The sequence below is a fragment of the Nerophis lumbriciformis genome, linkage group LG08 (genome assembly GCF_033978685.3).
Source record: "Nerophis lumbriciformis linkage group LG08, RoL_Nlum_v2.1, whole genome shotgun sequence".
Lineage (NCBI taxonomy): Eukaryota > Metazoa > Chordata > Actinopteri > Syngnathiformes > Syngnathidae > Nerophis > Nerophis lumbriciformis.
The window spans coordinates 22,551,503-22,692,500 of record NC_084555.2 but is presented as its reverse complement, the minus strand read 5'-3'; the positions used below and the strand labels follow the sequence as shown (position 1 = coordinate 22,692,500).

The following is a 140,998-nucleotide window of genomic DNA, read 5'->3' as shown; positions in this document are numbered from 1 at the left end:
TCCTCTTTGGTCCGGAGGACACGACGTCCACAGTTTCCAAAAACAATTTGAAATGTGGACTCGTCAGACCACAGAACACTTTTCCACTTTGTATCAGTCCATCTTAGATGAGCTCAGGCCCAGAGAAGCCGACGGCGTTTCTGGGTGTTGTTGATAAATGGTTTTTGCCTTGCATAGGAGAGTTTTAACTTGCACTTACAGATGTAGCGACCAACTGTAGTTACTGACAGTAGGTTTCTGAAGTGTTCCTGAGCCCATGTGGTGATATCCTTTACACACTGATGTCACTTGTTGATGCAGTACAGCCTGAGGGATCGAAGGTCACGGGCTTAGCTGCTTACGTGCAGTGATTTCTCCAGATTCTCTGAACCTTTTGATGATATTACGGACCGCAGATGGTAAAATCCCTAAATTCCTTGCAATAGCTGGTTGACAAAGTTTTTTCTTAAACTGTTCAACAATTTGCTCACGCATTTGTGGACAAAGTGGTGACCCTCGCCCCATCCTTGTTTGTGAATGACTGAGCATTTCATACCCAATCCTGGCACCCACCTGTTCCCAATTAGCCTGCACACCTGTGGGATGTTCCAAATAAGTGTTTTATGAGCATTCCTCAACTTTATCAGTATTTATTGCCACTTTTCCCAACTTCTTTGTCATGTGTTGCTGGCATCAAAGTTAATGATTATTTGCAAAAAAAAAAAAAAATGTTTATCAGTTTGAACATTAAATATGTTGTCTTTGTAGCATATTCAACTGAATATGGGTTGAAAACGTGTTACATCAACGTGGCTTCATAGTAAAAGAGTGCGGGTACTAGACTGGCCTGCCTGTAGTCCAGACCTGTCTCCCATTGAAAATGTGTGGCGCATTATGAAGCCTAAAATACCACAACGGAGACCCCCGGACTGTTGAACAACTTAAGCTGTACATCAAGCAAGAATGGGAAAGAATTCCACCTGAGAAACTTAAAAAATGTATCTCCTCAGTTCCCAAACATTTACTGAGTATTGTTAAAAGGAAAGGCCATGTAACACAGTGGTGAACATGCCCTTTCCCAACTACTTTGGCACGTGTTGCAGCCATGAAATTCTAAGTTAATTATTATTTGCAAAAAAAAAAATTAAGTTTATGAGTTTGAACATCAAATATCTTGTCTTTGTAGTCCATTCAATTGAATATGGGTTGAAAAGGATTTGCAAATCATTGTATTCCGTTTATATTTACATCTAACACAATTTCCCAACTCATGGAAACAGGGTTTGTACATTTGCATTTCTCATGACACACCATCTGTATGTAATATTGGCTGCATTTCTGATAGTTGTGTGCCATAGACCACAGCAAAGTTACCCAGCTTGCAAAGATTGTAATAAATCCATTAGAAGAAGACAGCCTGCCATTTCCTTTAACTTGGACACACACATCTATCTATACCTTTGGTCATTCTAAGCCAATAACTTTCAGGGGTTATTTCACCCTCTGAGAAGCCTCCGTTTTACTAATGGTTTCCAATTTTGTAAAAATGTGTATAGTAAATATTACATTTCAACATTTGTGTCACCGAAGATTAGCGTCAGCCTGCGACACAGTCATTTTGATAGTAGGCTTATGTAGCTAATATAGACACTTACTTAGACATAGACAAACTTAGACAAACTTTATTGATCCACAAGGGAAATTGTTCAATACAACATGTGTTGCCTTCATTATAACACTTATGTAAGGATTTTATTTTTTTGCGGCTCCAGACAGATTTGTTTTGGATTTTTGGTCCAATATGGCTCTTTCAACATTTTGGGTTGCCGACACCAGGACTAGGGCCTGATCTACTAAAGGTTTGCGTGTCCTAACACTTGATAGTACAAGGTGATTGTGTTTCTTAAATGAACGAAATAGACAGCACAATCGTTTTAGTGTGTCTGTCTTCTTCATGTATCTGCAAAATATATGCTGATTATTACGACGTCCACAATACAGGGAGGAGGCAATGCAAATATAATCATTTAGCAAATTATCTTTATAAAGACTGAAACTGTTCTGCGGCCATTGTTTAGTGTCTATAATTAGTACATTTGAAATGTGCATGCAAACTAGCACAAATGGCTGAGAGAAAGGAGGCAATTGTGCCGCCAAGACAGACGATGGACAAGAAAGCCTCTGTCCTACGTGTGTGTGTGTCAACGTATTTGGACTGTCAGAAAAAAATAAATAAAAATAGACATATCAACTATTCAGCAATAATGTTTTATCGGCTGGATAAAAAAATACCGATAGCAGTATCATTAGTCCAGAAGTTTCACGGTCCGCTTTTACTGACCTAATTAGGAACTGGTACCTAAAAATAGCGGTACATCCCTACTCATGAATGGAGAGGGAAATGAGTTTCTCGGTGGTGACAGCCAGTATAGTACATTAAAAATCCTCATTTCAATAAGGCTGTCTGCACCACTTTTGTATTTGTTATCAATTGTACAGTCTTAGTAGAACACCTGTAACACGCCCACTAATAGTACACACAATTTTATAGTTTGCACCCAATATTTAGTACTTGTTATTTGGATCTTATTAGACCAGGCCCTTTGTGAATTTATTCATGCTTGAGTAATTTACAAGCTTCCAGCAAGGTGGCAGCAGTGCTCAAACAAATCAAACACCTGTTAAAGTCGGCGATAAAGTTTAAGAAGAGCATCAGATTCTGCGTGCTTCTGTCGGGACGCTACATTACTTAAAAGATGTTACTTGCGCAATATCGTCGCCAATAAGCAATTGTAGCAGGCGGCTGAGTTTGCATTTGTTTAACTTATTTTTTCTGTCTGGTTACTATTGTATATGTTGGCATCGGTGCCATTATGGAATCGGGTTTCAGTGCTCATCCCTATTGAGGACAACCCTCTGATTGCATTAAATTCCATTCAAAAGCTATACAATAATCCCCAGCAAGATGTCTTGTGTCTACTCCAACTTCCAGTGAAATGCATATCAAATTATGCATTTTTTCTTCTTCCATCCATCTATCCATTTTCAACCACTTGTCCCTTTCGGGGTCGTGGTGGGTGCTGGAGCCTATCCCAGCTGCACTCGCGCGGGAGGCATGGTACACCCTGGACAAGTCGCCACCTCATCACAGGGCCAACACAGACAGACAGACAACATTCACACTCACATTCACACAGTAGGGCCAATTTAGTGTTGCCAATCAACCTATCCCCAGGTGCATGTCTTTGGAGGTGGGAGGAAGCCGGAGTACCCGGAGGCAACTCACGCAGTCACAGGGAGAACATGTAAACTCCACACAGAAAGACCCCAAGCCTGGGGATGGAACCCAGGACCTTCTTTTGATTGATTAAACTTAACCTCTCAAGGCCCAAGCTGTTTGTTTACATGCTTTTTTATTTATCTTTGCTATTTGGGCTTATTGGACCCTAATTAGAATAAAAACTAAGAATCATCATTTGATATGATGTACTTAGTCCATAAGTACACAAACCTGTACGTCATGTTTAGTGACATGCTAATTCTTATTTGTACACTTTTTTATCCAAATTCCATTGTATGTTATATTCTTCTGACACCACCAGATGGCAGTATAAGTGTCCACATAAGCGGCCATAAGACCCCAATTCGGTAGTGTACACAATTTTGGAAATAAGAGCTAAAAGGTGCTGTCCACGCATGTGGCCACTAAGCCTTTAGTTAAGGAAGGGTTGTAGTTTTAGTAACGTTAGAAACATAAGACAAACATCCCCAGAGCATACGATCTAGAACAGAGGTCTTTAACAGGGGGTCGGCAGAGGTATACTGCAGGAGTGCCGTGAAATTTTTGGTTGATTTAAAAAATATATAATTTCTTTATATTTCTCTCTGCAGTTTTTTCACAAATGTAAATGTCTTCAAATACACACGAACATTGAGCCAACACAATGTTATGTAACTGCATGTGAATAAATAACATATAACATGAATATATAATTATATTTTTATATTTATGTTAGCATCTAAGGTAGCTAACAATTAGCAATCTAGTTGTCAGCTATCGATTAGTGCTCTAGTTACCAGCTAGCGATTAGCGCGTTTGTTGTCATCTAGCTATTAGTCCTCTAGTTACCAGCTAAGATTAACGTTCTAGTTGTTAGCTAGCAATTAACGCCCTTGTTGTCAGCTGGCGATTGGAGCGTTAGTTGTCAGCTAGAGATTAGCGCGTTAGTTGTCAGCCAGCGATTAGCGCTCTAATTGCCATCTAGTGATTAGCAGGTTAGTTTCAGCGAGTCATTAGCACACTGGTTGCCAGCTGGCAATTAGAGCTTTAGTTGCCAGCAGCATAATTCGGTTATTATTTGAATACCATTGGTATTGCCCTATAACAAGGTACCTTTAGGACCAGTTTTATGCAAAATACAATCATATTTTCATGCAAGTTATATAAGTTGGAGGTCTTTGGCCTGGAAAATGTTGAAGACCCTTGTTCTAGAGTAGCCAAAGGATCTTGTATTATTATTTTTTGTTACTCAATTGAAAGTCTTACTGAACAACAACAGTCCTTACAGAGAGTGAGAGCCTAGAATAATTTACTGTAGCGTTGTGGTTTGTTGGTACAAGGAGATTATTTTCAGTGGGAGCATTTCAAATATCCTTCATGCATTCATTCATTTGGGTAAACCTCCTCATGTCAACATTTGATAGATATTCTTTAGGCCAGAGGGTCTCAAACTTTTTTCACTTGGATCTCCAAGTAGGCCTACCACCATAATGACCAATATTAAAGTACAGTAGCGTAGTAGGCCTAAATATTAATTAAAAAAACAAGGGATACGTTTTTATTTAACAAGTGGCGTGGCGAAGTTAGTAGAGTGGCCGTGCCAGCAATCAGAGGCTTGCTGGTTACTGGGGTTCAATCCCCACCTTCTACCATCCAAGTCACGTCCGTTGTGTCCTTGGGCAAGACACTTCACCCCTTGCTCCTGATGGCTGCTGGTTAGCGCCTTGCATGGCAGCTCCCGCCATCAGTGTGTGAATGTGTGTGTGAATGGGTGAATGTGGAGATACTGTCAAAGCGCTTTGAGTACCTTGAAGGTAGAAAAGCGCTATACAAGTATAACCCATTTATCATTTATTTATATTTTTGGCCACTCCGTTTGAACAGTAACACTGTGTTTTAATATTTAATTAACTGATTCTTGAGCATATCACTAGATGGAGCCCACGTACTACGTACCACAGTTTAAGAATCACTGCTTTAAGCCATCTTTTGATTGGGTATATGCTACTGGAGGCAGAATTTAGGAATAAAACGCGTATTGTGTAAGTCAGCTAGTGCTTTGTATCGCTCCTTCAATCAGTGAACAGAAAATAGAAGCCTGCAAGACTAAAAGTAGCCTCTCCACCACAGATGGCCCCCACACTTTCCGCCAGTGGGTCAGTGGGTGAGGGAAGAGTGGAGGGGAGTGGAGGCAAGAGGAGAAGCGCCGCCATACAGGGGAGAGTGTGGGCGTCCGACACGGGCACTGAGCTTCCAAGGCCAAGTGGGCCGAGGCTTGCAGTATACATCGCTAAAAATGGACATAATGACGCTCAATAGTTCGTCATCTGTTAGACAACAGATGAGGAAAACTGTTGACATCATCAGCTCGTGTCAGTTTCCCCCACATTCTTTCTGATTGCGCAATCACCTGGGTGGAATCAAACATGGTTTCCTGTGTAAAGATGGTCCATATTTGGTAACAGTACTGACTGGACTCACTAAATCAATTCTAGGTCAGAGTCCTTTTTTATTTTTTCACAAAATCTCAAATTGTGTGCTATAACTGTAACATGTTTTTCATTTGTGTTTCAGAATGTATTATATTGGGTTTTGGGGTAGATTTCATTTTCATTGTTACTTTTAACTACAGATACACTTCCTAACTGTGTAGAGACAGCTCAACATTGATGACATAACGGAGGAAATTACCAATGCAATAGATCATAAACAGTGTACAGCTGCAGTGTTTATGCATCTAACAACAGCTTTTGACACAATTCATCATAATATTTTAGCTAAAAAATGTGAACGGCATAGCATCAGAGAGTTGTTCCTGAACTGGGTAGAAAGCTATTTAACCGACAGGAAACATACGTAAAGCTCGGTGAACACACTTCTACAGCGCTAAATATATCTTGTGGCGTACCCCAGATATCAATACCGAGACCAAAATTGCTCAATCTCAACATAAACAACATTTGTAAAGTTACAAAAGACTGCAAGTTATTATTTGCAGATTGACAACATGTCTTTCTTTCTTTTTCACTGACGGAATCCTGATAAAGGTCAAACGTTGCTTCTCTTTTGTCTTTTCCTGTCCAAGGACCTAATTAATTGCTGCCATCATGGAATTTTTTAAACAAAATGATGCAATTTTGAATGAGGATGGGTGAGTCATTTTTACTTTTAAAGGGTTAAAGAAACCCAGAAAACAGCATGTTTTTTTCAATAGAAGAAGCGTTTTTATTTTAACTTCATGCAACAATGAACAAACACTTCTCACTTCCCAATTATCTACCGCAAACAAAAACATGTACACCGTACCCTGACCGCACCCGTGAACTTTCACATTTTGACCGTGAAATCACATATTTGTTCTGTTTTGTAACGTGATTCAATCAAACATACATACTAGGGGTGTCTTGATACAACGTTTTCACTTCCAATATGATACCAATTCAGTGACGTGCAGTCACTAGAGGGCCTCACCTGCCATCATGGAAAGAAAAAAAATGTAAAAAAGAAAAAAAATGTATTAAATTGTTATATGTATCCAGTGATTATACTATAAAGTTATTTTCCATTTAACTTCACCAGTTTTAGATAATTTTTTATTTAAAATCGCTGAATTTTCACATTTGCCGTTCAAATACTGAGAAGAGATGGTGCGGTGAACAGCAGCCAGTTGAGGCACGTCACTGCGTTGTGCCTCAACATGGATTGTGGACTCGGCTAACTGCTGGCCTGCTGTGCAGTGAGACCGTATTGCTATATGAACTATATTATACATTTCCATAGTTTAGTTAGCTGAGGTATATAATGTACAGTGTATTTTGTCAACAACTGTATGTGTGTAACGTATTTCTTGTGCTGAGCAATCATAAAACGGCTGCAAAAGACGCACTGGCTGCGGCTCGCAGTAATCCCGCCTCCTGCACCTCCGCCGTAGAATGCACCCCCTGACGGGAGTGTTATATCAACTAAAGCCCACACTTAAACTTTCCACGTGCAAGATTGAATCTATTTAAAAAAGTTAATTCATAAGAAGCCAAAAAGTGTAAAAACAATAATGTTTGTGTTGGAGGAGTTGTGAATGACTGCAGGGCCACAACATTAGGTACACCTGCAGACTGCAGGTGTACCTAATTCACAACTCCTCCAACACGAACATTATTGTTTTTGCACTTTTTGGCTTCTTATTAAATAACTTTTGTAACCTATTTTTATGGGCTTTCCTCTTTGTGATGTTAAGTTCCTGTTATGCGCTGTTATACAGTATATGCCTTGAGCTCTTATTTTGAAGGCGCTAAGAGCGGAAGTGATGACACGTTGGAGTGGAGCGGAGGTTTTTGAAAGAAGGTAAATAAAGTCGTCCTCGTGTGTAAATAAAGTGGACCTCGTGTAAACTGGAGCCTCCGTGTTTGTTATTTTGTAGTTTCATACAGTATAGGCGACATTTATAAACCCTCGGTTACACTTTTTTAAATAGATTCAATCTTGCACGTGGAAAGTTTAAGTGAGGGCTTTAGTTGATATAACACTCCCGTCAGGGGGTGCATTAATCCAGCACAACAGCGGCGCATGGACTTCATTTATAAGTAAAGGTAAGACCATAATAACGTTTTTTTTATTAAATGTGCTTTTTTGTGTGCTACAGTTTGTATGTGTAAAGTTAAAGTTAAGTTAAAGTACCAATGATTGTCACACACACACTAGGTGTAATGAAATTTGTCCTCTGCATTTGACCCATCCCCTTGATCACCCCCTGGGAGGTGAGGGGAGCAGTGGGCAGCAGCGGCGACGCGCCCGGGAATAATTTTTGGTGATTTAACCCCCAATTCCAACCCTTGATGCTGAGTGCCAAGCAGGGAAGAATGCTGGTATGAGCTTTTAAACAGAACCCGTTAACTGCTGCCAATCAAATGGTGAATAAGATACTCTTTAGGGTTCATATGTTTGTAAATCTGACTGTGATGAAGTCAGTGCCTCACCAGCCATCAACCTTACCGCACGTCACTGTACCAATTTTGGTCAATACCGATACTAATCCAATACGATATCAACACGAATCATACATTTTTTTTATTATAAGTGTTGAATGTTGGAAAAGGCTTGATCGAGTGAAATTACTCAAACAGAGAACAATGGTATGCATGGAAAACACCAACCTATTTATTATTAACCTTCTGTAATTGACTTATGCTGTCTAAGTTGAAGAGGAGTGGTCTTTTTTCTGGTAACACCTAGTGGCCAAAATAATTAATTACGTTAAGTTCAAGGTGCAGTAAGTTAAATGATGCAGATGTTTCCTATTGGTTTTTACTACTCCTAATGTTGTCGATGTTTGTTACTGGATATTTTCTATACACTTTTGCTTTGGTGACTTTGTAATAAGTAATATGCAACTATGATTATTTGATACTTGTTTGTATTGACAAATGTCGGGTTTTAGAACGCAATTTTGTTTAATTAAGGACACAAAAAAAGACCGATCTCGTGTGCTCATTGGAGGACATTTAGATGATAATCAACTGTCAAGCTTTGCTCAAGTAAACGTGCTGCAGAACTTCTTGTATCGCACTGATTACAGATATCAATATCTGATTGGGACACCCATACTAAACAACTTTTAAAGTGGATGGGTCATTTAGTGGGTGATGACAATGGGGTATAGGGTACAAATCCCAGTCGGAGTGGCTGGTTTATACATACAAACACCATTTCCATATGAGTTGGGAAATTGTGTTAGATGTAAATATAAACGGAATACTATGATTTGCAAATCCTTTTCAACCCATATTCAATTGAATGCACTACAAAGACAAGATATTTGATGTTCAAACTCATAAACTTTTTTTTTTTTTTTTGCAAATAATAATTAACTTAGAATTTCATGACTGCAACACGTGCCAAAGTAGTTGGGAAAGGGCATGTTCACCACTGTGTTACATGGCCTTTCCTTTTAACAACACTCAATCACTGATATATATATTGTTATTATTATTATTATTTGTTAACAATACGTATCCTAACATGTCTGATATGTATATATATATTAGAGATGCACGGTTTGCGGGCACAACCGCGGAGTCCGCGGATTATCCGCGGATCGGGCGGATGAAATTTAAAAAAATTAGATTTTATCCGCGGGTCGGGTCGGGTCGGGTCGGGTCGGGTCGGGCGGTTGAAAAAAAAAAAAAAAAGATTTTAAATAGATTCAGGCGGGTGGCAGTTAAACCAATTCGGAAATATATATACATAGTTAAATGTTGTTACCCACATATGAAAAACGAGCAGGCACCTGCTGCATATGCCACAACAGAAGAAAAAAAAAAAAAAAAGATGGACACTTTTACGGAGCGGAGAAGGCCCCCGACGCCTCGCCGGGGTCCGGGACCGAGGCCCCTTCCCCCGAGAGGGCCCCACCGGGAGCCGTAGCTGAGGCGATCCGCGAGAAGGGCCCGACGCACGTCCAGGGTCACCACCGCGCCCACCGCACCGACACCCCGCCTCGTCCGCCTTCGCCGCGGCCGGCGTCACGCGCAGCAGGTAAGCAGCTTACCTGCCCGCCACCCCCGTGGCCGGGGGCTCGTAACAGGGGTAACTACGCGCGCTCCGCCCGCGCAGCTTACCTGCCCGCCACCCCTGTTGCCGGGGGCGCGTAACAGGGGTCACTCCGCGCGCAGTGCGCTCACGAAAGGGGTGGGGCTCACCCTGGTTGATATAGACAGCAGGACGGTGGCCATGGACGTCGGAACCCGCTAAGGAGTGTGTAACAACCCACCTGCCGAATCAACTAGCCCTGAAAATGGATGGCGCTGGAGCATTGGGCCCATACCCGGCCGTCGCCGGCAGCGAGACGCGCTTGGAGGTGCGCTCAGCGCGGCTCCCATATGATTGCGCACTGGTGTGCGTCTGGGTCGTGACAGCGTTGCACGCGAATGTCTGTCCTGCATTGGATCAGTCTCCTTTCTTTAACAGGCAAAAGCTTTATAACCTCACTAATGCCTTGCATCGTCTATATTAGATATATAACAACGGGCGGGTGCGGGCGGATGGCGGGCGGGTGCGGTTCTGATCAAATGTTACATCGGGTGGATGGCGGATGGTTGACGACTTTCTGATGCGGTTGCGGATGAAATAATTGCCTATCCGCGCATCTCTAATATATATATATATATATATATATATATATATATATATATATATACACTTTTGTATAAATATTGTTATCATTATTATTTGTTAACAATACATATCCACACATGTCTGCCGAGAGAAATTCTGGCACTTGGACGAATGTGATTGAAGATCCTTACTGTATAATGTTGCAATGTTGACAGCATTAGTTAGCAGACCATTTTTCTGCTCTTTTATTTCCACATATTTGGACACAAACGCCACAAGATTTCTGCAATGTTAACAAGCTGCCAGTAGAGGACAGACAAGACTACTTACTAGTCATTGGGTGTGGGCGAACAACATCAATAAAATGATTCCTCATCTAAATTTCATAATTGTCCATACTACATATGTTGTCATTTTAATGCATGCAGTGGAGGAGACAAAAACTGAGCAAAAAAGTAAACAAATATATTTTGAATTATAAAATTACATTTTGTCCATTGCTTGTTTTTTAGTCACAGGCAATTTTATGATACCTGTTGGTGCTTTTAGATGGTGGTTGGTGTGGCACACCATCACCTGCTGATCGTTAAGAAGAACCATACATGCTTTCATGTTCGTCTCCAAAAGTGTTGAGTAGGACCAAACAAGTCACTAGATTTGTCTAGATCTGTCGCTAAGTTGGCAACGCCTTTCCCACCTACTATGTCTTCTTGTTCTCTGGCACACCAAATCCGTATGAGGTGTGTTAATAAGCAGAGTTACAAAGCCATCTATTGTACAGAGTTGCAATGACAAACTCTATTTACGTTATCATGTGTGTATTTATTAGTTTAAAATGTTTTTAATTGTATTTTATCCTTTTTAAAAGGTCTCCATTTACTTTTTTTATGCATTTATTTAAATTCATAATGTGTTTGCCACAAATATGAATGTATAATAATATTAATGACTAAACTTATTTGATCATGTACAGTGAAATTTATTGAATGCATCCTCTTGAGAAGCAGTGTGGGAAACACTAAACTGGTCTTGCTGTATGCTGGTATGAGGTATCAAACGAATACTGATACAACTCTTGGTGTTGATACTACAGATGTTAAGATCAATCTGCCAACTCCAGTGTTTCCCACACATTCATTTATTTGTGGCGGCCCGCCACGAAAGAATTACATCCGCCACAAATGGATTTTTCGGCTTTTGACTCGCTCGACCGCTCATAAAAGCAATGGGACTGTCTGTGAATGTTGCTTGTAGTTACACCTCCGGTGCAGTAGGTGGCGGTAGCCTACTATGCATTGTAACTCCGCCAATAGCACTTAATTCACCTGGTGGGCCAGAAGAAGAAGAAGAAGAAGAAGAAGAGGGACGGATGGACGGACGGGATCAAAATACTCGCCGGCTACTTTTCATAATGATGGCGCTTCCTACGTTTCTACCTCAAACGTCCAAATGCTGCTGAAAGCCTTGATCCAGGATGCCATGGGGAATAAAACTTAAATGGTGCGTTTTGGCGATAGTTAGCAGCTTGGTGGCTCATAGCCGGCTAGCTAACGCTTGCTAGCGTGGTAGCATTGCTTCATTTTTACAGGTGTTATAGGTAGATAGGTTATAGCTGCATCGCTCGGGGCTCGTCATATATTTAACGTTAATCCGCGATTTCACCGAGCGTTTCACCGACGAGCTAACGTGTCCAGGTTATAGCCCTGTTGTCAATAAACACACATGGACTGAAGCTAAATTGTCCACTGTCCACTGCAGCATGTGAATGCAATGAAAATAATAAAATCTGAGCCAACCAGCTGTTAAAATGTTGTCCAGGTTAATGTTTTGGCCATTAAAGGCCCTTCATTTCAAGATTTCAACTGTGATCGGGCTTTAAACAGGTGGCTGACCAGTGTTGGGTTAGTTACTGAAAAGCAGTAACTAGTTACAGTTACTAGTTACTTCATTTCCAAAGTAACTCAGTTACTAACTCAGTTACTTACACCAAAAAGTAATGCGTTACTGTGAAAAGTAACTATTTAGTTACTTCTTTTTGTCTTTTTTTAGAGCTCCCATTAATGCCCTTTTAGCCTTCATTTCAGTACTGTTATTGCACTGGAGAATAATACAATGTGTTGATCAACTTGACATGCATTTGCATCACTGAACTCTGCTAAGCAATGTGGTCTACATACAACACACAAAGACAAAGATATGTTACAAAGACCAATTTGTTTCTGGCCAGAACAAATTGACAAAACTATTTTAAATAGCTGCAACATAACGTACATAAGTAACAAACAGCATAATAACAGCATAGATGTAAACCAAGAAAGGCACACACTACATACACAAAGCCTAACCAGGCATTTTCTTCCTCAAGTAATTCTGATACAAAATCATGTCTGAAGCCCAGAAGACTCTCCACATTTCCCCAGTTTTAGTTTAGAGATAAGGAAAAATTGGCCTGGCCCACTAGGATCCCTCTTTATGTTTGTGAACTTTATAGTCTATACATTTAGAGTGATGTGATAATCAAACACTCTAGAAGTCTAGAATGAAAGAGTATATAAGAGAATTGACAGCAAAGTTCCCTCTCAGGAGCACGCCTGTGCAATTGTGCACTGCTCAAGCGTCCTCTGCGCACGGCAAATCTATGCCACGCACAAAATCAAATAAAAAAATAAGCGCATAACAATTTTCGACACGACACGGACACGACAGAGAAAACCGTTTTCGTCATCATTGTTCAAATATTGTAACGTCTGTCGAGACGCTTTGAGGACATGAATTCCATCCATCACTTTACTGAGCAAAACTCTTTATTGTCGGCCATAAACACATCATCAAAACATTAGTAAAAAAAAAGATATCTAGCAAAAGTGGTCATTTTCTGCAGTACAAACCAGACCAAAAGTAACTTTGTTTTATCAACAGCTGCCGCTCGCTCTTTCTCACGTGCGCCAACACTTGCACATATGGCACTGAGCCAGTGATGCGTTTACAGCCACACAAAAAGTCGGACAACTCCAACACCACACATAAAGTGTAATTCCAGGTCGTTACACTATGATTTACCAATCAAATGTGTGCTTATTCTAGTGTCATTTATTAGGAATCTTAATTTATAAATATTAATCATTAAATGCTGTTAGTATATTAAATAAATACTAATAAAAATATATTTTTTACAAACAGGAAGTTGCAGGAATGTACACATGATCCCCTGCTTATATCTCATTGTGCAACATGTGAATGTTTTAATGGGAACTAAATGCAATGTCTGAAAGGGGTACCAATTATTTCCAAAGCAGGACCTCCACCCAGACAAACAATACAAGTACACAGTTCATGAAAAACAATATTTGTTGTTATTGTCATTGTAAGTGGGCCTAAACACTTATATTAGAAATGGAAATGACTGCTATCATTTGATTATAATAATAAGAGAATGTTGTCTGTCTATCTGTGTTGGCCCTGTGATGAGTTGGGGACTTGTCCAGGGTGTACCCTGCCTTCCGCCCGAATGCAGCTGAGATAGGCTCCAGCGACCCCGAAAGGGACAAGCGGTAGAAAATGGATGGATGGATGGAGATTGAACTTGTTATTTAGTCAGATTTGGGACAGGTGTGCTGCTGGTGTAGCCACAGTGTGCACTTCTAAAGTTGCTCACATGGACTCCACTCAATGCTCAGGGAGTTTTTGCGTTTGCTCACACACATGAACAATTAGAGGGAACATTGATTGACAGAGTGTGTGTACCTTCAGCGGTGAATGATGAGAAGAGGCAGAGTTAATCCTTAAGTGGTGGAGGTGAAGTGGCATCAGAATCTCTATCTCTCTTTACTAGCTTCGTCGAAGCATGTTGCTTATGTAGCTTGTTTCAGCAGATTTGAATTGCTGTTTTGGGCAGTAGATGGGATCTTTGATCCAAAGCACAATTTACATTTAACTAAAATGTTCTTTTCTTTGTGCTCGACAAAAAAAAAGTAGTGAAAATATCTCCATGTTAGCAAACTCGACTTCTGGCTCCGCCATGATCAGACACGCCCCCCCCCTCTCCACACTCACACGCACACACACCCACACAGAGCGCATGTCTCTCTCTCTTCTCCGGCTTGTGACACAAGAAGAATCAGAACGATGACACAGCAGCGCTCCGATAAAACACACTTTATACTACATAAAAAGTAACGTAAAATAACGCAGTAACGCATCATGTAGTAACGGTAACTGAGTTACTGAAAATAAAAAATAACGCGTTAGATTACTAGTTACCGCCGAAACTAACGGCGTTACAAAGTAACGCGTTAGTCCCAACACTGTGGCTGACCTGTTCAGATGGGTGTAACTGCTACTGGTCAAATAATGTTAAATAGCATTTAATTTTACATGTATGCAATGCCATTTAAATGTAATTATAGATAATAATAATAATAATAATAATAATAATAATTACTGTGTAGTGTTGTAAATAGTCAACGGGAAGAATTTTAGTAAGATATAAGCCATGAGCACTACACAGCCAGAAAAAACCTAGGCAGGACAAGTAAAAATATTGGGGCAAGTAGATTTGAGAAGTCAGGCAAGTAGAAAAAAACCTTAACGTTGAACCCTGCATGTGTTGAGCTGCTGCCGCTTAAGGTTAGACGGCACTGTACATAGAGCGCTTCTGCTCGTTAGTAATAAATTCTAATGTTGGATGTTCACTCCTTCACACAGATGAGTATAGAAAAATCTTTTCAACGGCCGAAAAGGGCTCGACTTGGAGAGGAGGTAGGCCTACAGTCCGGACCACAGGTGCGACCTGTTCAGCAGCAGCAGGAGGAGGAGGAGGAGGAGGTTGACTGACTGTGGCAGGACACCTCTGCCTCTGTTTCACTTCATGTTGCTGGTAAATAATATGGTTGTAGTAGTAGGTTAAAGTTATATTTTATAAGATATATTTTTTGTAAGAACCACAATTAATAAATATATTTCAGTGAATCACTAAGTGTTCAAATATGTATATAAATATGTACATAAAATGTTGTAATTATATTCCAACTCCGCGTTCTTCTTGGTCATCGGCGCTGCCGCCGCCACCCCCTGCCCCCCGACCACACCACCACAAATAGATGCTTCTCCTGTGGGAAACACTGAACTCCCTACTGTTCAAATTTATTTTGGGAGTAAAATGGAGTGACCATACAGTAAATCATATTAAAAAAGCAAAAGTATTCGAGGCAGCTCTCTTGTAAAAAGCCAAAAAGGTTAGATAACTTGTTATCCATATTTTTTTAAATATTGTTTTAAAACAAAACCTTAACGTACGGTTGACTTTAGGTCTAGAGTTTACATAAACAAAAACATCCACTACTTTACAAGTGTGTCCAAATGACCAGTGCCTAACTCTGAAATAAGCATATTTTATTTTCTGTAATCCACTCAGCCGTTGCTTCAGATGCAATACAAATGCTGCCCTCATGTGGCCAAAAATGTTAATTTCAAGACCCTGAAAATGAGCAGCCTGTCTTATTATTGACCTGCCAAGCAAATAAACTAAGAAATTCACAGTTTAGAAGTATCAGTTATTTTCGAGTGATTATGGTTCAGACAAGAAAAGGGAACATTAAGTTTTGAGGCCTTAGTCTATATTTATTGTCTACGTTCAGTAATAAATTGGATTTGCAATTATTCAAAAAGACCTTGTACTCAAATCACAGATTCCTTGGAAAGTTTACCAGGTCAGTGAATGGGAGGAATTAAGCCTTTCACTCACAAACATGTACGCCAAAAAGCATTTAAAGGTATTGCAAGCTGTTCACTTTATAGTCCAAGTAGTCTGAAGCACAGCAGCAAGAGCCGGAAAAGCAATCAAATTATCTTAAATTAAATGTAATAACTGCAAATTTGAAAGTATTATTGCAACTAAGATGAATGTGCATTTCAGTTTGAATAGACACACGTACACACTTTTTGCAGGAAATAGATGAATGTTTGATACCCATTTATCATATATGCAAACATAATTAATCCTTGGTACTTAGTCATTCTGCCATCAACACTTTTATTTGTAGAAGTGAAAAAATAACATTTTTAGTAAGATGTGAGCATGATGTACTATACATATCTATGATAAGGGGAGAAAACTAACTTGCACAAGTGTGATGTGGAAACACTAGCAATGGACTTTCAGTTTTATATATCCAGCATGGTGATTACCCCGAGTGCATAAACCATGTTTATACTATTTTTGGTCAATTAATATCAACGTGCATGACAGAATGAAAAAAGGCCACCATTCAGTTTTTTTATTGATTTTTTATATCTTTTTTTAGAAGTTTTACGGTCTAAGCCAGGGGTCTTCAACTGAAATTTGCAAAGGGTCCAAGCGACACTTTCATCAAGGAAAGGTCTGGCGAGTGGTTAGGTGTCAGGTATGGCAAACATTGTGTGAAACTGAACAATTTGACATTCAAATAGAAATTGCAAAAGTAAACATTCCCATATTTATTGTCACAATGTATGATTTTCTCTTTCAGCAAATAAAATAGTGTATATGGATGAAAAATATTAAAATATCTTTATACAAATTGTGCATCCTAAAATAAAGTGCATCTTACAATAAAGTAATCTCTACTTAAAAAACTTAAAATTAAATATTGCTGCAGCTTGAGTTTCTAGTTCTCTGCTAAATTCTGTGAGCTGATCAATTAGTACTTTAATGTCTGAGGGGGCGACTTGTCCAGGGTGTACCCCGCCTACCGCCCGAATGCAGCTGAGATAGGCTCCAGCACCCCGTAAGGGACAAGCGGTAGAAAATGGATGGATGGATGTCTATAATAGCTGTGCTAGTCAAAATAGAAGCGCCCCGTCCATACTTGCCAACCTTGAGACCTCCGATTTCGGGAGGTGGGGGGTGGGGGCGTGGTCGGGGGTGGGGAAGGGCGTGGTTAAGAGGGGAGGAGTATATTGACAGCTAGAATTCACCAAGTCAAGTATTTCATATATATATATATATATATATATATATATATATATATATATATATATATATATATATATATATATATATCTCCTGAAAATATGCAAATAAAACTGTGTTAGATCATTAATACTTCAAACTTGCATAAATAAATATTAAGGAATATAACATATATATATATATATATATATATATATATATATATATATATATATATATATATATATATATATATATATATATATATATATATATATATATATATATGTATGTATGTATGTATGGGGGAAAAAAAACCACAAGACTATTTCATCTCTACAGGCCTGTTTCATGAGGGGGTTCCCTCAATCATCAGGAGATTTTAATGGGAGCATTCACATACCATGGTTTATATAGGGCACAGAGTGGGAGGGTACAGGCTGGCGTAGGGGCGTGGTGATTGGCTCATGTGTTACCAGGTAACACATGAGCATCAGGGTATGTGAATGCTCCCATTAAAATCTCCTGATGATTGAGGGAACCCCCTCATGAAACAGGCCTGTAGAGATGAAGTAGTCTTGTGATTTTTTTTCCCACACATACATATATTGCGCTCTACTACGGTATCGAGCACTATTTTTTGGATAACCTTATTAAGACATATATATATATATATATATATATATATATATATATATATATATATATATATATATATATGTATATGGAGTACAGTAAACTGTAATGAAAACACAGTTGTTCTACTAACTGTACTGTACTTGCTGCTTACTTTAAAAAAAAATAACACTTACCTTTCACTATTTGAGTAGCTTTTGTTCTGCCATTTGAGTACTGGCATAATCCCAGGAATGTAGGCTCATACGACTTCTTTGTTTGTCTTGTCTTTATTGCACAAGATGTAATTCAATCACACAACAGCTCCAATGTGTGTCTATCCCTTTTCCCGGCAAAACTCGAACACCCACTTCCTATTAACAACGTCACTTCCCTATCTCTCCCGAAAGTCCCGCCCCCCAGCCACAGTCATTGGCTAACACCCAGTAGCCAGCCGCTACAGTATTAACGTGCCGGCAGGAATAAACATACGCTGAGGAATAGCTCCGTGCCTGCCTACTTTATGGGTTATAGATAAACCTATGGATAACGGAGACATATATAATACATACTTGCCAACCTTGAGACCTCCGATTTCGGGAGGTGGGGGGCGGGGGGCGTGGTCAAGGGTGGGCGGGGCATGGTTGGGGGCGTGGTTAAGAGGGGAGGAGTATATTGACTTCTAGAATTCACCAAGTCAAGTATTTCATACATACATACATACATATATATATATATATATATATATATATATATATATATGTCTTGATAAGGTTATCCAAAAAATAGTGCTCGATACCGTAATAGAGCGCAATATATGTATGTGTGGGAAAAAAATCACAAGACTATTTCATCTCTACAGGCCTGTTTCATGAGGGGGGGTACCCTCAATCATCAGGAGATTTTCTCCTGATGATTGATGTCTTGTGATTTTTTTTCCCACACATATATATATATATATATATATATATATATACATATATATATATATATATATATATATATATATATATATATATATATATATATATATATATATATATATATATATATATATATATATATATATATATATATCCTGAAAATATGCAAACAAAACTGTGTTTAGATAATTGATACTTCAAACTTGCATAAATAAATCTTAAGGAATATAACATAACTTGGCTTCTGAGAGCTTCAAAATGGAATGAATAAAATGCTAAAGTTGTTGATAAACAAGCAATTATTTTATTAATTAAATATGGTAATTTTAAATGAATTACGATCATTTAAAATTAATTATTTCAAATATGTTTATTTTATTGTATAATTCTATGGCTGGATGTAATAAGGAGTCAGAAAAAATACAAATAAAAATACAATTAATTTTGATGTTTTTAACAAAATATAGTAAAAATGTATTTCGTTTTTTTTTTTTTTTTAATTAATAAATATATTTATTTTTAGGTAAGATAAACATAATAATACAATTTATCTCTAGTCCGGATGATCTAGTTCTTGTCACCCTGTTGTCCTCCCGTCGTGAAAAAAGGCTGTCCTCACACAGGTCCGAATGGAGCTAGAGGGGGCGTGGCCTCCAGCTCCGGCTGAAAATCGGGAGATTTTCGGGAGAATATCTGTCCCGGGAGGTTTTCGGGAGAGGCGCTGAATTTCGGGAGTCTCCCGGAAAATTCGGGAGGGTTGGCAAGTATGATATAATAGTCTCCTTTTCAGGTGAGAGACGACGCTAAAGGCAGTGCCTTTAAGGCACGCCACCAATATAGTAAATATAGAGGGTTGGCAAGTATGATTTAATTTAGTGTGCATTAACTATCATCCTGCTAGAAAAAGGGGAAGTAAACAGACTAAATAACGTGACTTCAACTCGCCTACTCCTTGACAGTCAATGATGACGTCACACACAAGAAGAGCCAATCAGGGAGCGAGACGCTCAAGCGGGGCTGTACTCGGACAGGCTCGTGCAGCTGGTTCTCATTTGCCTGTGTGTGAGTGTGTGAGTGCGTGTGTGTGTGTGAGTGCCAACTACTTATTATTATTTACCTTTTTTTCTTCTCTCCCCAACACCAGTAAGTTGTGGAGTTTAGTCGGAGCCCCGGCGAGTAAGTCATCTCTCAGTGAGGAAAAAAAAAAAGAAAGACTCCAAAAAAACAAAGCCGACCTAAATGAACTCGAGAATAACAAGTTTGCTACGCACATCCGTTGAATAGAAGCCACGACTACGCAGTTGAACATTTTCGGCTTTTTTAATTTCCTTTTCAGTCGAGATCCTCTTGCAGCTGACGACGTTGTTTTTGTGGCTGTCATTGAAAAAAAAAAAAAAAAAAAAAGTCCCGTGTGCCTTATTGTAAGCGAGCAAAGTCGTTCATGTTAGCAAATGAAGCTGTAAACGCCACAAGAGATCCAGCAATTAAAAGGTATTTGTTAGGGGATAAGCCATAAGCTAGCCAAGTCAACATGCTAAAGACCCTGACCAAGAAGCTAAGAAGACACTCACTCAATGAGATACACCCTTTTCAACTTAAGGTAAGTTTGCACAAGGTATCATATCCAATGTGAAGTTCTGAATTTGTTGTTAATCAGTAGTCTTTGCCAGATGTTTACAAGAGCAAACTACAGGTCCACCTTGCAATACAAACAGTAAACATGCAATGTCATTGAACCATTGTTCTGCTTTGGAGAAAGTAAATTGATGCAATGGAGGTGTGGGAAAGACAGTTACTGGTCAGCTCATTTGTATACAGACGCTCTAAAATTATTTGTATCTGAGGGTTTGCAGTGCAAGTGATTGTGACTATAAATGTTTTTTTTTAAATGACGCACATTTCACTCTAACTTTATTGTTGTGAGCTATAATTGTCCTGACATCTGCAGACTTCACCCCTGCAATTTTCCGCAACACAACCCGTGGAAGTCCTCCTCGATTGTTACATGCTGCATAATGCCTCTTTTTGGTGAGTTGAAGGGTGGATTGTATCCTGCATGGGTCACTAACTTGCCCCATTCACAACACTATTGTGAGTTGACCAACTATACAGTCGCATGGCAGCCATTTTGTGCCAAAGGGCTCCTGTTCAAAGGCCTGGCCGAGGATTGAGTGCAAAGTGTGCCATCTCCATTGTTCGGTTATGTTTGTTTGTTGCGCCGCTTGGATGTAAGCATTCTTCCTGACCATTCGTGTGTCTGCACTCCCTCAACTTCTCAGCACTGGGGCAGCTTTCATAAATCCCTTCCAGAGCGATTTCATCACCATTGTGCACATAATTTGTAATAAACGACATCTATTCTGCCTAGGCCAGGGGTAGGGAACCTATGGCTCTCGAGCCAGATGTGGCTCTTTTGATGACTGCATCTGGCTCTCAGATAAATTTTAGCCGACATTGCTTAACACGATAAGTAACGAATAATTCAGCTGGTAATCACAGTGTCAAAAATAACGTTCAAAATATAAAACATTCTCATGCATTTTAATCCATCCATCCGTTTTCTAGCGCACCTGTTCAAGAAGTCGCATTAATAGTAAGAAGTATTTTATTTATTTTTGGTTAGCTTCAGAATAAAAATGTTATTGAAAAGAATAAGATACTTATTATAGTCTAAAAATGTTAGTCTTACTTTAAAAATGCACGCATTTAGTTGTATTCAGTGTTAAAAAATATTGGTAACACTTTAGTATGGGGAACATATTTTAAGTAACTTAGACTTAATTTAGAGTTATTTGGACATTAGGGGAACATATAGGTTACTAATAAGCAATAATTCTGAGGTTATTGAGGGAAAACTCTTTTCGTTAATGGCTTACTGGTTGTATAATAAGGCCATACAGAATAAGGCATTAATAAGTACTTAATAATGACTAATTAAGATACAATATGTTACTAATTTGCATGTTAATAAGCAACTAATTAATGGTGAATATGTTTCCCATACGAAGGTCCTGAGTAGTCTTGGGTTCAATCCCGGGCTCGGGATCTTTCTGTGTGGAGTTTGCATGTTCTCCCCGTGACTGCGTGGGTTCCCTCCGGGTACTCCGGCTTCCTCCCACTTCCAAAGACATGCACCTGGGGATAGGTTGATTGGCAACACTAAATTGGCCCTAGTGTGTGAATGTCAGTGTGAATGTTGTCTATCTGTGTTGGCCCTGCGATGAGGTGGCGACTTGTCCAGGGTGTACCCCGCCTTCCGCCCGATTGTAGCTAAGATAGGCTCCAGCGCCCCCCGTGACCCCAAAGGGAATAAGCGGTACAAAATTGATGGATGGATGTTTCTTTGTTACTAAAATATTATATGGCTCTCACGGAAATACATTTGACAATTTTTGGCTTTCATGGCTCTCTCAGCCAAAAAGGTTCCCGACCCCTGGCCTAGGCCATTACAAGGCTAGCTTGGGAAAAATAACCAAATAATGCAGAATGTTACTGCCTCATCACTCAAAAACCCATTTGGCTTGTAAGGGTTTGGTTATGTTAGTTGTTCATTGACATGAGCTTCAGTGTTTCTTTTCGTTCAACATTACACATTCATCGGTAATCAGTAATGCGCTGTAATTTAGGCTGAACTTACATCACTAATTAAAACAGGTATATCAATCCTGCAAGCAATGAGACGCTAGGGCAATAAGTAATCTGTAACATGACCTCTGACCATGTTCCTGATGGTTTATCCTTTTGCGCCGTGATCACTCCTCCCTCTCCAAACTTTCCTCCAAATAAATCCATGAAAGAGCGACAGGCTGCCATGGTCGCTTACTGAGTAAACGCACCGAAAACCCTGCCTCTGGTGTTTAGGTTGAGAATTGCACGCAGCATGCGCTCATCCCCAACACACAACATTAGAGAGGTTTCCGAGGAGCCGAGACAAAACCGAAGCATAAATCAAGTTTGAGTTTTGTTCCTGCAGAAAACGACACACTTATAAGGGAAATATGTTCACGTTCATTCCCATTTGTTAAAGGTTACATCAGTTTTGTCTTAGCACAAAAACGTTTTGAACTGAAAATTGATGGAACTGTCATTCGTGTACAAGACAACAGCGTTTTGGAGCCTGAAAATGTTTACATTGGAAAATAAGTGTGTGCCAATTTTAATGGCAATGCTATACTAGTGTTTGTGCTGTAATGTGACCATTTACTAGCACATATGCAACACAATGCACTTGCATGTTACAGCATTTTACTTTACCTTTTTGCTGGTGTGTTGGAGTGGGGTAACATATTGACAGCAGTTGTCGAGTGCGAGTGAAACGCAGGAAAAAACGTTCCTTTTTCTACTAGATGTTTTTCATGTAAACATACATTCTATATTTGTGAAGATGGTTCTCAGAAAGCAGTTGTTATGGTCTTTTAATTACTGGCTCCATCAAATTCATGCTGCTGTATGGCTTTTGAGTTGCTGTAGAATCATGTCACTACAGCTAAAATCCTCAATGAGAAGAGGCAGGGCGTAGCACCAAATTCTGGACCCCCATACACAAGGCTCCTGAACAGCCCCCCATTCCACCCTAAACCCAATATTGCTTCCCCATACATGCATACTTGGTATGTTTACGTGCACTAAAAACAATAATACAGCATTAGTAGTAGTAGTAGTAGTAGTAGTAGTAAATCTTCTGCAGGTTAAGTCTCGCCCTGTCTTTAAGACGTACCGGTAGTGATTCCTCTGTTTCAAACTTTCTCCTATGCAGCCACTGATAGATTTACTACAAAACCCAAAACCAGTGAAATTGGCACGTTGTGTAAATCGTAAATAAAAACAAAATACAATGATTTGCAAATCCTTTTCAACTTATATTCAATTGAATACACTGCAAAGACAAGATACTTAATGTTCGAACGGAGAAACTACTTTTTTTTTTGCAAAAAATCATTAACTTAGAATTTAATGGCAGCAACACATTGCAAAAAAGTTGGCACAGGGACATTTTTACCACTGTTACATGGCCTTTCCTTTTAACAACACTCAGTTAACGTTTGGGAACTGAGGAGACCAATTTTTGAAGCTTTTCAAGTTGAATTATTTCCCATTCTTGCTTGAGGTACAGCTTAAGTTGTTCAACAGTCCAGGATCTCCGTTGTCGTACTTTACGCTTCATAATGCGCCACACATTTTCAATGGGAGACAGGTCTGGACTACAGGCAGGCCATCTAGTACCTGCACTCTTTTATTACGAAACCACGCTAATGTAACACCTGCAGAATGTGGCTTGACATTGTCTTGCTGAAACAAAGCAGGTGCGTCCATGAAAAAGATGTTGCTTGAATGTCAACATATGTTGCTCTAAAACCTGTATGTACCATTCAGCATTAATGGTGCCTTCACAGATGTGTAAGTTACCCATGCCTTGGGCACTAATACACCCCTATACCATCACAGATGCTGGCTTTTGAACTTTACGCCTATAACAATCTGGATGGTTCTTTTTGTCTTTGGTCTGGAGGACACAACATCCACAATTTCCAAAAACAATTTGAAATGTGGACTCGTCAGACCACAGAACACTTTTACACTTTGCATCAGTCCATTTTAGATGAGCTCGGGCTTAGCAAAGTCGGCGGCGTTTCTGGGTGTTGTTGATAAATGGCTTTCGCTTTGCATGGAATCGTTTTAACTTGCACTTACAGATAAAGCGACAAACTGTAGTTACTGACAGTGGTTTTCTGAAGTGTTCCTGAGCCCATATAGTGAAATCCTTTACACACTGATGTCGATTTTTGATGCAATACCGCCTGAGGGATCGAAGGTCACGGGCATTCAATGTTACGTGCAGTGATTTCTCCAGATTCTCTGAACCTTTTGATGATATTACGGACCGTCGATGGTGAAATCCCTTAATTCTTTGCAATAGCTGGTTGAGAAATGTTGTTCTTAAACTGTTCGACAATTTGCTCACGCATTTGTTCATAAAGTGATGACCCTCGCCCCATCCTTGTTTGTGAATGACTGAGCATTTCATGGAAGCTTCTTTTATACCCAATCATGGCACACACCTGTTCCAAAATTGGCCAGTTCCCCTGTTGGATGTTCCAAATAAGTGTTTGATGAGCATTCCTCAGCTTTCTCTGTCTTTTTTGCCACTTGTGCCAGCTTTTTTGAAACATGTTGTAGGCATCAAATTCCAAATGAGCTAATATTTGCAAAAAATAACAAAGTTTACCAGTTCGACTGTTAGGTAGCTTGTCTTGGCAGTGTATTCAATTAAATATAGGTTGAAAAGGATCTGCAAATCATTGTATTCTATTTTTATTTACTATTTACACAGTGTGCCAACTTCACTGGTTTTGAGTTTTGTATACCTGAGTTCGATCCTAGGATCGGGATCTTTCTGTGTGGGGTTTGCATATTTCCCCGTGACTGCGTGGGTTCCTTCCGGGTGCTACAGCTTCTTCCCACCTCCAAAGACATGCACCTGGGGATAGGTTGATTGGCAACACTAAATTGGCCCTAGTGTGTGAATGTGAGTGTGAATGTTGTCTCTCTATCTGTGTTGGCCCTGCGATGAGGTGACGACTTGTCCAGGGTGTACACCGCCTTCCGCCCGAATGCAGCTGAGATAGGCTCCAGCACCCCCGCGACCCCGAATAGGACAAACAGTACAAAATGGATGGATATTTTTACAATTATTCTATCACTTATCCTTGTTCCAAAATGTGGGTGCTGTGTGTGAATGCTTAAGTCAGCTTGGATGACGTTATGACATCTGTGTTGAGTGAAGTGTTCGATGTTAGGTTTGCCTCTCTCCAAGTGGAATGACTCATTTTGCATTTTGGTAGGGGGTGTATGTAGTCTTAGACATTCTTAATTTGATTCACTCAACCTTATTATTTAACTTTCACAGGTATATTTATTCTGTTTTAGCATTTATGGCGTTTTAGTAACTTACATATTTAAATGACAGAAAATAAATCTACAAACTTTACACCCTGTGCTTGTGGTCTAAGTACAACATCCTCACTTACACCCCTACCCCATTTCAGCACCCTGGGAAATTACTCACTTTAGAGGAGCCATATGTAGGAATATGGCCAGAAATGGTACTGCAATCACGGTCAAAATTTAGTAGTCTCCTCCCCCTCCCCTGACTGTGGTTGCCAGATACGTAGCTGAATTCAGCTCGATCGATTGGGCTAGTCAAAGGAACTTTAAACTTCCACAGCTTCTTACTGGGGATTGAGGTGCTGGGACCATAATAGCTGAATAAACAAATGTTTTGTCAATAAGAAATCTCTAACAAACGCATTTTACACAGAATTAGGCTGTTTTCAGGAAGAAGTACGTCATGCCTGTGTACAATATAACTACAAATTGCAATCATATGGTTATTGTCAGTATTATCAGAAAACAAAGACTAAAACAAACTACAACCAACCCTACCAATGGTTATACTGGTGAAAATAAGTAGCACATGCTTAGCAGCCTAATTAATGTACGCCAAAAACTAAAGAGGAGACATTTTTCTAAGGTATGCCTATAGGCTACTCTTTCAAACGTTTCAGATTGCAGTATAACTTGGTACATGTAGTCCACAATATGCAAACACGAATGAGGAATTCTTTTTTCGTGTGATTTGGCTGTCTCCATACGTTTCACATTGCCATGACAGCCGTGCTAATGATGGAACCCATTTCCTCAGCGTATCAGCATATTGAGAAGGAAGTAGGCACTGACACTACCCATATCCACATAGGTTTTATTTGTCGAAAATATATTTTGCCCTGTCAGTTGGATTACACATCGACATACAGGCTAACGGGCATACATTTCCCCCGTTAGCCTATATATGGATGTGTCATTGACCGGGCGAGCATGCTAAGCATTTGTTGCATGAACATACTAGCTTTGTTAGACAAGATCATAAACTGTATTGAAAAATATAATTTACATACGAAATGTCGATTTCTATTTATTCCAAGTAATAAGAAAACGTAAATGCCTTAATTATCTATCAAGGAGGAAATTAGCAAATTTGGCGTACGATGAAAACATCTTCTCCACTGACAATCGTCTCCATCTTTCAAAGGCATCCCTGATACAAATCCTCCTTTTGTTCCTGGCTTTGTCATGAATAAGTTGAGAATCGTAACGAGGCCTTTTGGATTTACTAAGGTCTGACATGTTTAGTAACTTTACCTGTGGCAGTACCTAGACCAGGGGTCGGCAACCCAAAATGTTGAAAGAGCCATATTGGACCAAAAATACAAAAACAAATCTGTCTGGAGCCGCAAAAAAATTAAAAGCCATATTACATACAGATAGTGTGTCATGAGATATAAATTGAATTAAGAGGACTTAAAGGAAACTAAATGAGCTCAAATATACCTACAAACGAGGCATTATGATGCAATATGTACATATAGCTAGCCTAAATAGTATGATAGCATCGATTAGCTTGCAATCATGCAGTGACCAAATATGCCCGATTAGCACTCGCAACAAGTCAATAACATCAACAAAACTCACCTTTGTGCATTCATGCACAATGTTAAAAGTTTGGTGGACAAAATGAGACAGAAAAAGAAGTGGCATAAAACACGTCCTAGAAAGTCGGAGAAAGTTATACATGAAAACAAACTATGGTGAGTTCAAGGACCGCCAAAATTAGTAGGACAAAACAGCGCTCGCCAAATACTCGAATCAGTGAAGCATGTTTAATATAAACAGTGGGATTTATAACAATTAGGGAGGTTTGTGTCATGTTTGGCCTCCTACAGAAACCATATTAAAACAAAAAATCAATTATTTCCCCTCATCTTTTTCCATTTTTCATACATCTTTGGAAAAGCTCCAGGGAGCCACTAGGGCGCTAAAGAGCCGCATGCGGCTCTAGAGCCGCGGGTTGCCGACCCCTGACCTAGACGAAGATGACGGAGCATAATTGGCAACCTGAATGTAACACACTCACAGACTTTGTAATTGGTGAAACGGTGGAGGGCGGGGCATCGAAATGAAAACAATATCAAGATTTCGGAGCTGTAAATCTAATTTTGAAATGAGCATATAACCGGCTGCACTACTGTTATCAGTTATAGAGGTATTCGAAAAGAACATGATTTGTGATTTGTCCTGCTGGCCCCACTATGGACTGGACTCTTAATATTATGTTGGATCCACTATGGACTGGACTCTCACAATATTATGTCAGACCCACTCGACATCCATTGCTTTCGCATTGCTTTCGGTCTCCCCTAGAGGGGGGGGGTTACCCACATATGCGGTCCTCTCCAAGGTTTCTCATAGTCATTCACATCGACGTCCCACTGGGGTGAGTTTTTCCTTGCCTTTATGTGGGCTTTGTACCGAGGATGTCGTTGTGGCTTGTGCAGCCCTTTGAGACACTTGTGATTTAGGGCTACATAAATAAACATTGATTGATTGATTGATTGAATGCCTTTTGACATATCAGGGCCATTTAATGATGACTTGACATGAAATTATTACATATGGCACCTTTAATGGTACAGTATATGTACTGTAGATATGAAAGACTAATCTAGATTCTCTATAAACGAGTCGCTCTCAAACTTTTTTCACCAAGTACCACCTTTGGATATACTCTGCTCTCCAAGTACCACCATACTGACCAACATTAAAGTACAATAGATTTTTAGGCCAAAGTAGTCATTAAAACAAGGCAGATGTTTTATTTAAGTATATTTAATAATTTGGCCATTGTAACATTACACACAGTTTGAACAGTAACACTTTGTTTGAATATAGGATGGAGCTTGCGTACCACTAGTGGTACATTAAGCACAGTTTGAGAATAACTGCTTTAAACAATTCTCTAAATTAGTCAAAACATGAATTGTAGTGCCACTTATAGACTTCTAAAAGCTTTCTTATTGTAGTACATTCCCATAATCTATTCTCCCTAAATCTCATGCACAGGTCTGTTGGAAAACATTTGGAAGGATTGGGGGATTGTGCAGGACAAAAATTTAGTGCAGAGGAGGTTGACTTTTAGTCCTTACTGTGAGTCAAGCCCCGGAAATGGTGGATTACCCATGATGCAAGTAGCAGATTTTGTTCAACCCTCTTTGAAATACACAAATCTACAGTATGTGTCTCAAACATTACACCTCCAGTTCAGACCACAGGGGACTAGAGTCAATATAGTAGTAGTAAATACAGTAGTAGTATTATGTTAGTAGTCTAATTTCAAGCAGAGAAATCACTAATTTAAGAATCCACAGACACATAAAAAATATTCCAAAAACAAACATGATATATGACTGGGAATAACTCCTATGATGGGTTATTTTCAGGTTTGTGATGAAAAGGGGGAAGTTGCATTCCATATGTGTGTGGTTGGCTGCATTTGATCAATCACATCACAGCCTTGTAAATTGATTTGCAATATAACAACATGGTTTTTGTGTTGTGTACCAATTCGTATAAAGCAAATCAATTAAGGAAGAACTGTACTAGAAAATGAGATGTAAAGCAATGTGGCCTGCTTCTGTCTACTTAACACTGTTATATTGATAATTAACATTAAATCAACAGAACTCCTGGTTGAAAATGAGCAGCAACACTCTTCTTTTCACTCTACATGGACAATGGTGGTTTTGACCATTTACAAAACAGGACTCAAGGTCACGAATAGGCCGTGTCACTGTACTATTCCCAGGAGCTTACACTAATCATGACTAATTGTACTACGCTATATGGGTAAGACTCAGAATAGTATGAGGAAAAGACAATCACCCATCTCTGACTCTGTCGGTGCACTTTCATGAGAAGGGGGAATGGAGTGTGACAGTGTTCATGTCCGTGTGGCAGAGGAAAGCTGATTGTGTGTGTGTGTGCGTGCGTGCGTGCATGTTTGTGTTCGTGTGCACAGTGACATTGCCATTGATCCAGCTTAGCAAGCTGCTCAGCGATGCAGGGGACTGACAAGGATTTCATTCAACTCTTCTTGACACACAAGTCGTCTGTCGGAGCATGAATGCACAAAAGCAATTTTACGCTGTATGTATTCCGTCTTATTCGTGAGTAAAGCTCAACTCTGTAATCACTTGCCGTACGAGACCCTGAATAAAATAGACTTGAATATAAACAGAAAAAATCACATGCTTATAGTTGTATTATGCATTTAGAAATGTACAGTTATGATATTACGTTTATAAATGATTGGCGAAAGCTTTAACCACGCTCTCTCGTGTGTAATGTAGGTGTGTACGCATACACTGAAACACCTTCACATGGTGCACAGTGTTAGCTTTACAAAAAAAAAGATTTTATTTATTTAGTTTGTTTGGTTTTCATGTGGATTATGTCACTGTAACAAAATTAGTTGTCAGTGACGCGGCAAAGTCACTCAAAGTAACCATCAACATGCGAAAGAAGAAAGTGTGATGATATTTCGATATAGCGAACTATCGCAATATTAAACTTTACAGTACAAGTATCTATATGCTCTCGCCTTGTATTGTTTTCCACACCATAAACTTCTTTCAGCATAGCTTCATACTGTCTCGAGTCACCATTTTACGTTGTAATGCCCGAGTTTGTGGTCAAGTAGAGACACCGCGGCCAATGCACTTTCAAACACTTTAACACACAGTCAATCAAAAGTGTGGGCTCACTTTTATACTGTGGATGGGACAAAGCTGGATAAGGACTGTATAGTGTGTAAGTTGTTTGGTTTTGTTTCACCCTTATAAAGACATGACTATATTACTTAGGAGTGCCCAGACTTACCAGTATTTTGAGATACCACCTGTCTCTGGGCGAATTGTTATGCTTTAAGTTGCGAGCCAAATTTGAGTTAAAGGCATCCCCACCACCAGATATGGTAGCAAATGCCACAGTGAAATTCGTAAGATCCACTCAAAACATTCACTCTTACTCGCTAGCATTAGCCTATAGCTGGAGATCAACATAACTTTGTTTTCCAACCATTGGAACGGAGAAAGAGAGTGTGAAAGACAGTGCTGAGAAGAAGAAGCAGATGATATTCATTGAATTAAAGAATTTATTCATCAAAAACAAAAAATATACTGTAGTTTGTAGTACATTCTGTTGTATTGTTTTTCTAACTATTTCTTATCTAAAATTTTGTTTTTCATTTTAAAAGGCATTTGATTTATGAATGTTAAAATGTTGCTGTTTCAGGGGCGCCAAACATCGATTTAAATTGATTCCAATTCACTTCAATGAGCAACGTTGATTTGAGTGTTTTGAGTTACAAGCTTGGTCATTGAACCAATTACGGTGAGCTTGTAAGTTGAGGTACTATTGTATTATCATTACGCGTGTATAGAATCTTATATCTTGGGATACATTGATATTCCCAGCCCTACTAAAGACATTTTCCATCCATCCACCCATCTATGCATCTATCCATTTTCTACCGCTTGTCCCTTATGGGGTCGCGGGGGGTGCTGGAGCCTATCTCAGCTGCAGCTGAGACATTTTCCATTCATGATTAATTTCCTGGTCAATGTATAAGGGCTAATATAAATAACAGGAATATGAATCACAGGGTTCCTCATAATACAATACAATATGTAATATAATATGCAATACAATATGCAATATATGGCTCACGTCAACGGTAACACACTATGGCAATGTAGCGATAGGGTTGAAACAAAATGGGTGAAATTATTCTCTCTGGATGTGTGCAGGCGTATTTGACTCTCTTTAGTGTATAATTAAGACAATTTACGAAACTCCAAGAATTCATCATTAGTTCAGCTGAAATTAGCAAGCTAAGCAAGTACATCATTCATTTTAAACGCCTTAACCTATTCCGGATCACAAGTGAGCTGAATGAAGCCTATGCCAGCTTAGACATATTTAAACAATTTCTTTAATGCAAATTGAACATTATGTGCATGATGAAGTGGTTTAAATGTGATCACAGAAGGAATTATCTGCACTCATACAGTAACTTAAATGTCAGTACTGTATACATTTGTAATGTTGACTTTGTTTTAAGAATCACAATTTGGATCATGCATTTGGATGTGCTCGCATTGCAAATGTTATGAAAAGCAATGTCTGAGGGAACAATATTTTTCATTTCACAACTTGTTGAGCGGCTTGTGAAATCATACTGTAGTCTTCACATTGCATTAAGCTTAGATGACACTCCCTTTTCTCCCTCTTCCTCTTTATTAAGTGATTCGGAAAGAAAAGAGCTGTGTGTGTGTGTGTGTGTGTGTGTGTGTGTGTGTGTGTGTGTGTGTGTGTGTGTGTGTGTGTGTGTGTGTGTGTGTGTGTGTGTGTGTGTGTTTTGAGTCTAGAATGGTGCGTTGTATGCTGGTGTGCATGTATGTGTGTAAGCGTACACACACAAGCGCAGATGGCAGCTGCTAAGCGAGGCCTCAAAGTGGTAATTACTGATTGTGAGGCGCATTACTTAACTGTGAGTCTGTAGGGTATCTGCATTGTTACTAATGCTGTAGAGACATCTTTGTCTGCTGGGTTAGGCTGTAGGTAAAAGTATTTGCGTAGACTAAACTACTATTTGTTCAGATAAAAAAATACCTTGTTTGTTTCAAACCAGTCTAACTGCCACTTATTCTAAAAGATCAATAAACATTTTAGGTCATCTTTCATTAAATTCATTATTCATATATACAACGCTCCACAGTGTATACAACGCACCATACAGTACATATTTTATATGTGCAACTAATTCTGTGCATATTAATATATGTACCATTCACTATTTTTGCGATAAAGGTTGCAATACAGTAAATAGTTAATTTCCCTCCGTCTAAATATAATAGGTTAATGTGTTGCAAAATAAGTAATTAACAAATGTTAAATAAAGCAACGTTGAGAAAAACATTTTAACAACATGGCACACAAACATATTACCATTACTAAGAAAAATAGCTAAAATAGTCAGTGTATTCCATACAAATAAAAAGCAAGGAAATCAAACACAATTATGATCCAACTGTTCAAACTACAAGTGTACACAAAGTACAACGAAGAAGAATTATGATAAAGATAAAGATTGAAAAAAAAAAAGAGATAATCTCATTAATCTCCTAGATGAACCATAAATTACTTAACTATTTTTTTATGAGAATTTTAATTATTGTGTATATGTTTATATATCTAATATTTATGGATTCATTTAATATTTGTTTACGTACATATGATATTATTAACTGTATCCACTCGGCATTCATTGCACCGGTCACCCGGGGGAGGGGGGGTCCTTCCAAGGTTTTTCGTTGTTCCCATAGGGTTGAGTTTTTTGTTGCCCTAATGTGAGATCTGAGCCGAGGATGTCGTTGTGGCTGTGCAGCCTTTTAAAGTTAAAGTTAAAGTACCCATGATTGTCACACACACACTAGGTGTGGGCGAAATTGAGACATTTGTGATTTAGGAATATATAAGTAAACTATGATTTTTTAAGTATATTTATTGTTTTCACTGTTCCTTTACAGAGAACAAAGAAATGGGATAAAACTACTATGATATGAAAAGGGATAGGATTAAATAAGATCTGCTTCTTCCTACTCCTTTTCGGACGTGCTGTAATGAAACAACTGGAAATATCTGATGCATTACATTGTATTGTATGCATGTTTGAAATAAACTAACTAAAACTGATAATGGCATACAACTTTTTGATGCTCTAATTTTGGTTTCTTTTATTTTAGTGCTTCTGCATTTTTTTGCTCAAGTTTGTACATAATGTATGTAGTAAATTAATGTGTTATATGTTGATGCTTTCGATAGATGGGTGAGCTGTTAAACAGCTGGTTTGTAATAAGTAAAATACTTACAGTATAATCACTTTGTGGGGCTCAACAAAAGACAAGTCTGGTACATTCAACTTAATGACAAAGACTACTTCCTGGCTATGACAACACAGCTAGGACAAACTGAAATGAATGCATACTTGCAAATGAGACCTAGAAGTGTAAGAAAACACGCTAGCACAGTTAGCTTAGTGTTAAATGTTAATTTTGTCAGGTTCAAACACCGAACTATTTATTACACAAGACAAGAAGAAGGAGTCAGGCAGAGACAGAGTTAAATTTTGCTCATGAGGAGAAACGTTTGGGGCTGCACACTCAGTTACAGTCTCCCACCACGCTCTAAGGTATAGCCCCATGCGCTCCTCTATTTATTCAGGAGTTCCCTAGTTAACATCACTGAGGCTGCCTCTAAAGGGAGTGGTCACACATATCATGCAAAGCAGCTCCAGTACGCACAATACGTGACGAAATGTGCTGGGGGCCTTGTGATTGCCTTGTCTCTGCTTTGTCTGCGTGCTGTCGTCTTATCTTCGTTGAGGTACTTGAAGTCCTTGGCTGTTAGCGGGCTAAAACAAAGAAAACATCTACGATGAGGCCACCCCTCATATGCCGTGGAAGATAACAAGTTTTGTGCCCTTGCACGAAGCAGAAAAGAGAACAATAGATGATAACTATAGCAACGGCCTTTAAGCATAAGAGTTGTGTGATAACATATATAATTATTCTAACAAATTTAAAAATAGATTTTATTATTAAACAGTTTTAAAAGATTTACCACATGAACACACAATACTAACAATTGGTATCGTTGAGTCAATCAATTCCCAGGTACAGCAGTGTTTCCCCCAAAAAATGTGTTAGTTAAGGTGGTGTCTCTCCAGGGGGAAGGGGGCGTAACACGTCTCCACCTCATTGCTGCCACCACAGCCTGGGGGTGTGGGGGCAATAGACTACAGACTGATTACCGTATTTTTCGGAGTATAAGTCGCACCTGCTGAAAATGCATAATAAAGAAGGAAAAAAACATTTATAAGTCGCACTGGAGCCCGGCCAAACTATGAAAAAAACTGCGACTTATAGTCCGAAAAATACGGTACATTGAACGCATTGTTTGTTAAAAAATAACCAAATAACAATATCTTATAATAAATAAAAATATTTGAAAAATAAAGAAGCCTACACTTTTTGGTTGTTTTCCGCTCCATTTGCAGAATGGCGATATACAATATATATTTTGATATTTTTTCCGTAAAGTATAAACAAAACACAAAACAGTCCTAGTTACCTGAGATACTAAGTATGTCATTATTAGTAAGTCAATATTTTGACTTAGTAATTTGATGTTAGTTTGTCTAAATTGTCAGACGATTGCTTCTCTAATGTCTCCATCATGTTCAGAAGTCTCTTCTTTATCTGGACATCTTCTTCTACTGCATTCAGCAACTTTGTCTCCATTGGAAGTTTTCCTTTTAGTCTGTCATGCTTGTGGCTGTTGAGTTTTACCTAGTGAAAAAAAAAATCATTTTTATAAGGATTTTTACAAAATTAAATTCAATAATCATGAATACATTATTTGGGATATTTGAGTTATTTACAACATGTCAAATGGCCCTCAACATCGTCGGGAAACAATGTGTGTCAATAAAGCACTTCGAGGTATTTTAATTTTGACAGAAAAAAAACATTTAATGCAATTGCAGTTTTACTTAATATTATTTATTACAATGATCATATTTAAACAAATGGGCAAAATATGATTCCACATTGTTGAAAGTGGTTATCTGAGAGCATTTGTAATTGCAATGCAGGTCATATAAAAATGTTTTGATGCCCCATCTAGCTGCCTTTTAACAATATTACTTCCTAGCAATGAATTTAGCGCCCACATACCTGAAGTATCTTTCACCACAGAAGATTGTGGATTGCGCCCATTGGAATCTTGCTGCTCTTGTACATCATTCGGCATATCTTTGTCTGTGACCGGGCTGTCAAGGGTGAATGGAGAATCCCAACTCCTGTGAGAGCTTGTGTCAATATCTGATGTTTCTATTCCAAATTGAATGGATGTATTTGATGGAGAACCGCCCCAGATCTGCTGGCATAGGTGGAAGTACAGCAAAATAACTCTACCGTAACCACTTCTTCCACTTGCGTCGACTGCTTGTCTGTACTTTCCACGAATCGCTTTTAGTTTAGTGTCGATTAGTTGTTTTTGTGATGTCCACTTTCCGGTGTGGAAATTCCTCAGATGTCCCTCCAAGTTCGTACCGTTCCAAAATAGGGTAAGAATGTCACCATACTTGGACTGGCAAGTTAGTTTCCCAGTCAACACTTTGTTGAGTTTTGTTCACTTTAAACTTCAAAATGATGCTTAAAAGTAGTTCTACTTCTCGGTCAGTCCACATATATAATTCTTTCTTGCCGTGACCCGCTATTTTTGCTATATGCCGCCTTTGGAAATGACGTTTTGGATGTTTCTGATTGGCTAAAATTGTCTTAAGTCCTAGGCTACAGCACCCCTAGTATTTTGGTGTGCGTATGACACTCAGTGTATGGGTTTGCTTGGGGACAGAGATACTGTAGTTTTTTTAAATGCACACGTGTGGCTGGAGATCTTGTTAAGACCTTAGTTTAGGCGGTGGCTCTTTGTTGCTAAGGCAACAAAGCGCTGCGAGAAACCCTGTACAGGCACAGTGATTTAACAATTTTGCCGTTATTTGTTGAGGTACATACTGTAAATCTGATACTTATATTCATATTTTTGTTGCGGTCTCTGAGTCTGTATTCATATTCCATATTTCTTAACTTGTTTGTGAACAAGTATTTGAACGTCTACTGTCATTGATAAAAGTGGGCCTTATATATAGGAATCCATGATAGTAATTGTAAACATCTGGCAGGACAAAGGAATGCATTTTTGGGGAATGCCTACCATGCCAATGTAATCTTAAATTCCAGGTCTTATTGTTTTGCATATTTTCACACAGATACAAACCCTTTTCTGCCCCTAGTTTTCTTACCATGGCAGTGGTGAGGGTGGGGAGAGTGATGATTCAGAAGGAGAGAACCAGGAGCTTGCACAAATTGATAGAGGTATGCCCGCTTGGCCAACAGAATGTTTTGTTAACGTACTGTATTCTTATCAAACATGTCCTTTTTTTTTACAGAGAGAAGGAGAAATTGTGCCCTCACCCCCCTGGCTACCAGCCAGCAGCACAACCAGGGTCCCCTCTCTCCAGCTCGTTTACGACGCCTCCGCCTTCTTCTTGACGCCAATCTGGATCGACACTCGTCAGAGGAAGAACTAGAGCGAATCAGCTATGGGGACAACAGAAAGTGGATGTCTTCACTCCCTCAGCGCCATGGTGATCACCACAGCAGCACGTCCAGCGACGAGGAGGTGCGAGATCTCTGTGGTTGTGGGTCGCCCGTTGCTACTACAAAGACGCTGGTCGAGCCTGGTGCTTGTCTGGCCGCCGTCTCCAGCCCTGTGCTTTTCAGCTCTAGCCCTCCATGTAGCCTGAAGCCACCACCCATGCGCTTTCAACTCCAGGTGGTCCAGCCAGTCACTCGGCCAATCATCTTGACCCACTTTGACCAGTCAGCACCTTACAGAAAATACCGGCACAGCTATAGTGGGGAGTTGGGGAGACCAAGTCTTGATCTAGAGAAGATGCAACAGGTTTGTGGTCCATTTCATTTTCTTTGGGTGAAAACAACTGACAATTATGTCAGACTTTAGTTATTATTTTTGCGATAGTGCTGAGAGGCAAGCATTCATATGTTAGCAACTGGAGCTGTTTATTTGAACAATTGAACATTCATAGACATGTAAACTTATTAACTATTGATTTTTGAGGTTTTATTTTGGGATCCTTTGATTCCAATGGAAACAAACTGAACCTTGGTGGAATTAGCATTGGTAAGTCCATACAAGGTCTTGACTTTGATACTTTGTTACATTTTGGCTTGAGAAATATAATATCTTGCCTGTTCTGAATGAGACATACAATATACTCTTTAAATCACACTTTAAATGGATGCTTGCAATTAGAGATGTTCCGATCCGATATTTGGATCAGATCGGCCGCCGATATTTGCCAAAAAATGCGTATCGGCAAGGCATGGGAAAATGCCGATCCAGATCCAGTTTTAAAAAACAACTCCGGTCCGTGTTTTCCAACGCATCGATTTAAATAATACATTCCACTTTTCTGCTGCTCCCTAATTTCCGTTCCGCATTTTCCAGCACACCTTCAACACATCCACAGGTCTGTGGATTCTCACGCAGTTGCTTTTAGCTGCTGGCAGTACACGACAGGCTCTTCTGACTCTTTCCTGTGTCTCCTTCTCACAAACAGCAAGCGCACCTTCTTACACACATCACATACTGTCACATCATACGTCACATACGTATACATCCTCCCCGAGCAGAGAGGTAGCAGCATGGGTAACGTTAGCTGTGATGGTAGCGCAGCTGTGCGAGCAACGTTCCCTCTCAGGTGTTTGCCTGTGCAATTGCGCACTGCTCAAGCGTCCTCTGCGCACGGAAAATGTATGCCACGCACAAAATCAAATAAAAAAATAAGCACATAACAATTTTCGACACACGGACACGACAGAGAAAACCGTTTTCGTCATCATTGTTCAAATATTGTAACGTCTGTCGAGACGCTTATCTCCATTCGGTGCCACACGCCCACACCATCAAAATGCCCAGGCAAACATTTTCACATCAACAACGTATGAAAAAAATAGTGATTTTTTTTTTAGTTGTGATTTCCTTCTCTGCATGGAAGTTTAAAAGTAGCATATATTAATGCAGTATGAAGAAGAATGTTTTAATGTAGACACATAGAATCATCATACTGCTGTGATTTATATGCATCAAGTGTTCATTCAAGGCTAAGGCAAAATATCCAGATATATATCGTGTATCGCAATATGGCCTTAAAATATGGCAATATTAAAAAAAAAAAGGCCATATCGCCCAGCCCAAGTTCAATGATGCCATTTCTGTTTGTCATGTATAATTTTGTCTATTTTGTGTTTATCCTTGAATAAACAGGTCAGTTTCTTGTTACCAACCATTGTGTATTATTCAAACTCCCCTAATTCAGCTGGCTAGTTGTTATCAAGAGTACTAAAACCCTTTTCAACATGATTCTGACAACTAAGTAGGCTAAATAACTTTAAACTTTAATACATGCTCGGATAGGCCAGTATCGGTCAGTATCGGTATTGGATCGGAAGTGCAAAAACAACATCGGTATCGGATCGGAAGTGCAAAAATCTGGATCGGGACATCCCTACTTGCAATGCTATTAAGATTAAGAGTGAAATAATGACATAGCTACAATGGGGTAAATAAGTATTTGATAACCTGCTGATTTTGTTCGTTAACCCTCTCTTAAAGATATGAAACTCTACAGCAGAAAATCTAACCCAAGGTTTGGTTTGTTCTTTTGTTTTAGAAATAACAAATAAACCAATGTTCTGTCCATTTTTGGTTGTGTTTAAAGAGCACTAACTCAATACTGTTGTGTCAGTGTTTCATATAGTCACTAGATATTGTGAGGTTACAGAATGCTACTCCTCTAAGAATACAAATACTTAACACAAAGATTTCTCTCCAGTCAACCCAGCTACTCTGTGCACACACATGGCGACACAAGTGTTCACTCTCACACAAGCAAACAAAGTCTCCCCTTTCCATAGCCGGACGTCTTCCACCACGGTGGTCTGGTTGGAGAGGGATGAAGGAAAGGCAGACAGGGACGGCAGATGTCCGTCCTCGTTTCTCACAAAGGCTGGCAAGCCAGGAAAACGATGAAGGGGTGGTGGCAGAAGGATAGGATTAAATACACAACAGAAAAAACAGCATTCACAAATGAGTCATGGAGAAGCTGATTTACTAATGACAATCCAGTCAAATTTTTGGCCCAGATCATAAATGAGACGGGGTGTGTGTGTGTGTGTTTGCAAAGACAGTTTTAGGGGTCCATATGTCCATTAGGTTTTTAGAGAGAAAGAGCAGATGATAAGACAGGGTGCTGCTAGGAATGGGGCAAATAGTGGAAAAAAGGAAGTGTGTGTGTCACGCTGAGTTATGCGTCTATCATCCTGCCTGTCTCTTTTGTTTCTCCATGTGTGCATCCTCATGTCTATGAGTTTGTTGTTTGGCTGTGTGTCTGTCTGCAAGTGTGTGTGCACACTCAGTCAAGTGGAAGGGGAGGTGCTGCAGGGAGTACAATAGGGGGCCTACAGAGGTAGCTCACAGCCTTCCCCAGTCTCCCATTAACCCTTAAACTGGACAACTTCCAGCAACACTCACTATTTTCCTTCAAAATTTAAGTAATGTGAAAAGCAGCCTATTGACTATATTTAGCAGATGTTATGTGATGGTCAGAATTGGTTGTTAATTAGTGTAGTCTTCAGAGGGGTAGTGCATTTGGACTAAGAAGTTTTACCAGTGTTTTTCCTCATTGTGCCAAACGTTTTTCAAGAGATGTCGAGGGGCACATAATTGTCAGATTTGCGTAACCTATGTGACCCAATGATACATATATATATATATATATATATATATGTATGTGTGGGGAAAAAAAATCACAAGACTATTTCATCTCTACAGGCCTGTTTCATGAGGGGGGTACCCTCAATCGTCAGGAGATTTTAATGGGAGCATTCGCATACCATGGTTTATATAGGGCACAGAGTGGGTGGGTACAGGCTGGCCTAGGGGCGTGGTGATTGGTTCATGTGTTACCTAGGAGGTGTTTCCGTCTATGGCGGCATGTTGTTACAATTTCGCTGCGCTTGTTGAGGGATGACAGGTCTGGACGGTAGATAATAAACAGTTTCTCTTTCAAGCATAGGTTGCATCTTTTATTACCACTATTGTAAGGTGTGCTGGATGCAAGAATTTGCCATGTTATTGAATATTCAACATTATTGTCTTTGAGGTCCCAAATGTGTTTGCTGAGTTCTGTGGTATTTCGCAGGTTTTTGTTCCTGAAAGAAGCCTTGTGGTTGTTCCATCTGGTTTTGAATTCATCCTCGGTTAATCCTACATATGTGTCGGATGTGTTAATGTCCTTGCGTATTACCTTAGATTGGTAGACAACTGATGTTTGTAAGCATCCCCCGTTGAGGGGGCAATCAGGTTTCTTTCGACAGTTACATGCTTTGTTGGTTTTGGAGTCGTTCTGACTGGGGGTCGACGGCTCATTTGCAATTGTTTTGTTGTGGTTTGAGATGATTTGTCGTATATTGTTCATGCAGCTAGCTGCATGAACAATATACGACAAATGTCGTATATTGTATATTGTTCATGCAGCTAGCTACCTACATATGTGTCGGATGTGTTAATGTCCTTGCGTATTACCTTAGATTGGTAGACAACTGATGTTTGTAAGCATCCCCCGTTGAGGGGGCAATCAGGTTTCTTTCGACAGTTACATGCTTTGTTGGTTTTGGAGTCGTTCTGACTGGGGGTCGACGGCTCATTTGCAATTGTTTTGTTGTGGTTTGAGATGATTTGTCGTATATTGTTCATGCAGCTAGCTGCATGAACAATATACGACAAATGTCGTATATTGTATATTGTTCATGCAGCTAGCTGCATGAACAATATACGACAAATCATCTCAAACCACAACAAAACAATTGCAAATGAGCCGTCGACCCCCAGTCAGAACGACTCCAAAACCAACAAAGCATGTAACTGTCGAAAGAAACCTGATTGCCCCCTCAACGGGGGATGCTTACAAACATCAGTTGTCTACCAATCTAAGGTAATACGCAAGGACATTAACACATCCGACACATATGTAGGATTAACCGAGGGTGAATTCAAAACCAGATGGAACAACCACAAGGCTTCTTTCAGGAACAAAAACCTGCGAAATACCACAGAACTCAGCAAACACATTTGGGACCTCAAAGACAATAATGTTGAATATTCAATAACATGGCAAATTCTTGCATCCAGCACACCTTACAATAGTGGTAATAAAAGATGCAACCTATGCTTGAAAGAGAAACTGTTTATTATCTACCGTCCAGACCTGTCATCCCTCAACAAGCGCAGCGAAATTGTAACAACATGCCGCCATAGACGGAAACACCTCCTAGGTAACACATGAACCAATCACCACCCCCCTAGGCCAGCCTGTACCCACCCACTCTGTGCCCTATATAAACCATGGTATGCGAATGCTCCCATTAAAATCTCCTGACGATTGAGGGTACCCCCCTCATGAAACAGGCCTGTAGAGATGAAATAGTCTTGTGATTTTTTTTTTTCCCCACACATACATATATTGCGCTCTACTACGGTATCGAGCACTATTTTTTGGATAACCTTATTAAGACATATATATATATATATATATATATATATATATATATATACATATATATATTATTTCCCCAGTTATAAGTGTATTATGATTTACCGGGTTAAAAGGTCAACGTTTTTTTTCCCCTCTTTGAGTCTGATAATCCCTCCATGTTAATCCCTGTCCAAATGCACAAATGTGGCAGATTTTCTTGGAAGAGCAAGTGTTTGTTGCAGATTATTTGACTAGTTTTATCATCATGGATTTACAGCACTTATATTTTTAGTGTACTATCTAAAGTCATCCAATGACTTGCTTAGACATGTTTTTTTTGTCTTTGCAGAAGGTGTTATTTGAAGCAGTGCAGTTGTACACCACTACAAAATATACAGTACCAACGATAATAAACATTATATGAATATGCTTATATTGCTGCTGTGTCTGTAAACAACAATTTGTTTCAAGCAGCTTCTATGCATAAAGACAATGTTGGAAATGATAAGGTTTGTCAGTAGTTGAGCGTCCAGACAGTGCACACTCGCGCTCTCCAATATAACAGCAGGAGTCTTGTGCGTCCATTCTTTCCTGTGCCCCTTTCCCCTTAGAAGCTACCTCCTGGACTGGAGACAATTTGATAATTGTGTGGTCTCTCCTTCCCTGCTGATTTTTTGAGAATAGTGGTGTTGTGTGGATATGGAGGGGAGTGGGAGACAGGATATTGCATAAGCTTCATTGACTGACTGTTTAGTTTAGTGAGTCAGCTGGATTGGCCTCACTTCCTTGATCCTACTGCATCATTGTTAATTGACTGCCAGTGTTCATTTTTAGTCACAGTAGATGTTTCTCCTCTAATAGAAGCTTATTTATGCTTCAGTAAAGGAATTTCAAGTTCCCTGTTTAGCTACTTACTAGGGTTTGTTTTGCATCCATCTATGATATTCAACAAAATAGTTTTGGAAACCACATTTAATTAACCAGATTAAATGTTTGCTAGCGAGGTTAACATGTAAATGCAAGGATCTGATGTGTTTACAGTGGTCCAAGTTCATCTAAACAACAAGAGCACTCCTGTGTTTTTAGTAATTTGCAGCTAAAATGTTTGTCTCCCAAGTTTTGAACTGAACTTGGGGGCTGGTATGGTGTCATTCCCGGGACATCAGTTGAATACTACTGATCTCAGCTTTCACTGTGTTAAAGTTAGTTTTACATACATATAGTATGACAGGTGTACTTCATGCTGCTTTTGTATTTTTCACTTACCGGTAGCTTTTTTTTCCCTCACAGAAAATGCTGCTGAAAAAACACTGTGGAGGGAAAACACGGACCATAAAGATTCGGGTAAGTTTAACACCTAATTCTTTCATAACAATATGAGTACTAGTGGGTAAATGCAGTATTTCCAATACATTCATTCATCAAATAGATTTGGATCTACCTGTGCACCCTCGCTCTTAAATGCATAACGCACCTGGTCTACCAGGGAATAAGAAAACACAGGAGGAATTAGTGTTGCCAACTTGCCGTGTAATCAGACCCCTCTAGATACATTTTTTCAAAGTGAGATAGAGACTTTTGCAGAGACTGAAATGAGAGCACATACAGTCGTGGTCAAAAGTTGACATACATTTTTAAAGAACATAATGTCATGGCTGTCTTGAGTTTCCAATAATTTCTACAACTCTTATTTATTTGTGATAGAGTGATTGGAGCACATAAAAACACAAAAAACATTCATGAAGTTAGGTTTTTTATGAATTTATTATGGGTCTACTGAAAATGCGACCAAATCTGCTGGGTCAAAAGTATACATACAGCAATGTTAATATTTGGTTACATGTCCCTTGGCAAGTTTCACTGCAATAAGGCGCTTTTGGTGGCCATCCACAAGCTTCTGGTTGAATTTTTGACTGCTCCTCTTGACAAAATTGGTGCAGTTTGTGGCCAAACAGCTCAATTTTTGTTTCATCTGACCACAGAACTTTCCTCCAGAAGGTCTTATCTTTGTCCATGTGATGTCAGATGAAACAAAAATTGAGCTGTTTGGCCACAATACCCAGCTATATGTTTGGAGGAGAAAATGTAAGGCCTTTAATCCCAGGAACACCATTCCTCCTGTCAAGCACGGTGGTGGTAGTATTATGCTCTCGGCCTGTTTTGCTGCCAATAGAACTGGTGCTTTACAGAGAGTAAATGGGACAATGAAAAAGGAGGATTACCTCCAAATTCTTCAGGACAACCTAAAATCATCAGCCTGGAGGTTGGGTCTTGGGCGCAGTTGGGTGTTCCAACAGGACAATGACCCCAAACGCATGTCAAAAGTGGTGAAGGAATGGCTAAATCAGGCTAGGATTGAGGTTTTAGAATAGCCTTCCCAAAGTCCTGACTTATACGTGTGGACAATGCTGAAGAAACAAGTGCATGTCAGAAAACCAACAAATGTAGCTGAACTTCACCAATTTCGTCAAGAGGAGTGGTCAAAAATTCAACCAGAAGCTTGCCAGAAACTTGTGGATGGCTACCAAAAGTGCCTTATTGCAGTGAAACTTGCCAAGGGACATGTAACCAAATATTAACATTGCTGTATGTATACTTTTGACCCAGCAGATTTGGTCACATTTTCAGTAGACCCATAATAAATTCATAAAAGAACCAAATTTCATGAATGTTTTTTGTGACAAACAAGTATGTGCTCCAATCACTCGATCACAAAAAAAATAAGAGTTGTAGAAATTATTGGAAACTCAAGACAGCCATGCCTTTATCTTCCCTACAAGTGTATGTAAACTTTTGACCACGACTATATACATAGTGCCACCACTGCCACAAATCAATTGTAGTCATGTGGGAAACACTGGAATGTGATGGTAGCCATTAGGGTTAGTTTTTACGCAAGTGTTATTCATTGTAATCTACGTAGATTTTCACATAAACACATTATTTATATGCGCCACTATATGGTGCAGTCCAGATCAGGGGTGTCCATTACTACAGTGATAGGGTTGCAAGATTCCATGGCCACCATGAATAGTCCAGCCTGTCTTGTCGCCAGCACCTTGATGTTAGTCCAACTGCATACAGGGACAGCATCTGGCAGGAGTGTTTGTTCTCATGCCCTGTTAGCAGCAGCCAAATTTGCAGATTTGATAGCACTGATAGATTCCTCATGTAAACGGCACCAATCCTAACTCAATCTTGCAGTCATACATAAAAAGAAATGTGACTTTTTCCTGTTTGGTCTTGTTTGGTGCTTCAATCATACTCATACTTCTCTCAGTGTGAAATGGATTTGTGTTTACAAAGGTATTTTGTCAAAATAGTCATCTTCCAAAGAAGTATTGCTCCAAACACAACCTCTGCTATTATTCATCCACCCACTGCAGTAACAATCAATTTGGGGTTTGGTACAGTAGGTTTCAAATTTAGTGCATGGGAGAAGTTGGTCTAGTTAATACTTGGCACAGAGAGGCCCACTCCAGAAGGATGCACAGTGTGTTGAGAGGAGTGACGTCATTATCACCTTGTGTGGGATAGTGTCAATGGAACCTCATCACACACTTGTTTATGTACACACGCGCATGCACCAACTGTAACAGCATCTCTAGTCCCACATATAGAAGCGTGAAGTATGCACAATCTGGAAAAATCTGTATTAAAAAGGAGACTGGTGATGAGACATACAGCTGAAGAGGAAAAAGAAGAGGGGTTTGCAGGTCCCCTGTGGTGTATTACAAGGGATGAAGTCATATTCCATTTATAGTCTGGCAAGTGCTGTTGAAAGGTCTGTATTGCTGAGACAAATAACAAATCTTAAGGGAAAAGGGAAAGTGAGAAGCGCCACAAACATGTTGACCCACAATAGGCTCTCAATCCTTTATACTGTCGTCTCCATTAAACAATCTGATAATCACACAATGTCGCTAAAGCGGCAACGTGAAATAAGAGTTATATACAAGAGTAACCTCAAGAACCTCATCATCTAAATCACAAAGACCCAACACATTACACTAAATATGTGAAAGTTCAACATGCAGAATGTGTGATTTTAAAACAATATGGGAATGCTCCCCTCTAATCCATAATAGGAGTTGATAGACACAAAGTAGTAGGCATGTGAATCAACTCACGATTTGATTCAATTACATTTCTTGGGGTGAGTATTCGATTCAGAATCAATTCATGATTCTTGATTTAAACTGATTCTCGCAATATATTTGGTATGAAAAATTATAAAACCTTTTCATAATAGGTAACGGGTTACAAACGCTCATCTTGGCTGCTCACACAAGCACAAATATGGCCTAAAAACGTACTGAAAAAAATCATTATTTAAGATAAAAATCATTTTAAACAAATTGTTAAAATTGGTAATTGATTTAGATAAGAATAGCAATTCAGATGTGAATAGATTTTTTTGAGAAACCCTACAGAGTAGCCGGGAAAGACCTAATGATATAATCTACTCACATAAATACAATTGTACCTCAATTTAGTGCTCAATTGATTCGATGACCAAGCTATATAGTCCATGCTTGATCCCCCCAAAACCCACCATTTAAAAATGTAAGTAACATGCCTTTTAAAAAGAAAGTTTGAGATAAGAAATATTTTTTGGAAACATAATAGAATAAAATATACTACAAACAACTACAGTAGATTTATAAAATTGTGTAATAATAATGTTACTCTACTTATGTCAGGAAGTGGACTTCTGCAGGTGTCTCACCTCGGGCTGCGCTCCAGTCGTGTATCTAAAGGAATTGTTATTGTTGTTTATGTTATACACGGACATCTTTGAGGTATGGACAGGAGTTCAGACTTGACCATAATATATACCGTATTTTCCGCACTATAAGGCGCACCTAAAAACCTCCAATTTCCTCAAAAGCTGACGGTGCGCCTTATAATCCGGTGCGCCTTATATATGGACCAATATTGAGCCACAACAGGTCTCGCAACTACGGTAACTACGCCGACTTCATTTTCCCCCTTCTACGGCTGCTTACCGTAGAAGAAGAAGCGCTTCTTCTTCTACGGGGGAAAATGAAGTCGGCGGCTGCTTACCGTAGAAGAAGAACTTCTTCTTCTACGGGGGTAAATTAAGTCCCGTAGTTGCGAGACCTAAACTTTATGTAAAGACCCAAAAATGGCTCCTATTAAGAGACACGCTTACGACGCAGAGTTTAAACTCAAGGCGACCAGTCACGCAGTAGAACACGGGAATAGAGCAGCAGCGAGAGAATTTAACATTAACGAATCAATGGTGCGGAAGTGGAGGAAGCAACATGATGACCAGCGCCGAGTAAAGAAGGCTAAACAGAATTTCCGAGGGAACAAAGCGAAATGGCTACAGTTGGAGGACAAACTCGAACAGTGGGTTGTTGAACAGAGAGCAGCAAGTAGAAGTGTCAGTACAATCACTATTTGTTTTGTTGACATTCCCTTTAGCGCAGCTCCATCTAATGTTATGCATAACGTAACCCCAGCCTCTACTGTAGCATCTATTCTATGTGCCTTATAATGCGGTGCGCCTTATATATGAACAAAGTTTTAAAATAGGCCATTCATTGAAGGTGCGCCTTATAATCCGGTGCGCCTTATAGTGCGGAAAATACGGTATGTATGTCGGTGTACCAACGACACTGCTCGATCGTCCAGTTTGTAGTGTCAGGAGACAGAAGCAACATTGTATAGGAAACTTTTCCACATTTTAATTTATAAATGTTCATCGTTTACACGTTTGGTGTCATGTTTGTGTCATCTGCGCTCAGTCTGCCTTGCGGGGTCGGCTACACGGTAGGTCATGTTTTTAACGGTTTGTTTCTCTGATTCAGTGGGTGTGGTCCCCTTCTTCTTCTCGGTGCTCTCCTTCACAGTCACTTTCTCAGTTCCGATGGTTGAAAGGCAACATCTTGTATCTTAAAATACTTAAGTTGGGGTACTCGTAAGTTGAGGTACCACTGTACAATGTAACTGAATCAAATAATATTGTAGTAAATACTAGTTGTGTCCTGATACAACTTTTTCACTTCTCACAAGATACCAGTATTAGAGCCTTGAGTATTGGGTGATAGCAATATTAATTTCATACAATATCAGCATGATTCATAGTACCAATTTTTGTTTATTTTGTAGTGTGGAGTGTTGGAAAAGGCTCAAATAAGTGAAATCACTCAAATTACTCCGAGAACAAGAGTAGTTATGAAAAACACTAACCTATTTCTTATCAACCGTCTAGAATTATGCTGTCTTTAAGTTGAAGTGCAGTGGTAATGGGTTTTTTGGCAAGACCTAGTGGCCACAATAATTCATTATTTAAGATAATGATGCGAATAGATACTTTATTCATCTCCAAGAGAATTTCACATTTGTAGCAGCTTTAGAAGATTAGGCTTGCAAGGTTTTGAGAAAAAAAGGTACTAGAAATGGCAAAATAAGCTTAAAATATACCTGTGACAGCCAGGCACCGTGAAAATCAACTAAGCATCATAAGAGAAATTGAAATACAACCAAGAAAAGATAAAACACTTGCGGTATCATTGTGCAAAATAATTTAATGATGCGGACACGATTGTTACTGAATACTTTCTAAAATGCTTCTTTCTTGGAGACTGAAACTGTAAGTAATATGCAACTAAAAAAATGTGATACTTGTTCATATTGACAAATGTTGTGTTTAGACTTTCATTATAGTTCAATTAGGAACTCATATACATATGTCTAGCTTGTGTGCAATTGTGCGCTCAACTGTTGTGTTGCTACTAGCTCCACATAGCCTATAACCTACAACAGGGATCCTCAACAGGCGGACCGCGGTCCATGTCCGGACCCAGCGACGTGTCCGTCCGGACCTACCACGAATTATAGTAAAAAAAATTAAAAAAAATAAAAATAAAAAAATATATTTTTTATTTTTTTTAAATTATTATAATTATAATTATTATAAAAAAATATAATAATTGAATTCATCTTTGAGTTATCGCTAGCGCAAGTCAACGTTCTCTGTTGTTTTTAGTCAAATATCTCCACGTTTCGTTTACACTTCTCCTTGTCTCACTCACTCCGTCTCTCTCTTTCTCTCTCTCTCCCTCTCTCTCTCTCTCTCTCTCTCTCTCTCTCTCAGAGAGAGAAAGAGAGAGAGACGGAGTAAGAGCGAGAGAACGCCACTCTGATTGGCTGATTCCGGGGTATGGGTTGTCATCTCTATCACAACGACGCGCTGATAGGCTGTTACCACCTGGGTCATACACATGTGTACAGTGCATGGAACCTTTCGCTGCAGGCACACAGTTGTCTCGTATCGCTACTTCGCTAACTGTTCACTCGTCAGTCACTGAATGTGAATCAAATCACAATGGCAAGCTCCAAGTTGGCTCAGGCTGGTAAAAGAAAGGTGGACAGGGAAAACCGACGTTTCAAGGAAGAATGGACAGAGCAATATGTTTCATCCTACCTACTGCAAGTACCAGACCAATGTGTCTAATATGCAACAGTGCTGTTGCTCTGGTGAAAAGTGAAAATCTGAAACGTCACTATCTGAAAGAGCACCGCGAATTTGAAGAGACATTTCCTCATGATTCAGAGCTAAGAAAAAAAGAAATCACGAGGCTGAAAAAGTCATATGAAACATCAAGCAAGATTTTTGTTAAATCTATGACACAAAAACAAATAGCAACATGGGTTTTGGGTAAACACAAGAAGTCATTCTCTGATGCAGAAATAATTAAATAATGCTTGACTGAAGTGATGGGTGCCATGTTTGAAGGCAAAGAAAAGGAGGAAATGACAGCTAAAATAAATCAAATCCCACTCTCTGATGCCACAGCTACCAGACGTGCTGAAATACTGACTGGTGATTTGTCCAAGCAGCTTTGTGATGATAAAAAAAACGCAGAGTGCATATCCCTAGCAGTGGATGAGTCCACTGACACCACTGACAATGCTCAGTTGTTGGTGTTTGTGAGGTATTATGATGAGGAAAAGGGGGAGTTTATTGAAGATGTTTTGAGCCTGGCAAACCTCAGTGGACAAACAAGGGGAGAATACATATATAAAGCAATATCAGAAATGCTGAATGAAAAAGGCATAGATCTGAAGAAAGTTGTGTCCATTGCTACTGATGGAGCTCCAGCCATGTTGGGGAGAAAGAAGGGACTGGTTCCGCGTCTGAGAGAACACCACCCTGGCCTGATATCTTATCACTGCATAATCCACCAGTCTGTCCTTTGTGCAAGTCTTGGAGAAGTGTACTCTGAAATCATGAGTACACTTCTCATGATTTCAGAGAAGTGTACTTAATGACACTGGCCTGGATGGCAATGATCATCAAATGTTTTGTGCCAAAGTTCAAAGTCTTGGTTTCAACCCCAAGAGCCCAATTCTCCCATTGAGCAGCTGTGTTTTACACAATGGGGATGTACTGTACCATAGTTATATTTGCACATGAATGAGATCTGCTGAGATCATTTGTTTACCAGGGATAGGAGGGTTGTGTTTAAAAGTATTTATTTTTTGTTAAAACTGAAAGTTTTATTTAAGTTCTTATTTATTTTTGTTTCAAAGAAAATCTTTCATGTATTTTATTGGATATTTATTTTATTTTTGTTAATTTTAAGAAAATGTTAAACTACTACCTACCTCCTGCTACTATATAAGCTTGACCGATAATAAACGGACCCAGCCTGTTTCAAAAAAACATTTGTGGACCTTCAAGATTTGTACTTGAGGACCCCTGACCTACAATGTTTACCTTTTTGTAAATGACTCAAGTTCACGACAATAACAGAAAAGACCAACCTTGTGTACTTATTGGAGGACTTTTAGATGTTAACTGGCTGTCCAACTGTGCATATTGTATTGCAGCACTTATACAGAGATTTTAGATGCAAACTGATATATATTCCGATACTTGTTTTTTGTATCAGACCAATATCTGATATCAATACTGGATTTGGACACCTTTAAATTACATTAACCATTATAGTGCACCACATCTCAGATATTTACTGTTCTCTTTTTCACCAGTGACATCTGTGGGCACACTTTAATGAATTTTCTTCAAAGGAGAACACATAGGCCGATGAGCTATTTTGAAGCATGGGTTAACTCTTTTAACCGTTTGTACAGTTGCAGTTTGCTTCCTTTATTACTTCCCTTTTTTGGCCCTCATCCAGAAGAGACAGGGGATCAGGATGGGGCCCCTAGCTTCAAGCATGGGAGCTTTTCCGAGTATGAGGAGGTTGACCATGGGGGGCGGCATGTAACATGGAAACAGGAGGGAAACTACTGTGGCTTTTGTGTGTGCTGAGGCCGCCCTGTCCTCGTGGAGGTAAAGAGATGAAGTGATGAGAGTTTCTCAGGCTGCAGATGCCCACAGTAATAGCATGCAGTTGCATGCATGGTAGAAAAATGTTGTGTTGGTGACGTTTGATGTGAGAAATCTTGCAAGTATGAGAAAGTTGGGAGAATTTAACTGTTCTGAAGGGCTATTTCAGTGGAGTTGTTGTCATGTCAGTGGCTCGGTAAATGCTGAATACTTAAAGAGAATGTTTGAAGTCATAGCAACACTTATAGCCTCATTTGCACTGTTTAGACAAACCAAATTGAATACATAGATTTTACAGGGAGTAATACATCTGTGCTTTGATGAATGTCAGATGCTCACAAACTGTAATAGCAAACATTTAGACCAGCGGTCCTCAAACATTTAGACCAGCGGTCCTCAAACGGTCTACAGACCAAATCCAGCCTGACAAAACCTTTTATTTGACCTGTCAAACATCACCCACACAATGAAACCAGACACTTATAGTAAACACTGCTCATTACTGGGTGAAATACATTGTGAGTGGCTGGATATTTTAATACAGGGATATTCAACTAAATTGTTTAATTTCCAGGGGGGGCCGGACTTCTTCTTTCCTTTTTGTCTTTTTTTTGTATATTCCTGAGAACCAGCGTCCTCTACAGCAGACATTTGATTTTGATCTATTTATTTTGTCGAAATTACAGGAGCGCTGTGCTGTTTTTAAGGACCTACAGCAAAAAAGTTAGTCAATCATCTCTATGACAGCACTCCAGTGTTTTTAAGAAGTAGTTGCAAAACTGTGAGTCTTTCACAGGTTTGTTTAACTTACTTGCTGGCCACTGGTTGAATAGTCCAAATGATGAAAAAGAGAGGAACTAAAATAGAACCTTGAGGAACACTACAAGTATAACTAAATAAGTTGAACAAATGACTAGTGACTGCATCTGAAGTAAAAAGCTACAGCAACATCTTAGTTACAAAATCATATTACAAAAAAAAAAAAACTTCCAAAAAGGAGAGGAATTAAATGGGTGCCTTGAGTATGTAATTCACAAGTTTGGACTCAAGTGTTCTGTTTGATAGCTAGTAGGGATGTAACTAGGGATGTCCGATAATGGCTTTTTGCCGATATCCGATATTCCGATATTGTCCAACTCTTTAATTACCGATACCGATATCAACCGATATATACAGTCGTGGAATTAACACATTATTATGCCTAATTTGGACAACCAGGTATGGTGAAGATAAGGTACTTTAAAAAAAAATAAAAATAAAATAAGATAAATAAATTAAAAACATTTTCTTGAATAAAAAAGAAAGTAAAACAATATAAAAACAGTTACATAGAAGCTAGTAATTAATCAAAATGAGTAAAATTAACTGTTAAAGGTTAGTACTATTAGTGGACCAGCAGCACGCACAATCATGTGTGCTTACGGACTGTATCCCTTGCAGACTGTATTGATATATATTGAAATATAATGTAGGAACCAGAATATTAATAACAGAAATAAACAACCCTTTTGTGTGAATGCGTGTAAATGGGGGAGGGAGGTTTTTTGGGTTGGTGCACTAATTGTAAGTGTATCTTGTGTTTTTTATGTTGATTTAATAATAAAAAAAAACAAAAAAAAAACGATACCGATAATTTCCGATATTACATTTTAACGCATTTATCGGCCGATAATATCGGCAGGCCGATATTATCGGACATCTCTAGATGTAACAGTATTAAACTTTACAAATGCCATAGTGTGTAAAATGAAGTGGCAAGAATGTTTAGGATAAACATACTTATTGTAATTGAACACACACATAATGCTATAATTTTCTAATTATACTACAAACATATTTTAAGTGCAAATAGTTGTGTCCACTGTTTTAAGCAAATATATAAAAACAACTTAAAGGAGCCATATGTAGGAATCTGGCCAGAAATGGGACTGCAATCACGGTCAAAATGCTGTAGTCCCCTCCCCCTCTCCCTGACTGAGGTTGCCAGATACGCAGCCGAATCCGGCTCGATCGACTGGGCTACTCCAAGGAATTTAAAACTTTCACTGCCTCTTACTAGGGGTTCATGTGCTGGGACCATAGTAGCGAAATAGACAAGCGTTTTGTCTATAACAAATCTCTAACCAATTTTCAAGAACAAGTACGTCCTGCACAACAAATGGCAATCATATGGTTATTGTCAGTACTATCAGAAAACAAAGACTAAAACAAACTACAACCAAGGCTAGCAATGGTTATACTGGTGAAAATAAGTATAGCATGCTTAGCAGCCTAATGTACGCCCAAAACTAAGGAGATATTTTACCAAGGTATACCTATAGGCTACTGTTTCAGATTGCCATATAACTTGGTACATATAGTCCACAATACGCAAACACGATTTATTTTATCATGTGGTTTGGCTGTCTCAGTACGTTTTACATTGCCATGATAACAGCCGAGCTAATGTTGGAACTAGGGCTGGGCGATGTATCGAATATACTCGATATATCGCGGATTTGTCTCTGTGGGATGTAGAAAATTACTATTTCGTGAGTATTCGCTCTCACGCAGTTGCTTTTAGCTGCGGGCATTACACGACAGGCTTTTCTCACTCTTTCTTGTCTCTCCTTCGCACAGAGAGATAAAACAAGCGCACCTTCTTACATACGTCACATACTTTCGCACGTCATATGCCCTCGCCGAGCAGAGAGGTAGCGGCGTGGGTAACGTTAACTGTGGCAGGTGGTGCAAGCGGAGCGGTACGAGAGAGAGAAGGTGCGAATCTGGTAACAAATGGAGGGAGAATAATTAATTTCCAAGAAAAACAGCACAGGGTCTATTGTCTGGCGGTGGTTTGGCTTCAAGCGGAAGATGTTGAACAGACAACCGTAATATGTCAAGTATGCGGCTTAAGGGGTGGTGATGTTTGATCTGGACAAGCGTACCAAGCTTCAAATCCCTGTCAGGGTGAATGTTAACATGTATCGTTATTGTTTTAATTAAAAATATCATTCATATTTAAATTATGTTATTAGTTGTATTTGTATAGTACTTTTAACAATACTGGCCCTTGCTGTGTCTGCTGAGCAATATTCTGGCCCTTGGGGGGGAAAGAAGTAATTGAGGGCTCCTGAGTGAGTCTATCTTATGGAAAATGTTTCGGAAACACACTTGAGGTCCCAGTCCGCCTCACGCAATCGACCCCTCTGCCGGCTCTGGAGAAAGTCCTGCCAAATTCAACAAAGTCATTTCCTGTCGGTAGGAAAATGACCAGGGCTAATTTTAGAGCAGGGTTGACAGAGCCACAAAGAGCATTTCCTGCTATCAGTCATTTATCGCACTGAACCTGCAGTGTCAATGAAAAATAATCATAGTGAAACATCTCTTTGGAATGGATACTTGTTAACTCTGCCTATGTTTTCAATTGTCTGTGACACTTTTTCCACTGCACAACACAGCTCTGTGTTTTTAAAGTAATAACGTCACTGCGATCATATAGTTCTTCCATAGGTTGGACATTGAAGAATAACTTAATATGCGGGACAAACGGTAGAAAATATACGGATGGATGGATATGACTAATATTGTTTTATAATGAAACTTTTTTTTATCAAAGCCTGATTTTAGTTGTAGAGTATTCATGCAAACCTCATCTTGAAGTGTCACACTTATTTTTATTTAGGGCCACAATAATGGCTACCCTCAGAGGGCCGCCTATAACAGTGAAGTGAATATATATATACCGTATTTTTCGGACTATAAGTCGCAGTTTTTTTCATAGTTTGGCCGGGCTCCAGTGCGACTTATGTTTTTTTCCTTCTTTATTATGCATTTTCGGCGGGTGCGACTTATACTCTGGTGCGACTTATACTCCGAAAAATACGGTACACTGTATAAACCAGGGGTAGGGAACCTATGGCTCTAGAGCCAGATGTGGCTCTTTTGATGACTGCATCTGGTTCTCAGATATATCTTACCTGACATTGCTTAACACGATAAGTAATGAATAATTCCGCTGATAATCACAGTGTTAAAAATAACCACATATCAACCAGACTCCAAAGCCATCAGCAAAACCATGCAGTACCAGTAGTCGCATTAATGGTAAGAAGTATTTTATTTATTATTGGTTAGCTTCAGAATAACACTGTTATTAAAAATAATAAGAAACCTATTATACTCTAAAAATATTGGTCTAACTTAAAAATGCACGCATTTAGTTGTATTCAGTATTAACATTTTTTATATGGCTTTTGCGGAAGTAAATTTTAAAATATTTGACTTTCATGGCTCTCTCAGCCAAAAAAGTTCCCGACCCCTGGTATAAACCCATAATAACCTCATTACATAATTGCCTATTCATTTGATTGTAACAGATTGATGGATAACTTGCCTTGAAATTAAAAGTGACAAGGAGTTAAGTTACCACCCAAAAACTGCTTTGAATATGTTGTCGCATGATCAAATAATGTTTTGAGAATATGCAATTGTATACAGTATATTTTTTCTGTCAAATTTGAAACAACAAATACATTTAGCCAGAAAAAGTGCTTTATTGATTATTATTTAAGTTAAGTTAAAGTTAAAGTACCAATGATTGTCACACACACACTAGGTGTGGTGAAATTTGTCCTCTGCATTTGACCCATCCCCTTGTTCACCCCCTGGGAGGTGAGGGGAGCAGTGAGCAGCAGCGGTGCCGTGCCCGGGAATAATTGTTGGTGATTCAACCCCCAATTCCAACCCTTGATGCTGAGTGCCAAGCAGGGAGGTAACGGGTCCCATTTTTATAGTCTTTGGTATGACTCAGCCGGGGTTTGAACTCACAACTAGAGATGTTCGATAATATGGGCCTGCCGATATTATCGGCCGATAAATGCCTTAAAATGTAATATCGTAAATTATCGGTATCGTTTTTTTTATTTTATTTTTTTTATTAAATCAACCTAAAAAACACAAGATACACTTACAATTAGTGCACCAACCCAAACCCCCCCCCCCCCCCCCCCCCCCCCCCCCCCCCATTCACACTCATTCACAAAAGGGTTGTTTCTTTCTGTTATTAATATTCTGGTTCCTACATTATATATCAATAAATATCAATACAGTCTGCAAGGGATACAGTCCGTAAGCACACATGATTGTGCGTGCTGCTGGTCCACTAATAGTACTAACCTTTAAAAGTTAATTTTGCTCATTTTCATTAATTACTAGTTTCTATGTAACTGTTTTTATATTGTTTTACTTTCTTTTTTATTCAAGAAAATGTTTTTAATTTATTTATCTTATTTTTTTTATTTTCTTAAAAAGTACCTTATCTTCACCATACCTGGTTGTCCAAATTAGGCATGATAATGTGTTAATTCCACGACTGCATATATCGGTTGATATCAGTATCGGTTGATATCGGTATTGGTAATTAAAGAGTTGGACAATATCGGAATATCGGATATCGGCAAAAAGCCATTATTGGACATCCCTTCTCACAACCTACCGATCTCAGGGCAGACACTCTAACCACTAGGCCACTGAGTTGGTATTTCCAGGCTTCCATGAGCGACATCTGACCCACATACCTTAAGTGTTACATCTGTGGTTTAAACTAATAGTTCTTGTTTGAAGTGAATATATATGTGTTACTTTTTTCTTAAAATATATCTTTTTTTTAAATTTAGTGCACATTAACAGCACAACTTGCATACATTGTGAGTGGATTTTGCTGAAATTTGATGTGTAGCGTTGGCATGATAGATACTTGATGACTGGTGGACCACGGACATTACATAACAAATAAAAATTTTAAAAAGCTAATTAAGAATTGATAAACTTTTGGTCATGGTCTGGATTACATTTTGAACTTGGACTTGCCTCGAGATGAATATCAAATTGGGTACCAAATTCCGTCGGTTGTACCAGGTATCGATTCATGTAAAATCAAACAGTGTCATATTTTGATACCTTTTGTTGGTGGTGACGTACCTTCCATTTGCAGACTAAACACTTGGCAAGGGAACAATCATTTAAGCAGCACTCAAAAAGGACCCAGCCAATAATGCTCGGTAGTAGGTTAGGTAAAGTAATAATGTTACATTTTCAATGCCTGATAGAAAATGTTCAAACATAAAGTAAGGCTACACTTTTCCAGAATGCACTAGCTTGATGCTAATTTACATTGGATTTGCCATATACAGGCTACTGATTAGCATAAGCGATTTTACAACTTTTGTAATGAAACTACAACTAAGATGCACATTACAATCAAACAGGAAATGATGCAGGAGCCAAAGGTAGTAGTAGCCAAATGAGGAGCCTTTTATACATATTATTAATCATTAAATATAATACACTTACAATATTAAATACTAGTATACTATATATAAATCAACAATGTACAATATAATAATTAAAGATGCATAAATTACAGTGACGTGCGGTGAGGTTTATGACTGGTGAGGCACTGACTTCATTACAGTCAGATTTACAAACATATGAACCCTAAAGAGTATCTTATTCACCATTTGATTGGCAGCAGTTAATGGGTTATGTTTAAAAGCTCATACCAGTATTCTTCCCTGCTTGGCACTCAGCATCAAGGGTTGGAATTGGGGGTTAAATCACCACAATTGTTCCCGGGCGCGGCGCAGCTGCTGCCCACTGCTCCCCTCACATCCCAGGGGGTGAGCAAGAGGATGGGTCAAATGCAGAGGACAAATTTCACCACACCTAGTGTGTGTGTGACAATCATTGGTACTTTAACTTAACTTTAACTTTACACATACAAACTGTAGCACACAAAAAAGCACATTTAATAAAAAAAACTTTATTATGGTCTTACCTTTACTTATAAGTGCGGGAACAGTGGTGTTCGTGTTGGAGGAATTGTGAATGAATGAAATATGAAATCCGTGCTGCAGTCTGCAGGTGTACCTAATGTTGTGTCCCTGCAGTCGTTCACGGCTCCTCCGGCCCGAGCAATGTTGTTTTTGCACTTTTTGGCTTCTTGTTAAGTGACTTTTTTTTGGGTGGATTCGGTCTTGCACGTGGAGGGTTTGGGTGTGGGTTGTGGTTGGTGTGGCGCTCCCGTCGGGGGGGTGCAGTCTGCGGCGGAGGTGCCTTAACCGGCACCAGGAGGCGGGATTACGCGAGCCTCAGCAGTGCGTCTTCGCAGCAGTTTTATGATCGCTCAGCACAAGAAATACGTTACTCACAACCTACATTATATACCTCAGCTAACTAAACTATGGAAATGTATAATATAATTCATATAGCAATACGGTCTCACTGCACAGCAGGCCAGCAGTTAGCCGAGTCCGCAATCCATGGTGAGGCACTGAGTGACGTGCCTCAACTGGCTGCTGATCACTGCACCGTCTCTTCTCAGTATTTGAACGGTAAATGTGAAAATTCAGCGATTTTGAATAAAAATAATCTAAAACTGGTGAAGTTAAATGGAAAATAACTTTATAGTATAATCACTGGATACATATAACAATTTAATTAATTTTTTTTCTTTTTACATTTTTTTTCTTTCCATGATGGCCGGTGAGGCCCCGCCTCACCTGCCTCTAGTGACCACACGTCACTGATAAATAATATGTTTATAATTGAATCGTAGTCTCTGAGTCGTAATTGAATCGTGAGGTGCCTAAAGATTTCCACCTCTGTTTTAAACACTTTTTAGGGCTCAGCAATATACTAGATGCAACTAAATTGCTAAGACTACTTCCTAGCATGGCAACACATGCGAGAAAGATTGTCTATATACACTACTGCTCTTTAATGTGTCTGAATTGCAACTGTATGCAAGCTTGAAACTGAGAAAGGTAATACGAAAACAGATATGACAACTGGACAGCACAGTTATGATAACCAGTTATTTAGATTGTATTTAATAATTATCATTAATAATACACACAAAAGTACCGACAATTGGTACCGTCAACAACAGGTATTCGATTCCCAGGTACCAGGAATTGGTACCGTATTGGTTCGAATGTGAATGGTAGCCATGTCTAGGCTTGACACTTAAAATCTGTAGAGACAGGAACTTCAAAATTTGTCTACATGAAATGTGAAAAAAAAAATATTTTCACAACTCTCGCATGTGAACACTTCTCATCTCTCCGTCCTCAGACTCTGACTGGCAGTCGCGCTCCACCCAGGTACACTTACGACCCCTCCATCTTCGCCTTCCGGTCTTTGAGCACAGTGCCCCTGTCTGAGGATCCTCCCTGCTGATGAAGAAACTGCTCGTTGAAAATGTCCCTCCTCTCCAAAAGAAAGACTGTTCTAAAACAGACCGATCCAACTATTGCACACTCAGGTATTCCCACCCTGTATCGATGTCACTTTGATGATTACTCTTGGGGGAATAATATGGCCTAACATTTCTAAAGGATATTTCAGGTTTGTATACATATAGCTGTACCTGACTAAATCCTGGTATTGGTAAAGAAAGGCACATGGCTTATGTCGCACAACAAATCACATTCATTTAGCTTTGGATGGGCTCAAGGGGAACGCTGCATGGACGACAATCAAATGGTTTCCAAAGTAATGTACAAACATGGTCACCCAATATCTTAATCATGTTTTGATGATAACGTCATATTTGCCTGCCTGGAAAACAACGTGTTATTCTTTGAATATGCAGGTGACGGTGAACTATACCAACACATATGACTAGTTATACCTAGTTGACCATTGATGTGTTTCTCAGCAAATATGTCACTAGTGTTAGTCCCCGTCAAGTATTTGTAGCCTCTTCCCTGCATGAACTCCACTGTGTTGCAGAAAGAGCCGGAAAGAGCGAGAAGGAATGAGTACAATAGTTTGCTGCACATTTGGCAAGTGTAACGGGTGTGCTGAGTTATGCATAGCCTACTTGTAGTGTGCCATTTTTATTTTTTCAATATTGTACCTCATCACTTTTTAGGTAGAAGAGGACCATTGGTAAGACGTAAAAATAGCCCAGTGTTTTCTAGACATGCTTTTCAATAGCATTCCTGTTGTGTCGTATGGAATCGGAGAGTTGCCAGCTGACCGTTGGATCGGACATGCAATGTCGCCATCATAACGACCATTTTCGCCGAAGTGAATGTAACATTGTGACAAGTTTCCGTTCCTTGTTACACTAAATGGATCAATAAATGCCCTGTGGCCTCTTGTTCAAGAGTGATTCTTATTTGGAGCAACATTTAGTTGAGTGCAGGGGTGCCCAATCTCGCCCCGCCGAGTCGTTTCATTAAAAGTTCAAGAGTTCAAACCCCGGCCGAGTCATACCAAAGAATATAAAAATGGGACCCATTACCTCCCTGCTTGGCACTCAGCATCAAGGGTTGGAATTGGGGGTTCAATCACCAAAATGATTCCCGAACACGGCCACCGCTGCTGCTCATTGCTACCCTCACCTCCCAGGGGGTGGAACAAGGGGATGGGTCAAATGCAGAGGGTAATTTCACCACACCTAGTGTGTGTGTGACTATCAGTGGTACTTTAACTCTAAAGTGGCTTCCCAAATGTAATACATTTTCATTAGAGCTGGAACTCTTTGGGCACCTCTTGATTCAATTCCAGGGTGACTATTCAATTCAGAATTGATTCTCGATTCAACATGTTTCTCATTCTACAGTGCATGTGGAAAGTATTCACAGCACTTTTTCCACATTTTGTTATGTTACAGCCTTATTCCAAAATGGAATTCATCCATTTTTGTCCTCAAAAATCTACAAATATGCCACAACGACAATGTGAAAATGTTGTTTTTTTATTTATTTGCAAAGTTATTGAAAAATTAAAAAAATATCACATGTACATAAGTATTCACAGCCTTTGCTTAATACTTTGTTGATGCACCTTTGGCAGCAAAAACAGCCTCAAGTCTTTTTGAATACGATGCCACAAGCTTGACACACCTAACTTTGGGCAGTTTTGCCCATTCCTCTCTGCAGAACCTCTCAAGCTCCACCAGGTTGGATGGGAAGGGTTGGTTTTCATCCAGGATGTCTCTGTACATTTGCTGCATTCATCTTAGTCTAGTCAGGGAGGTGACGAAGAACCTGATGGTCACTGTCAGAGCTACATCATTCCTCTGTGGAGAGAAGAGAACCTTCCAGGAGGACAACCATCTCTGCAGCAATCCACCTATCAGGCCTGTATGGTATAGTGACCAAACGGAAGCCATTTTTGCCAAAATGCACCTGAAAGACTCTCAGATCATGAGAAGCAAAATTCTCTGGTTTGATGAGACAAAGATTGGACAATTTTGCGTGAATGCCAAGCGTCATGTTTGGAGGAAACCAGGCACCGCTCATCACCAGGCTATTACCATCCCTACAGTGAAGCATGGTGGTGGCAGCATCATGCTGTGGGGATGGTTTTCAGTGTCAAGAACAGGGAGACTAGTCATGATAAAGGGAAATATGAATGCAACAATGTACAGAGACATCCTGGATGAAAACCAACACTTCCCATCCAACCTGGTGGAGCTTGAGAGGTGCTGCAAAGAGGAATGGGCGAAACTGCCCAAAGATAGGTGTGCCAATTAGCATGTGGCATCGTATTCAAAAAGGCTTGAGGCTGTAATTGCCGCCAAAGGTGCATCAACAAAGTATTAAGCAAAGGGTCTGAATACTTATGTACATGTGATTTTTTTATTTTATTTTTAGTACATTTCAGAAATAAAAATAAAAAACTTTTCGCATTGTCATACGGGGGTTTGTCTGTAGAATTGTGAGGACACAAAATAATTTATTCCATTTTGGAATAAGGCTGCCACATAAAAAAGATGTGGAAAAAGTAAAGCGGTGTGAATACTTTCCGGATGCACTGTATATTGTTTGGTAAATAAATTATAACAAAACCTTTTCAAAACAGGTTACAAAATCTCCTCTTCACTGCTGACCTATGACTTTTACGCACAGAACTGGCCTAAACATTTTTTTTTAAATGTATTATCTTATTTACAAAAAACACATGAATGTTTATCAATCTAATACAAGAAAATAGAACAACAATAATTAAGATATAAGTGTACAGAGCAATTGAGAAGATATACAAATACGTGTTTGAGAACAGACATTTTATTTATTTCATAACATCTTTTTAAATAAGTTTTGAAATCTATGAAGTGTTAGGTTATATCTATTGGTTTGGATCCTGTGGACACCTTTTGAAAGCATATTAGTACATATTTTATACACCATACATCAGTTTTGTAGTCTGCAAGATCATTTCATTTATTTCTGGGAAAATGTGACCAAAACACAGGGATAGTGTGACAGTGTGAAGGACTTGCATGTTTTATTGTCATTTTGAGGTTTTGGACATCTATCCATCCATTATCTACCGCTTGACCCTTTCGGGGGTCACGGGGTGGGGGTGCTGGAGCCTATCCCAGCTGCATTCAGGCTGGACAAATCGCCACCTCATCACAGGGTAAACATAGACAGACAACCTTCACACATTAGGACCAATTTAGTGTTGCCAATCAACCTCTCCCCAGGTGCATGTCTTTGGAGGTGGGAGGAAGCCGGAGAACTCGGAGGGAACCCACGCAGTCACGGGGAGAACATGCAAACTCCACACAGAAAGACCCCAAGCCCACGGAGCGAACCCAGGACCTTCTTATTGTGAGGCACAATGCCTGGTTTTGGACATGCTCCCATAAATTCATTAAAAACCTCATTTTGGTCTGTAAATATGAGTAGTTACAGTGGAAAAATGCACTTCCTGTTTACAGATACCGAGGAAGGATAACATCACTTATTAGTAAAGGTGTCCTGATTCGACCTTGATATTAGATATTGGTCCGATATCAACAAAAAAAAACAAGTATCGAATTATATCAGCTGGTACAATACTGGTACGCGTGACAGATTTTTGGTTATGCTGATTGTTTACTTTTGTTTCCCTGATTTTCTGTTTGGTTTCTATGGTATACAGCCCCTTTTACTTTCTGTTCCTTGCCCTGCCAACACACCTGTTCTTTGTTGTTAATTCGTTTTATATAGTTCCACCTTGTTTCCTCCTTCACTTGCTAGCTCATTGTCTATTGTGGCTTCATGCTGTGTGCACTAGCTATTTTTTTGCAAAACAATCCTGCACCGTCCTTCATTTGAAATAACTTGTTACCTGCACATCGCCTGCCGCCCCTGCATCTTGGGGTCACTCTGTCCGCAACCATGCAAAAACATGACAAAATGTCTTCCAATGAGCAAACAAGGTTGGTCTTGTATTTTAGTGAAGTTATTTACAAGAGGTAAACATGGTGGACTATCGGCTATGAGGAGCTCAGCTAACAGCCACACAAGCGAGACACTGTAATAAAAGTCCTGAACAAACTAAATGTTTAGAACATTTCTAAAACGCCACATTTTTCAATACAGTAGTACCCCAACTTACAAGCTCAATTGGTTCTGTGACAGAACTCTTAGCTTAAAACACCTTTTATCTCAAATCAACATCGCACGTTGGAATGAATTGTAATCCTGTCCCCAAAACAGCACCATTTTCACATGCCTTTTAAAAAGAAAAAATATTTTTAAATTAAAGTATTGCATTAAAACACGAGACTGTATACTAACACTTACAGTAGTTTGATTAAATAATGTAATGTACAGTATTTACCATGGAGAGTGGATTTTTTTTACAGTATTTCCTTCCACACAATCAGCTGCTTTTCCATATTTTCATGGATAAATGCTGTTTAGATATAATTCTAACATTCTTGACTCATTCTGCTTCAGTATGGTGCAGACGAGCAGTGATATGCTACGATTGTTTCGCCAAGTTAGCGACACGTTTTCAGTCAATTCTTCTTCTCAGCAGTGTCCTTCACGCTCACTTTCTTCCTTCCCATAGTTGGAAATACAACGTTCCGTTCATCTTTACCTATAAGCTAATGCTCGCGAGTAAGACCAGATGTTTTATTAGAATCGTGCAGGCTTCACTGTGACTTTTGCTACGCCAACTAATGGCGGGGATTCGTGTAACTTTAATTTTTACTTGCAACTTAGAGCGTAACAATTAGCCAAGAGACAGCGCTTATCTCAATCACTTAAGTTGGGGCACTTAAGATGAGGTATTTACAAGTATCAAATCATTTTAGGTGCATATTACTTCAAAACAAAGTCACAAAGGCAGAAGCATATTAGAATGTATCCAGTAACAAACGAGTCCGCGTCATTTAATTTACTGTGTCATGAGCTTACGTAATGACTTATTGTGGCCACTAGATGTCGACAAAACACAAATTAACACTCCAATTCAAATGCATAAATCTGTCATAAGCTTTGCTTCATAACTACCATTTTTCTCTGAATAATTTGACTTGCTCAGGCCTTTAAAAACATTCTACCACTATAAAATAATAAATGTTTACTATGAGACCATAAGGTTAGTGTTCTTGTTCTGTGTGACTAATTTCACTTCATAAAACCTTTTCTAAAATTCCACACTACAACATTTTTAAAGTATGTAATACTTGAACTTCCCAAAAAGGGATTATCTATCTATGATTCCTGCTAATATATCGGATTACTATCGGTATTGGCCAACATTTAAGGCCTCAATATCGGTATTGTATCAGAAGTAAAAAAGTTTTATTACGACACCCATACATGTTAGGCTATGAGGTTATTGGGCGCTGTCAGCTACACAACAGCCAAGCACACAATAGCACACAAGCTAGTCCAATATTGCAGTCTAAAACAGGTTAGTGTTTTTATTAGGGGTGTAACGGTACATGTATTTGTATTGAACCGTTTCGGTACGGGGGTTTCGGTTCGGTTCGGAGGTGTACCGAACGAGTTTCCACACGAACATATTAAGTAGCCGCCTAAGCTAAAGTCTTAACAAGCTGCTCCGCTTCATTCTGCCTTTCTCTGTCAGTCATCTACAGCAGTGGTTCTCAAATGGGGGCCCGCTTACCCCTGGGGGTACTTGAAGGTATGCCAAGGGGTACGTGAGATTTTTTTAAAATATTCTAAAAATAGCAACAATTCAAAAATCCTTTATAAATATATTCATTGAATAATACTTCAACAAAATAAATGTTTAGAATTAAGTTCATGAATCCAGATGGATCTCTATTACAATCCCCAAAGAGGGCACTTTAAGTTGATGATTACTTCTATGTGTAGAAATCTTTATTTATAATTGAATCACTTGTTTATTTATTTTATTTTCCAAATAGTTCAAGAAAGACCACTACAAATGAGCAATATTTTGCACTGTTATACAATTTTAATAAATCAGAAACTGATGACATAGTGCTGTATATTACTTCTTTATCTCTTTTTTTCAACCAAAAATGCTTTCCTCTGATTAGGGGGTACTTGAATTAAAAAAAATTTTCACAGGGGGTACATCACTGAAAAAAGGTTGAGAACCACTGCTCTACAGCACGCAGCATTGTCCCACCCACACAACCATCTGATTGGTTACACGCAGAGCGGTAACAGCCAATCAGCAGTGCGTATTCAGAGCGCATATAGTCTGCTCCAGTGTCATGATGAGCAGGTAGGTGTTTAGCAGGTAAGCATCAGGCAGCGGACTCTCCCCAAATTATAATAAACACCTCCCAGTCAACTACTAGTACCGTTGACGTTCTAGAAACATTAACGGCAGCTTCAGCTCGCTCGCAGTCCTGGCTTGAGGTGAAGGCTAATTAGCTTTTAGCGTAACGTTAGCTCATTTTGCAGTGTGTGTGTGTGTGTGTGTGTGTGTGTGTGTATGTGTGTGTGTGTGTGTGTGTATGTGTGTTACGGACAGCAAAGCCCTGTCTGTCATTTCACTTTACCCTTTTCTGTGTTGATTGAGCTGTGTTGAAGCAGCAAAGAAGGACATTATGTTAAATGAAGAGTTTCTGTCTCTGATAGTTGATATAATAATGTAACTGCATCATTAACCCTACATGAACTCCATGGTGTTCAGGGATGAATAGTCTCTCCTATTGCTATTGTACCGGTACTATTTTTTTCAGCTATAGTTACATTAATCATTAGTAATGGAGCAGCCTAGTTTTGAATGGCAGGGTCCCTGCTATCACATGTTGATAAAAATATAACATTTACATAATAAAAATCAACTACAGGCTTCCCAAATGCTGTAATAAATTAAGCATGATGAGTTGACTTGAAACTGTTTAATGTTGCACTTTTTAGATGTAGAAGAAAAGTTTTGTCATTTTATTTAATCTGAGCAACAACTTGAGGCAGTTTAATGTTGATTAACGTGGGCAGAATTATTATAGTGTTCCCAATGTTAAAAGGATAAAGCCATTGTTTACAAATTTGGTAAATAAATAACCAAAAAATGTATATTTTGTTTTCTTACTGTACCGAAAATGAACCGAACCGTGACCTCTAAACCGAGGTATGTACTGAACCGAAATTTTTGTGTACCGTTACACCCCTAGTTTTTATACATATCGTTGTTTTGTGTGAACAACTTTGGTTGATCAAGCCTTCTCTAACATTAAACACAACAAAACACAAAAAATAATTAGTGCTGACATCGGCAGCACAGTGGTTAGTGCTTGGAGTTTGTATGTTCTCCCCGTGACTGTGTGGGTTCCCTTTGGGTACTACCTCCAAAAACATGCACCTGGGGATAGGTTGATTGGCAACACTAAATTGGCCCTAGTGTGTGAATGTTGTCTGTCTGTGTAGGCTCCAGCCATCCCCGCGACCCCGAGAGGGACTAGCGGTAGAAAATGGATAACGTTGATAATGTATCGGATCAATATCTGTCTCGTACTGAGAGTGAAAAAGTTGAATCGGGACACCTCTGAACTTTTTGCTCTTCATCGGCGGGGCGGCGTGGCGAAGTTGGTAGAGTGGCCGTGCCAGCAATCGGAGGGTTGCTGGTTACTGGGGTTCAATCCCCACCTTCTACCATCCTAGTCACGTCCGTTGTGTCCTTGGGCAAGACACTTCACCCTTGCTCCTGATGGGTGCTGGTTAGCGCCTTGCATGGCAGCTCCCGCCATCAGTGTGTGAATGTGTGTGTGAATGGGTGAATGTGGAAAGCGCTTTGAGTACCTTGAAGGTAGAAAAGCGCTATACAAGTATAACCCATTTATCATTTATCATTCATCGTGTCTCCCAGGTGTAAGACAGGTCTTCTTAGAGGAAGTGTGCCAAAGAAAAGGAAAGCCATCACCATGGAAGTGAAAATGCACCTTATAAAAAGCCCAGAGAGTGGAGAATTGCCCACCAATATTGAACATCAATTGCTCCATTATGTCTGACTTTACTGTAATGCAACTTGGAGCAACTGTATTCATAAACAATCTTTTGAACCACCCTTTTGTTCTCTCCAATCTGAGGACAGTTTGTCTTACATAAACAGAATTATGTTGAGACCTAACTGACCTTATGTACGTAAGTGCCCCTAATAACCCCTAACGAGGTGGCTTAGGCCCACGATTGGCCCTGTGACCGCTGCACTGAGTGACCTCGTGTCGGCCGCACTTGATTACCAGTCCCAGTTGTGGCGTGTATGAGAACGAGGACTGCAAGGTGTGGAGCCAAGACGGTCGTTAATGAATGGGTCATTGCATCACATCACAGCGCGCGGTTGTGTACACACTTTTTTTTTTGTTTACACTTTTTGTACAATAATTACAACTTCAGCAGAAATGACACACAAACAATGAAATGAAAGGAACAGCAGTGACAGCTCAAATGTCTAACAATGTTTGACTTCCAAACAACAAAAAGAGAACTTGGAAAAGGTGTGTGCGCTGACACACAACTCTGCTTACTGTAGCTTGAGTCATTATCAGCTTGTGTTTCATTCAGTAAGCCATCCAAGTGTCCAGATGGTCAGAAAAGCTGCTTCCCTGCGCTCCCTCCCTGCTGTACACTCTCCTTTTGGAGGGAGGGGAGTAATGACTGTGATCAAGTGGAGCCAAAGAGGGGAGGGATACAGATTGGATGTCAGGTGGTTTGAAGTGTAAGAAGAGCCGCCAGAGACTAAAAACGTTGGGGAGGAAAAAAAGCTGAATTCACATCAGTTCGATCTTGCGCCACCATTTTGTGTGTTTTCTGCTTGGAAAAAGACAAGAGTGGGACTGTTGTGTGCTGGGGTGAAAGGGGTCAGTGGGCGTGTCTTGATATCAGTTGTGCTTCCTCAGACGATATCACCAAAGTACAATCCAAGTGCCTTGCTGAGTAATGCAGCGGGAGTGTGGAGGATGGACGTCTATTCCCTTAGTAGCCATACTTGTCATTAAGGTGGGTGCGGCCATCTCCAGTTTGACCTAAAAATGATGAACAGAATCACTTGAACGTCCACATATATTGAAAAAATTAATTGGAAATAACGCTGGAATATTTAGAACAGTGATTCTCAAACTGTGGTACGTGTACCACTAAAAGGTACACAGGCTGCGTCTAGTTGTATGTCAAAGAATCACTTGATTAAAGTCTAGTTTTATTTTTCTATATTCAAACTGTGTGTAATATTAATACATGTAATATTAAATATACTTGTTAAATAAAACCTCTGCCTTGTTTTTAAAACATACTGTACTTAGGGCTACTACCAGTGTTGGGACTAACGTTACTGTAACACCATTAGTTTTGACGGTAACTAGTAATCTAAAGCATTATTTTTTATATTCAGTAACTCAGTTACCGTTACTACATGATGCATTACTGCGTTATTTTACGTAATTTTTTTATGTAGTATCGGCTTTAAACAGAAGATCTGAGTGTGTTTTATTGAAGCGCTGCGGTGTCGTCCTTCTGTGTCACAAGGAAAAGAAGAGGCGTGCTTTCTGTGGGTGGGGGCGGGGCCTCCCATACCGTAGTTGAGGGGCGCAGGGGAGACGTTCCTCCAGGGCCGATGTACTTCGGGGCTAACAACCTTCACTTTACCCGGAAGTGGGTCTTTACAGCTGAGGGTGAATGACGAGGCCGGCGGTTTGTTGCAACTTTGTGACTTTATTGGACGCAGCCATCCACCAAGCTAGAGCACCTGCACGCACTCACTGTCGCCGTTCCCTCACCTCTCTCGCCCACTCACTCACTGACGTCACTCACCTCACATGCTGTCATATCTTAAAGGGCCACACACACACACATGCCCTACTCTCATAATAACTTACAAGACATCATGGCGAAGCCAGAAGTCGAGTTTCTTAACATGGAGACATTCTCAATACTTTTCTTTTGTCGAGCACAAAGAAAATAACATTTTAGTTAAATGTAAGTTGTGTCTTGGATCAAAGATCCTATCTACTTAAAGTTAAAGTGCCATTATGTTGCAGCTATTTAAAATAGTTTTGTCAATTTGTTCTGGCCTGAAATAAATTGGCCCTTTGAAACATATCTTTGTCTTTGTTTGTTGTATGTAGACCACATTGCTTTCTGAGTTCAGTGATGCAAATGCATGTCAAGTTGATCAACACATTGTATTATTCTCCAGTGCAATAACAGTACTGAAATGAAGGCTAAAAGGGCATTAATGGGAGCTTAAAAAAAAGAAGAAGAAAAAAAAGTAACTAAATAGTTACTTTTCACAGTAACGCATTACTTTTTTGTGTAAGTAACTGAGTTAGAAACTGAGTTACTTTTGAACTAAAGTAACTAGTAACTGTAACTAGTTACTGGTTTTCAGTAACTAACCCAACACTGGCTACTACACTACTGTATTTTAATGTTGGTCACTCATTATGGTGATACTTGGTGAAAAACCACTGATTTAGATTATTAAACCAAACAATGTACAGAATGAAACATATTTCCATGTATTTTACAAGTGACTCAGCTTGAATTTATTTATTGTGTTGTGAATTAACCATTTATTGTTTACTTATTTTATATTTGGAGCATTCAACCAAATAGATGCAATTTGCGTCCCTGGGAAAGAAAATGTGTAGAGCACTACTGTACCTCAAATTAAAATACCAGTAGAGTGGAAAAACAAGTTGCCTCTATATTGAAGCTATTATCATATATATCTGATGTAGGACACCGAAAGACTTGCAAAGTTTGCGAGTAAATAGATATGATTAAAATTGTATAAATCTCACCGAGATTCCCGAGCCATTTTAAGAGATAATGAGGAAGCCAGTCACGTCACACGTGATGTAGAGGTAGGAACCATTGATCCCTTCCCACCAACAACAATGCAAATCATGCAGACTTTGTGAGAGCCAACAACGATTATTTTGTGAAAAATGATGATCCAGAAACTTATATTTTTCATCCTTAATATGAGCATGATCTACAAGTTTTAGAAGCTCTGCTAAACAGATCCAGCTTTAGTGAAACACTAAGCATCATGTAGCAGTATTGCTAAGCTAAACAAAAAATACAAACTACAAACATAATAAAACAATCGCTTACTGTACAACTTCTGCTCTCACTTTGATGACGACTGATAGGATATCTTCTCGTTTAGATAAAGAATTAATCATGAGCCACACGAAGGGTTAAACGGGAAAAGTCTCCCTGCAGACACTGTATTTGGGTACAAATTGAATGTCACAGATGAACAACTTCTAGATGTATGGCTAAAGCCTAAATCCTCCTAATATCCAGAAGAGAGGCATGATTTATAATCGAGAATAACTTTGAAAAGCCGAGACGCGATGATGCAGAAGCAGCAGGACATCGCGGCCAGCTCACAGTAAAGCAGTAAAGGGCTACTTAGCTGTGTGTTATCAATCTGCCGTTAAAAAATAGTTTGTCTGCGTTAGCGCTTATAATAACAACATCGCTAATATTTGGTTAATATTCAGGTCACAATATGTGTATATAGTATTGTTGGCGGGTTTTGATGGTTATTTAGAGGATTTTGTGGGTGGAATAGAGAGCCCCCATTGACGGACTATATATGTATTTACGACTTAGAATGCATAAAAAAAAAGAAAATGTAATATATAGTAATTATGAATGATAGACAGCACATCTTTCTCTAATGTTTTTGTATTTCCATTGTGACTGATCTGATACTATGGTCAGAGTGCAGAACTGTTCCTCCAGTGACGTCAATCTACGGAATTTACTGAAGACGTTCGGAGCGGAATTCTTCAAAATTGCTGACTGATTTGTAGCATTTTGTGATGGTATTTTAACATACTTTGAGGATTGTAAAGACAATTAGATGTGGTTTAATGGATACAATGAAAATCAATCAAACATATAAATTCAACTTGTTTTTCCACTCTAGTGGTACTTTAAGAGTGTTTTGAGATAAGGGCAGTTATGCTTAAAGTTGCAGGCAAACTTTTGAATTACAAGCATCTCCGCCATTAGTTGGCGTAGCAAATGTCACACACAGTAAACCCAGTTAGATCCGACCAAAACATCTGGTCTTACCCGCTAGTGTTAGCCTATAGCTAGAGATGGATATAACTTTGTAATGAGGTATTTTAGATATAACACAAAGTATTTGCTTGGTCACCTATAACACAAAAGCTAAACTTTAAGTTTTTCCAAATAGCATAGTATACACTGATTGACTGAATTGGTTATAGCATCTTAAAAGTACCAAATGTATTATACAACATACTTTTATTTTTGAACTCAAGTTGCACCATTCAGATCCTCTGCAGGCCCCAGGAAGACTAAAAGCAAGTTCACACTTCTTTATCGATTTTTTACTAAATTTGAGCACAATTCTGTTACATATTTTTTCTTATGTTATTTTTTAAACATACTTTTTTGTAGTTGTTGAATCACTGTTTTGTGCTTAGTGGCTCGTAGCGTAGATGCCATGTGGATATATTTCATGTATTTGCTAATTTTATGCTAAAAATATATATATATACTGCTCCTGTTACTCTAAAAAAGTTATCACATGCGGAACCCTTTCCTAAGAAAAAATAGAAAATGTGAAAACGCACATTTTAAGCATGGGGGGCCAAAAGGGACAAAATTAAGTAAATAATAAAAAAATGAATCTTTGGTCAAAGAATTCAACAAACAGGTGGTTATCAATCCGGTGATAGGACCCGGCCACTGACTTTGACAAGATAAAATAAATAAAGCATTGACACGGGCCAAATGGGACAAGCTTTTATAAAGAAATCTTTAAATAATTACTCAAATGTGTCCTCAATTAAATCATATGGTAATGAAATCATGAAATAATGAAATCATACAAATAATTAAATCAATAATTTTAGATATAACAAACTATTGTTTAAAAAAGGGGTGTCAAATTTATTTCAGCTCAGGGGCCACATGGAGGAAAATCGATTTTCAAGTGGGCCGGACTGGTAAAATCATGGCATAATGACTTAAAAATAAAGACAATTTCATATTGTTTTCTTTGTTTAAACCAATCACATTCTGAAAACTTACAAATCATGTTTTTTTTTTTTACACTAACGTGTTGCGGTTAATTTTTCATTCATCCAATCATTTTCTACCGCTTGTCCCTTTTGGGGTCGCGGGGCGCTGAAAGTATTCTATTTTTATTTGTCATTTATCATCATTTCTAAATAAATGATGTGACAATGTTCATCAGTCAAATGGGTGGAATTGAGTCTGGCAGAGTTTTAAAATGCTCCCATTGGTGTTAATTTTAATCAATCAGAAGATGAAAGGAATAATAACATCAAAATAATGTAATTTACTCATTTTCTCCAACTGATGTACTTACATGTTGTGGTTTATTCTGTTCATATGTAGCATAATCTACAACAAAATGTGTGAATTTGGACTCATTTCATTAATCATACATGAAGTCAGAAGGGGGCACATGTTAATTCAGCATATTTATGTGCTCTGAAGTCATGTGAACTCTGGCAGGAGGGGCCACATCCAGTGGACACAGCAGTTTCTTTCATTCAAAATGTTCTACCGTATTTTTCGTACTACAAGTTGCTCCGGAGTATAAGTCGCACCGGCCGAAAATGCATAATAAAGAAGGAAAAAACATAAGTCGCACTGGAGTATAAGTCGCATTTTTTGGAGAAATTTATTTGATAAAACCCAACACCAAGAATAGACATTTGAAAGGCAATTTAAAATAAATAAAAAATAGTGAACAACAGGCTGAATAAGTGTACGTTATATGAGGCATAAATAACCAACTGAGAACGTGCCTGGTATGTTAATGTAACATATTATGGTAAGAATCATTCAAATAACTATAACATATAGAACATGCTATACGTTTACCAAACAATCTGTCACTCCTAATCGCTAAATCCGATGAAATCTTATACGTCTAGTCTCTTACGTGAATGAGCTAAATAATATTATTTGATATTTTACGGTAATTTGTTAATAATTTCACACATAAGTCGCTCCTGATTATAAGTCGCACCCCCGGCCAAACTGTGAAAAAACTGCGACTTATAGTCCGAAAAATACGGTACTTATTTTTATACTTAGCAAACTCATCTTGCGGGCCAGATAAAACCTGTTTGGAGCCATACGTTTTTGACACCCCTGGTTTAAAGTAATTTAAAAATTCAATGTAATTTCACATTTAATTATGGGCTGTCAAAGTTAACGCGTTAAATATAATTTTCAATAGCGGCACTAATCGCGGCGGGCCGTAGTGGGGAACTTGGTTGCAGTATCACTTGCTACTGATGAGCCACAAGCGAGCATAAATGAACAAAAGAAAGGCAACCTTATGGAAATATCATGTTCAAAGCCATGGCAAGTTGTTCTCCGGACAAGAAAGGACTATTTTTCGCCGTGAGAAGAGGCGACATCCCTTCAGCAAACTCCTGCTTACTTTTGAGTTACGGTAACTATGACCACACTGCGATTAATTGCGTTAAAACAATTTAATCGTCTGACAAACCTGCATCAAATACATTCATGACATTTATTTAATGGCACATTTAAGTAATTACCTAAATATTTAATTATTCCATTGTGTTTCATTTGGCCTTCCTTATTTGAGTAGTTCATTATGTGTATGATCACATTTTGAGTTTAAACATTTAACATAATAAGTTTTTTTTTTGAGTGTTAGAGCAAGCAAATGGCACAGAGTTGATAGAATGGCCCATGTGTAAAAAATTCCAATAGGTCATTAAAGCTCACTCAGTCAAAACTCCTCTTGTCCAATTAAACGTAAATACTTCAATTTCAATACAAGCTTCTTGAATAAAGTTCTAGCTGTTAGGAAAGGTTACCTGTGGGCGGCATCCAGACACAATAATCAGGGTCGTCTTGAGGGTACTGGCCTGAGAGCTGCACTGGCGGCTATGTGAACAGACACACACGCACGCACACCACAAAGAGTTAGTATACAGTATGTAACATGAGCTCATTGAGTGTAAGAAGTGCCACCTACCATCACTTTCTTTCTCTTTCTCAGACTAGGCTCCTCATCACCCTTGGCTCTGGATTCTGTAAAGTTTTACAGAAATGTCAGGGTAGGCTCAAAACGTCATAATTACTAAGGACTCACCAGCAGCTGGTGGGTTAGAACTGGGTTTTGTGTTCTGAGGCGTCGGCGGGTCAGCGTCCACACATGGCTTAGCTGTCCTCTTTTTGGGACTTGGCTCTGATTAAAGAAGAAAAAAAAGATACATCAGGAGGAGATTTTTTTTATGACTGTTTACACGTATCAGTCTATGTGTACATACAGTACTATAGAGCAGTGGTCCCCAACCACCGGTCCGGGGACCACTTGCCGTGACGCATTTACTACCGGGCCGCACAGAAACATTATTTAATTTACAAACCAATGCATTTTTTCCAACTTGACTTTCACCTGTCCCACTAAACACACCAATATGCTTGTTTATAGATGTATATTACAACTCCTGATAGGAAGTCACAATTTGTTATAGTCCATTCATGCACATTAATGTACATATATTAATGTGCCAGATTATAGCCAAAGGCTAAATTCCATCTGAAGGGTCATTGTATATAGCAAGGGTTCTTAACCTGTTTGACCTCAGGACCCAACTTTTCCACTACAAAGGGACCCGGGGACCACTCCAATATTAACACTGAATTAGTAATCTTACTCTGGATTTTGATAATATTCAATAAAATAAAATATCTAACCTACTTACAGTTTACTACCTTGTAAAATTATATAAAAGGATGTGGAAATCCCAAAGATTATTAATCTAACAAATACATGTTAGGTTTAGGTCAGGCTTATTAGAAAAAAATAAATTAACATACAATATGTATTATGTTTTGCTAAAATCGTAACTAAACTGTCAATAAAATTAAAGTACAAATGAAAATACAGCTTCACCACTTTAGTCATAATTTTTGCGCTTAACACATTTCTCAATGACATTAGTGCCAGACTTCTTCTGTGTTTTTTATATTGTCATTACTGCCACAAGTGGTAGAAAAGTGTATTACAACTAAGTACCGCTGCGGCCTATGCGGACCACAGCTGAAAAAACAGATATATTACATTCTAGGCGGCGCTCACAGCCCAACAGCTCTTTGGTTAAGAAACACTGGGGACCATCTCCTCGCAAGGAAACACACCCAGGGCTCCCACTACGTCAGCGTTATGATGAGTTGATTTTTCATGCTAATTGTTTGGCTGTTTTTATCTGACACACGTGGAAAGCCGGTCGTGAGAATAATGCATACATTAAACCGGTAACCTGGTGGAAAAAAGGTTGGGGACCTCTGCTTTCGAGAATCTACTGCCACATAGTGGCATAAGTAAGTCATGAAGCACTACACCATCCATTGTCTATACCACTGTACTCATTAGTACGATTGAAAAAACCCCAAAAACAAACATACTAACCACAAAATTTTACATTAAAAAACCCCTGCATATTTCTTTAAAAATAACAACCATAGGTGTCTATTAAGGTGAACGTGTAACTATATATATTTTTATAACAACTAACTACTAATTAATTATATTCTAATAATAATTACTAGGTCAATACTAAAAAGTTAAGTATTTTGTCCTCATGCAAACTGCAGCACTTTCACTTTAAACACCACTGCAAACTCCAAGGTGATATATTTAATGTCATTGTAAAATCAATAACATCTACCTTGTATATAATTGTTATTAATTAGGGCACAGTGTCTATTACACCACTTTCTCTGGAATCTGACCTTTTGGTGGCAATAATTCCTCTGCTTCCTGTCCTGAAGTCTCTTGGGATATGACGTTGGTCGACTCTTCAGGGTCAACAGTTTTTTCGGACACTGTATCTTTTTCCTCCTCCTCCTCCTCTTCCTCTCCTCCAGGGGGAAGTTCCTTCATGATGAAGAGTTCGGGAGGCAAGCTGGGCTGCTTAGGAGGCAACTTCTACACAAAACCGATGTAGAATTATTAGGTCAACATCAGATAACCAAAAGACTGAATTTCAAAATAAAGTACCGGTACACTAACCCCAAGTGTGCCAGTCTTCAGCTTAAACTTTCTTCCTCCCTTCATGGCACCAAAAAGGGGCAAGGCCTTCTTTGGTTTCTCGGATTCTGAGCCGCTCGAACTGTTAACAAAAAGGTAGGGGAAACAAATCATATTTGTTTGTTTGTCCATTTTTGTATTAGCGAGTAGGCTATTTTCCATTCAGGTTCATAGAGAATTACACTCTGTTTATGCTACAAATAACTCAAGCAGTGAAAGTAACCCTTCTCACATATCTGGGCCCAAATGTGAATAATTCAAAACTACATGAAACACTTACCTACAAAGTTTCAAGTATTTTTGCATAATTAAGGTTGCCTTAATGCATGGGCTTACCAGGGCTGAAGCCCAGGGGCCCCCACCCAATCAGCGGCCCCTGATTTTGACAGCAAAATGCAATGATTGGTGTTCATGGCTGTCAATCACAAACAGTTCTGCTTCGTGTAGCAATTGTGTGCTCTCTATCTCTCTCAACTGCATTGTTTTTTCCTACTGCTCAGAGCAGGGAGCGAACCCACGCCGCCGGTGTGAGAGGCGAGCGTCTTGACTACTGAGCTCAAACCTAAGTATGAGACACTAAAGTATTTTTGTTTTAAACATCAGAGACATAAATCAATGCTCAATATTGACTGGTTTGTAATCGGTTCAAATGTTTGACAAAAGATAGATAAAAATGACAACATAGGTTATTAAAAAGAGGGGGAACTGTTGTTGCAGCTGTAATGAATCAATAGGGATAGGCACCAAAAGCCAGTTCCATAATAGCACCTGTGCCATTGTAAGTGGTAGTACCCAGACTGAAAAAAAAACCCTTGGTGCTAAATGAATGCAGTCTCAGCAAACTGCCACAAATACTTGGCGATGATGATATTGTACAAGTAACATCTTGTTAGTAATGTAGCGTCCTGACAGAAACTCTTTTTAAACTTTATTGCCGACCTTAACACGTCAAAAACAGCCCTCGTAACATCGCAGTGCTAGGCTACATAGTAGCCAAGCAGCAACAACAACACAACACTTTCATTATGCATCAAGAACTGCTACAGCGAACAAGGTTGCATTTACGCACACTGGGAATTATGAGTATCAATATTACAAAAGTCAAATTGTGCACGTTCCCTATGTTCTCTGTTGCTGCAATAAATATGACAATTCATTGAGGATTTAATTTGTTATTATTGAATGTATTGCTTAGATATAATTTTATTTATAAAGTTGATGTATTTTAAAAACATTTTAATTGTATTTTATTGTGTAATTTGTACTGGTTCAGGCACCGTTTTTCAAGTACCAAATTGGTACTAGGGTATGTTAAAATGTAAATGATTTGCATTCAGGCAAATCCATGCATTTTATTGCGAGTGTTGATCCAAATAATAAACGTAATAAGGACAGGTACAAAAAAAAGAAACTAAAAAAACCAAGAATCACAATTCGGATTTGAATTGTTTGTTTCCAGCACATCATAGGCTGTAGGGCTGAACCTGTTGTTTTTTTTATAACTCAAGTTGCGCAGAAAATAATGTTCTACCAGCCAATCAATCAGTTATTACAGTCAGCAAGGTTAGATTATTTTTATATGTTACACCACAAAAAAGGGGTTGGCAGTGGGAAGGAGCCACATTTTACCTGGGGAGCAGTGAGGGCAGCTGTGTGGGCCGTGTGAGTTCCACCAGTTTGCGGAGCCGCTGGGCGTCTTTGCGCAGGTGTGCAACGTGTACGTGAAGCTTCCTGCGCTCCACGGCATCCATGGCTGCCTCGCTGCGCACAGCAGTCATGAACGCATCCAATGTGTCATCGTTGGAAGAGCTGGAGGCATCTGGTACGAAATAAGGAGGTGATCATGATGATTATGTAATCTAAACATGTACAGTTTATGTGACGATGACTCACCTTTTCCACCCGTGCCAAGCTTTTTCTGTGTCTCTGCCACCTCCTTCTCCACCTCAGACAGCTTGGCAATCTGGAGGAAAAATTATCATCAAACTGCATCCATCTTGAATTCATATCAAGATAGAAACACAAATTAAGTAGAGCCACTGAAGTCGGATGCTCCAAAAGTCATAGTTCAGCAGATTGATCTAGATCTAGATTGATCTGAACAAACTAGTCCGTTACTCTGTCTATCATTCCATGGAATTGCGTTGCCCAAACAGAATCCTATTCATTTTAACACAATAAAGAAGGTGGAAAAACTAATATTTAATTCAAGCAACTGATCACCAACTACAAAGATGGCGTCCGTGTGGCTCTTCTCTCCCCTCTCATTCTGCTCATCGCAGTCTTTAATAAAGTTAAAAAGTGATGTTAAATGTTCATTTATCAATTTAATTTATTATTGATGTATTTCACATTGTTTACTGCATGTAAAGTATAATTATTACCTAAAACAAAGTGTTTTGTGATCATATTTTTGAATGTCTCTGGAATGGATTTAGGTGGATTTGTATAATTTCTTATGGGGTAAATGTATTTATAAAAAATCGAATTCTGTCAATCATGTTTGAAATTAGGGATTTTTCGATTATGGATTTATGCTGCCGATTTTGATCATTCATGAGTGAGATCGGCCAAAACAATTACCGTACACATGTATTAACTGCAAATTTTCCGTTGTACTTATAGTAAGTGCTATTGATAGTTTAACAATATCACCACAATATTTAAACTAATTATGTATTATTTTTAATTACATACAATTGTTTGAGCAAAGCTGCGATGAGGTGGCGACTTGTCCAGGGTGTACCCCGTCTTCCGCCCGATTGTAGCTGAGATAGGCTCCAGCGCCCCCCGTGACCCCAAAGGGAATAAGCGGTAGAAAATGGATGGATGTTTGAGCAAAGCAAAGTCAATAGTACATAACTAAACTAAAGCTAAATCTACTACTCATTTAAATGCTTTGTTTTTTTCCCTCCAAGTCATCCTGTGTCCAGGGTATTATTCCCTGAGTTTGGAAACATTAACAAAAACAAAACAATTTGAAGAAAAAGAAAAATATCGACCTAATCACTCTATCATATACTGATACTATCCTCTGTATTGACACAACCAATTTATAGATGGATCCGCCCCCCTCCGACGTGATTTCTCATGATTTAACAGTTTTAATATTGTGTTCAACTTTGGCCACTATACTATGAATCTGTCATTATGCTTTGAGCCTTACCAATGATTCATAAGTCTCGGTTCGCTGTTGAATCTTTCCTGCTTTCTTCATTCTCTCTTGCCTCTTCTTCTCAACGGTGCCAGTCCGATCCAGGAAGGTGTCATCGTCGCTGTCGTAGTAATCTTCATCTTCCCAGTTCTTTTTCTTGCGCTTGCGGGAAACTGGATGCAAACACAACAAACTCTTGTTAAAATACTCAAAAAAATTTTAAGATGTTACCTGTTCTAAGAGCTGGGCCGCACCTGCTTCCTGGCGCAGCAATCCTCTAGCCTCAAGCATCCTGCAGGATTCAAGACAACACTGGACCATTGCTTCTTTCTTCTTGCCCGTGTGGGTCACCTCGGCAACAAGCTGTCGGCCCAGGGCGTCGTCCACTGGCAGCCTGACATGGAGACAGCAGCATGATCAAACTGCATCTACGCAACACATTTCTAGCAGAAATGAAGTCCAGTTTTCATCAGTTCAATTCAGTATGTAGTTTGGGTCTTGCATGTGAAGAGTGCGACCGACCCCTCTGTTGGGGAACAATTACGTTACAATGTTCAACATCTTTGCCAGGGGTGTCCCAATCCGATATTAGCAAAATAATTATCGGACTATATCCAGCACAACAATGTTCATACTTATTTTGAAATTTTGCCTATCGTTCACAATCCTAATGAGAGAATGGACTCATCAAAGCTGTCCTAAAATAAATAAATTCTAACTAAATTAATAAATAATAATAATAATACCAATGTTTCTTAAATAAACTGTCAATAAAATTAAAGTGCAAACGAAAATACGCGTTTGTTGACGGAAGTGGGAAGTCTGTTGCTGTGAGCAATAAAATCATTCCTGCAGGAAAGGAGTTCTAGTAATGCTTAAAATAACCAAAATACGGTAAATTCTGTACATATTATATTATGTATGTGTCTGTTACTACATTATATATATATATATATATATATATATATATATATATATATATATGTATATATATATACTTACAGCATGTTTATAAAACATTGATGGAGGGTTTTGAAGTAGTTTCAAAGGTCTTTGAAAGTTACAAACGTGGCTCCCATTAGCTGCAACGCTAGCCGCAACTTGTAAACGTTTTTTAACCTTTAGAATCCTAAAAAACTAAAAATGAAAAAGACGTGTTTTTGTCTCTCATAACGATTGTGAATGTTAAGCAAACAATAAAAAAAATGCAGTTCCCCTTTAAAATGTTCAGAGTCATTAAATGATCAAACTTGGATCACAACTGTCAACTCACAAAAACACAGGCTTGCGGTGTAACAATATCAATTATTATTTAAATTATTTCCTTAGTCCTATTTATCCTTTATTACATACAAAATGTATAAGTAAGTGAAATAACAAAACAAAAGCAAAAACTACAATTGGATCTTAAGTCTTGAGTGAGTAAAAAAAAAAAAAGACCACGATTTTGTGATAATAAAAAACATTGATCAAACTGCAATATCGATTATATACCGATACTATACTTGGCATTGGCCCTGTCGATATTTGAATCAATTCGCCCACCACTGTTTACATTCAAAAGCTCTACCTTAGCATGACTTCTTGTATCTTCCTAGAGTGTGTGGTGTAGCATGTTTAGTTATGTTCTGTCCTCTAGTACAGTGATAATAATACTTGTAAGAAACACAGTTTATTTTCTGCCATGGAGGCGAAGGTTAGTGATTTAGGAGGTGCACTGTTGAGGGATATTAGTCGCGAAAATGCTACATTGCATTGTTTTTTCACTTGTCCCTGTCAAATTTGCGGGACACAGCTAGAATGTGTCATTAACATGCATAATCACAACATGATGATAGGATTAAAATATGTTAGTCAAATTGATCTCGTCTATAATCGCGCAACCTTACTTTAATAGGTCACGGGTCTGGCAAGGGAAGTCCCATGACCCAGGTGCGGACTGAAGTCCAACATTTGGTGATGGCTGCTGTATAACAGGGCAGCACGGTGGAAGAAGGGATTAGTGCGTCTGCCTCACAATACGAGGGTCCTGGGTTCAATCTTGCGCTCTGGATCTTTCTGTGTGGAGTTTGCATGTTCTCCCCGTGACTGCGTGGGTTCCCTCCGGGTACTCCGGCTTCCTCCCACCTCCAAAGACATGCACCTGGGGATAGGTTGATTGGCAACACTAAATTGGCCCTAGTGTGTGAATGTGAGTGTGAATGTTGTCTCTCTATCTGTTTTGGCCCTGCGATGAGGTGGATACTTGTCCAGGGTGTACCCCGCCTTTCGCCCGATTGTAGCTGATATAGGCTCCAGCACCCCCCGCGACCCCTAAAGAGATAAGCGGTAGAAAATGGATGGATGGATGCTGTATAACAATAAGTCATTTCATTACCATTGCCTTTTAAGGCAACGGTACGATATTATTGTGATATACCTGTATGTCCAAAAAAGAAAAAAGAAACTTAAAAATGCCATTGTGTGTAAAATTAAGTGGCAAGAATGTTTAGAATAATTTATTTTCAGACCCGCCAAAGCAAAAAAGCCAGAAAAAAAACTACACATCAAGTTTTCATTTGATACTGTTATGCTTCACGGCACCATTGAGAAGATTTTGAAACCGTAACACAGCGGTATCTACAATATCGTTACACCCCTAATCGTTTCCCTTCCTGTTGGCGAAACAGCTTGTTTACTGGCCCCTTCTTTCGTGGAATAAGACAGTCTTTTAGGGAGACAAATCTCTTAAAAATGTAAATCTGAAAAAGCCTTTTGGACAAAAGTTGAAACGTCTTAAACAAGAAAAGTCCAATTGCCTTGATTCAACTTTTCTACACAAACAGTATGGTATCGTGCTATTCATCATTCATAACTGACACATCTATTGCCATCTTACATACACAGGTAGATTATGGTGGAAATACAAGCCAAGCAGTAGCTTGGAAAGCTTTATTAAACAATTAGCGGTAGTATGTCTACAAGGTCTTCAGGACACTTACTTTATTCTGCAGAGCCAGGTGCCATGATTTTGATCTTCATACTCAATCTCCAGCTCTTCCCCTAAGAAAAAAAAATGTATAGTGTATATTCAGGAGAAAAAACAACTGTCATCCTAATTTCTGTTGATTCAGGTATTTTACCTTCCCTGTCATAAAATCCCTGCAAAGCCTTCTTAGGGTCCTTTAAGTATGCAGCTTCCTGGTCTTCATGGAACTCGGTTGAGAAAGGGTTTTCCTCATTCTCATCTTCCTCTGGAACAGGCTCCTCAGCTGAGTGGATTTGGACGATACGTAGAGTTAATTCACATCTCTCACTACGACATTTCCATACTGTATATACAGTATATGTTAGATAAGAAGCTCACCCATTCCCCATGAACATCCAGATTCTTCACTCGACAGTTTCCTCTTGTCACCTTCGCCTTCAACTTTCTCCTCCCGCTCCTCTTCCTCAGATCCCTCTCCTACCATTCTCTTTTCAAGCTCAGCCTTCTGTTTCCTAGATTGCTCCCTCAGCTCTGTCACTGTTAGTTCAGACTCTTCTTCCTCGTCGAATTCTGGACCCTGAAAGAGCAGAGGAGAGGATTTCATCGAAAGCTGACATTATGTCAAAACAAAGCAGAAAAAAGGCAAAACCAATTATTTTGCTGCCTGAGGATATCATCATCTGTAACTGTTACACATGGATAGAATACAGACTTTTGATCAATTCCATATGCAGTGTCGGCACGTTGGCAAGTCAAATATCAAGAAAAAACACCGCAAAGCGAGAAAACAAAAAATAACTTCATAAAATAGTAGAGCTGCACACAAAAAATATTTTTACGTTCTGTGTTTTTAATTTGTGACTAGTAGTTGCTGCTACCTACCATATATTGCTTGCCCATACATCCATCCATCCATTTTCTACCGCTTATTCCCTTTGGGGTCGCGGGGGGCGCTGGAGCCTATCTCAGCTACAATCGGGCGGAAGGTTGCAATACTGTGATGTGCAATATATTTGAATGCGAGAGGGTGCGTGTGTGGGACAGTCTTTATAACTATTAGTATTAGAGATGTTCTGATCAAGCTTTTATGCTGCCGATTCCGATCATCCATGATTAAAAACTGTCCAATACAGACCACATGCTGTGGAGGGGGGCGTGGTCTGCGGGCCTGCCGTGGAGCAAAGTGTGTAAGAACCGGCCTCGAAACACAGCTGGCAGGTGATTGTATTACCCAGCTGGGGCTGATCATCCAATCACCTGCCATGCTTATTAGCAGCAGCCGGACCGAGACACAGTGGTTGGAGTTGGAGTTGCCGAGCAGGCGCGCACTGGACATTGAGAGACTGAAAAGTCACAGAGCGGAAACTGGAAAGTTGGGTGTGTTTTCCTAGCGTGTGTGCGCTGCCAAATAAAAAGACATTGCTAACACCAGACATCCGGGCTATTATGGAGGTTTGTCGTCATCAGGTGAACCCCACGGGAGGAAGACTTCCACACAAACATTAACTGAATTTTTTTCTATGTGTTCATGGTAGGGCTGGGCCGATAAAACGATATGAATATATTTCACGATAAACACGTAATCAATATCAATAAAAAATGTGTTCGATAAAACATTCGATACACCGGTACATATATATTGTTTTGGGTCGGAAGAAACCGGAAAGAATGAAGCAAGATTGGTTGCATAAACAATGGCACTCGCGGTCTGGTAACCTAGCAAAACAGGAAATGTTCAGTGAGCAGTGGGAGGGACACGCTAAACAGCCAAGCACATAACAGTATCAACTATCAAGTTTGATTGCACCATTTTGGTGTCGCACTGTTGGTTCTCTGCATGGAGTGAGAAGAGAAAGTACAAATTTGGCAGACAATAGAACTTTTAATACTATGTATGTGCAATGTATGTTGATGAAAATGTTAGTTGTGTCCCGCAAATTTGACAGCGATAAGGGAACAGCCGCGTCCTCAATGCACTGTAGCGTCGTCACTAGTGGCTAACATCCCTCCACAATGCAAAGCCGCTTTTAAGTCAGCAATCCTCTCCTCAATGGTGGAATAAAAAACTACGTTTTTCACATCTATTATTACTGGAGGATGAAGGATAGCGAAGCATGCAACACTACACACCGTAGGGGGATACAATATGCCAGTCTTTCTCAAATAGTGGGACGGGTGTTTATACTTTAAATAAGGATACTTTTTTTTAAAATTTCAGGCAAATTGGTGCACTTTAAAGTAGGGCTGGGCGATATATCGATATATCGCGGGTTTGTCTCTGTGTGATATAGAAAATGACTATATCGTGATATTCCAGTATACGTTCTCACGCAGTTGCTTTTAGTTGCGGGCATTACACTGCATGCGTTTCCCACTCTTTCTTGTCTATCCTTCTCACAGAGACTTAAAACAAGCGCACCTTCTTACATACGTTACGTGTGCAACATCACACGCTCCCGCAGAGCAGACGGGTAGCGACATGGTAACCTTAGCTGTGATGCTAACGGTGTGGTGTGGTGTGGGTGGTAATACAAGAGAAAGAAGGTGCGAATCTGGTAACAAATGGAGGAAGAATTAATTCCCAAGAAAAACAGCACGGGATCCATCGTCTGGCGGAGGTTTGGCTTCAAGCAGGAATATGTTGAACAATTATGTGGCAAAAGCGTTGCTACAAAAAGTAGCACCACTGCTAATGGAGCATCATTTGAAAAGTCACCCGCTAGAGAATGAAGAGTGCTTGAAACTCCGCATGTCAACATCTCCGGCTGGTGCCACACCAACAACATGCAGAGGCAACTATTTCCAGATCAACACATATGAAAAAAAAAAATCAACAACAGAAGGAGATAACATAGCGAAGGACATATACTATTCGATTTGCAGCTAATTTTTATGTGACACTTATTGAAATATCTTGTGTGACATCATGCACAAAAGTGCACTTTATTTGTTTTTAACTATTTTAGTGGCATTCTGTACAAAAAGTACACTTTAATTTAGTGTTGTTTTGATAAGTCATCTTGGTGACATCATTCACAAAAGTGCACTAATAGCTTGTTTTAAAATGTCTGACAATCTTGCACTTTCTGTTTTGGAAATGACATGAATGTTTGTGCCACTGCTTAATAACTGTTTAATAAATACAGTTTTGGTCAATTGACTTAGTTGTGATTTCCCTCTCTGCATGAAAGTTTAAAATAAGCATATGTTAATGCAGTATGAACAATAATGTTTTAATGTAGACACATAGAATCATCATACTGCTGTGATTATATGCATCAAGTGTTAATTCAAGGCTAAGGCAAAATATCAAGATATATATCGTGTATTGTGACATGGCCTAAAAATATAGAGATATTAATAAAAGGCCATTTCGCCCAGCCCTACTTTAAATCCTTTCTGTTACAGACTGAAACACAATCCTTATCTGGTGTCAGTACAGTATGTGGGCAATACAACAGTGATTAGGTCGACATTTTCTATTATCACAAAATTGTTTTAAGGCCTTGTTCACACTGCAGGTCAATTCTGATTTTTTTGTCCATATGCGACCTGCATCTGATTTTTTCATGTTTGTGTGGACAGTGCAATTCCGAATTTTTCGTATCCGACCCAGCCCTCTTTTGTATGTGGAAATAAGTCGAATATAAATGCAATGCGTCTTCAATGTGAACGCTCCTGCATTCAGGTCGCATTCATCCGACCAGAACGTCGCTAAAACGCGACAATTATTTGCCAGAATAGACGGTTACAAAATAAATAGTTGGCAACAGAGAAGAAAACAGGTGAAAATAATATGTTTTAGGAACTCACGTGAAAGTTCCACCACTCTAGTCTACGACTGCTCGCCCACATAGACGCTCTTCAAACAGACATCTAAGCGGGCGGTATAGCTCGGTTGGTAGAGCGGCCGTGCCAGCAACTTGAGGGTTGCAGGTTCGATCCCTGCTTCCGCCATCCTAGTCACTGCTGTTGTGTCCTTGGGCAAGACACTTTACCCACCTGCTCCCAGTGCCACCCACACTGGTTTAAATGTAACTTAGATATTGGGTTTCACTATGTAAAGCGCTTTGAGTCACTAGAGAAAAGCGCTATATAAATATAATTCACTTCACGTCACTAAGCAAATAATTCCGTAAAACTGCAAGAGCCAAAATACTTGTCCTCTTCCTCCTTAACCTTCTATGCGCAACAATTTGGTTCAGAAAATGTTGACTTTGATTGCACAAAATCCTTGGAATTACCGTGAATGCGCAAGTACTTGGACCAACTAGAAAGATTTTACTTTCTTAAAGACTGCAACGCCATGACGTCATGTCTGCATGCGTGTCAGATTGTACTCACAGTAGAAATGGCATTTTTTTGGTAATGTGAACGGCTGTCCAATTCGAATTTGACAAAAAAAAATCCGAAGTGGATATTCTGGCCCTGCAGTGTGAACGGAGCACTATTGGACGCTTTTGTAGACGCTAACTTAAAAGTAGGTATTAATCTTCTCAAGCTCACAGCAGTGCTGCTGTACATAGGCGCCGATCTACATTTCTGGCAGTGACGCTACTTTTCTGAGGCTATGTCTACACTAAGCCGGATAACCCCTTAAATGAATAATTATTTAGCCTAAGCTTTGTTTCAGCCACACTAAACTATTGTTTAAGGTGCCCCTCCTCGGACAATTTTTTACACGGGTAAGTGCGCCGTGTATTTCTTGAATCTCCGTCTCTGAGCTCTGTATGGACTCATTGATCGTTTACAAACTGAGTTTGGAGAGGGAGTGACGCCAGAAAGACCGCGCCCCACACAGAAAGTGACATTAGAAAGAACGCGCCACAGCCAGCTTCAAAATAAAACGGTTTCGTAACTCGGAGGTAACCACTGGAAATATGGAGGCGAGTCATCCAGTCATGCCCGTGTTTCTCCTTCCGTCTGTACAGACGCTTGTGGAAATCACACTTGAATACCTTAAGAGAAAGCGATTGCAGCTATTTCGGATACAACACTTCTCAGACGGTAAAATAACTTTCAAATGTTGAGGTCAGCTGTGATTCTACTTACCGAAAAACTTTGTGCATTTGTCAAAAAAGAGTCAACGAGAATGCGGGCTCCCGTGGATGTGATAAAAAAGGTTGCGTGTGCTTTGTATTACCTGGTCGTCGAGGGAAGACTACGGAAAACTGTGAATGCATTTGGACTGGCAAAGCAGACTGCATCAGTTATTGTCCGCCATGTATGTCGCCGACTCAACGTCTAGGTCCAGAGTATATCAAGTCACCAAAAACAAATGGCCAATGGAGGTGAAGGCAAAAGAGTGAGGAGTGTCCTGACCTGACATCTAGATTCCGAGATTGATTGTTGTAAAATGTTCTTTGTCACATTGTATACTTTCACATGTCCAATAAAGATTTAATTAATTTATGATGGCTCAGGTGTGATTCACTACAATAGGGCCCCACAGCACACTGGATTGCAGTTAACTGAAATACGACAACACTGGATATTGTTCAGATAAGTTAAATTTAAGAACTTGCACACAAAGCAACACTGGAGGTGACTATGACGTGCGCATTTTCCGCGCATGCGTATTAGGTCGCGTTGCGCCGGCGGACGGGGGGAGAGGGTCTTAAACATCCATTGTGTGTGTGTGGACAAGGATGTTAGGTGGTATTTACCCTGGATAACCTTAGCCGGCTTAGTGTAGAGGCCTAGGCCACCTACTCAGTGGCCTAGTGGTTAGAGTGTCCGCCCTGAGATCGGTAGGTTGTGAGTTCAAACCCCGGCCGAGTCATACCAAAGACTATAAAAATGAGACCCATTACCTCCCTGCTTGGCACTCAGCATCAAGGGTTGGAATTGGGGGTTAAATCACCAAAAAATTATTCCCAGGCGCGGCATCGCTGCAGCCCACTGCTCCCCTCACCTCCCAGGGGGTGATCAAGGGGATGGGTCAAATGCAGAGGACAAATTTCACCACACCTTGTGTGTGTGTGACAATCATTGGTACTTTAACTTTAACTTAGCATGCACGGTTTTTGCTTGGTGGTGAGAAAGAATTTGCCATCAATCCCACGTGGGTGCTCGGCATTGTCCCCACGCCTATGCTGCTGTATAAATATTTCATGGTCAGTTATGCAAATTAGTGGCAGCAACCCACTGCCACAAATAGATTGCAGTCCTGACTGACACTGCTATGATAATATATATAATCAGATGTTCTCCTATTCTAAATAAATTGCTAATGGTAGTCGACAGAACTAAAAAAAAAATCGCACCCAAAGTTAAACTAAAAACAAACCTAAAAAAAAGTAGTTATCTATCAGAAAGAGAGTCAGACTATTTACCTGGAGGATGAAAAGTCTTGTGCTGCCTCCAAACTTGAGGACATGTCCAACACGGAGTCTGATGTACGTCTTAGGAGGAATCTTATTCTTGTTGACGACAGTACCGTGCGTGCTGCTGAGGTCGTGGACGTAGAAGCCGGGTTCCTCACCCACACATCCCGTCTCGCCGGGCTGCTGGCGGTATTGAATGACAGCATGGTACCTGGAGATAGAAGGATGCTCCAGAGAGACGTCGCACACCGGTAAACGTCCAACCACAAAGTAACTTTTCAGCGTGAGGGGCACCCGGTCTACTATGGTGCCGTTTTTTAGAATTTCAAGAGCATACGCGTCGTCTGGTGGCGGGCCGGCCCACTGCGGCTCTGCGTACGGCACGGGAGGGATGTTGCCAGCAGGCGGTACCTGGCATGTTTTCTGTTTAGCTTCTGCTTTCACCTTCACCGGAGAAAGGTCTCCATGTTTATCGGTGTTTATATTATCTTGTGGCGTTGTGTTATCACCCGCTGATAACTCACAATTAGGGTTAACAACTGGAGCGTCGCCGAGTTCTTCCTTGGTTCTTGTCTCAGCTTCTGGTTTGGATGGAGAAGCAGCGTTTAGACTGCGTTTGCGAGCAAGAGAAGGCACCGCGAAGAACGCTGGTTTTTTAAAGGGGGCCGCTGTTTCTTGGTCGTCGGTGGGTATTTCTTTCTTTTCGGGTTGCTCGTCGTGATTAATGGAGGAAATGCCGTCTATTTCCACCGCGTTGGTCTCTTTTTCATCCATGTTTGACGAACTCATGTCTTTCTGCTGCGTGGCGGCCATGTTTGTTTGGTGCGACTGCCAATTGTGCCCGGGTTTTGTCTCTTGATACAAAACATACAAAGCATTTAAATAACAAAAATATTTCATCAAAACTATTACAAGCATTATCATTGGATTAAATTAAGGGTATTTTTCAGAATATTTTTTTTCTTTAGTTCTTGCGGAAGCAAATGTATTTTTATATATCACCGGAAAAAGCAAAATAGTTACTTCCGGTGAAACATTAATTTGAAAAAACGAAGCTCATTTGTCCTGACCTCAACAAACCTTTTTTATGGAAAACGTGAGTTACTATTCTGTTTTTCCACAGTAGTAAGCATGCTTTCTGTCAATTTAATATTCATGTACGTAATCTAGTCGTGCGCCGCAAAGCAGTAAACATGTTTTGCCTTTCTAAAGCTTGTGTCGACCGCAAAACGTTGTTTTTCATCAATTGTAAATTGCATGAATCAAACAATTAAATACTACCATATATAGTTGATCGTTATTTTAAGTAGCCACAATTGTTGATCGTATTAAGTGTGTGAGACAACTAAACAGGGAACGTTAGCCGAATGTAGCCGATTAACACAAAGTGAAGACGTTTCTTTTAATGGACATGTTTACAGTGTACTGTAACTTAAATTGGCTGATGACTCCCTTTAGAAATCATATGTAAACATGTGTTGATGTGCAGATTCATATTATTGTTTCATTCTGTGATTGTCAACAACACACACATTCTAAAAAGTGCACCGGACGTGTCCAAAATAAGAAGTGAAGTGAATGATATTTATATAGCACTTTTTCTCTAGTGACTCAAAGCGCTTTACATAGTGAAACCCAATATCTAAGTTACATTTAAACTTGTCCAGGGTGTACCCCGCCTTCCGCCCGATTGTAGCTGAGATAGGGTCCAGCGCCCCCCGCGACCCCAAAGGGAATAAGCGGTAGAAAATGGATGGATGTTGTGGGTGGAACTGGGAGCAGGTGGGTAAAGTGTCTTGCCCAAGGACACAACGGCAGTGACTAAGATGGCGGAAGCGGGGATCGAACCTGGAACCCTCAAGTTGCTGGCACGGCCACTCTACCAACTGAGCTATACCGCCCCAGATTAAATACAGAAGAGTTCTTCTGTATTTAAATATTTAATATCAAAATGTTGGAATTGTTATATTTACAGCTATTTTGGCAACTTTTAACATGTTTGTCTCTTATTTGTGTCCATTTTCTCAGTGTGTCGACTGAACACCAACTTTGATCAACATCGCATCCTCTCATCATGATGCGCTACTGGGGTGAGATCCCTGGGCCCGCAGGGGCTCCTCCCAGTCGGAGCTCCTTCGATTTGCTCCAGCGTGAGTTTCGATCGGTGGAGATGCAGGATCCTCCCCTACATCAGCCGTCAGCCCAGCGGCCGCGCCCTACCACGATGCTGGACATCCCGTCGGAGCCTTGCAGTCTCACCATTCACACGGTGCAACTGTGCCAGCACGTCCGCCGCCTTCGTGCACTTTTGGCGACTGCCCAGGGTCAGAGCGTGGCGTCCTCCGAGGCTGGCGGAAAGCCCGAGGATGTTGAAACACATCTGCCCTTGCAGCCTCCCACCCCGCCTGCCATGCCTGATGACTTGCTGCCGCTTGACAGCAAAGCTCCCTGGCAGCCCTTCCAGCTCCGCCACAGTGACCCTGAAAGTGACTTCTATAAGTAAGCATTTTTTAATTTGTCTTTCTATGTGGTCTTATCACTTTGTTTCTCATCGGGTTCTCCAATATCAGGGGTAAAGGTGAGCCAGTCACAGAGCTGAGTTGGCCGTCCTGCAGACAGCTCCTCTATCAGTCAGTGGCCACCATTTTGGCCCACGCCGGCTTTGAGACAGCCCATGAGAGTGTGCTTGAAACTCTGACCGACATAGTTCATGAGCACTATCTGCGCCTAACCCGCCTCCTGCGGGTAGCAGTGGACAGGGAGGCGCGGCTGGGGGCCAGCCCCTTCCCGGACGTGATGGAGCAGGTATTCCACGAGGTGGGCATCGGCAGTGTGCTGGCCCTGCAACGCTTCTGGCAAGTGCGCATCAAGGATTATCACAGCTACATGTTTAAGGTGAGGGAATAATGCAGCACTGTAATTTGTAGGATTATATCAACTTGTCATGGGTTCTGACAAATATTGTAAATGCAAATTACAAACCATTCAGCTTGGCAATTAAAGTTTTTTTTCCAGGTTGTAGGGGGCCTATTCTCCCTTGCGTTTAAGTGGAAAAAGTTGTGCAATTGCGCGGATTTTCGGCGCTGGGCAGTCTTTGCCTGCATGCCTTCATCCAAGATGTGTACATTGGGTGGCTCAAAACTGAAATGTGGGCGTTCCCAGTCAAACCAGGGCTTGAATGTATTCTCCCATCCCAAGGGGAACTGCACTTTTTTAAAAAGTGTTGCCTATCATTTACTATCCCTATGTAAGACAGGCACACATGTTTATCTTTCTTTTTTTTTTTAAAGCATTCTTACTCGTAAATAAGCGTGAGCAAAAGTCAGCTAACAATGGAGGTAATGGGATTCAAAACATCATTGCATATATCGCGCCTAAAAATCCCTCGAGAAAATAATCCAAAAACTGCCAACAATAGTCATTTTACATCCATCCATCCATCCATTTTCTACCGCTTATCCCTTTCGGGGTGGCGGGGGGTGTTGGAGCCATGTTGTGATCTAAATATTTTACCAAGTATTAGCGATCTAGTTATTATAAGCCTTAATGTTAAAGTACTACTTTTAGCAGTGCCGTGATCACAGAGAGCTAACTCGTTTATGTAGTTAATGACATACAAACGGGAGATGAGAGTCTTATTTTATGAAGCCACTTTGTTTTGTGTCTAAAAGCCACATCACCATTTTTAACTGGTGTGCATCAATACCAACATTTTATGAAGTCAGTAAAAGTCCATGGCAATCTGTAAGTTTATTTATTTATTTATTCTATATTAACGTAACTGCTCCTCACTTCCAAATTTAGCACAACATTAATTGTCCGGTGAGGAATTAATCAATATTAATTATTACATTTCTGTGAAGTGTGAATACATCACACCATGGTCACTTATTGGTGTTTTAATTCTGAAAGGGACAATCAATTATGTGGTGTTATAGACAATCAAGGTTTATTTTGAATATTCCATCCATCCATCCATCCATCTTCTTCCGCTTATCCGAGGTCGGGTCGCGGGGGCAGCAGCCTAAGCAGGGAAGCCCAGACTTCCCTCTCCCCAGCCACTTCGTCCAGCTCTTCCCGTGGGACCCCGAGGCGTTCCCAGGCCAGCCGGGGGACATAGTCTTCCCAACGTGTCCTGGGTCTTCCCCGCGGCCTCCTACCGGTCGGACGTGCCCTAAACACCTCCCTAGGGAGGCGCTCGGGTGGCATCCTGACCAGATGCCCGAACCACCTCATCTGGCTCCTCTCGATGTGGAGGAGCAGCGGCTTTACTTTGAGCTCCCCCCGGATGGCAGAGCTTCTCACCCTATCTCTAAGGGAGAGCCCCGCCACCCGGCGGAGGAAACTCATTTCGGCCGCTTGTACCCGTGATCTTGTCCTTTCGGTCATAACCCAAAGCTCATGACCATAGGTGAGGATGGGAACGTAGATCGACCGGTAAATTGAGAGCTTTGCCTTCCGGCTCAGCTCCTTCTTCACCACAACGGATCGATACAGCGTCCGCATTACTGAAGACGCCGCACCGATCCGCCTGTCGATCTCACGATCCACTCTTCCCTCACTCGTGAACAAGACTCCGCGGTACTTGAACTCCTCCACTTGGGGCAAGATCTCCTCCCCAACCCGGAGATGGCACTCCACCCTTTTCCGGGCGAGAACCATGGACTCGGACTTGGAGGTGCTGATTCTCATCCCAGTCGCTTCACACTCGGCTGCGAACCGATCCAGCGAGAGCTGAAGATCCTGTCCAGATGAAGCCATCAGGACCACATCATCTGCAAAAAGCAGAGACCTAATCCTGCAGCCACCAAACCAGATCCCCTCAACGCCTTGACTGCGCCTAGCAATTCTGTCCATAAAAGTTATGAACAGAATCGGTGACAAAGGGCAGCCTTGGCGGAGTCCAACCCTCACTGGAAACGTGTCCGACTTACTGCCGGCAATGCGGACCAAGCTCTGGCACTGAGCATACAGGGAGCGGAGTGCCACAATCAGACAGTCCGATACCCCATACTCCCTGAGCACTCTCCACAGGACTTCCCGAGGGACACGGTCGAATGCCTTCTCCAAGTCCACAAAACACATGTAGACTGGTTGGGCAAACTCCCATGCACCCTCAAGGACCCTGCCGAGAGTATAGAGCTGGTCCACAGTTCCACGACCAGGACGAAAACCACACTGTTCCTCCTGAATCCGAGGTTCGACTATCCGGCGTAGCCTCCTCTCCAGTACACCCGAATAGACCTTACCGGGAAGGCTGAGGAGTGTGATCCCACGATAGTTAGAACACACCCTCCGGTTCCCCTTCTTAAAGAGAGGAACCACCACCCCGGTCTGCCAATTCAGAGGTACCGCCCCCGATGTCCACGCGATGCTGCAGAGTCTTGTCAACCAAGACAGCCCCACAGCATCCAGAGCCTTAAGGAAATCCGGGCGGATCTCATCCACCCCCGGGGCCTTGCCACCGAGGAGCTTTTTAACTACCTCAGCAACCTCAGCCCCAGAAATAGGAGAGCCCACCACAGATTCCCCAGGCACTGCTTCCTCATAGGAAGACGTGTTGGTGGGATTGAGGAGGTCTTCGAAGTATTCCCTCCACCGATCCACAACATCCGCAGTCGAGGTCAGCAGAACACCATCCTCGCCATACACGGTGTTGATAGTGCACTGCTTCCCTTTCCTGAGGCCGCGGATGGTGGTCCAGAATTGCTTCGAAGCCGTCCGGAAGTCGTTTTCCATGGCTTCCCCGAACTCCCCCCTTGTCCGAGTTTTTGCCTCTGCGACCGCTGAAGCCGCACACCGCTTGGCCTGTCGGTACCTGTCCGCTGCCTCAGGAGTCCTATGAGCCAAAATAACCTGATAGGACTCCTTCTTCAGCTTGACGGCATCCCTCACCGCCGGTGTCCACCAACGGGTTCTAGGATTACCGCCACGACAGGCACCAACTACCTTGCGGCCACAGCTCCAATCAGCCGCCTCGACAATAGAGGCGCGGAACATGGTCCATTCGGACTCAATGTCCAGTACCTCCCTCGTGACATGTTCAAAGTTCTTCCGGAGGTGGGAATTGAAACTCTCTCTGACAGGAGACTCTGCCAGACGTTCCCAGCAAACCCTCACAATGCGTTTGGGCCTGCCAGGTCTGTCCGGCATCCTCCCCCACCATCGCAGCCAACTCACCACCAGGTGGTGATCGGTAGAAAGCTCCGCCCCTCTCTTTACCCGAGTGTCCAAGACATGAGGCCGCAAATCCGATGACACAACTACAAAGTCGATCATGGAACTGCGGCCTAGGGTGTCCTGGTGCCAAGTGCACATATGGACACCCTTATGCTTGAACATTGTGTTCGTTATGGACAATCTGTGACGGGCACAAAAGTCCAATAACAAAACACCGCTCGGGTTCAGATCCGGGCAGCCATTCTTCCCAATCACGCCTCTCCAGGTTTCACTGTCGCTGCCAACATGAGCATTGAAGTCCCCCAGTAGAACGAGGGAATCACCCGGGGGAGCACTCTCAAGTACTCCCTCGAGTGAATCCATTTTATCCATTTAATTTTGAATATTAGTGATTTAATATTCTGTATTATGTCATTCCAGGTCAGTAATGATCTGTCAGAAGAATATGAAAGGCTGGTGAATCCAGAGAAGGCTCTGGAGGACTCCAAGCCCCCCAGGATAAAGGAGGAACCCATGAGTGACATTTCCTTCCCAGTTAGTGAGGAGCCCGAAGCCGACCTAGCCTCTGGGGACCAGACTTTGCCAATGGGGGTTCTTGGGGCTCACGGTGAAAGGCTGTCCTCAGGCCTGGATGGCGACCATTCGCCTCACACCTCAGGTAAGCCTGTTTTTTGTTCATGTATGCAATGAGGATTTATGAATACACAGTATATTGGATGAAGCTTCTGTATAATAAAACATTTCAGGGGTGAGACATGCGCATAGAAGCAGCATCCATGTGCAATTTTAATTTTAATACCATTAACATTTCTTCGTCCTTCTTTAAAGGTGGAGGTGTGGCCAACAACTCCCCCTTGTGGCCACATGTAAAGGTGGAGCCACAGGATGGTGACGACGGCCAGAGCACTGCTGCGCATCATCACCACCACCATCATCCCCATCACCACCACCTGGGTGGCGATGTGTTTGAAGAGGGGGGGCCCATGTCCACCATGAGCGAGTCGGTAGGCGCCATGGCACCCTCTCCCGCTGGCTCAGCATCAGACGGCACTTACGCCTCACATTCGCCAGACTCCCTGATGAGCACCTCGCCCGTCTTTAATCACAGACCCAAGAAGCGAGCAAGGAAAATGTGATGTTGCGGTGGGTGTCGGAGGGAAATAGCAAAAAATGACTGCGGACATTAAATTAAACCATTAATTTAATATCAGTAAGGTATTACTTTAACAATAATATTATTGTTGTAATATTATTATTTTTGCAAAACAGCTTATAGTTATAATAAAATGATGAAAACATTTGATGTCTCTGGGGGTTATTAAAAAGCAGGAATGTACAATATATTGCACATTATTTTATGTGGGCCATTCCACCAAATTATTGCTCTTTTCAACACGTACAAAATAATAATAAGCATTTTTCAACTCAAAGTCAGATAAGACACATATTGAGCTACTTAACGTGTCCAAACTTTTTCCACCAGGTGCCGCATACTGAAAAGTCAAATCACGCACATGTTATGTTTTTATTTTGAAAAATAAAAAATGCTAAAAACAAAAGTCATATTTAACGATAACACTTTGTGCCAACTTTGTGTTGTATGTGACGAATTAATATGTTTATTTTATGTATTTTGGACAGAACAAACAACAAATATTCTTCATCACAATTCAAAAAGGAAAAAAAAAAAAGCATCTCCAATACAATATCGGCATTTGTAAAAAAAAAAATAAAAAAAAATGATAATACAAGAAACAGAAGCGTATGATGTCCTTCCCCATTACTGATAAAATAATATGAAGCTTGATCAACAATACAATACATCAACTTCAAATATAACAATATTTAGTATGTTATTACAATATACATATACGCACAACAATAAGCCCACTCATTTGATAAATCTCAGCATATGATTATTAATTATCAGTATAAAATTTTTAACTTTTTGCCCCTATATTACATATTTCCCGTATATTAAATTTTTTTTTCTTAAATATGTACTGTTCTTGTTTTGTTTCGTTTGATTTTATTTGGACAATTTGCAGCGGGCTAACAAAACTCTAGTTGTAGGCCGACGCATTGTTTGATATCCCTGATGTAAATGATTAAATTTCATGTTAAAGTCCAATTTTAGGTGTCCAGTGTCCAAAACAGCTGCATTTTTGAGGGAATTTTGCCTATCGTTCGCAATCCTTATGAGAGACAAGAAGAGAAAAGTGTTTTTTTTTTGCATTCTACCATGTAAAAATCATCTCGTTCTAGGTGGTTAGCAATGCAGCTAATGGGAGCAATCAAGTCTACCTTTAAATCACTTTAAAAATGCATTCAAAAACCTTTAACAATACTTCATTTATGTTCCGTAACCTGTATAATAACCAAGCTGTAGCGACAATGTTATTGTAAGAGTGAACACTGAGGAGTTCTTTTTCTAGCGTACTAACACATCGGCGTGCTTTTGTATTAGCTGTAAAAGCTAACTACGGCAAGAGATGACCTCGCTTCTACGTCAGGACGAAACGTGCACTGACTGGAAAAATCATATTACAGTATTTGTAAAGTATTAGCCCACAGTTCATGTTTTGTTTGTACACAACCAGCTCAACAGCATATGTACTGTAGTTGTATGGTGATTTGCTGCATGCATTATGAACAATAGAATAGTGGTGACTCACTCGATGGTCTGTTTGGTTAAGCTGGCTGGGGGCGTTTCCAGTTGATTTGGGCACTCCAATAGTTCGGCATAGCTTAGCTCAAAAGTTCCAGATTTGCAGCGAGACCAAATCGCACCGACCTCACTCTCTGGGCTTCTTCGTGCTCGCTTCTATAAGCAGCAGTTCATCCTCTGTATATTCAGCTTCAAAAAGATAAAGTTGTGAATATTCTTTTGTCCAAAAGTAGTCGTCTTCGTTGTCTGTTACCAAGTCTGCCATGATTAGATTACAGGATTGCTAATTATTTTTATTGGATAGTAGTCTGTTTATTTCAATTGTTAGTTTTTTCTTTATTACCTGTTGTGTAATTTATTTTTATTTTTACCCCATGTTTGTTCCCACTACCGCACCTTAAGTTGGAGTCCTTAATCTCGTTGTATGCAAATATAATGACAATAAAGTCCATTCTATTCTATTCTGTTCGAACACACACGCGTGTTTGTTTGCTTAAGTAGGAACACACAGTAGATGCCGGAAGTCAGATGTGCGCTGCTATGGAAACTCAAATAAATGCGCCAGAGAAGGAAGTCTCGCTATTAGCCATTAGCCACATCTTCCAAGCGGTTTTTATCATTTTTAAAATCCTAATTAAAAAAAGGCGTGTGTCTCTCATAATTATTGTGAACGATAGGCAGAATTAAAAAAAAAGTGCAGTTCCCCTTTTAATTAAATTTGTATTTATTAATAATGCAATCAGTTCAATTTTCAGGAAACTCTGCTGAATAAACAAAATTACGGTTAATTTTATCATGCATTTATACATTTTATTTCCATATATTCTGACTTTCCAACTCTTCATTATCGCTTCACTGACTTCACATGCAGGCCAATACACAACAATACACAAGAGGCTGTAAGCATCTTTGTTAAATTAGCAGCTGTTTCAGTAATGACACACAAAACTGAGGGCAACATCAGTGGAAATGTTGCTTGACTGTACACATATGAATGAGACATCAACCCAGCCTTAAAGGCAAAGTAATTGCTTAATTTTTCCTACTCAATGAGCTGATGTGTTCAAATTCACGTGTAGTTTGGTAAAGTTTGTTGCTGAAGATTTAGTTTTTGCCTAAAATCTATTAAGTGGTTTTTTTTTCTGATTTTCATCATGATCAACAAATAAACTCAAAGTATTACAGTTTCAGTATCCGTATTGGTAATACTGGCCTTGCATGCTTGGTATTGGATTGGCATCAACATTTGCAGGATCGCACCCCCGTTTAATTCTGATGGTGACAGTTTTATGTGTACACGCAACATATAACCCACTTGCCATTGAAATAATGTATATCATAACTATGGTACTGTATTTTTGGACTCGTCCATGTCAACCAACTTTGCTATCGCTGGTGTTTGAGCGAGTGTTATTATGATGCCCATGTGAGGGTTTCCAGTGGGTATTCCGTGTCAGCAATATTCCTAGTTTTGCATGCAGAAGCAACACTGTAGAGCCCCGCTGCAAGTTTTATAGCCTTCTGTGGATATTTTGCCTGCAGCGTTCGACTCTCAGCTGTCATCCTTGTAAATACTAAAAATAATGGCGCCTCTTACGAGAAATAAATCTGGGACACGTCGCTCATTTAATTCCACAGCGTCAGTTCATCTCTCTGCCGCTGGAGGGCAGTCTTGTGTCACACACATATGACAACATGGACTGGCGCCTCATGGGCACGTGGACAATGATACTATAAACTATCCATCCATCCATCCATCCATTTCCTACCGCTTGTCCCTTTTAAGGTTACGGGGGGGGGGGGGGGGGGGGGGGGCTGACTAACATCTGTTAAATAACACAAACTGCTTGCTGTTGATAATAAATGTTTATACTGGACTGTAAATGTTGCTTTTGAGGTATTTGATTGTTTGGTAATCCCATTATTGATCATAATAAAAAATACTGTACATGCAGGCTCAAATGCCGTAGTACTAAAACATTCCAAATAACCTTCTATAGTAACATGTTTTTGAAAATAATATTTAATAATAATAATAACCAGTGCTGTCAATTGTTTTTTAATCAGAATAACTGTTGTATTGATTTGGATTATTCATGTTTTAAGAGGAGGTGGCGACTTGTCCAGGGTGTGCCCCGCCTTCCAGGCCGAGTGCAGCTGAGATAGGCTCCAGCACCCCCCACGAACCCGAAAGGGACAATCGGTAGACAATGGATGGATGGATGGATATGAATTAATTTTAAAGGCCTACTGAAATGCAATTTTCTTATTTAAACGGGGATAGCAGGTCCATTCTATGTGTCATACTTGATCATTTCGCGATATTGCCATCTTTTTGCTGAAAGGATTTAGTAGAGAACATCGACGATAAAGTTCGCAACTTTTGGTCGTTGATAAAAAAGCCTTGCCTGTACAGGAAGTAGCAGACGAGTAGCGTGACGTCACAGGTTGTGGAGGTCCTCACATCTGCACATTGTTTACAATCATGGCCACCAGCAGCAAGAGCGATTCGGACCGAGAAAGCGATGATTTCCCCATTAATTTGAGCGAGGATGAAAGATTCGTGGATGAGGAAAGTGAGAGTGAAGGACTAGAGGGCAGCGGGAGCGATTCAGATAGGGAAGATGCTGTGAGAGGCGGGTGGGACCTGATATTCAGCTGGGAATGACTAAAACAGTAAATAAACACAAGACATATATATACTCTATTAGCCACAACACAACCAGGCTTATATTTAATATGACACAAATTAATCCCGCATAACAAACACCTCCCCCCTCCCGTCCATATAACCCGCCAATACAACTCGAACACCTGCACAACACACTCAATCCCACAGCCCAAAGTACCGTTCACCTCCCCAAAGTTCATACAGCACATATATTTCCCCAAAATCCCCAAAGTTACGTACGTGACATGCACATAGCGGCACGCACATACAGGCAAGCGATCAAATGTTTGGAAGCCGCAGCTGCATGCATACTCACGGTTCCGCTTCTGCGCATCCAATGCAAAGTCCTCGTGGTAAGAGTCTCTGTTGTCCCAGTTCTCCACAAGCCAATGGTAAAACTTGACTGTCATCTTCCGGGAATGTAAACAATGAAACACCGGCTGTGTTTGTGTTGCTGCAGTCGGCTGCAATACACCGCTTCCCACTTACAGCTTTCCTCTTTGCTGTCTCCATTGTTCATTGAACAAATTGCAAAAGATTCACCAACACAGATGTCCAGAATACTATGGAATTTTGCGATGAAAACAGACGACTTAATAGCTGGCCACCATGCTGTCCCAAAATTTCCTCTACAATCCGTGACGTCACGCGCTGACGTCATCATACCGAGACGTTTTCAGCAGGATATTTCGCGCGGAATTTAAAATTGCACTTTAGTAAGCTAACCCGGCCGTATTGGCATGTGTTGCAATGTTAAGATTTCATCATTGATATATAAACTATCAGACTGCGTGGTCGGTAGTAGTGGGTTTCAGTTGGCCTTTAACAGCCCTAATAATAACTGAACCGTATGTACTGAGTATAAAATGTATATTTGCATTGAACTAATCTCCTTGCTGAGCAAGGGGCAGCAGAGGTCATCATAGGTCAGCCTCCTGGTCAGAGAGCCTCTGTGGGCGACTCTGGGTGAAGACATGAACGCTCCAGCAGTGACTGGGATGGAGAAAGAGGCGTTCACTCTACCCCCTGAACCACATCCATGCCAACTCTCATTTGTCAAATCTGTATGCAGCTTCACAGACATAGTTAAAATTGCTGACATAACAGTTTGGAAGAATGATACAAAAAAAAAAAAAAGCGTAATTACACTTCAACAGTGTTATCGTATTTTAGTGTAACATAGCAGAACAGCGTGTGCAGTCTGGTTAAGGCAGATAGGAACTTATCTTTTTAATTTGCAACATGCTCAAGCAGTAAGAATATGATCAGAGGTGTCTTATAATAGTCAACTATTTGAGTATTTGTTTCTTTCGGCGGACTCGACAATCAACCTCGCAAATCTTCGGACATTAAACCCCTCTTCCCCTTCTATGTCAGGGAGGCGAGTTGAGCAGAATTTTATTTTGAGCCCCCCCCCCGTCACAATATTTTGTCCCACTTTTTATATAGGTGAAACAAGATTTCTTATTTTTAATCAAACTTGCATTTAATACAGATTCAAGTTTGATAAATTGTTTCATTCATCCACCCATTTTTTACCGCGTGTCTCTCTTGGGGTGGCAGGGGGTGCTGAAGCCTATCCCAGCTGCACTCAGGCGGAAGGCGGGGTACACCCTGGACAAGTCACTACCTCATCGCAGGGCCAACACAGATAGACAAACAACATTCACACTCACATTCACACACTAGGGCCTATTTAGTGTTGCCAATCAACCTATCCCCAGGTGCATGTTTTTGGAGGTGGGAGGAAGCCAGAGTACCCGGAGGGAACTTGTTTATTAGGGACCGCAATGTCCCTTTGGGACAGAGGACCCTATTGTTATTGTAAGGTTTTATTATTATTATTCCGCCGCCTCTTTGAGCTGTAATTTGACCCCCTTAACATGCTTCAAAACTCACCATATTTGACACACACATCAGGACTGGCGAAAATTGCGATCTTATCAAAAAACCAAACCCCAAAACTCAAAATTGCGCTCTCGCGCCCCCTAGGAAAAACACAGACAAAACTGCTTGTAACTTCCGGAATGTCGTAGAGACATGAAACAAAAACCTCTATGTAGGTCTGCTTGTAACTTCTGGTAGGAATGTCGTAGAGACATGAAACAAATACCTCTATGTAGGTCTGACTTAGACCTAGATTTCATACTTTGACATCCTTCAGCAAAAATCAACAGGAAGTTGGCAATTCCCCCTTCAAAACAAATGTTTACTAAAAACAGTCACTTTTGCCTCTTTGAGCTGTAATTTGACCCCCTTAGCATGCTTCAAAACTCACCAAACTGGACACACACATCAGGACTGGCAAAAATGACGATCTAATAAAAAACCCAACCCCAAAACTCTAAATTGCGCTCTAGCGCCCCCTAGGAAGAAAACACAGACACAACTGCTCCTAGGAAGAAAACTCAGACAAAACTGCCTGTAACTTTCAGTAGGAATGTCTTAGAGACATGAAACAAAAACCTCTATGTAGGTCTCACTTAGACCTACATTTCATATATTGACAATCCCCAGCAAAAATCAACAGAAAGTTTGCAATTCCCCCTTCAAAACAAACGTTTTTTAAAAACCGGTCACCTTTTTTCAAGCATTATCTCCTCTGAGCGCGTTGGTCGTGTCAAACTAGCACAGGAGAGAGATTGAACCCTTCTGATTAAAAGTTGACCAAAGAGTTTTAATTACTGCTCCGGTTTGGATTTTATGTGCCGTCAAAGTCGGTCCCGTCCATCGCTGCTTGCAGCTTTAATTTTAAATGAGTTTTTATCTAATTTTTTTCAAACTTGAATTTAAATTTTTAAACTTAATATGCAATTTCCTCTAACTAAAAAAAAATGATGTATGAAAAATGAATAGTTCAATCATGTATTTCTTTTGAAAGCGCAAAATAACACATTTAACATCATTAAAACATACATTTGCATCTTTTGCAACTTCCTGACACATCCCTCAACCATGATTCCATTCAAAGTACGACTAATTAGCAGCTGCGCGCTACAAGTGACGTTGTGAACATTCGGGTACATTAGCATTTATAGTCTCATCAGTGACTGAGCAGGAAGGGACTGAAAATATGTTGTTGTTAAAATTTCATATGAAGCGCCCTGTCATTTAATCATTCACAATTTACATGCGTTCATTCACACTGGACAGGGCCTCCACACTGCGAGTGACCTGAGATCAGTGTTGCCAACTCCTCAGTAAGAAAAGTAGCCATTGGCTGTCCTATAAGTCGCGAGAAGTCACCAGATGACGTCATTGTCTCATTTGCGTAATTGATTGCCATGAACGCTGTAGAAGAGAGGAATAATGATAAAAAGTGAGTTGAAAAATGTCAAGTATGATTAGAAGTGCAAATGAAATGTTTTAAGTTGTTTCTTTCTTTGTTTTCTGTAAATGTAAGGCATTAAATGCATTCATACTTAAGCAAACAGAAAATGCATTAGTGTACTAGGCCTAAGTATTCATTAAAACATGGCAGAGGTTTAATTTTAAAAGTATGTTTAATATTTTTTGGCCACTATAACATTATACGGTTTGAACAGTAACACTGTGTTTGCATATAGAGAAATAAAACCCTGTACTTTTATCAAGTAAATCTTTGGAGTAGCACTAAATGTAGACTGTGTATCACTAGTGGTACACGTACCACAGTTTGAGAATCACTGGTCTACAGTATTTCCTCCTGTTTAGGGCCTTGAACCGGAAGTACGAGTGCCATCCTGTCTACTAGTTGTCCATAACGTTTTCTACTCGAATGGTTTCTTCATTCATCAGTCCAAGCAACGTTTGTGAGTTTTACAATGTAACTAACTAACTTAACTCTCATGTTTGATAGTAGTGTTCCATCCATCCATCCATCCATCCATCCATCCATCCATTTTGTACTGCTTGTTGCTTTCGGGGTCGTGGGATAGTAGTGTTGTCATGCATATTTGTACGTGTTATTGTAATGTAATGAAGCTAGCATCGTTAGCATGAGCTAATATGCTAAAGCATTTACAATTAAATGGTAAATGGTAAGTGGGTTATACTTGTATAGCACTTTTATACCCAAGTGTCTTTGTTAGAATCATTAACTTACAATGGCATTCATTTTGTTTTGTTTCAGTTTCACATATTCACCAGTAACATCACCAAAACGTCACTATGGAGATATTGAGTCTGTTTAGCGTATTGGAAGCTTCCGCAGCTAGTGGGTTCATGACGATGACTCCTGTTTTGTTTGCTCACCCGTTTTACTGCTGTGTTACAGACACTGTTTGGAAACAATCAAAGTGTATAAATAAACATTTCCAAAATCTTTCTGAGTAAATTACTCATTTCACAATATATATATATATATATATATATATATATATATATATATATATATATATATATATATATATATATATATATATATCTCACATATGAGATCTGTTTATTTGTAGATATACTATACTAGCTCTTCTCTTGCTAGCATATATGTATCATACAAAAACATGAAAAAAAACAAAATTTTGCACATACAATTCAGACGGATTGGACATTGAAAGTGATTTGTTAAAGGTAACCCTAATGTATTGTGACTCCCTAATTACACTTTGTAATTAAGTATGTGGCTGTGTACTTGACAGGCCGTTCTTCTTTGCTTGTTGCACCTTGTTTTTAGCAAAGTCCTTGATGCATAACAGAACAGAGATGGACAAACAATACCAAAGTGGTTTTAATTACATCACTGTGCTAAATCCTTTTGCTTTATTGATAGAATGCACGCAGAGCAGAATAAGTTACATAAACAAACTTTCCTGTGATATGGTTCATGTTTTGTGTGACGGACTAGATTTTTGTTTCTGCTTTTTAGGAGAAAGAAATACAATAATATATTTCTTACCAACATAAGTTCTTCTTCGCAGGAAAACTAGTTGAATATAAATAATGTTTTTGACAGCACTGAATATATACAGAAGATATTAAAACAATATAATTGTGTCGATCCGGCCCTCAGCCAAGATAATCCATGTCTCTGTTTACCTGACTGACTCTGGTAGGTCAGGTTGCTGTGATTGTGGTTATTAGTAACATAAATAGGATGTTCCGCTCCTTTTTGAGCACACTTAATTGATTCAGTTTTTCAGTTTGATTTTATTAAGCTTGCAAACAGCTGGATCTCGATGGCTGCTGTTGACACGTAAATATATGATCATCACACAAAGCAGGGAATATCCACAAGCATTTGATTTATATTTTGGTGATGGTAAAAAGTGTGGTTTGATACATAATTGCATAGTGGCAAACTTAAGACATTGTCCAGTGGGATACATTGTTGTCATCAATGGAATGTTGCAAAAGATGTGGATTGTTCACAGTCTGCTGTGTCTAAAATCTGGACCAAGTATAAACAACAGTACACTGCTAGACCAAGGACAACGTCAAAGCATTAAGAGAGAAAACGTAAAGCAATGTCTTGAAAACAGAAAATGCACAGTAAAACAAAAGGAAGAACAAATGGGCATAAACAGATAGTCACCGTCATTGACCGAACTGTAAGAAACCATCTGAAGGAAATGGGATTTAATTGCAGAAAAGCTAACTTGCAATAAAACTGAATGAAAGTTGTGTCATGATCTGTTGCCCGGATCATGTTCTGTTTAGTTTTGGACTCCCTCAGTTCCTGTTTTGTGCACCCCTAAGTTTGTTTTGGTTACCATGGGTGCTGATTGGTTTCACCTGCCTCTGATTAGCATACTTGCCAACCCTCCCGGATTTTCCGGGAGACTCCCGAAATTCAGCGCCTCTCCCGAAAACCTCCCGGGACAAATTTTCTCCCAAAAATCTCCCAAAATTCAGGTGGAGTTGGAGGCCACGCCCCCTTCAGCTCCATGCGGACCTGAGTGACGTGTCGACAGCCTGTTTTCACGTCTGCTTTCCCACAATATAAACAGCGTGCCTGCCCAATCACGTTATAACTGTAGAATGATCGAGGGCGAGTTCTTGGTTTCTTATGTGGGTTTATTGTTAGGCAGTTTCATTAACGTCCTCCCAGCGCGGAAACAACACACAACAACAGCAGTCACGTTTTCGTCTACCGTAAAGCAGTTCGTCTGCCGTAAACAGCAATGTTGTGACACTCTTAAACAGGACAATACTGCCATCTACTGTACATGCATATGTGACAATAACATCTACGGCTTTTAGAGAGTGCAGTGCACAACTGCGCACACAACAAGGAGACGAAGCAGAATGCATCATCAGAGAGGGTGTTCAGCATGGTTACAAAAATAGTGACAGAGAGTAGAACAAGGATGGACAATTCAACCCTTAACTCAACAATGAGTAGATGAGTGTTATGTGTGCGTACTGTATATGTGTAAATAAATGAACACTGAAATTCAAGTATTTCTCTTATATATATATATATATATATATATATATATATATATATATATATATACAGTAATAATATATATATAATATATATTATGTTATATATATTATAATTAAAAAAATAAATAAATAAATAAAAAAAAAAAATATATATATATATATACAGTAATAATATATATATAATATATATTATATATATTATAATAATAATAAAAAAAAAAAATAAAAAAAAAAAAAAATATATATATATATATATATATATATATATATATATATATATATATATATATATATATATATATATATATATATATATATATAGCTAGAATTCACTGAAAGTCTAGTATTTCTTATATATATATATATATATATATATATATATATATATATATATGAAATACTTGACTTGGTGAATTCTAGCTGTAAATATACTCCTCCCCTCTTAACCGCGCCCCCAACCACGCCCCTGCCCCAACCCCGCCCCCGCCCCAACCACCAACCACGCCCCCCTCCCACCTCCCGAAATCGGAGGTCTCAAGTTTGGCAATTATGCTGATTAGTGTTCGGCACGCTCACCTGCTGCCGGGCACTAATTAGAGAGCTATTTATTCACGTTGCTCGCCACACACTGTCTGGCTTCCTTATTTGCAGTATGCAACAGATACGTTGGTTAATTCCTGCTTCTTTGTTTCTCGATTCCTGATTCCTGTGCTAAGTTTTTGCCTTAGCTTCCCGTGCGATCGGCACATGTCTCTTTTGTTTGTTTCCTGTCTTTTTGTATGTTGTATGATTTATGACAAATGAATCATCTCCTACCTGCACGCTTCGTCCGGAGTTTCCCGTCTGCATTCTGGGAGAACGACTACGCATAAACATGCGACCCAAACGTGACAAGTCGTCATTAACACCTATACAGGAAAAAAAACAAGGTTACAATGGCCAAATGAAAAGCAATCGTGGACTATGGATTACTAGATACAAATCATATCTATTGATGAATCTGCATTGTGCAAGGTGATGATGCTGGAACTTTTGTTTGGTATTGTTCCAATGAGATTTATGAAGATGACTGCCTGAAGAAAACATGCACATTTTCACAGTCATTGATGATATGGGGCTGCATGTAATGGTAATATAAGGTAATGACACTGAGAAGATGGCTGTCATTGCATCTTCAATAAATGGACAAGCTTACATTGAGATTTTGGACACTTTTCTTATTCCATAAATCGAAAAGATTTTTGGGGATGACAACATATTGCAAGATGATAATGCATCTCGTCTTGAAGCAAAAACTGTAAAAACTTTCCTTGAAGAAAGATACATAAGGTCAGTGTCATGGCCTGAAAACAGTTTTGATCTCAATTCAATTAAAATCTGTGGGGGAAATTGGAGAACATTGTTCATGACAAGACTCCAACCAGCAAAGCTGATCTGACAGCAGCAATCAGAGAAAGTTGGAGCCAGATAGAAGAAGAGTACTGCTTGCTACTTGTTAAGTCAATGCCTCAGAGACTGCAAGCTTTTTTTTAAAAGCCAGAGGTGGTGCAACAAAGTACTAGTGTTTGTTTCACTATGCTTGATCTAAGAATGACTACCACAATTCTAAAAGCCAGAAAGTAGCCATTTGAAATTAACTATAGTTATGTTTCATGTATGTTATCTGCTTTATTTCTATAAAATTAAACAACTGAATGAACATCCTCCAAGGTTGCGGTAGGAAAATATCAGGTTATCCTTCCTGACGAGCATGGGGCAATATTTTAGGAAGGCAGAAACACATGAAAGACAACGGGTTGAAATAAGGTAGACAGGACTGCAAATCAACCACAGGGATTAAAGTATGTGTAATGTCTTTCCTCTTATTTCATTATAGTATCTGTATGTCTTATATGTTTTAATGTTGTTATTAAATTCAATGCAGTCAAGCATGATATATTATTGTGAAGGTTGCTTGGCTTTGGAGCGCTTGATGAATATGGAGTGTGATGTGACGTTGAGAGAGACTAAGAGACTGAAACAGCTCACATAAGGAGTTTTTTTTAATTTTTTATTATTATTGTATTTATTTATTGTATTTCTCCAACGAGGAGAGAAAGGTGAGCATTGCACAATAACAAGGTAACTTTAGGACCGGTTTAATTTAAATAACTTCAGTTTGGGTGTCTTTTGCCTAATTTCCAACAATGTAACGTCAAATGTGTGTCAGCGTGTTGCAAAAAGGAATCAGAAGGTTTGCTACTCTCATTTTATGACATGTGCATGTGCCAACATGCTGTCCAAACGTTATTATTAAAATTCATTAAGAGACATCGTATCATCATCCAAGCTCAATTTGAATCATTTACATTTTTTAATTAGTCAGCTACACAATAGCTCCAATTGAACCGAAATAGAGAAAGGCACCTCCCAATTGCAGGCTTGTTTTGTTTTATAAAGTGTGGCCTTCAAATGCCTTTGCTACACAAATTATTCAATTAATCCTTCTTTTAAATGTGAAAGCACAGATAATGTTTTTGCTGGCAAAAAGGGAGGGGAGAATGAAATTAACCTCAGCTGGCTGCCGAAGCCCTTGACACTTGTAGTGTATAATAATTTTCTATTAAAATCCTATCTGTCCCATAATTAATTAATTTTACTTGTATTGCCTGTCTTCAGGTGAGCTTCCAAATTATACACCTGCTGACATTGATTGCCAGAAGTAACCAATTAATGGTTTAAGCTTAACATTAATATGTCACTCAAATATGTTCATTTTGCATGAGCAATAAGCAAGTTTAGAGCAAAGACACAGTTGATGGTCTGAGTTTGCACCTAACAAACTGTTTACCTGTGTATCATTCTGCAGAATAAAGTGCCCAAACAGAATCTCGCGTGTTGGTGTCTCAGTCTTGTCATGTTATTAATAAACTGCGTAAATTACAAACGTAGAACAAAAATACAAAATGTGCCTGTGTAGTCAGCCCTTGATGACATCATCATTGGTTGACTCTGTAGTTCTTTGCTAACTGACACAGTGTTTTTTCATATTGAGTATGGCTGCAAAATAACCCACCACGGGGCCAAAAAAGCAACACATTGATAAAGAAGGTGAAAAACAATACGGGATTATAGAAAGAACTCGTAGCAAAGTACAAAGGGAATAACATTTCATTTTTAACAGGAACGATACAGATCAACATAGTTCCAAAACAATTAATATAACTGATGAGTCAGGAACTCACAAGGTGGTTGTTGGTGTGACTCCGGGATGCAGAGACACAAAGCAACATGTAGGTAAAAAGAAAGTTTAATGTGCAAAAAGACCAAAAGGCACACCATGAACATTAGTCTCAATAGACAAACGAAACATTGTCGCAAGGAAGCCAACACCGACAGATTAACCCTCTTGATTAGTGATCAGTGGCAGGTCCTTGAACAGGTTTTGTAAATAAAAATGTTTGTATATTGAAGCAAATGTATCCATAAAAAACAATGTAAACATAAACTATGGGTTCCAGCCTTGACATAAACTCCATATTCTAATAAAAGTTTGTACACTTTGAACACAATATAAAGTGTTTGTATAGCAAACAAAAAAAGGAGGTGATGGTTAAACTTTCTACTTAATAACAAAGGCAAAACAACCTGTGGCCTATTGCGCACTTACAACTCTTTATCAGTCAGGTCACTACAATTAGGAATAACAAATACATTTCACTTTACCTTGTTCTTCATTCATTACTTAAAGCAACATTTATAAGTCTTACACTATATCTAAAATGATTCACACTTACTAAACCATTCCATGGGTGTAATGTCTGTAGAAGTGTTTTCATGTATATTTGAACGTGCTATTGTAATGTATTCTTTAGCATTAACGAATATGCTAAAACGTTTACAAGTGTCTGTGTTAGTATTATCAACTTACAATGGCATTCTTTTTGTATTATTTCAGTTTTGTAAATTCACCAAAACGTCAGTGTTGTGTTATTGAGTCTGTTTAGCTTATTAGAGAACTAGCTTCCACAGCTAGTGGGTTCAAAACGATGACTTCTGTTTTGTTTGATCAGCCACTTTACTGCCATGTGACAGGCACTGTTTGGAAACATTTTAGGTATGTAAATAAACATTTACAAAATATTTTGTACCGGTATATATCTGCGGCTAATTGTCCGGTATGTAAAAATATTTATTTTTTGTCAAATGTTGTGTGTGCGACTTAAAGTGCGCTCTATAGCCAGGAAAATACAGTATACAGCATACTGTGTACAAGAAAATACACATTCACATGTACGCACGCACACATAGCATCATTGCCAATGACAAAACATTGCATGGAACTGAGGTTAATGTTTTTTGCATGTGGCGGAAGGGGTTGGGGTATGAAAAAGCCAATGTCAGCGATGCTGTGGATAATGCCAGAATGTTTAAAACCACTAGGAGGGGCTAAAAAAATATCAATTTACATCCAAATTGTGATTCTTATATATTCAGATTCTGATTCAGTTCATCATTTTCAAAAATTGCTGTCTCTGTATTGGCCCTGAGATGAGGTTGTGACCTATCAGGATGTACACTGCCTTCCGCCCGAATGCAACTGGGTTAGGCTCCCATTTTCTACCGAACGGGACAATCGGTAGAAAATGGATGGATAAGATTCAAAAAAATAAATAATTTTTTTTATAGCAATCAATTTTTTAAAATGCCATCTCTGCGCTTACTAGCTGCAAGTATATGTCATGTCAGCAGCCAAGAGGTGTTTTTGTAACCTGTAACTAGCTTTAAAAAGGTTTTATTAAACATGTTAAATGAAATAAAATATTGTAACGGTTTGAATAGAGAATCGTGTTCAGCCAAGAATCAATTCTAAATTGAATCATCACCCACAAATTAATAATTGAAACAAGTCTTTGTCACTGCGGGGTTGTAGCTTACTGCGAGGTTCGTTCTCCTGGGATGCAAACGGATGACTCTGGACAGGACTTGCAGGTAGGAACATGATTTAATCTTGAAAAGTCAAAACAGCACTACAAACAGAAAAGTAACAGGAGCATGAAGCAAACAATGACGTCAAACTGAGCGTGGCGAGGAAGGTGACTAAATAGCTCTCTGATTAGTGGTTGACAGCAGCTGAGCGTGGACCACTAACCAGAGGCAGGTGAACCCAATTAATCCCCATGGTGACCAAAATAAACCCAAGGAGTGCACAAACAGGAACTAACAGAACATAACAAAACATGATCTGGACCACGGATCATAACAGTCTTGAGTTGTTGGAAGATTCACATCCTTACAAACCATTGTCTTCTGACTTATATTGAGCTAGCAAAAGTAGAAAAATGTTGTAAAAGGCTAAAAAAAAAATGTAAAAAGTACAAGAAGAGAACAATGAGCCTGCCCCCAATGGATGTACTGCCGGGTACAAAATGGCTGTACCGTATGAAACGTTGGAGACAAGGTTCGTACACCAAAGCAGTTTGTAAATCGAAAAATTGAACAATGAGGTAGTCATTTTCCTGGTGTGAATCTCACTTAAGTGGTTTGTCCCCCACCAATAGTGTTTGCTGATGTGCTTTAACATTGTGAACTCTGCATGCTCCCTTATTTTCTGCACATCCATCATACACAACTGCAGTGCACCAATGGAGTGCAGGAATGTGCAGAGCTCGCCACCTCTACCCTGCCCAACACCTTGTGGAAGGACTGGATTAAAGACAAGGGCTTATCATCCGGCATCCAGATAAATCCCTGCACAAATGATGCTCAAAATGTATAGAGAGGGCAAAACCACTGAAGTAGATACAAATGAAGACATTTGTAAGAATGTACATATTATATACGGGATATTATGAAGTGGTATGCTAGAATCTTGCCCAAGACAAACAGAATGGTGGGATAATAGTACACCAATACTGTCTGTGCTGATGGACGGAACAAAGCAGTTATCGACACTAACCAGGAAGAATTGAATTAGATAGTCTGTGCGCCCCCACAATTAGTTTGCGCCACACTGGCTTGTATAATGAACGGCTGATTAATATTCTGACTGGGGCTCTTCCAGGAACATTAAGGGGCTTTGTTTTTTACTCCTTTTGTGATCCATTTCTTTTCAGACATGGTGCTCTTTTGGCCAAGAGGCATCAGAGGTTGTTTCCATGCAGCAGCACTGATGAGAAGAGCAGCTCAATAAACAAGATCAGATTGCACAGGCAGACAGGGAATGAGGAGTTGCTATGGCAACACCCCCTTCCCCAACACACTCTCCCCCTTGCATCCTCGCGCCCGTGAATCAAGAGCCTTCATGCTAGGTGGCAGCGATAGAGGAGTTCTGATCGAGCAAGACTTAGTAAGTGACTATATGTGCATCATGATGGCCCTGTGGTGTGTTTACATACTCGGAGACTAATTGGGACGAAAAGTGCTGGAAAAGTGAGGAATCTATCTACGGAAGTTGCTAGACAAATTAGTCCCATCACAAGCAAACCTATAGAGTGGTGGTTCTCAACAGGTGGCTCGCGGAACATCACCCAATTAACGAAACCATGCAGTTTTACAGAAAACTGGTCATTAATCAAGTTTATGATGCTTACATTTTAAACAAGTGGGCTATTATTTATGATTATTGCTACAAAACTATTATTTACAGCATATCTGGGTTATAATTACATAACTGCCAACATTGGATGTTAAGCCCACCCCACCACCATTTTTTTGCAACTGCATTAAAATGCTTAAAATTCAGCTACAGAATTAATCAATCAATTCACACTTTATTTACTGGACTATAAGCTGCTACACTTTTCCTACGCTTTGAATTCTTTGGCTTGTAAAACGGAGGGGCTAATTTATGGATTTTTCTTCGTTAACTGCAAAAATGTTTTGTTTTCAATAGTTTTCATACAACATCGACAGAGTCACTGAAAAGTTGTGTTAGTGTGGCGCCATCTTTTGGACGAGTTAGCTCCTGCAGGTTAAAAACGTAGTTTCTATTTAGTGCCTTGAACCAGAAGTATAACTGCCCATAGTGTTTCTGCTTGAAAGGATTCTTCGTTCATTACCCGAAGCAACATTTGTAAGTCTTACAATATAACTACAACAATTCACACTTACTAAACCATTGCATGTGTGATGTCTGTAAGAGTGTTTTCATGTATATTTGAACGTGCTATTGTAATGTATTCCAGCTAGGGTCTTTAGCATTAGCGAATATGCTAAAACGTTTACAAGTGTCTGTGTTAGTGTTATTAACTTACAATGGCATTCTTTTTGTATTGTTTCAGTTTTGTAAATTCACCAAAACGTCAGTGTTGTGTTATTGAGTCTGTTTAGCTTATTAGAGAGCTAGCTTCCACACCTAGCGGGTCCATGACGATGACTTCTGTTTTGTTTGATCAGCCACTTTACTGCCGTGTGACAGGCACTGTTTGGAAACATTTTAGGTGTGTAAATAAACATTTACAAAATCTTTTGTACCGGTATATATCTGCGGCTCATTATCGTGTGTGGCAAATATATGTAAAAATATTTATTTCTTCAAACATTTTGTGGGTGCGACTTAAAGTGCTCTCTATAGCCAGGAAAATACAATTTATACTGTTTAAAAGAAAATACACATTCACATGTACGCACGCACACATAGCATCATTGCCAATGACAAAACATTGCATGGCACTGAGGATTGAGAGAAAACGCCACCTTTGAGGCGTCCACACTGGCGAATAACTAAAAATTAACGACTCTGAATATTTTTTATAGATTGTGTTGGTTTAAAATAAACATTTTAGTAAAAGTTTCTGTTTTGTTGTTGTTGAGCTGCAGAAAATGTACCATCCATGACGTGATGTCTAGAATGCACTTAAAAAGGGTAGATTGGTCCAATCATCAGTGTAACCGTGGAAACTGATGCCGTGTTTCCTAATGACGTTACCAAGAGGCAGCATGTAAAGATGAAAATAATGGCACCAAAAATTGAGCGATGGGGCTTTTTTCATAGAATCCAGAAATAACAATGATTGCCACCCTCACTCTCACTACTCAGATTTCTGAGAGAATCTTAACATTGAAAAAAAAAAGAAAATAAGCATTTGTTATTAGCAATTTGATATTGATCTGATTGCGATTGGGAGTTTTAGAATTAAAAGTTTTATAAATATATTAATCTATGTTATAAAAAAATAACTACACAAATGAGTTACATTTTTTACTTCATGTTATATAACTCTAGTTTTAAGGACTATTCAACCAAACTGTCATTGGTGTTGCTTTCGGGTCATGCCGTAGCAAAGATTGTGTTCCCCAGGATGTGGAAGGACAGGCAGGAGATGCAGCATGGAGGTAAGAATCTTTTAATCCACAAAGAAAAAGCGAAAATACAAAAATGACGTGCAGCTGGAAGCGCACCCAAGAATCTAAACTAGCTCAGCCGAGCATAGCATGATAAACAGGACTTAACAAGGGTAGTAGCTTACCGGACCACGAAAGTAACATAATAAACGTAATAAATGAACAATGCAACACGGCACGTTGACATGGACTTAAAAAAGGACATAATTAGGGCGGGAGCAGGTGGAACCACTAAACATGAAACAAAACCAGGTTTGAAAATTGCTCAATGCTTCTAGAAACAGGAAACGTAACTAAGGGAAGCTTAAGAGCACCGGCAACAGAAAAAATAAAGCATAAAATGAAATGATCTATAGTGACAGCTCATGACAGTACACCCCCCTCAAAGGACGGATTCTAGACACCTCGTAGATTACAACAAAAAAAAACAAGTCAAAAAGTCTCGGGAGGGTGGAAGGAGGAAATGGCGGGGCGTCGCCAGACAAAGCGTTCCCATAGCCACAAGGGACGAGTCAAGTGGCTATGGCGTGTCGAAGGCTGCTGCAGCTGGTGAGGCGGGCGTCCACGCACTGGCCAGATCTTTGGCCGACGAGAAGGCGAACGTTAGCCGCTCCAGAATTTCAGCAGCCAGAATCTCACACCCAAGTCCTGGGGTTGTTGCTGCTAGTGCGGAGGGAGTCCATGAGTTGGCCACATCCGTATCCGACGAGAAGGCAGACGTGGGTGAGATTACTTCTTCAGCAGGGGTCCACGTCCAAGTCCTGGGAATGGTTGTTGATGGCGCGGAGGGTGTCCATGGACTGGCCATATTCATGGCAGACGAGTTGGTGAAGTGCGTGCGCCACACGCCTCCACTGCAAGCAAGAAGGGCAGGCGCCAGACATGCGTTTGTGTGGAAGGCAAGCTGGAAGTTGCTGCAGGACAGGATGCGCCGCTGAGGACATCTGCAGACCCCCTGGAGTAGCAGGAGGTGGTGCTGGAGGTGGAGCTAAAGCTGGCGGCTGGGTCCAGAGGTCCAGCTGAAGCAGGCGGCTGGGCTAGAGGTCGAGCTGAAGCAGGCGGCTAGGCTAGAGGTTGAGCTGAAGCAGGCGGCTGGGCCCGGAGGTTGAGCTGAAGCAGGCGGCAGAACTGGAGGCGTGGCGGAAGCTGACTGCAGAGTTGGAGGCAGGGCTGGAGCTGACTGTAGAGCTGGTGGCGTCGTCGGAAGACCCACCGGAGATGAGGATGGCGGAGTCGTCGGAAGACCCACTGGAGACGAGGATGGTTGCGTCGTCGGAAGACCCATTTAAGAAGATAGTTGCTTCATCTGCAGACCTACTTGAGAAGATGGCGGCGGCGTCTGCAAGCCCACTGGATCTGCTGGTGGCGTCTGCAGAGTTGGAGCAGTAGGTGGCTGGGCAGGATTTAAAGCTGAAGCTAGATTGGCTTGAGCAGGACTTGAAGCTGGAGCGGGCATCAAAACTGGAGCGAGCCCCAAGAAACAAGGATTGTGTTCCCCAGGATGCGGAAGGACAGGCAGGAGATGCAGCGTGCAGGTAAGAATATTTTAATCCACAAAGAAAAAGCAAAAATACAAAAATCACATGTAGCTGGAAGTGCTTTGTAGAATCTAAACTACCTCAGCATAGCATAGCATAGCATAGCATAGCATAGCATAGCACTGCATGAAAAACAGGACCTAACAAGGATAGTAGTTTACCGGACCACAAACGGAACGTGTTGTAATAAATGAACAATGCAACCGTGTTGAGTACACGGTGATATGGGTTAAACAAGTACACAATGAGGGCGGTAGCAGGTAGAACCACTAATCATGAAACAAAACCAGGGGTGAAAAATGCTCAATGCCCCTTAGCAACAGGAAACATAACTAAGGGAGGCTTAGGAGCACTGGCAACATAAACAAACCATAGACAGACATGATCTGTAGTGACGGATCATGACAATGGGGTCATATTATATGTACAGAAAGCTAAGGACCAGGGGCCAGACTTGTACACTACGGTAAGTATTTTTTATTTTTTATTTTGGACATGTAATGTCAGATGTCCATGTTTTCATCTCATCAAATTGATAATATTGTACAGTCAAAAAGTCCTATTTTATGCTAGTCAAAGATAAAAAAAAAAAAGCAAAGATACTTTATGGAGTGTTCTCAAGCTTTCAGAAATCTGCTTCAAAAATGTTAGCAAGGATGCTTTTAATTACAGTACTATAGGACTGTATGATGGCTAACAATATAACGAGTTAAAATAGTTCAGCATGACGTACCAGAAAAAGCTACGGATTTTATTTTTCTCTCCTATAGCTTTCGTGGTGTCTTTGTGCTTGCCAGAGTCTATTTAAATCAATACATTATTAATACGGTAGGGAAGGGATTCATATGGCTCCATTCCTGAGTGAATCTCGTGTGAGAAGAAGAGGGGGTTTAATCGTCTTGCAATGCAGTCTGCTGAAAATGATGGAAAGCGCCACTCTACATAGCAACTAATAGATGCTGTAGCCAAAGTTGGAATTGCCACCAAACACATTTTAATATACTCAACACTCTATTGCCCTCTAACGGCTGAAGTGGATAGTGCACACCCCAAATTCGTCAAGTTTCATGTGTCAGGTAAACCACGACGGGGCCATTTGAATTCCCTTACTACTGTACATTTAATTTATTGTTTAGTTTAATTTTTATCAGGTTTGTACAGGTTACAAAAAAGAAAGAAAGCAAATAGTTTAATGGAGAAAAAGGTTAAAAAAAAGATGTATAAAACATAAAATTCTCTAGACTGTTATGTCGGGATTGCATGTTTATGGACGTCCGGAAGCAGCGTGCAGGTAAGAAAGATGATTTATTACCATAACAAGGCAAGAATAAAAAAAATAGGAACGTGCAATAGTAAAGCTTAGCACAGGACTAGCCAAAACAGGAACAGGAAGCAAGAATAACAAACATAACTTGTTGCGTGTCGCAATCAAAACTGCCAGGCAGAGTATGGAGTCAGGCAGGAATAAATAGCTCTCTGATTAGTGACCGGGAGCAGGTGCATGTCCCGACCACTAATCAGAGGCAGGTGACAATAATCAGCACCCATGGCAACAAAGAAACAAACCAGGGTGCTGAAACACAACTAAATCAACAACTAAGGAAATACTAAACTAAACAAAACATGATCCAGGCAACGGATCATGACATAGACCTTTTTTAAACTATCTTTTAAAATATCAATGGTCACAGCTGATGTGTTTGAGTGGTTGCTAGCAATTAATGCTATATGCCAGCCGGCTGTGTGTGCACAGTGTATGCTATTGCTGTGCACAGAGTCAGCCGCTGCGGATTTATTTTGTTTTTTTCATCATTTCCGTTTCGATCGTAAGCTTAAAGGGGACTGTGGAGGGGGGCGTGGCCTGCAGAGAGGCGGGGTGTGCCAGGACCGGCTTCGAAGTCAGCGACAGGTGCGTAGATGGCTCACCTGGGCCTTGTTATCTAATCACCTGTCGCTCTGTATAAGCAGCGGCCGGGGGAGCTGGGGGAGAGTGAGAGCACAACGAACATTGACCAAAAGACGACTGCTGAAAAGCACCAAAGACTTGTTCTGAAGAATAAAAACTGTCTTGTAAACAATGAAACAGGCTCGCCTAGAAATGCTTGGTGGTCAGGAGGACCCACTGGAAGAGAGCTTCCACAGGGACCTATAATGATTGTTGTCTTTTCTGACTTATAAAGGTTGTTACATTGTTGGATCGTGGAAAAGGAGGTGGAGTTCTCATTTATATTAGAGAGAGATTTAAATGCTATTTTATTGAAGCTGATCCATTCAGGATTGAATGTCTTGTTTTAAATGTTGTTCTATCATCCACAATGAAATTGAACATTATAGATTTATATAATCCACTCTTTCATTGTACAGGTATATCCATTTTTCATGATTTTGATGAAATGCTAAAACTATTTTATTGGGAGATTTTAAAATAAATTGGATGGACAAAAATAAATTGTGTCAAATTATAAAAAAATCCAACCAGAATTACTAGGAGTAGCCAAACATGATTAGAGGTGATCGTCACAAAAAAACTAGAACGTGTCATTAAAACGTATAACTTATAACTTACTCAAATCACAATATGACCCTCATGACAAGAAAACTGACTAAGAAACAATTAGCGGATCCCTTTTCTATTTCCAATGTTAATAAAGAAAAAGGGCAATTCCAAAGCAAACATTTTCCCAATTTGAAAATGAATTGAAAAACATTTAATGGGATCATGTAATTCAAATTGAAAATGTAGATCAATGCTGTGATCAATTAACAGAGATCAAATAATATTCAGAAATTCACCTGTACTCTAAAAACAATTAAAAAAAACACTGTTTGCCCTGGATAAGCAATGCCATTATTGAACTTGTAAAAAAGCGGGACTTGGCACTGAACATATCCTTAACAACTATGCTCCAAACAGATATACTAGTTTTTCAGAAAGCAAGTAGTTAGTGAACTGAGAAAGTCCTCATCTTTTTACTTAATGAGATGTTTTTTCTGATTCTCAAGGAAATAGTTCACTCATTTGGAAACATATAGATAAATTAACCACTCGCAAATCTACTTCAGGAAACTGTATATTTAAACTTAATGTTAATAGAATGGTTAGTAATGATGCTTCAGAAATTGCAAATTCATTGAATTTATATTTTATTAACTATGTTCAACAACTTGCTTGTTTTATCCCAAGACCGCTACCATGCAATGATACAGAAAATTCACTCACATCTTTTCACACAACACTGGATATTCAAAACAAGATACATGAAACAATTAGTCATCTGAGCAATTCATAAGCAAAATATATATTTAATATAGACACCTCTTGAATAAAAAAGCATGCTACAATATTATCAAAACACATATTAAACTAACTAAATCGATCCATTAAAAATGGTGAATTTCCACAAAGTTTTAAAACAGCTGTTGCAGCAGATGAGGCATGCAGTTAACAACCAATTTCAATTGTGCCTGTGATTGATGAACAATTGATGAGCCATTTAGAAGAAAATTTACTAAATCCTAAACAATTTGGATTCCGGCCCAAACATTCTACTGAAATGATGAAATGTAATTTGGACCAGGGTAAATATGTTGGAGCAGTATTTTTTGAACTTTGGAAAAGCTTTTGACACTGTAAATAATCTAGTTTTGATGACAACATTAAAACAATTTCATGTATCAAAAAACCCCATAAATTGGTTTAAATCATAGCTTGAATTGCGACAACAATTGTGTTCAAATAAATGGTGGAAAATCAGATTGAATAAATTGTGATTTGGGTGTGCCAGAAGGATCTATTTTGGGTCTGCTGCTTTTCAGTGGGGCTTCACGGTGGCAGAGGGGTTAGTGCATCTGCCTCACAATACGAAGGTCCTGAGTAGTCTTGGGTTCAATCCCGGGCTCGGGATCTTTCTGTGTGGAGTTTGCATGTTCTCCCCGTGACTGCGTGGGTTCCCTCCGGGTACTCCGGCTTCCTCCCACTTCCAAAGACATGCACCTGGGGATAAGTTGATTGGCAACACTAAATTGGCCCTAGTGTGTGGATGTGAGTGTGAATGTTGTCTGTCTATCTGTGTTGGCCCTGCGATGAGGTGGCGACTTGTCCAGGGTGTACCCCGCCTTCCGCCCGATTGTAGCTGAGATAGGCTCCAGCGCCCCCCGCGACCCCAAAGGGAATAAGCGGTAGAAAATGGATGGATGGATGCTTTTCAGTGTATATATAAAAATGACCTCCCAGATATTTGCAAAAAATACCATCTGCCAAATGTATGCAGATGATACAATCATTTATGTGGCAGCAGACACCCCTCAACAAGCTAGAGATATTAAACTGCTGGAGTATCAACATGGCTTCAAAATAACTGTTTAACCCTACATTATAAGAAAACAGTCTCAATGTGTTTCTCTTTAAAGAAACAATCATTACATGAAATTCTGGTCAACATTAATCAAAACAAAATAGAGCAGATAAAGGAATTTAAATATCTAAGGTCAAATTTGATGGCAATATAAAAAAAATGACCAAGACCATAAAATGAAATATCAATTGTTTCAGGCTGATTAGACCTTATTTATCTGTTCAAGTTTACATGCATGCAATGATCCCATATGTCTTATTGTGCCATCGTCTGGGGACTGGCCACAAAATGTGTAGTGAAGCCTCTGTTGTCATTATGTAAACAAACACTAAAGATATTTGACCAAAAACCAATGAAGCATCATCACTGCCATATTACCCAAAAATATATAGCATGATGAGTTTTGATAATTTCATGAATTTCTCCTTCTTAAAAGCTATTTTTAAGTATTTTAATGGATTAGCCCCTGATGTACGGTACTGTATTTTCCTGACCATAGGGCGCACCGGATTATAAGGCGCACTGCGGATGAGCGGGTTTAGTCAGGTCTATTTTCATACAAAAGGCGCACCGGATTATACGGCGCATTAAAGGGGTCATATTATCATTATTTTTTTCTAAATGGAAAACACTTCCTAGTTGTCTGCATAACATGTAATGGTGGTTTTTTGGTCAAAATGTTGCATAGATTATGTTTTACAGACCATCTACAAGCCTCTTTCTGACAGTCGCTTTGGGGTGCGCCGTTTTGTGGCTCACCTTCGGCAGCATTTTTTCTCCGTCATCTTTGTTGTAGCGGTGTCGCGAGCAAGGATGGGAGTGGAAGAAGTGTCAAAAGATGGAGCTAACTGTTTTAATGACATTCAGACTTTACTTAAATCAATAACGGAGCAGCATCTCCTCATCCGTGGCTCACTAGTGCAACAACGCCGGAAATGTGTCCCGTGAAAACCGTCTGACCGGAACTCTCTAATAACTAAAGTTCCTTGGGTGAATTATGTAAACTCACTACACCGGTATGTTTTATGGCGAGTTTACTGACAGATATAAGCAAAGCTCCCTCTAAGGTGCGCACCTGCGCAATTGCGCACTGCTCACGCGTCCTCTGCGCACAGCAAATCTATGTCGCGCAAAAAGTCAAATCCCACTCTAAACAAAATAAACAAATAGTTTGTTTTGTATGATTTTGCAATGCAACTGTGAGTAACAGGTGACGAAAGGCGGCCACAACAGATAAAACAATGTTTGTCAACACTTAAATTATTATTATACGTCTGTGGAGACACTTAAAGGAGGACATGAATTCCATCGGTCCCTTTATTTAGCGAAATTGTTTGTCGGCCATAACCACACCAAAACAATGTGTAAAATACTTTTATCTAGCAAAACTGGTCGTTGTCTACCGTACAAACCAAGCCAAAAGCAACTCTTTGTCATCTGTTATATGAACAGCAGCCGCTTGCTCTCTCTCTCTCTCACCTGCACCAACACATACACTATGGCAATTAGCCACTGGTGCCTTTATGGCCACACAAAAAGTTGGACAACTCCAACACTACACGTAAAGTGTAAATTTCAGGTCGTTTTACTATGACTCCTCAATCAGTGTGCTTATTCTACTGTCATTTGTTAAGAATGTTATTTTTTGGATATTAATCATGAAATGATGTTACAGGACTACATAATTGCTAATAAAAATATTCATTTTACAGACAGAAAGTTAATAAACACTTCATCTCATGCCACATGTGAATGTTTTAAGGGGAACTAAATGTGATCTCTGAAAGGGGTACACAATCTTTCCAAAGCAGGACCCCCACCCAGGCATAAAATACTACAGTGCATAGCTGATTAAAAAAAAAACAATATCTAAGTGGGCCAAATCACATATATTAGAAAATAATCTCTTGAAATTGACTACTGTCCCTTGATTATAATAATAGGACATTTAAATTGTTATGTCAGGTTTGAGACAAATGTGCTGCTGGTATGACCACAGTGTGCACGTCTGTATTCCACTGAATGCTGAGGGTGTTTGTGCATTTGCTCACACACATGAAACAAGGAGGGAACAATGGATATAAGTAAGAACTTTACACTACTTTATATTAGAAATGGCAACAGCTGAGGATGAATGTCCCCTTACAAGAAGATACAGAAAAAGAACAAGTGTATCGACTACGGTGACGGCACAGACTACAAAGGCGGACGTATGCACATTTTTAGGACTTATGCAGATCGCAAATACAGATCAGTATGTACCCAAAGGTAAGAAAAGTTGCTTTTGCATAATATTGCGAAACAAAACGCCAGATAATATGTCTTACCTTATACACACACCATAATAATACTCATATGTTGAAGCGCAGTACAATCCATCAAGCTTACCAAAGTCATACTAAAACATTTTGTTTGATTTTTAAGCGCCCTGTGTAATGTTCTATATTTTCAATGGAACATATACAATTTTGGTGTTGTTTACTTGAGTCATACTGCAGTCTACACGTATCTCTTATGTGTGACTGCCGTCTACTGGTCACACTTATCATTTCACCATGTACCAAATAAAATAGCTTCAAGGTCGGTAAGCACAACCAAAATTATTCCGTACATTAGGCGCACTGGGTTATAAGGTGCACTGTCGAGTTTTGAGAAAATGAAAGGATTTTAAGTGCACCTCATAGTCCGAAAAATACGGTAATGTGTAAAGACATACAAAGATACAGTAGTGACTCGAGCTGCAGTCAGTGGGAGCTGTCGAGTGGAAAGGTGTCAGTCAGCCTACTCAGTGGCCTAGTGGTTAGAGTGCCCGCCCTGAGATCGGTAGGTTGTGAGTTCAAACCCCGGCCGAGTCATACCCATTACCTCCCTGCTTAGGATAGGATAGGTCTTTATTGTCATTGCACAAGGACAATGAAACTTAGCGGTTGGAATTTGGGGTTAAACCACCGCTGCTGCCCACTGCTCCCCTCACCTCCCAGGGGGTGATCAAGGGTGGTGGGTCAAATGCAGAGAATAATGTCGCCACACCTAGTGTGTGTGTGACAATCATTGGTACTTTAACTTTAGTCTGGATTCTCAGTTAAGGCCTGACATCTGTGGAACGCTTTGCCACTGAAGTTAAAATCACAGTCAGACATTAAACTTTTCTCCACAAAACTGAAAAAGTGGCATAAAAAAAATCAGAAGTGTGAGCACTAGCGCTGGATGTAGTATGAAAAAAGGGGGCCAATTATTTTTTTATGTATTTTTTTTGCACTTGTCTTAATCCTTTTGTATGTGTTTTTCACCTTTCTTAACTTTTTAACCAGGGACGAATGTTGAAAATTAGCCTGTGGCTAGAAGCCTTATGTACTTTGACATCAGTTACCTATGGCTAGCAATGTTTAATTGTACTGTCCCTGTCGAATAAATAAATAAATGCTCTTGTTAAACAAGCATCAAATCATAACATTCATGCATTTTGGCAAGAACTTGCACGCAGTCTTCGATACCTCTGTTCGCGGGCTTTTGCAATCTGTCTGCATTGTGACATCCCAGAGAGGTGGAAGTCAAGCTCTCAGCAAGGCAATAGCTTTAGGCTATGAGAAAACACAAAAAAGGTAGAATAAAGTATTATTGTCATCTAGTCTTGGCATGTGCATAATAAGACCATGCAGTGACATAAATGCTGCTAAAAACAACTTTTTTTTAATGCAGTTTGGAATCGATCGGAGAGGGTGCAAGTGTACCTAATGTTGTGACCGGGTGTATCCATATTATCTTTATGAAGTTTATTTTTCGACAATGCCTGGAAAAAAAGCTTCAAGATATATATTTGAACAGTGTACATTATCAAACGTTTTTACTTTGGGTAAAGGCGGGGTGTGGTTTTATTTGCAATCTGGGAACGCCCTCCACAAACGAACATCTTGCTGACTAACACAAAGAAAAACGGTTAAAAATGTGACTGTGGAGTAAAATGTACGCAAAGTTCACACCAAGCATATCCAATCCGTATTATCTAGACCACAGGCAAGTGTTTTAAATGTAAAGGAAAAATAATCAACGGTCCACTTTAATATAACACATTCACACAATATGTATTCATTATTTTCACAATTTGATTGACAAAATTGAGTATGTTATATCCTCACAAAAACATCACAATCTGGGAGATTTTTAATTGAGTCGGGATGTCAGTAGACAAGTACAATTTCCGGAAGTCTTGAGTTAGCAGCAAAGTAATTATATTTGTGTTATTCTACATGTGTCACGCTCTGTGTGGCAATTTTTGGGTTTTGTGTCGTCTTTCCTTTGTTTGTCGTTTCTTCTTAACTCGCGCCCTTACTTTTGTTCTACTGCCTGTTTTGTGGTTTTCGCTGCAGTGACTTTACCGCTGCTTCTGAACGCTATTCTCCTCACCTGTGCCTGGATTGTCGATCAGGTATATCAGTGTCACCTGCCTCTCGACGCTTGTCCATTGTTTCTCGTGTGCCACAGTGAACATATTGTGCACCTGAGATTCTGCACAAGTTGTTTTTGCGATCTTTGCCTGCTGTTCCTAATAAAAGGACCATCTCACCTGCACGTCGCTTGCTGTCTTTCCATCCTGGGGTCACGCCAAACAACACAATGCTGTGACAATATGTATATTTCTTAGACTCTTTTTTTTTTGTTGCAATACTGGCCCTTACAGTGTCTGGACAAAAATGTGCACACAAATCGATGTAGTTTGTCAAGCACAAGGTTAAATTCATACCTGTCTGCTGTCCAATTAAGAACCTAGCGTGATATTTTGGGTTTGAGCTGCTACGTCTGTGTTTGAAGCTCATGCAGACAATCTATAATGAAGCTTATAATGAAGCTCACACCCCATTTCATTGTTGCCCTCCCTCTTTTTAATCTCTGTTTCCTTTGGGTTTACACTAAAAGCGCCCCCCCCCCCCCCCCCCCCCCCCCCCACACACACACACACTTCCCCCCGCCCTTGGTGTCTACCCTGTCACAAAACTGACTTCCTTGACGTCCTCATCAGTGACAAGCACTAAGCTTCTCCATCAATAAACAAAGCAGCTGAATGTCAATATTGCTGCTTCACCGCCGGACATGAATGCAGACTGAAACAATGAGCGTATATAAAATGTAAATATGTTTTTATTTTGTTGCCTTTGTTTAAAAATGCGCACTTTGCTTTGCACGTTGTCCACGCAAGCGAACAGGGTGTTCGATCGGGTGCAATTACTGCAGCACATTTCTCAAAGCATTACTGGTAAACGCTCAACGTAATATTTACATCACAACAGGGAATAATCAATATGTGCAATAACTCCCCGTGGAGCTGTAGGTAGCATGCATCATGCTTACTGTGGACATATGCCACTTGGATTCCGATAAAAGCATGCATGTGTGACATTGTGGCATCAAGGGTCTGAGCAGGCTTCTGCTTGTGCGCTATAGCTTAGATAAAAAGGAGGTGGAGGCCATCTTTGCCCCTGCAAACAGTTAGCGAAGGGTCATTAGTCAAGCCCGCCCTCCACCCTGCAGGGCACCATCGCTCTCCCTCACTTTGTCCTCCTGCTCTCTTAAAACATGTGTGTACTTAAAAGTGGTAAAGAAATGTCTGACCTGTTAGTGAACCATATAATATGTTTTTTGAAAAAATACATACAGTATATTAGAATAATTAGAATAGAGCCTCGTGTTTCCGTGATATAACTGGATGCAGATGCAATTAGTTCTCACTTCCTGCAACAATAAAGCTCGAAAGGGCATGTGATTTTGCAATGCTTTGTGGGTGCCGGTGTTGTACCGAAATCTGTTACCCATCGGAATTTGTAACTCCAGGGGGCGATGTTCCCATGGCGTTTGTTTGATGATTAAACGGCAAGCCCAAAGAGGAGAAGAAGAAAAACGCTTGCGTAAATGGCGTAAACTATCCTTAATGCTGAAACGTCAGTTGTCAGAATTTCAGCATTAATAAATTACACATATTCTGGAAATCAATGACTTACTTTCATTATAGTATGAGTCCATTGTATCAGCTGTTGATTCTCTCTCACACACATACATTTTCCGGATTAAAAGCTATCATGGATTGAAACGTCAGTTGTCAGAATTTCAGCATTAATAAATTACACATATTCTGGAAATCAATGACTTACTTTCATTATAGTATGAGTCCATTGTTATTATTAATGCTGAAATTCTGACAACTAACGTTTCAGCATTAAGGATAGTTTACGCCATTTACGCAAGCGTTCTTCTTCTCCTCCTCTTTGGGGTTGCCGTTTAACCATCAAACAAACGTCATGGGAACATTGCCCCCTGGAGTTACAAATTCCGATGGGTAACAGATTTCGGTACAACACCGGCAAGCCATTTTTGCTGGAGGTAAGTTTTGTTTACGTGGCTGTACTGTATCTGTGGAAATGTGAGGAAGAGCAACTAAGTGGATTAAACTGGATCGTACAAAATAAAAAAATCAAGGGACTGCACCGCAACAAACTGTACCCTATTGTAAAGGATCACTACCTCGAAAAAATATGTTAAATTAGTGGAATTGATCCATATGAGCACGTCCAAGAGACAAGAGATTTGAGTAAGATGCCGCCATTGTCACCCGTGAAGTTTTTCAGAATTCAAAGTCTGTGTTATGTACAGGGGGAGTAGACGGCACAGACAACAAGGGGGTGTGGTTTAGCCCCATGATTTATTATTTATATACAATATTTATATATATATATATATATATATATATATATATATATATATATATATATATATATATATAATAAAAAACAAAATAGGGGGCTATAGCGGGGCGTAGGAGGTCCGTCGAGATCCAAGAGGCAGTCCGGGAAGCAGGAATGACGAGACACACAGCTCGTCAAAGCGGGAACAGAGGTTGTACAGGAACAGATGATTCGACCTCCCACTTGGACACAGACCCCTTAGGCCCTGCTATAGCCCTTGACTTCCTGCTTGTCTCACGGACATTCGAGTCTGTCTTTCCCCTCTGGGACTTCCACCTCTCGCTCCACACTCCCGGGAACACACAACAGCTAATCTCCACACATAGTCTCACACACTCTTGGATTTTTGTCACACTCCATTCCCTTGTTTAATTTATATTTTTGTTTGTTATTATAAATATAATAAATCATAGAGCTAAGCTACTTGTTGTCTGTGTCGTCTACTCCTCCTGTACATAACAGTCTGTCAGGGCACGTTATCCTTTGTTCAAATGATTCATAAACTGCGGCTTTCATCTCTTCTGTGTCCGAGATGGAGTGAGGGTGGCCAGCCTCATTTTATAACCACGTTTCCCCAAATTAACAAGCCTAATATTACTTTTAAATAATTTAATCACCGTGCTACTGCTCCGAAAATAAAACTCGTAAATTTTTGTGCTTACTAAATACTAAAAGTAAATGGACAACATGCATATCCCCCTCAAAATACTGTATGTTGTTTGTAGCCCACAGCTAACTGCTTGGCTAAAGCTAACAGCCTACTAGGTATACCGGTATTAGTATAGTACCGCGATACTAATTGATCATATTCGTTACTATACCTCCTCTGAAAAGTACAGGTCCTGCACCCCCCGCTCCCCCCTCTTCGTTACGTTGTGACATTGCTGATTTGCGAGCAGAGCAGCATGCTCGGTAGCGCACAAACACGGAGTACTTACAAGCAGACACAGTGTGTAGACAGAAAAGGGAGAACGGACGCATTTTGGCTTAAAAACTAACGATAAAGGTGAAGTTATAACACTGAAACGCCCTCAGGAAGAGATGCTTTAAGACATGGCGAGCTTGCTTGCGGCTAAAGTCCATCCGCATTCTGCAGTGATTTAGCTCCTTCTAAATCACTAATCCTCGCCTCCATGGCGACAAATAAAGTATGTTTCTAACAAGTATCATCGCTGCAGGACGAGGAATAGCTAAACATGCTTCACTACACACCGTAGCTCACCGGCATCAAAATGTAAACAAACGCCATTGGTGGATCTACACCTGACTTCCACTGTAATGATACTAAGTACAGTAGCGTATCTAGTCGATACTACTATGATTACATCAATATTTTTTGGCATCGCATCTTCTTTTGTTTTGTTTTTTATTTATATTATATTTATAAACGCAGGAAATATGTCCCTGGACACATGAGGACTTTGAATATGACCAATGTATGATCCTGTAACTACTTTGGTATTGGATTGATACCCAAATTTGTGGTATCATCCAAAACTAATGTAAAGTATCAAACAACAGAAGAATAAGTGATTATTACATTTTAACAGAAGTGTAGATATACCATGTTAAAAGAGAAAGTAAGCAGATATTAACAGTAAATGAACAAGTAGATTAATAATTCATTTTCTACCAGTTGTCCTTAATAATTTTGACAAAATAATAGAATGGAAAATGACACAATATGTTACTGCATATGTCAGCAGCTAAATTAGGAGCCTTTGTTTGTTTACCTACTAATAAAAGACAAGTTGTCTTGTATGTTCACTATTTTATTGAAGGACAAACTTGCAATAAGAAACATATGTTTATTGTACCCTAAGATTTTTTGTTAAAATAAAGCCAATAATGCAATTTTTTGTGGTCCCCTTTATTTAGAAAAGTACCAAAAAGTATCGAAATAAATTTGGTACCGGTACCAAAATATTGGTTTCGGGACAACAATGCAGCCTACTAAATGCTTTGTGTGAAACTGAATAAAGCATGCTTTTATTTAAACTTATTCTGAAAATGCTGTGAAAACACAGTTAAAAGTCATGTCTGATCGTATGACGGCTGCTATCCAGGCTATTCGCCGTCTCTTTATTAGCTTCATAACCCAACTTTCTTCGGCTTTGCTTTCACGCTGGAAATGAGAAAAATCTCACCAAATCCTTTTTTTCCCTGAAGTGATCATGACCACGATTATGGCAGTTACTGATGCCGCACGTTTTGATCTTGTTAAAGAAAAGAAAAACCTAAGCTTAAGCACAGAGTCTTGCATTCAGCCATGTAAATAAGCCATTCAGAGCCCATCCTCCTCACTTTGTTACTGCTGTTAACACCGTGCAGCGCAGCATGCAGAGGAGGGAACATGATCATGTGGTAGGATAAATGGCTGCAACCTCAGAAACTAATAAACTGTCAGGTTGGATATTGTGTGTGTTGTTTTGAGGCAGCACATTCGCTAGAGAAAAACACTTTTAAATACAAATGTGTAAGCAGAGGCTAAAATGAGAATTTTATTTGGAGCCCTCATTACACTTTTGTGTGAAAACGATTTTCATACAGTACTTTTTAACTCAAACCTGAATTTAATTGGATGCATGTTTGTACTACAGTAGTACCTCAACGTATGAGCTTAATTGGTTCTGTGATGAGTCTCTAAATTCAAAACACTTGAATCTCAAACCATTGAAATGTATTTAATTCAAATGGTGCTTGTGACATGCTTTTCAAAAAGAAAAAGAAAACCCTAATAAATATAAAAACAAAAGAATAGAATGTACAACAGTAGTTGTATGACGTATTTGAAGCATTCACCTTGGAAAGTAGATTTCGACAGTATCTCCTTCCAGCTGCTTCTCTCTCAAACACACAATTAGCAGCTTAACCATATTTTCATTAAAAAATGACAGCTGTTTGGATATTATTTTAAAGTACCAGTAGAATGGAAGAACAAGTTGACTTTATATGTTTACTTGCGTTTCATTGTATCCATTAAACCAGTGGTCCCCAACCACCGGTCCGGCGACCGGTAGCGGTCCGGCGACCGGTAGCGGTCCGTGACGCATTTGCTACCGGGCCGCAGAAAAATCATTTATAAACGACTGCATTTTCCCCGACTTAACTTTTGCCTGTCCCACTAGACACACCAATATGATTGTTTATAGATGTCCAATAAAACTCCTCATAGCAAGTTGCCATAACTTTGAGACATGATACAATGCACATTAATGAACATATCAAATATAAATGTGACAGATTGTAGCCAAAGGCTGATCTCCATCTCATTTGCAAAGAAACAAGCTCAGGGCCCCCATTAATTCAGCGTTATAGTGAGTTGCATTTTTCATGCACTTATTTTTGCTGTATTTATTTGCCACAAGTGGAAAGCCGGTCCCTGAAAATAATGCCTACATTAAACTGGTCTGTGGTGCAAAAGAGGTTGAGGACCACTGCATTAAACCATATCCAATTATATTTACAATCCGCAAAGTTTGTGAAAATACCGTTTAAACATCACAAAATGTCACAAATTCAGTCAGTCGTTTTGAATATTCCGCTTCAATTACTTTCGGCATTTTCCGTAGATTGACATCATAATGGGAACGTTTCTGCAGTCTGACCATGTTATCAGATCAGTCATACTGGAAATACGAAAAAATTGGAAGGATATGTGCTGTTTATCATTCACAATCCTTATGTAAGACAATCGAAAAATAAATAGCAAACACTTGAGTCAACAGATCGAGGGTCATCTATTGCGCCCATTATACCCTCTAAAAACATCCAGAAAGTGACAACAATACTCCATTTACATGTCATGACCTGAAAATTATCAAAAAATGAGTGATATTGTTATTATAAGCGCCAACGCAGACAGACTAGCACTAAGCGGGTGGCTGATTCTGCTTCAAAGTAAATTGTAGATTATAATTCATGCATCTCTCACCTGGTAGTAGACACATTTGGCCATGGACCGACAGGCTGGTCGACTTTCACGTCTCCGAGATGGCGAAAAAGACCCCAAAAGGTCGCTTCCTGTCGGAACTTTTTTTAACTATTTGTGAGGATTTGGGAAATAGGTTTGTTGAAAACTGAATCAACAAAAAGGCACAGCTTAAAGAGAACACCAGGGCAAATTAGAAACTGATTGGCTACCACATAGTGTGTGCGGGTATCTAGACCAAAAATGTATTCTAAAGTACATTGCCTCGAGGGTTCTAACATTTTATCCCGTGGGTGAGCCTCACAGACACACAAACAGCATTAGTTGTGTTTGCTTTCAGCTTATGATGGCAATTTGGCAAACTAATGTTAGCTATTGTTGTATTTAATAGCCTATCATAACAGCATGATTGCAATTTTCTGCTTTTGTGTGTGTGCACGCGTTCCTGGCACGAATGCTAACACATGCTAGCCGGTGGTGGTGTTCTTATATAATGGTACTCTGCCCTAGCTCACAAATGATTTGGAATATGACCTATTTCTCAGCAAATTGTTATGCTTTAGCTTGTGAGCGAACATTCGGATTACAAGCCTCCCCATTTTTACTTGGAATAGCCAACGGCACAGTGAGATAAGACCAAAAACATAGGGTGTATTACCTGCTAGCGTTAGCTAATAGCAAGACATAACTTGTTTTTGCCAACCACGGGAAGGAAGAAAGTGAGTTTGAGGATAACATTGCTACAATAATACACTCCATATACTGAAACATTACGTCAGGGGTGTCTAAACTTTTGGATTTGGGGGTCGCAATGGGCTAAAAAAAATTGGACGGGGGCTGCATGTAAACTAACTAATACATATACAAGTATACATATATATATATATATATATACATATATATATATATATGTATTATATTATATTAATACATTGGATAATGTATATGTAATTAATATAAGTGGATATTAGGAGTATGTGAAAGCTCGATTCCTACCTTGTTTATACTTCAGTGACGACCTTCTTAAAGTTTTGTAATCAATCAAAAATTTCAACTAGTTAAAATGCGTAGTGGAAAGAGAGTGTTTTGCATTTTTACCATCATGAATTCGAATTGATTTAAATGGGTGTAATTTAGAATTGTTTATGTTGCTTGGACGTTCTTTATAATATCCACAAAGGTCAGTGAGCTGGTTGTATTATGTGTGACCATGTGTCTTCACTTTTTGTGCTGGTTGCATTTTTTTGTTGTGCTATGACTAGGGTAGGTTGTTTGGAGTGTGTCATATCAGTAAATGCTGTTCTGCGTTCACTACAAAGCTAAATTAATGGGCATTGATCTGAATTACTCAATTTGTCCACAAGATGGGAACAAAATCACAGTCATCAGATTGTCACATATTTGAACTTAATTTGTTGTCACCCCGCGGGCCAGGTTCCTTATTAAATTATCGCGTGCTAAAGTGAAGATGCTGGCGGGCCACATTTAACCCAGGGGCCATAGTTGGTTTTTGTGTTTTTTGTTCAACAAATTGCTTTCATTAAACACTAGCAGAGACAATGAAAAGGTGCGTTATTGTTTGTGATATGCCGCCATCTTTTGGACAATTTCACTTACTGCACGTGCTACAGGGTGAACGTCTACAGTATTTCCTTCTGTTTTGTGTTTTAAACTGGAAGTACATGAGCCATTTTATCCTCCAGTCTTCCAAAGCATTTCTACTCGAAAGGATTCTTTCATTCATCACTCCAAGTAATATTTGTAAGTTTTACAATACAACTAAAATTCTTCATACTTACTAAACCGTCCCATGTGTAATGTCTGTGGGAGTGTTTTCATACATATTTGTACATGCTATCGTAATATAATCAAACTAGCGTCGTTAGTATTAGCTAATAAGCTAACAGATTTACGAGTGTCTGTGTTAGTATTTTGAATTTACAATGGCAGTCTTTTTGCATTATTAGAGTTATTGAGTATTGAGTATTGAGCTCTCAAATGGAGATAAAAATAATCACTAAGTGACATCCACAAGTTTGTTTTCTGTTCTAGTGAGGACATCATTAATTTATATGCCTCAATCCAAACAACTTTCCCCACTCATGGTGTAAATTCACAATAACCAACAAAGAAAGTCAACACACGGTTTCACATAAACACACATCCTCCTCATTGAACTTTGTGGACATTATAAAACAATAAGAGTGTAACGGTACACAAAAATGTTGGTTCGGTACGTACCTCGGTTAAGAGGTCACAGTTCGGTTCATTTTCGGTACAGTAAGAAAACAACAAAACATACTGTGGAGGTTTCCCTCTTGTGGGTTCTCCTGACTGTTATAGATCTTTTCGTGAGTCGGTTGGGTGGATATGCGCCAGGTCAGCAGTCTGCTCAGCAACTTTTCAGTCCTGTCTCTCGCCCTTGGCGTGGTCTTGGGCGCGTGTGAAGCGTCTGGCTCAAACTCCAACTCCATTCTCATGTGTCGCCCCGGCTGCTGCTGATAAGCATGGCAGGTGATTGGATGATCAACCCCAGCTGGGTAATCCAATCACCTGCCAGCTGCGCTTCGAGGCCGGTCCATACACACCCCACTCCTGCAGGAGGCGCGCCGACCCCCCCCTCCACATATACATTTTCTGGTTATTTATTTACCAAATTTGTAAACAATGGCTTTATCCTTTTAACATTGGGAATACTATAATATCTCTGCCCAAAAATAGAAATAGCTCTGTGTGTGATGGATGTGAGCCAGCAACAGCAGGCAGTCATGAATGCTAAGGATAACAATAACTTACTTATACACACAGCGTCGATTGCCAGGGTTAATGTGGTCAACATATATAAAATAAAAACAAAATAAAACAAAATAAGATAAGGCTCAGAACTGGTTTCTTAACAAAGCCTTTCTACATATAAGTGCAACATTTCTACATATAAAGTGCAACATTAAACTGCTTCAAGTTGTTGCTCAGATTAAATTAAATGACTAAGATTTTAACAAAACTTTTTTTCTACATATAAAAAGTGCTACATTAAACAGTTTCAAGTCAACTCAGCCTCAGATTAACTTTTCTCCCCCCACCCCCAGCCTTTAACCCTGGTGACTTTCACTCAATCTTCATGTTTTTTGCCAGAAAAATCAGTTTATCCACATTGTCTGCAGAAAGAGCAGACCTGCTTGCAGTTACAATGTCTCCAGCTGTGGAAAATACCCTTTCGCTGGGCACGGAGGTAGCAGGTATGGCGAGGTAGTGCCTGGCTAACTTGGCAGTAAGAGGATATATGGGCTCATTGTTCTTCCACCATAGAAGTGCTTGAATGCGGTAGGGAGCTGTGTTTGCACCACGCTCGTCTTTCTCTTCGTTGAAGCGATGTTCACTTGGGGGTGGTGCTGCTTCAAATGGGTTAGCATGGTTTGATGTGTTGCCAGAAGCAAACCCTACCGCTGCTGACCAATGTCGGCAAACCGCTTTCGCTTTGTCCACCTCTCGTCCTCCATTGTTGTATCGCACCGCGAAGCCGAAGTGTTCCCAAACGGGAGATCTTAACGAGGCAGGAGGGTCTTCCAGCTCTGGCTTTTGCATGTTGTCGTAACCCGGTCGTTGCTAGCCTGCCGTGTGTTGTGCCTCGGTGTGCATTGTTTACACAACGTGCGGTGCGCTACTTAATATGTCCGTGTGGAAACTCGTTCGGTGCACCTCCGTTCCGAACCGAACCCCCCGTACCGAAACGGTTCAATACAAATACACGTACCGTTACACCCTTATAAAACACGTATATAAAATTTAAAATGACACATATGAATCATTATAGGACATGATGGCTGATATATGCAAACCTCTCGCCACACTTACCGATGTTTGGCGCAGTTTCTGATTGATTGATTCTGATTGATTACAAAACTTTAAAGCAGTGGTTCTTAACCTGGGTTCGAACGAACCCTAGGGGTTCGGTGAGTCGGGCTCAGGGGTTCGGCGGAGGTCAAGACACACCCGACTCATCGTGTAAATAAAAACTTCTCCCTATCGGCGTATTACGGATACGGCAACAGCAGAAGTCAGACTGATTTGCAAGTGTGTAATTTGTTGTGAGTTTATGCACTGTGTTGATTTTGTTGTTTGAACAAGGTGATGTTCATGCACGGTTCATTTTGTGCACCAGTAAAAAACATGGTAACACTTTAGTATGGGGAACATCCATCCATCCATCCATTTTCTACCGCTTATTCCCTTTTGGGGTCGCGGGGGGCGCTGGAGCCTATCTCAGCTACAATCGGGCGGAAGGCGGGGTACACCCTGGACAAGTCGCCACCTCATCGCAGGGCCAACACAGATAGACAGACAACATTCACACTCACATCCACACACTAGGGCCAATTTTTAGTGTTGCCAATCAACTTATTCACCATTAATTAGTTGCTTATTAACATGCAAATTAGTAACATATTTGCTCTTAGCTCGTCATTATTAAGTACTTATTAATGCCTTATTCGGCATGGCCTTATTATAAGCCTAACCCTCTAACCCAGGCCCTAACCCTAACCAAATAACTCTAAATTAAGTCTTTGTTACGGTACTTAGAATATGTTCCCCTAGTGTCCAAAAAACTCTAAATTAAGTCTTTGTTACTTAGAATATGTTCCCCATACTAAAGTGTTACCAAAAACATATAACTTTGTTATGAATTTGAAAAAAAAAAATCATTTTATTTTTCACTAAAGAAGGGTTCGGTGAATGCGCATATGAAACTGGTGGGGTTCGGTACCTCCAACAAGGTTAAGAACCACTGCTTTAAAGAAATCGAACTTTCACATACTCGTAATATTCAATGTTTTAACGATTACACTTCATCTGGCATTGTTGCCACGCTGTGGGGCGTTTGTAAAGGTTGAAATAGTTGAAGTTGTGTGTTGTTGTTCAGCGTGTTGCAGCTTGCTTTAATCAATGCAAACTGAGGTGTTATTTTGGTGGAAAATATTGTTGTAACGTCACAATAAAAGCTCTGCTGTGTGGCTACAAAACGCACCTCTTAAAAAATTTATAATAAAAAAAGAAAAGGGAGGCAATTTAATATGATGTGTATAGTGAAAAAGATTGAAAAACTCAAAGGAGAATGTCAAGCAAAAGTAAATAAGATTGCAGGGGCAATAGGAGAACTTAAGGAACAGATAAAAAATGCTAATAATGTTAGAAAAATACAGTTAAATCTGCCAAATTTATTCTGTTGGTTTGAAGAAGCCTCTCATTTGCATAATTTTGTGGTTTGTATGTTTACTGCTGATGAACAAGAGAAACAAAAGGTTTGGTTTGAAAGTGTTATTATATGCAAAACTGTTTTTGTTAAAGATGCTAACAAATGGATTTTGGAGCTTGGTCAAAAGGTGCAAGCTGCCACAGAAGGCGCTAGAGATGCGCAGTTTGCGGGCACAACCGCGGATCGGGCGGATGAAATTAAAAAATAATTAGATTTTATCCGCGGGTCGGGTCGGGTCGGGTGGTTCAAATTATAAAAAAAATTTAGATTTTAAATAGATTCAGGCGGGTGGCAGTTAAACCAATTCGGAAATATATATACATAGTTAAATGTTGTTACCCACATACGAAAAACGAGCAGGCACCTGCAGCATATGCCACAACAGAAGAAAAAAAAAAAAAGAGATGGACACTTTTACGGAGCGGAGAAGAGACGCCTCGCCGGGGTCCGGGACCGAGGCCCCTTCCCCCGAGAGGGCCCCACCGGGAGCCGTAGCTGAGGCGATCCGCGAGAAGGGGCCGACGCACGTCCAGGGTCACCACCGCGCCCACCGCACCGACACCCCGCCTCGTCCGCCTTCGCCGCGGCCGGCGTCACGCGCAGCAGGTAAGCAGCTTACCTGCCCGCCACCCCCGTGGCCGGGGGCGCGTAACAGGGGTCACTCCGCGCGCAGTGCGCTCACGAAAGGGGTGGGGCTCACCCTGGTTGATATAGACAGCAGCTAGGACGGTGGCCATGGAAGTTGGAACCCGCTAAGGAGTGTGTAACAACCCACCTGCCGAATCAACTAGCCCTGAAAATGGATGGCGCTGGAGCGTCGGGCCCATATACCCGGCCGTCGCCGGCAGCGAGACGCGCTTGGAGGTGCGCTCAGCGCGGCTCCCATATGATTGCGCACTGGTGTGCGTCTGGGTCGTGACAGCGTGGCACGCGAATGTCTGTGCTGCATTGGATCAGTCTCCTTTCTTTAACAGGCAAAAGCTTTATAACCTCACTAATGCCTTGCATCGTCTATATTAGATATATAACAACGGGCGGGTGCGGGCGGATGCGGTTCTGATCAAATGTTAGATCGGGTGGATTGCGGATGGTTGACGACTTTCTGATGCGGTTGCGGATGAAATAATTGCCTATCCGCGCATCTCTAGAAGGCGCTGTTCAGAAGCCAGGTGTCCATCCATCGATCCATTTTCTACCGCTTGTCCTTCTCGGAGTCACGGTGGGTGCTAGAGCCTATCCCAGCTGCATTCAAGCGGAAGGCGGGGTACGCCCTGTACAAGTTGCCACCTCATCGCAGGGCCAACACAGATAGACAACATTCACACTCACATTCACACACTAGGGCCAATTTAGCCAATCAACCTATCCCCATTTCCATATAAATTTAAATATTAAAGAATCTAATTTCTTGAAAAAGGTTTTGGTAATAAGGATTGGAATGACAACACTTCAAGCATTTCACCCAATACAAGAATGAATATGAAATATCCAGCAAGTCAAAGAAACAAAGTTCAGTGGTAAGTAGATCCACTACTTCCAATACTTCATCAGACAGAATTAAAGCTGAGGCTGAAGCAGCTGCTATTCTCAAGGAAAGAAATGCTTTAGACGAGCAGCAGAAGCTTGTAAGGAGGAAGAAGAAAGCGATGGACTTTGACACGGCGATGGCTGCATCTATGGCAAAAGTGAATGTGTTAAAAGCTGCAGAAGGATCCCGTATGTCTCGTAGTTCTGCTACATCTGATGGCATGAATTCATAGTATGAAAGAGAAAATCCATTATTAAATGCTGTTGCTGAGCCTTTTGTTCATGTGCAGACAATACATACATCTTTGAGAGGCACTGTGGATGTGTAAGGTTGTAACAATAGTCACTAGTAGAATTCAGTAATTGTAAATAGCAGAGTAATCTCCTGAGTAACTTGAATAGCTATGTCATTGTATATTTACAATCTTAAAAATGTTTAATGTTAATGGCAGCAGTAAATCACAGTAATTTGCACTATATGGAGCTAATGTTATTGTAATCATGGCTGTACCTACCATTGAGGTCACCGAGGCCATGTCCTCTGTATTTTTTTTAAGTGACAAAAGAATGATGATATATGACCACTGTGGAAGACAACGTGTGTGCTGTACATCACTATTCAGTAGATCATTCTTTCTCAATATACGATCTTTGGTCATGCACAGCCCACTACAACTCCAACAACGTAATGCAGTAAGACAGTCGCAGCGGCATACCACCTTAGCACCAGAGAAGCCAGGAGGGAACTCGAGGTGCGCGTTGACAACAAATGTCTGGAGGTCCAACAAGCCCCGAAGTATCTTAGACTGCGTCTGGATCGGACATTATCCTTCAAACAACACCTGGACGAAGTCAGTGCCAAAGTGACATCCAGGGCTGCGCTGATCCGCCCCCTCGCTAGAACAACCTGTGGAGCCTCCGCTAAAACGCTGCGAATATCCACCCAAGCCCTGGTCTTCTCTGCAGCGCAATACTGCAGCCCAGTCTGGAGCAGAAGCCCTCATGCGAGAAAGGTCGATGTGGTTATAAATACCTCTCTCCTGATAATAACTGGATGCTTGAAGCCTACCCCTTTGTCCCTCCTGCCGGTCCTTAGGGAATAGCACCGACTGGCCTCCGACGGGAAGCTGCCCCCCTTGCCCTGGCTAGGAAGGCACAAAAATATGACTGGCACATCTTGCTCAACACCACAGTAACACCAGCACCTCCAAGCAGACTCAAGTCCCGGCACCCCTACAACAAGGCAGCACAAAAGATGCTCAACTCCACCTGTGAGGACATCTCCAGAGATGCATGGTTGACAGCAGCTTGGAAGCAGGAGTGGGAGTCGGCCGGGTCCTCCCGAGTCCACCGCTAAGTCTCTATATGAGGAAATTAAAGACTATTTCCGAGACTTGATTGCACAGGTATTGTTTAAGGAAGTCATACTCGTCATATGATTCACTTGTTGTTTGTGTCAGAAAGATGATCTTTGTGTGTCAGAAAGATGATCTTTGTGTTTGTGCATAGATTATGGAGAGCTAAAATTGAAAGACTCAGCCTGATAGGCAGCCAATCCCCAGAGTCCAGGATATCATGGATAGCCTTAGAGAAAACACCATGTCCTCACTGTTAGACCAGGGAAAAGCCTATCGCCAGGGGTTTTCGGCCAAAGACAGCAAGCACCGATCAGCCTTTGTGGCACCGTGGGGTCTGTATGAATAGGCCAGGATCCTCTTCGACCTAATGAATGCTCTAGCAGCCTTTCAACGGTGCATAAAACAGTGTTTAGAGGGCCTCCGAGACAAAATAAGTGTCTCATACCTAGATGACACACTCGTGTTCAGTAGAACATTCAAAAGTCATGTCAATGATGTGAGGAACGTATTGCAGAGACTAAGGCAGTATGGGATCAAAATGATCCAGACAAATGCAAAACTCAAATCCACTACCCTGGCTTGCTGCCAGGACACGCCCATCCCGCAAACTTCCGCTCCGGAACACAGCACGCCACAACCCGTCTCGACATCGCCGATGTACGGAAACCAGGTTCATCACTTCGGGAGATAGTTCTAGGAGCTGTGCCGGTGGGGTGGCACAGCTGCGCCAAGCCAGTCTGCTACCTCCTGTCCGACCACCACCACCTGGTCTTCAGCAGGCTAAGCCAGAACCTCCAGCCAGACCACCACCACCACCCGCTCCAAGGCTGATTCCTGCACCAGCACCCACTCCAAGTTTGGTTCCCGCACCAGCACCCGCACCAGCACCAGCACCCGCTCAAAGGCTGGTTCCCGCACCAGCACCCGCTCCAAGGCTGGTTCCCGCACCAGCACCCGCTCCAGCACCACAGCTGCTTCCAGTCCCTGCTCCACGGCTGGCTCCTGCACCCGCTCCATGAC

At 40.0% G+C, this 140,998-nt stretch overlaps 3 protein-coding genes across 5 annotated transcripts; 2 read left to right on the top strand and 1 right to left on the bottom strand.

The window, feature by feature from the left end:
- The first annotated feature begins 19,833 nt into the window (after window positions 1-19,833).
- On the top strand, window positions 19,834-60,454 carry LOC133611568 (uncharacterized). Of its 2 annotated transcripts, XM_061968467.1 has the most exons (6): window positions 19,834-20,435; window positions 36,648-36,729; window positions 36,804-37,036; window positions 37,190-37,318; window positions 43,263-43,316; window positions 59,416-60,454. In XM_061968467.1, the coding sequence occupies exons 1-6, from the start codon at window positions 20,367-20,369 to the stop codon at window positions 59,518-59,520; spliced, it is 672 nt and encodes a 223-aa protein (XP_061824451.1). In that variant the 5' UTR covers window positions 19,834-20,366; the 3' UTR covers window positions 59,521-60,454. The 2 variants fall into 2 exon arrangements, with proteins under 2 accessions (XP_061824451.1, XP_061824450.1); XM_061968466.2 differs by having other exon boundaries at window positions 19,838-20,435; window positions 36,804-37,318.
- A 7,552-nt stretch (window positions 60,455-68,006) lies between these two features.
- slc4a1ap (solute carrier family 4 member 1 adaptor protein) lies at window positions 68,007-89,887 on the bottom strand. Its single transcript, XM_061968463.1, has 14 exons — window positions 89,078-89,887; window positions 83,121-83,319; window positions 82,897-83,025; window positions 82,756-82,816; window positions 80,029-80,168; window positions 79,787-79,947; window positions 78,514-78,583; window positions 78,250-78,439; window positions 76,603-76,702; window positions 76,323-76,518; window positions 74,677-74,772; window positions 74,560-74,615; window positions 74,399-74,468; window positions 68,007-68,548 (listed from the first exon to the last, which is right to left on the bottom strand). The coding sequence occupies exons 1-14, from the start codon at window positions 89,879-89,881 to the stop codon at window positions 68,499-68,501; spliced, it is 2,322 nt and encodes a 773-aa protein (XP_061824447.1). The 5' UTR covers window positions 89,882-89,887; the 3' UTR covers window positions 68,007-68,498.
- supt7l (SPT7 like, STAGA complex subunit gamma) lies at window positions 89,605-96,548 on the top strand. Of its 2 annotated transcripts, none has more exons than XM_061968464.2 (5): window positions 89,605-89,753; window positions 91,097-91,567; window positions 91,639-91,963; window positions 95,669-95,906; window positions 96,077-96,548. In XM_061968464.2, exons 2-5 carry the CDS (start codon window positions 91,143-91,145, stop codon window positions 96,382-96,384), a joined length of 1,296 nt encoding a protein of 431 aa, XP_061824448.1. In that variant the 5' UTR covers window positions 89,605-89,753; window positions 91,097-91,142; the 3' UTR covers window positions 96,385-96,548. The 2 variants fall into 2 exon arrangements, with proteins under 2 accessions (XP_061824448.1, XP_061824449.1); XM_061968465.1 differs by lacking the exon at window positions 89,605-89,753 and adding an exon at window positions 90,026-90,164.
- Window positions 96,549-140,998: the final 44,450 nt, after the last annotated feature.

Coding starts and splice junctions, on each gene's coding strand:
- LOC133611568 (XM_061968466.2), top strand. CDS start 20,367: ATGCTAAAGACCCTGACCAAGAAGCTAAGAAGACACTCACTCAATGAG. Junction 36,730..36,803: donor GCTTGCACAAATTGATAGAG/GTATGCCCGCTT, acceptor TTTTTTTTACAG/AGAGAAGGAGAAATTGTGCC. Junction 37,319..43,262: donor ATCTAGAGAAGATGCAACAG/GTTTGTGGTCCA, acceptor TTTCCCTCACAG/AAAATGCTGCTGAAAAAACA.
- slc4a1ap (XM_061968463.1), bottom strand. CDS start 89,881: ATGGCCGCCACGCAGCAGAAAGACATGAGTTCGTCAAACATGGATGAA. Junction 83,026..83,120: donor TGGATGTTCATGGGGAATGG/GTGAGCTTCTTA, acceptor AAATCCACTCAG/CTGAGGAGCCTGTTCCAGAG. Junction 74,773..76,322: donor GGAATTATTGCCACCAAAAG/GTCAGATTCCAG, acceptor TTCTTTAATCAG/AGCCAAGTCCCAAAAAGAGG.
- supt7l (XM_061968464.2), top strand. CDS start 91,143: ATGATGCGCTACTGGGGTGAGATCCCTGGGCCCGCAGGGGCTCCTCCC. Junction 91,568..91,638: donor CCTGAAAGTGACTTCTATAA/GTAAGCATTTTT, acceptor CTCCAATATCAG/GGGTAAAGGTGAGCCAGTCA. Junction 95,907..96,076: donor CCATTCGCCTCACACCTCAG/GTAAGCCTGTTT, acceptor CCTTCTTTAAAG/GTGGAGGTGTGGCCAACAAC.